Below are 144,179 nucleotides of genomic sequence, written 5' to 3' on the forward strand. Positions count from 1 at the left end.
TAAAGAAAAAGAGTAAGATTACAGAAGATTGAATATTAATGTTGTCAACCATGATTTGGAAGGTGGGGGGTGGTGGGGGATAAAAGAAGGAAAGAAAAACTGTTGTATACCATTTCCTTGAACATTCATGGAAATTTCAATAAAAAAAATAAAACGATTGGTAATCTACATAAAGAAAAAGAGTAAGAATGCAGAAGATAGAATATTAATGTTGTCAACCATGAATTTGAAGCTTGGGGAGTGGGGGATAAAAGAAAGAAAGAGAAAATGTTGTATCCCCTTTCCTTGAACATTCATGAAATTTCAATAAAATAATGACAAGATTGTTAAATGCATAAAGAAAAAGAGTATGAAGGCAGAAGATACAATATTATGTTGTCAACCATGATTTGGAAGCTGGGGGGGTGGGGGATGAAAGAAAGAAAGAAAAACTGTTGTATCCCTTTTCCTTGAACATTCATGGAAATTTCAAAAAAATAATAAAAGATTGTTAATCTGCATAAAGAAAAAGAGTAAGAATGCAGGAGATAGAATGTTCATGTTGTCAACCATGATTTGGAAGCTGGCGGGGGTGGGGGATAAAAGAAAGAAAGAAAAACTGTTCTATCCCATTTCCTTGAACATTCATGGAAATTTCAATACAATAATAAAAAGATTGTCAATCTGCATAAAGAAAAAGAGTAAGAATGCAGAAGATAGAATATTAATGTTGTCAACCATGTTTTAGAAGCTGGGGGGTTGTGGGGGATAAAAGAAAGAAAGAAAAACTGTTGTATCCCATTTCCTTGAACATTCATGGAAATTTCAATAAAATAATAAAAAGATTGTTAATCTGCATAAAGAAAAAGAGTAAGAATGCAGAAGATAGAATATTAATGTTGTCAACCATGATTTGGAAGCTGGGGCCGCTGGAGGATAAAAGAAAGAAAGAAAAACTGTTGTATCCCATTTACTTGAACATTCATGGAAATTTCAATAAAATAATAAAAATATTGTTAATCTGCATAGAGAAAAAGAGTAAGAATGCAGAAGATAGAATATTAATGTTGTCAACCTTGTTTTGGAAGCTGGGGGGTGGTGGGGTATAAAAGAAAGAAAGAAAAACTGTTGTATCCCATTTCCTTGAACATTCATGGAAATTTCAATAAAATAAGAAAAAGATTGTTAATCTGCATAAAGAAAGAGAGTAAGAATGCAGAAGATAGAATATTAATGTTGTCAACCATGAATTAGAAGCTGCGGGCAAGTGGGGGATAAAAGAAAGAAAGAAAAACTGTTGTATCCAATTTCCTTGAACATTCATGGAAATTTTAATAAAATAATAAAAAGATTATTAATCTGCATAAAGTAAAAGTGTAAGAATGCAGAAGATTGAATATTACTGTTGCCAACCATGATTTGGAAGGTGGGAGGTGGTGGGGGATAAAAGAAAGAAAGAAAAACTGTTGTATTCCATTTCCTTGAACATTCATGGAAATTTCATTAAAATAATAAAAAGATTGTTCATCTGCATAAAGAAAAAGTGTTAGAATGCCGAAGATTGAATATTAATGTTGTCAACCACGATTTGGAAGCTGGGGGCGTGGGGGATAAAAGAAAGCAAGAAAAAATGTTGTATCCCATTTCCTAGGAAATTCATGGAAATTTCAATAAAATAATAAATAGATTGTTATTTACATAAAGAAAAAGTGTAAGATTTCAGAAGATTGAATATTAATATTGTCAACCATGATTTGGAAGGTGGGGGGTGGTGGGGGATAAAAGGAAGAAAGAAAAACTGTTGTATACCATTTCCTTGAACATTCATGGAAATTTAAATAAAATAATAAAACGATTGGTAATCTGCATAAAGAAAAAGAGTAAGAATGCAGAAGATAGAATATTAATGTTGTCAACCATGATTTGGAAGCTTGGGGAGTGGGGGATAAAAGAAAGAAAGTGAAAATGTTGTATCCCATTTCCTTGAACATTCATGAAATTTCAATAAAATAATGACAAGATTGTTAAATGCATAAAGAAAACGAGTATGAAGGCAGAAGATACAATATTATGTTGTCAACCATGATTTGGAAGCTGGGGGGGTGGGGGATGAAAGAAAGAAAGAAAAACTGTTGTATCCCATTTCCTTGAACATTCATGGAAATTTCAAAAAAATAATAAAAGATTGTTAATCTGCATAAAGAAAAAGAGTAAGAATGCAGGAGATAGAATGTTCATGTTGTCAACCATGATTTGGAAGCTGGCGGGGGTGGGGGATAAAAGAAAGAAAGAAAAACTGTTGTATCCCATTTCCTTGAACATTCATGGAAATTTCAATACAATAATAAAAAGATTGTTAATCTGCATAAAGAAAAAGAGTAAGAATGCAGAAGATAGAATATTAATGTTGTCAACCATGTTTTAGAAGCTTGGGGGTTGTGGGGGATAAAAGAGAGAAAGAAAAACTGTTGTATCCCATTTCCTTGAACATTCATGGAAATTTCAATAAAATAAGAAAAAGATTGTTAATCTGCATAAAGTAAAACTGTAAGAATGCAGAAGATTGAATATTAATGTTGTCAACCATGATTTGGAAGATGGCGGGGGTGCTGGAAAAAGAAAGAAAGAAAAACTGTTGTATCCCATTTCCTTGAACATTCATGGAAATTTCAATAAAATAATAAAAAGATTGTTAATCTGCATACAGAAAAAGAGGAAGAATGCAGAAGATAGAATATTAATGTTGTCAACCATGATTTGGAAGCTGGGGCCGCTGGAGGATAAAAGAAAGAAAGAAAAACTGTTGTATCCCATTTACTTGAACATTCATGGAAAGTTCAATAAAATAATAAAAAGATTGTTAATCTGCATAGAGAAAAAGAGTAAGAATGCAGAAGATAGAATATTAATGTTGTCAACCATGTTTTGGAAGCTGGGGGGTGGTGGGGTATAAAAGAAAGAAAGAAAAACTGTTGTATCCCATTTCCTTGAACATTCATGGAAATTTCAATAAAATAAGAAAAAGATTGTTAATCTGCATAAAGTAAAAGTGTAAGAATGCAGAAGATTGAATATTAATGTTGTCAACCATGATTTGGAAGATGGCGGGGGTGCTGGAAAAAGAAAGAAAGAAAAACTGTTGTATCCCATTTCCTTGAACATTCATGGAAATTTCAATAAAATAATAAAAAGATTGTTAATCTGCATACAGAAAAAGAGTAAGAATGCAGAAGATAGAATATTAATGTTGTCAACCATGATTTGGAAGCTGGGGCCGCTGGAGGATAAAAGAAAGAAAGAAAAACTGTTGTATCCCATTTACTTGAACATTCATGGAAAGTTCAATAAAATAATAAAAAGATTGTTAATCTGCATAGAGAAAAAGAGTAAGAATGCAGAAGATAGAATATTAATGTTGTCAACCATGATTTGGAAGCTGGGGCCGCTGGAGGATAAAAGAAAGAAAGAAAAACTGTTGTATCCCATTTACTTGAACATTCATGGAAAGTTCAATAAAATAATAAAAAGATTGTTAATCTGCATAGAGAAAAAGAGTAAGAATGCAGAAGATAGAATATTACTGTTGCCAACCATGATTTGGAAGGTGGGAGGTGGTGGGGGATAAAAGAAAGAAAGAAAAACTGTTGTATTCCATTTCCTTGAACATTCATGGAAATTTCAATAAAATAATAAAAAGATTGTTAATCTGCATAGAGAAAAAGAGTAAGAATGCAGAAGATAGAATATTAATGTTGTCAACAATGATTTGGAATCTGGGGGGTTGTGCGGGATAAAAGAAAGAAAGAAAAACTGTTTTATCCCATTTCCTTGAACATTCAGGGAAATTTCAATACAATAATAAAAAGATTGTTAATCTGCATAGAGAAAAAGAGTAAGAATGCAGAAGATAGAATATTAATGTTGTCAACCATGATTTGGAAGCTGGGGGCGCTGGAGGATAAAAGAAAGAAAGAAAAAATGTTGTATCCCATTTCCTTGAACATTCATGGCAATTTCAATTAAATAATAAAAAGATTGTTAATCTGCATAAAGAAAAAGATTAAGAATGCAGAAGATTGAATGTTAATGTTGTCAACAATGATTTGGAATCTGGGGGGTTGTGCGGGATAAAAGAAAGAAAGAAAAACTGTTGTATCCCATTTCCTTGAACGTTCATGGAAATTTCAATAAAATAATAAAAAGATTGTTAATCTGCACAGAGAAAAAGAGTAAGAATGCAGAAGATAGCATATTAATGTTGTCAACCATGATTGGGAAGCTGGGTCGTGTTGGGGGATAAAAGAAAGAAAGAAAAACTGTTGTATCCCATTTCCTTGAACTTTAATGGAAATTTCAATAAAATAATAAAAGATTGTTAATCTGCATAAAGAAAAAGAGTAAGAAAGCAGAAGATGGAATATTAATGTTGTCAACAATGATTTGGAAGCTGGGAGGGTAGGGGGATGAAAGAAAGAAAGAAAAACTGTTGTAACCCATTTCCTTGAACATTCATGGAAATTTCAATAAAATAATAAAAAATTGTTAATCTGCATAAAGAAAAAGTGTAAGAATGCAGAACATTGAATATTAATCTTGTCAACCACGATTTGGAAGCTGGGGGCGTGCGGGATGAAAGAAAGAAAGAAATAATGTTGTATCACATTTCCTTGAACATTCATGGAAATTTCAATACAATAATAAAAAGATTGTTAATCTGCATAGAGAAAAAGAGTAAGAATGCAGAATATAGAATATTAATGTTGTCAACCATGATTTGGAAGCTGGGGGCGCTGGAGGATAAAAGAAAGAAAGAAAAAATATTGTATCCCATTTCCTTGAACATTCATGGCAATTTCAATTAAATAATAAAAAGATTGTTAATCTGCATAAAGAAAAAGATTAAGAATGCAGAAGATTGAATGTTAATGTTGTCAACAATGATTTGGAATCTGGGGGGTTGTGCGGGATAAAAGAAAGAAAGAAAAACTGTTGTATCCCATTTCCTTGAACATTCATGGAAATTTCAGTAAAATAATAAAAAGATTGTTATTCTGCATAAAGAAAAATTGTAAGAATGCAGAAGATAGACTATTAATCTTGTCAACCATGATTTGGAAGCTTGGGGGGTTGGGGGATAAAAGAATGAAAGAAAAACTGTTGTATACCATTTCCTTGAACATTCATGGAAAGTTCAATAAAATAATAAAAAGATTGGTAATCTACATAACGAAAAAGAGTAAGAATGCAGAAGATAGAATATTAATGTTGTCAACCATGATTTGGAAGCTTGGAGCGTGGGGGATAAAAGAAAGAAAGAAAAACTGTTGTATCCCATTTCCTTGAACATTCATGGCAATTTCAATTAAATAATAAAAAGATTGTTAATCTGCATAAAGAAAAAGATTAAGAATGCAGAAGATTGAATGTTAATGTTGTCAACAATGATTTGGAATCTGGGGGGTTGTGCGGGATAAAAGAAAGAAAGAAAAACTGTTGTATCCCATTTCCTTGAACATTCATGGAAATTTCAATAAAATAATAAAAGATAGTTAATCTGCATAAAGAAAAAGAGTAAGAATGCAGGAGATAGAATGTTCATGTTGTCAACCATGATTTGGAAGCTGGCGGGGGTGGGGGATAAAAGAAAGACAGAAAAAGTGTTGTATCCCATTTCCTTGAACATTCATGGAAATTTCAATAAAATAAGAAAAGATTGTTAATCTGCATAAAGAAAAACAGTAAGAATGCAGAAGGTAGAATATTAATGTTTTCAATCATGATTTGGAAGCTGGGGGGCTGGGGGATACAAGAATGAAAGAAAAACTGTTGTATCCCATTTCCTTGAACATTCATGGAAATTTCAATAAAATAATAAAAAGATTGGTAATCTGCATAAAGAAAAATAGTAAGAATGCAGAAGATAGAATATTAATGTTGTCAACAATGATTTGGAAGCTGGTGGGGTTGGGGGATGATAGAAAGAAAGAAAAAGTGTTGTATCCCATTTCCTTTAACATTCATGGAAATTTCAATAAAATAATAAAAAGATTCTTAATCTGCATAGAGAAAAAGAGTAAGAATGACGAAGATAGAATGTTAATGTTGTCAACAATGATTTGGAATCTGGGGGGTTGTGCGGGATAAAAGAAAGAAAGAAAAACTGTTTTATCCCATTTCCTTGAACATTCATCGAAATTTCAATAAAATAATAAAAAGATTGTTAATATGCATAAAGAAAAAGTGTAAGAATGCAGAAGATAGAATATTAGTGTTGGGAACTAAGATTTGGAAGCTGTTGGGGTGGGGGATAAAAGAAAGAAAGAAAAACTCTTGTGTCACATTTCTATGAACATTCATTGAAATTTCAATAAAATAATAAAGAGATTCTTAATCTGCATATAGAAAAAGAGTAAGAATGACGAAGATAGAATGTTAATGTTGTCAACAATGATTTGGAATCTGGGGGGTTATGCGGAATAAAAGAAAGAATGAAAAACTGTTGTATCCCATTTCCTTGAACATTCATGGAAATTTCAATACAATAATAAAAAGATTGTTAATCTGCATAGAGAAAAAGAGTAAGAATGCAGAAGATAGAATATTAATGTTGTAAACCATGATTTGGAAGCTGGGGGCGCTGGAGGATAAAAGAAAGAAAGAAAAAATGTTGTATCCCATTTCCTTGAACATTCATGGCAATTTCAATAAAATAATAAAAAGATTGTTAATCTGCATAAAGAAAAAGATTAAGAATGCAGAAGATTGAATGTTAATGTTGTCAACAATGATTTGGAATCTGGGGGGTTGTGCGGGATAAAAGAAAGAAAGAAAAACTGTTGTATACCATTTCCTTGAACATTCATGGAAATTTCAATAAAATAATAAAAAGATTGTTAATCTGCATAAAGAAAAAGAGTAAGAATGCAGAAGGTAGAATATTAATGTTGTCAACCATGATTGGGAAGCTGGGGCGTGTTGGGGGATAAAAGAAAGAAAGAAAAACTGTTGTATCCCATTTCCTTGAACTTTCATGGAAATTTCAATAAAATAATAAAAGATTGTTAATCTGCATAAAGAAAAAGAGTAAGAATGCAGAAGATGGAATATTAATGTTGTCAACCATGTTTTGGAAGCTGGGGGGGTAGGGGGATGAAAGAAAGAAAGAAAAACCTTTGTATCCCATTTCCTTGAACATTCATGGAAATTTCAATAAAATAATAAAAAATTGTTAATCTGCATAAAGAAAAAGTGTAAGAATGCAGAACATTGAATATTAATATTGTCAACCACGATTTGGAAGCTGGGGGCGTGCGGGATGAAAGAAAGAAAGAAATAATGTTGTATCACATTTCCTTGAACATTCATGGAAATTTCAATAAAATAATAAAAAGATTGTTAGTCTGTATAAAGAAAAAGTGTAAGAATGCAGAAGATAGAATATTAATGTTGTCAAACATGATTTGGAAGCTGGGGGGGGTGGGGGATAAAAGAAAGAAAGAAAAACTGTTGTATCCCATTTACTTGAACATTCATGGAAAGTTCAATAAAATAATAAAAAGATTGTTAATCTGCATAGAGAAAAAGAGTAAGAATGCAGAAGATAGAATATTACTGTTGCCAACCATGATTTGGAAGGTGGGAGGTGGTGGGGGATAAAAGAAAGAAAGAAAAACTGTTGTATTCCATTTCCTTGAACATTCATGGAAATTTCAATAAAATAATAAAAAGATTGGTAATCTGCATAAAGAAAAATAGTAAGAATGCAGAAGATAGAATATTAATGTTGTCAACCATGAATTAGAAGCTGCGGGCAAGAGGGGGATAAAAGAAAGAAAGAAAAACTGTTGTATCCAATTTCCTTGAACATTCATGGAAATTTCAATAAAATAAGAAAAGATTGTTAATCTGCATAAAGAAAAACAGTAAGAATGCCGAAGGTAGAATATTAATGTTTTCAATCATGATTTGGAAGCTGGGGGGCTGGGGGATACAAGAATGAAAGAAAAACTGTTGTATCCCATTTCCTTGAACATTCATGGAAATTTCAATAAAATAATAAAAAGATTGGTAATCTGCATAAAGAAAAATAGTAAGAATGCAGAAGATAGAATATTAATGTTGTCAACAATGATTTGGAAGCTGGTGGGGTTGGGGGATGATAGAAAGAAAGAAAAAGTGTTGTATCCCATTTCCTTTAACATTCATGGAAATTTCAATAAAATAATAAAAAGATTCTTAATCTGCATAGAGAAAAAGAGTAAGAATGACGAAGATAGAATGTTAATGTTGTCAACAATGATTTGGAATCTGGGGGGTTGTGCGGGATAAAAGAAAGAAAGAAAAACTGTTTTATCCCATTTCCTTGAACATTCAGGGAAATTTCAATACAATAATAAAAAGATTGTTAATCTGCATAGAGAAAAAGAGTAAGAATGCAGAAGATAGAATATTAATGTTGTCAACCATGATTTGGAAGCTGGGGGCGCTGGAGGATAAAAGAAAGAAAGAAAAAATGTTGTATCCCATTTCCTTGAACATTCATGGCAATTTCAATTAAATAATAAAAAGATTGTTAATCTGCATAAAGAAAAAGATTAAGAATGCAGAAGATTGAATGTTAATGTTGTCAACAATGATTTGGAATCTGGGGGGTTGTGCGGGATAAAAGAAAGAAAGAAAAACTGTTGTATCCCATTTCCTTGAACGTTCATGGAAATTTCAATAAAATAATAAAAAGATTGTTAATCTGCACAGAGAAAAAGAGTAAGAATGCAGAAGATAGCATATTAATGTTGTCAACCATGATTGGGAAGCTGGGTCGTGTTGGGGGATAAAAGAAAGAAAGAAAAACTGTTGTATCCCATTTCCTTGAACTTTAATGGAAATTTCAATAAAATAATAAAAGATTGTTAATCTGCATAAAGAAAAAGAGTAAGAAAGCAGAAGATGGAATATTAATGTTGTCAACAATGATTTGGAAGCTGGGAGGGTAGGGGGATGAAAGAAAGAAAGAAAAACTGTTGTAACCCATTTCCTTGAACATTCATGGAAATTTCAATAAAATAATAAAAAATTGTTAATCTGCATAAAGAAAAAGTGTAAGAATGCAGAACATTGAATATTAATCTTGTCAACCACGATTTGGAAGCTGGGGGCGTGCGGGATGAAAGAAAGAAAGAAATAATGTTGTATCACATTTCCTTGAACATTCATGGAAATTTCAATACAATAATAAAAAGATTGTTAATCTGCATAGAGAAAAAGAGTAAGAATGCAGAATATAGAATATTAATGTTGTCAACCATGATTTGGAAGCTGGGGGCGCTGGAGGATAAAAGAAAGAAAGAAAAAATATTGTATCCCATTTCCTTGAACATTCATGGCAATTTCAATTAAATAATAAAAAGATTGTTAATCTGCATAAAGAAAAAGATTAAGAATGCAGAAGATTGAATGTTAATGTTGTCAACAATGATTTGGAATCTGGGGGGTTGTGCGGGATAAAAGAAAGAAAGAAAAACTGTTGTATCCCATTTCCTTGAACATTCATGGAAATTTCAGTAAAATAATAAAAAGATTGTTATTCTGCATAAAGAAAAATTGTAAGAATGCAGAAGATAGACTATTAATCTTGTCAACCATGATTTGGAAGCTTGGGGGGTTGGGGGATAAAAGAATGAAAGAAAAACTGTTGTATACCATTTCCTTGAACATTCATGGAAAGTTCAATAAAATAATAAAAAGATTGGTAATCTACATAACGAAAAAGAGTAAGAATGCAGAAGATAGAATATTAATGTTGTCAACCATGATTTGGAAGCTTGGAGCGTGGGGGATAAAAGAAAGAAAGAAAAACTGTTGTATCCCATTTCCTTGAACATTCATGGCAATTTCAATTAAATAATAAAAAGATTGTTAATCTGCATAAAGAAAAAGATTAAGAATGCAGAAGATTGAATGTTAATGTTGTCAACAATGATTTGGAATCTGGGGGGTTGTGCGGGATAAAAGAAAGAAAGAAAAACTGTTGTATCCCATTTCCTTGAACATTCATGGAAATTTCAATAAAATAATAAAAGATAGTTAATCTGCATAAAGAAAAAGAGTAAGAATGCAGGAGATAGAATGTTCATGTTGTCAACCATGATTTGGAAGCTGGCGGGGGTGGGGGATAAAAGAAAGACAGAAAAAGTGTTGTATCCCATTTCCTTGAACATTCATGGAAATTTCAATAAAATAAGAAAAGATTGTTAATCTGCATAAAGAAAAACAGTAAGAATGCAGAAGGTAGAATATTAATGTTTTCAATCATGATTTGGAAGCTGGGGGGCTGGGGGATACAAGAATGAAAGAAAAACTGTTGTATCCCATTTCCTTGAACATTCATGGAAATTTCAATAAAATAATAAAAAGATTGGTAATCTGCATAAAGAAAAATAGTAAGAATGCAGAAGATAGAATATTAATGTTGTCAACAATGATTTGGAAGCTGGTGGGGTTGGGGGATGATAGAAAGAAAGAAAAAGTGTTGTATCCCATTTCCTTTAACATTCATGGAAATTTCAATAAAATAATAAAAAGATTCTTAATCTGCATAGAGAAAAAGAGTAAGAATGACGAAGATAGAATGTTAATGTTGTCAACAATGATTTGGAATCTGGGGGGTTGTGCGGGATAAAAGAAAGAAAGAAAAACTGTTTTATCCCATTTCCTTGAACATTCATCGAAATTTCAATAAAATAATAAAAAGATTGTTAATATGCATAAAGAAAAAGTGTAAGAATGCAGAAGATAGAATATTAGTGTTGGGAACTAAGATTTGGAAGCTGTTGGGGTGGGGGATAAAAGAAAGAAAGAAAAACTCTTGTGTCACATTTCTATGAACATTCATTGAAATTTCAATAAAATAATAAAGAGATTCTTAATCTGCATATAGAAAAAGAGTAAGAATGACGAAGATAGAATGTTAATGTTGTCAACAATGATTTGGAATCTGGGGGGTTATGCGGGATAAAAGAAAGAATGAAAAACTGTTGTATCCCATTTCCTTGAACATTCATGGAAATTTCAATACAATAATAAAAAGATTGTTAATCTGCATAGAGAAAAAGAGTAAGAATGCAGAAGATAGAATATTAATGTTGTAAACCATGATTTGGAAGCTGGGGGCGCTGGAGGATAAAAGAAAGAAAGAAAAAATGTTGTATCCCATTTCCTTGAACATTCATGGCAATTTCAATAAAATAATAAAAAGATTGTTAATCTGCATAAAGAAAAAGATTAAGAATGCAGAAGATTGAATGTTAATGTTGTCAACAATGATTTGGAATCTGGGGGGTTGTGCGGGATAAAAGAAAGAAAGAAAAACTGTTGTATACCATTTCCTTGAACATTCATGGAAATTTCAATAAAATAATAAAAAGATTGTTAATCTGCATAAAGAAAAAGAGTAAGAATGCAGAAGGTAGAATATTAATGTTGTCAACCATGATTGGGAAGCTGGGGCGTGTTGGGGGATAAAAGAAAGAAAGAAAAACTGTTGTATCCCATTTCCTTGAACTTTCATGGAAATTTCAATAAAATAATAAAAGATTGTTAATCTGCATAAAGAAAAAGAGTAAGAATGCAGAAGATGGAATATTAATGTTGTCAACCATGTTTTGGAAGCTGGGGGGGTAGGGGGATGAAAGAAAGAAAGAAAAACCTTTGTATCCCATTTCCTTGAACATTCATGGAAATTTCAATAAAATAATAAAAAATTGTTAATCTGCATAAAGAAAAAGTGTAAGAATGCAGAACATTGAATATTAATATTGTCAACCACGATTTGGAAGCTGGGGGCGTGCGGGATGAAAGAAAGAAAGAAATAATGTTGTATCACATTTCCTTGAACATTCATGGAAATTTCAATAAAATAATAAAAAGATTGTTAGTCTGTATAAAGAAAAAGTGTAAGAATGCAGAAGATAGAATATTAATGTTGTCAAACATGATTTGGAAGCTGGGGGGGGTGGGGGATAAAAGAAAGTAAGAAAAACTGTTGTATCCCATTTCCTTGAACATTCATGGAAATTTCAATAAAATAATAAAAAGATAGTTAATCTGCATAAAGAAAAAGTGTAAGAATGCAGAAGATAGAATATTAATGTTGTCAACCATGAATTAGAAGCTGCGGGCAAGTGGGGAATAAAAGAAAGAAAGAAAAACTGTTGTATCCAATTTCCTTGAACATTCATGGAAATTTTAATAAAATAATAAAAAGATTGTTAATCTGCATAAAGTAAAAGTGTAAGAATGCACAAGATTGAATATTACTGTTGCCAACCATGATTTGGAAGGTGGGACGTGGTGGGAGATAAAAGAAAGAAAGAAAAACTGTTGTATTCCATTTCCTTGAACATTCATAGAAATTTCATTAAAATAATAAAAAGATTGTTCAACTGCATAAAAAAAAAGTGTAAGAATGCCGAAGATTGAATACTAATGTTGTCAACCACGATTTGGAAGCTGGGGGTGTGGGGGATAAAAGAAAGAAAGAAAAAATGTTGTATCCCATTTCCTTGGACATTCATGGAAATTTCAATAAAATAATAAATAGATTGTTATTTACATAAAGAAAAAGTGTAAGAATACAGAAGATTGAATATTAATGTTGTCAACCATGATTTGGAAGGTGGTGGGTGGTGGGGGATAAAAGAAAGAAAGAAAAACTGTTGTATACCATTTCCTTGAACATTCATGGAAATTTCAATAAAATATTAAAAAGATTGGTAATCTGCATAAAGAAAAAGAGTAAGAATGCAGAAGATAGAATATGAATGTTGTCGACCATGATTTGGAAGCTTGGGGAGTGGGGGATAAAAGAAAGAAAGAGAAAATGTTGTATCCCATTTCCTTGAACATTCATGAAATTTCAGTAAAATAATGACAAGATTGTTAAATGCATAAAGAAAAAGAGTATGAAGGCAGAAGATACAATATTATGTTGTAAACCATGATTTGGAAGCTGGCAGGGTGGGGGATGAAAGAAAGAAAAAAAAACTGTTGTATCCCATTTCCTTGAACATTCATGGAAATTTCAATACAATAATAAAAAGATTGTTAATCTGCATAAAGAAAAAGAGTAAGAATGCAGAAGATAGAATATTAATGTTGTCAACCATGTTTTAGAAGCTGGGGGGTTGTGGGGGATAAAAGAAAGAAAGAAAAACTGTTGTATCCCATTTCCTTGAACATTCATGGAAATTTCAATAAAATAGTAAAAAGATTGCTAATCTGCACAGAGAAAAAGAGAAAGAATGCAGAAGATAGAATATTAATGTTGTCAACCATGATTGGGAAGCTGGGGCGTGTTGGGGGATAAAAGAAAGAAAGAAAAACTGTTGTATCCCATTTCCTTGAACTTTCATGGAAATTTCAATAAAATAAGAAAAGATTGTTAATCTGCATAAAGAAAAAGAGTAAGAATGCAGAAGATGGAATATTAATGTTGTCAACCATGATTTGGAAGCTGGGGGGGTAGGGGGATGAAAGAAAGAAAGAAAAACTGTTGCATCCCATTCCCTTGAACATTCATGGAAATTTCAATAAAATAATAAAAAATTGTTAATCTGCATAAAGAAAAAGTGTAAGAATGCAGAACATTGAATATTAATATTGTCAACCACGATTTGGAAGCTGGGGGCGTGCGGGATAAAAGAAAGAAAGAAATAATGTTGTATCACATTTCCTTGAACATTCATGGAAAATTTAATAAAATAATAAAAAGATTGTTAGTCTGCATAAAGTAAAAGTGTAAGAATGCAGAAGATTGAATATTAATGTTGTCAACCATGATTTGGAAGATGGCGGGGGTGCTGGATAAAAGAAAGAAAGAAAAACTGTTGTATGCCATTTCCTTGAACATTCATGGAAATTTCAATAAAATAATAAAAAGATTGTTAATCTGCATAAAGAAAGAGAGTAAGAATGCAGAAGATAGAATATTAATGTTGTCAACCATGAATTAGAAGCTGCGGGCAAGTGGGGGATAAAAGAAAGAAAGAAAAACTGTTGTATCCAATTTCCTTGAACATTCATGGAAATTTTAATAAAATAATAAAAAGATTATTAATCTGCATAAAGTAAAAGTGTAAGAATGCAGAAGATAGAATATTACTGTTGCCAACCATGATTTGGAAGGTGGGAGGTGGTGGGGGATAAAAGAAAGAAAGAAAAACTGTTGTATTCCATTTCCTTGAACATTCATGGAAATTTCAATAAAATAATAAAAAGATTGGTAATCTGCATAAAGAAAAATAGTAAGAATGCAGAAGATAGAATATTAATGTTGTCAACCATGAATTAGAAGCTGCGGGCAAGAGGGGGATAAAAGAAAGAAAGAAAAACTGTTGTATCCAATTTCCTTGAACATTCATGGAAATTTCAATAAAATAAGAAAAGATTGTTAATCTGCATAAAGAAAAACAGTAAGAATGCCGAAGGTAGAATATTAATGTTTTCAATCATGATTTGGAAGCTGGGGGGCTGGGGGATACAAGAATGAAAGAAAAACTGTTGTATCCCATTTCCTTGAACATTCATGGAAATTTCAATAAAATAATAAAAAGATTGGTAATCTGCATAAAGAAAAATAGTAAGAATGCAGAAGATAGAATATTAATGTTGTCAACAATGATTTGGAAGCTGGTGGGGTTGGGGGATGATAGAAAGAAAGAAAAAGTGTTGTATCCCATTTCCTTTAACATTCATGGAAATTTCAATAAAATAATAAAAAGATTCTTAATCTGCATAGAGAAAAAGAGTAAGAATGACGAAGATAGAATGTTAATGTTGTCAACAATGATTTGGAATCTGGGGGGTTGTGCGGGATAAAAGAAAGAAAGAAAAACTGTTTTATCCCATTTCCTTGAAGATTCAGGGAAATTTCAATACAATAATAAAAAGATTGTTAATCTGCATAGAGAAAAAGAGTAAGAATGCAGAATATAGAATATTAATGTTGTCAACCATGATTTGGAAGCTGGGGGCGCTGGAGGATAAAAGAAAGAAAGAAAAAATATTGTATCCCATTTCCTTGAACATTCATGGCAATTTCAATTAAATAATAAAAAGATTGTTAATCTGCATAAAGAAAAAGATTAAGAATGCAGAAGATTGAATGTTAATGTTGTCAACAATGATTTGGAATCTGGGGGGTTGTGCGGGATAAAAGAAAGAAAGAAAAACTGTTGTATCCCATTTCCTTGAACGTTCATGGAAATTTCAATAAAATAATAAAAAGATTGTTAATCTGCACAGAGAAAAAGAGTAAGAATGCAGAAGATAGCATATTAATGTTGTCAACCATGATTGGGAAGCTGGGTCGTGTTGGGGGATAAAAGAAAGAAAGAAAAACTGTTGTATCCCATTTCCTTGAACATTCATGGAAATTTCAATACAATAATAAAAAGATTGTTAATCTGCATAAAGAAAAAGAGTAAGAATGCAGAAGATAGATAATTAATGTTGTCAACCAAGATTTGGAAGCTTGGGGGGTTGGGGGATAAAAGAATGAAAGAAAAACTGTTGTATACCATTTCCTTGAACATTCATGGAAAGTTCAATAAAATAATAAAAAGATTGGTAATCTACATAACGAAAAAGAGTAAGAATGCAGAAGATAGAATATTAATGTTGTCAACCATGATTTGGAAGCTTGGAGCGTGGGGGATAAAAGAAAGAAAGAAAAACTGTTGTATCCCATTTCCTTGAACATTCATGGAAATTTCAATAAAATAATAAAAGATAGTTAATCTGCATAAAGAAAAAGAGTAAGAATGCAGGAGATAGAATGTTCATGTTGTCAACCATGATTTGGAAGCTGGCGGGGGTGGGGGATAAAAGAAAGACAGAAAAAGTGTTGTATCCCATTTCCTTGAACATTCATGGAAATTTCAATAAAATAAGAAAAGATTGTTAATCTGCATAAAGAAAAACAGTAAGAATGCAGAAGGTAGAATATTAATGTTTTCAATCATGATTTGGAAGCTGGGGGGCTGGGGGATACAAGAATGAAAGAAAAACTGTTGTATCCCATTTCCTTGAACATGCATGGAAATTTCAATAAAATAATAAAAAGATTGGTAATCTGCATAAAGAAAAACAGTAAGAATGCAGAAGATAGAATATTAATGTTGTCAACAATGATTTGGAAGCTGGTGGGGTTGGGGGATGATAGAAAGAAAGAAAAAGTGTTGTATCCCATTTCCTTTAACATTCATGGAAATTTCAATAAAATAATAAAAAGATTCTTAATCTGCATAGAGAAAAAGAGTAAGAATGACGAAGATAGAATGTTAATGTTGTCAACAATGATTTGGAATCTGGGGGGTTGTGCGGGATAAAAGAAAGAAAGAAAAACTGTTTTATCCCATTTCCTTGAACATTCATCGAAATTTCAATAAAATAATAAAAAGATTGTTAATATGCATAAAGAAAAAGTGTAAGAATGCAGAAGATAGAATATTAGTGTTGGGAACTAAGATGTGGAAGCTGTTGGGGTGGGGGATAAAAGAAAGAAAGAAAAACTCTTGTGTCACATTTCTATGAACATTCATTGAAATTTCAATAAAATAATAAAGAGATTCTTAATCTGCATATAGAAAAAGAGTAAGAATGACGAAGATAGAATGTTAATGTTGTCAGCAATGATTTGGAATCTGGGGGGTTATGCGGGATAAAAGAAAGAATGAAAAACTGTTGTATCCCATTTCCTTGAACATTCATGGAAATTTCAATACAATAATAAAAAGATTGTTAATCTGCATAGAGAAAAAGAGTAAGAATGCAGAAGATAGAATATTAATGTTGTAAACCATGATTTGGAAGCTGGGGGCGCTGGAGGATAAAAGAAAGAAAGAAAAAATGTTGTATCCCATTTCCTTGAACATTCATGGCAATTTCAATAAAATAATAAAAAGATTGTTAATCTGCATAAAGAAAAAGATTAAGAATGCAGAAGATTGAATGTTAATGTTGTCAACAATGATTTGGAATCTGGGGGGTTGTGCGGGATAAAAGAAAGAAAGAAAAACTGTTGTATACCATTTCCTTGAACATTCATGGAAATTTCAATAAAATAATAAAAAGATTGTTAATCTGCATAAAGAAAAAGAGTAAGAATGCAGAAGATAGAATATTAATGTTGTCAACCATGATTGGGAAGCTGGGGCGTGTTGGGGGATAAAAGAAAGAAAGAAAAACTGTTGTATCCCATTTCCTTGAACTTTCATGGAAATTTCAATAAAATAATAAAAGATTGTTAATCTGCATAAAGAAAAAGAGTAAGAATGCAGAAGATGGAATATTAATGTTGTCAACCATGTTTTGGAAGCTGGGGGGGTAGGGGGATGAAAGAAAGAAAGAAAAACCTTTGTATCCCATTTCCTTGAACATTCATGGCAATTTCAATAAAATAATAAAAAGATTGTTAATCTGCATAAAGAAAAAGAGTAAGAATGCAGAAGATAGAATATTAATGTTGTCAACCATGTTTTAGAAGCTGGGGGGTTGTGGGGGATAAAAGAAAGAAAGAAAAACTGTTGTATCCCATTTCCTTGAACATTCATGGAAATTTCAATAAAATAGTAAAAAGATTGCTAATCTGCACAGAGAAAAAGAGAAAGAATGCAGAAGATAGAATATTAATGTTGTCAACCATGATTGGGAAGCTGGGGCGTGTTGGGGGATAAAAGAAAGAAAGAAAAACTGTTGTATCCCATTTCCTTGAACTTTCATGGAAATTTCAATAAAATAAGAAAAGATTGTTAATCTGCATAAAGAAAAAGAGTAAGAATGCAGAAGATAGAATATTAGTGTTGGGAACTAAGATGTGGAAGCTGTTGGGGTGGGGGATAAAAGAAAGAAAGAAAAACTCTTGTGTCACATTTCTATGAACATTCATTGAAATTTCAATAAAATAATAAAGAGATTCTTAATCTGCATATAGAAAAAGAGTAAGAATGACGAAGATAGAATGTTAATGTTGTCAGCAATGATTTGGAATCTGGGGGGTTATGCGGGATAAAAGAAAGAATGAAAAACTGTTGTATCCCATTTCCTTGAACATTCATGGAAATTTCAATACAATAATAAAAAGATTGTTAATCTGCATAGAGAAAAAGAGTAAGAATGCAGAAGATAGAATATTAATGTTGTAAACCATGATTTGGAAGCTGGGGGCGCTGGAGGATAAAAGAAAGAAAGAAAAAATGTTGTATCCCATTTCCTTGAACATTCATGGCAATTTCAATAAAATAATAAAAAGATTGTTAATCTGCATAAAGAAAAAGATTAAGAATGCAGAAGATTGAATGTTAATGTTGTCAACAATGATTTGGAATCTGGGGGGTTGTGCGGGATAAAAGAAAGAAAGAAAAACTGTTGTATACCATTTCCTTGAACATTCATGGAAATTTCAATAAAATAATAAAAAGATTGTTAATCTGCATAAAGAAAAAGAGTAAGAATGCAGAAGATAGAATATTAATGTTGTCAACCATGATTGGGAAGCTGGGGCGTGTTGGGGGATAAAAGAAAGAAAGAAAAACTGTTGTATCCCATTTCCTTGAACTTTCATGGAAATTTCAATAAAATAATAAAAGATTGTTAATCTGCATAAAGAAAAAGAGTAAGAATGCAGAAGATGGAATATTAATGTTGTCAACCATGTTTTGGAAGCTGGGGGGGTAGGGGGATGAAAGAAAGAAAGAAAAACCTTTGTATCCCATTTCCTTGAACATTCATGGCAATTTCAATAAAATAATAAAAAGATTGTTAATCTGCATAAAGAAAAAGAGTAAGAATGCAGAAGATAGAATATTAATGTTGTCAACCATGTTTTAGAAGCTGGGGGGTTGTGGGGGATAAAAGAAAGAAAGAAAAACTGTTGTATCCCATTTCCTTGAACATTCATGGAAATTTCAATAAAATAGTAAAAAGATTGCTAATCTGCACAGAGAAAAAGAGAAAGAATGCAGAAGATAGAATATTAATGTTGTCAACCATGATTGGGAAGCTGGGGCGTGTTGGGGGATAAAAGAAAGAAAGAAAAACTGTTGTATCCCATTTCCTTGAACTTTCATGGAAATTTCAATAAAATAAGAAAAGATTGTTAATCTGCATAAAGAAAAAGAGTAAGAATGCAGAAGATGGAATATTAATGTTGTCAACCATGATTTGGAAGCTGGGGGGGTAGGGGGATGAAAGAAAGAAAGAAAAACTGTTGCATCCCATTCCCTTGAACATTCATGGAAATTTCAATAAAATAATAAAAAATTGTTAATCTGCATAAAGAAAAAGTGTAAGAATGCAGAACATTGAATATTAATATTGTCAACCACGATTTGGAAGCTGGGGGCGTGCGGGATAAAAGAAAGAAAGAAATAATGTTGTATCACATTTCCTTGAACATTCATGGAAAATTTAATAAAATAATAAAAAGATTGTTAGTCTGCATAAAGTAAAAGTGTAAGAATGCAGAAGATTGAATATTAATGTTGTCAACCATGATTTGGAAGATGGCGGGGGTGCTGGATAAAAGAAAGAAAGAAAAACTGTTGTATGCCATTTCCTTGAACATTCATGGAAATTTCAATAAAATAATAAAAAGATTGTTAATCTGCATAAAGAAAGAGAGTAAGAATGCAGAAGATAGAATATTAATGTTGTCAACCATGAATTAGAAGCTGCGGGCAAGTGGGGGATAAAAGAAAGAAAGAAAAACTGTTGTATCCAATTTCCTTGAACATTCATGGAAATTTTAATAAAATAATAAAAAGATTATTAATCTGCATAAAGTAAAAGTGTAAGAATGCAGAAGATAGAATATTACTGTTGCCAACCATGATTTGGAAGGTGGGAGGTGGTGGGGGATAAAAGAAAGAAAGAAAAACTGTTGTATTCCATTTCCTTGAACATTCATGGAAATTTCAATAAAATAATAAAAAGATTGGTAATCTGCATAAAGAAAAATAGTAAGAATGCAGAAGATAGAATATTAATGTTGTCAACCATGAATTAGAAGCTGCGGGCAAGAGGGGGATAAAAGAAAGAAAGAAAAACTGTTGTATCCAATTTCCTTGAACATTCATGGAAATTTCAATAAAATAAGAAAAGATTGTTAATCTGCATAAAGAAAAACAGTAAGAATGCCGAAGGTAGAATATTAATGTTTTCAATCATGATTTGGAAGCTGGGGGGCTGGGGGATACAAGAATGAAAGAAAAACTGTTGTATCCCATTTCCTTGAACATTCATGGAAATTTCAATAAAATAATAAAAAGATTGGTAATCTGCATAAAGAAAAATAGTAAGAATGCAGAAGATAGAATATTAATGTTGTCAACAATGATTTGGAAGCTGGTGGGGTTGGGGGATGATAGAAAGAAAGAAAAAGTGTTGTATCCCATTTCCTTTAACATTCATGGAAATTTCAATAAAATAATAAAAAGATTCTTAATCTGCATAGAGAAAAAGAGTAAGAATGACGAAGATAGAATGTTAATGTTGTCAACAATGATTTGGAATCTGGGGGGTTGTGCGGGATAAAAGAAAGAAAGAAAAACTGTTTTATCCCATTTCCTTGAAGATTCAGGGAAATTTCAATACAATAATAAAAAGATTGTTAATCTGCATAGAGAAAAAGAGTAAGAATGCAGAATATAGAATATTAATGTTGTCAACCATGATTTGGAAGCTGGGGGCGCTGGAGGATAAAAGAAAGAAAGAAAAAATATTGTATCCCATTTCCTTGAACATTCATGGCAATTTCAATTAAATAATAAAAAGATTGTTAATCTGCATAAAGAAAAAGATTAAGAATGCAGAAGATTGAATGTTAATGTTGTCAACAATGATTTGGAATCTGGGGGGTTGTGCGGGATAAAAGAAAGAAAGAAAAACTGTTGTATCCCATTTCCTTGAACGTTCATGGAAATTTCAATAAAATAATAAAAAGATTGTTAATCTGCACAGAGAAAAAGAGTAAGAATGCAGAAGATAGCATATTAATGTTGTCAACCATGATTGGGAAGCTGGGTCGTGTTGGGGGATAAAAGAAAGAAAGAAAAACTGTTGTATCCCATTTCCTTGAACATTCATGGAAATTTCAATACAATAATAAAAAGATTGTTAATCTGCATAAAGAAAAAGAGTAAGAATGCAGAAGATAGATAATTAATGTTGTCAACCAAGATTTGGAAGCTTGGGGGGTTGGGGGATAAAAGAATGAAAGAAAAACTGTTGTATACCATTTCCTTGAACATTCATGGAAAGTTCAATAAAATAATAAAAAGATTGGTAATCTACATAACGAAAAAGAGTAAGAATGCAGAAGATAGAATATTAATGTTGTCAACCATGATTTGGAAGCTTGGAGCGTGGGGGATAAAAGAAAGAAAGAAAAACTGTTGTATCCCATTTCCTTGAACATTCATGGAAATTTCAATAAAATAATAAAAGATAGTTAATCTGCATAAAGAAAAAGAGTAAGAATGCAGGAGATAGAATGTTCATGTTGTCAACCATGATTTGGAAGCTGGCGGGGGTGGGGGATAAAAGAAAGACAGAAAAAGTGTTGTATCCCATTTCCTTGAACATTCATGGAAATTTCAATAAAATAAGAAAAGATTGTTAATCTGCATAAAGAAAAACAGTAAGAATGCAGAAGGTAGAATATTAATGTTTTCAATCATGATTTGGAAGCTGGGGGGCTGGGGGATACAAGAATGAAAGAAAAACTGTTGTATCCCATTTCCTTGAACATGCATGGAAATTTCAATAAAATAATAAAAAGATTGGTAATCTGCATAAAGAAAAACAGTAAGAATGCAGAAGATAGAATATTAATGTTGTCAACAATGATTTGGAAGCTGGTGGGGTTGGGGGATGATAGAAAGAAAGAAAAAGTGTTGTATCCCATTTCCTTTAACATTCATGGAAATTTCAATAAAATAATAAAAAGATTCTTAATCTGCATAGAGAAAAAGAGTAAGAATGACGAAGATAGAATGTTAATGTTGTCAACAATGATTTGGAATCTGGGGGGTTGTGCGGGATAAAAGAAAGAAAGAAAAACTGTTTTATCCCATTTCCTTGAACATTCATCGAAATTTCAATAAAATAATAAAAAGATTGTTAATATGCATAAAGAAAAAGTGTAAGAATGCAGAAGATAGAATATTAGTGTTGGGAACTAAGATGTGGAAGCTGTTGGGGTGGGGGATAAAAGAAAGAAAGAAAAACTCTTGTGTCACATTTCTATGAACATTCATTGAAATTTCAATAAAATAATAAAGAGATTCTTAATCTGCATATAGAAAAAGAGTAAGAATGACGAAGATAGAATGTTAATGTTGTCAGCAATGATTTGGAATCTGGGGGGTTATGCGGGATAAAAGAAAGAATGAAAAACTGTTGTATCCCATTTCCTTGAACATTCATGGAAATTTCAATACAATAATAAAAAGATTGTTAATCTGCATAGAGAAAAAGAGTAAGAATGCAGAAGATAGAATATTAATGTTGTAAACCATGATTTGGAAGCTGGGGGCGCTGGAGGATAAAAGAAAGAAAGAAAAAATGTTGTATCCCATTTCCTTGAACATTCATGGCAATTTCAATAAAATAATAAAAAGATTGTTAATCTGCATAAAGAAAAAGATTAAGAATGCAGAAGATTGAATGTTAATGTTGTCAACAATGATTTGGAATCTGGGGGGTTGTGCGGGATAAAAGAAAGAAAGAAAAACTGTTGTATACCATTTCCTTGAACATTCATGGAAATTTCAATAAAATAATAAAAAGATTGTTAATCTGCATAAAGAAAAAGAGTAAGAATGCAGAAGATAGAATATTAATGTTGTCAACCATGATTGGGAAGCTGGGGCGTGTTGGGGGATAAAAGAAAGAAAGAAAAACTGTTGTATCCCATTTCCTTGAACTTTCATGGAAATTTCAATAAAATAATAAAAGATTGTTAATCTGCATAAAGAAAAAGAGTAAGAATGCAGAAGATGGAATATTAATGTTGTCAACCATGTTTTGGAAGCTGGGGGGGTAGGGGGATGAAAGAAAGAAAGAAAAACCTTTGTATCCCATTTCCTTGAACATTCATGGCAATTTCAATAAAATAATAAAAAGATTGTTAATCTGCATAAAGAAAAAGAGTAAGAATGCAGAAGATAGAATATTAATGTTGTCAACCATGTTTTAGAAGCTGGGGGGTTGTGGGGGATAAAAGAAAGAAAGAAAAACTGTTGTATCCCATTTCCTTGAACATTCATGGAAATTTCAATAAAATAGTAAAAAGATTGCTAATCTGCACAGAGAAAAAGAGAAAGAATGCAGAAGATAGAATATTAATGTTGTCAACCATGATTGGGAAGCTGGGGCGTGTTGGGGGATAAAAGAAAGAAAGAAAAACTGTTGTATCCCATTTCCTTGAACTTTCATGGAAATTTCAATAAAATAAGAAAAGATTGTTAATCTGCATAAAGAAAAAGAGTAAGAATGCAGAAGATAGAATATTAGTGTTGGGAACTAAGATGTGGAAGCTGTTGGGGTGGGGGATAAAAGAAAGAAAGAAAAACTCTTGTGTCACATTTCTATGAACATTCATTGAAATTTCAATAAAATAATAAAGAGATTCTTAATCTGCATATAGAAAAAGAGTAAGAATGACGAAGATAGAATGTTAATGTTGTCAGCAATGATTTGGAATCTGGGGGGTTATGCGGGATAAAAGAAAGAATGAAAAACTGTTGTATCCCATTTCCTTGAACATTCATGGAAATTTCAATACAATAATAAAAAGATTGTTAATCTGCATAGAGAAAAAGAGTAAGAATGCAGAAGATAGAATATTAATGTTGTAAACCATGATTTGGAAGCTGGGGGCGCTGGAGGATAAAAGAAAGAAAGAAAAAATGTTGTATCCCATTTCCTTGAACATTCATGGCAATTTCAATAAAATAATAAAAAGATTGTTAATCTGCATAAAGAAAAAGATTAAGAATGCAGAAGATTGAATGTTAATGTTGTCAACAATGATTTGGAATCTGGGGGGTTGTGCGGGATAAAAGAAAGAAAGAAAAACTGTTGTATACCATTTCCTTGAACATTCATGGAAATTTCAATAAAATAATAAAAAGATTGTTAATCTGCATAAAGAAAAAGAGTAAGAATGCAGAAGATAGAATATTAATGTTGTCAACCATGATTGGGAAGCTGGGGCGTGTTGGGGGATAAAAGAAAGAAAGAAAAACTGTTGTATCCCATTTCCTTGAACTTTCATGGAAATTTCAATAAAATAATAAAAGATTGTTAATCTGCATAAAGAAAAAGAGTAAGAATGCAGAAGATGGAATATTAATGTTGTCAACCATGTTTTGGAAGCTGGGGGGGTAGGGGGATGAAAGAAAGAAAGAAAAACCTTTGTATCCCATTTCCTTGAACATTCATGGCAATTTCAATAAAATAATAAAAAGATTGTTAATCTGCATAAAGAAAAAGAGTAAGAATGCAGAAGATAGAATATTAATGTTGTCAACCATGTTTTAGAAGCTGGGGGGTTGTGGGGGATAAAAGAAAGAAAGAAAAACTGTTGTATCCCATTTCCTTGAACATTCATGGAAATTTCAATAAAATAGTAAAAAGATTGCTAATCTGCACAGAGAAAAAGAGAAAGAATGCAGAAGATAGAATATTAATGTTGTCAACCATGATTGGGAAGCTGGGGCGTGTTGGGGGATAAAAGAAAGAAAGAAAAACTGTTGTATCCCATTTCCTTGAACTTTCATGGAAATTTCAATAAAATAAGAAAAGATTGTTAATCTGCATAAAGAAAAAGAGTAAGAATGCAGAAGATAGAATATTAGTGTTGGGAACTAAGATGTGGAAGCTGTTGGGGTGGGGGATAAAAGAAAGAAAGAAAAACTCTTGTGTCACATTTCTATGAACATTCATTGAAATTTCAATAAAATAATAAAGAGATTCTTAATCTGCATATAGAAAAAGAGTAAGAATGACGAAGATAGAATGTTAATGTTGTCAGCAATGATTTGGAATCTGGGGGGTTATGCGGGATAAAAGAAAGAATGAAAAACTGTTGTATCCCATTTCCTTGAACATTCATGGAAATTTCAATACAATAATAAAAAGATTGTTAATCTGCATAGAGAAAAAGAGTAAGAATGCAGAAGATAGAATATTAATGTTGTAAACCATGATTTGGAAGCTGGGGGCGCTGGAGGATAAAAGAAAGAAAGAAAAAATGTTGTATCCCATTTCCTTGAACATTCATGGCAATTTCAATAAAATAATAAAAAGATTGTTAATCTGCATAAAGAAAAAGATTAAGAATGCAGAAGATTGAATGTTAATGTTGTCAACAATGATTTGGAATCTGGGGGGTTGTGCGGGATAAAAGAAAGAAAGAAAAACTGTTGTATACCATTTCCTTGAACATTCATGGAAATTTCAATAAAATAATAAAAAGATTGTTAATCTGCATAAAGAAAAAGAGTAAGAATGCAGAAGATAGAATATTAATGTTGTCAACCATGATTGGGAAGCTGGGGCGTGTTGGGGGATAAAAGAAAGAAAGAAAAACTGTTGTATCCCATTTCCTTGAACTTTCATGGAAATTTCAATAAAATAATAAAAGATTGTTAATCTGCATAAAGAAAAAGAGTAAGAATGCAGAAGATGGAATATTAATGTTGTCAACCATGTTTTGGAAGCTGGGGGGGTAGGGGGATGAAAGAAAGAAAGAAAAACCTTTGTATCCCATTTCCTTGAACATTCATGGCAATTTCAATAAAATAATAAAAAGATTGTTAATCTGCATAAAGAAAAAGAGTAAGAATGCAGAAGATAGAATATTAATGTTGTCAACCATGTTTTAGAAGCTGGGGGGTTGTGGGGGATAAAAGAAAGAAAGAAAAACTGTTGTATCCCATTTCCTTGAACATTCATGGAAATTTCAATAAAATAGTAAAAAGATTGCTAATCTGCACAGAGAAAAAGAGAAAGAATGCAGAAGATAGAATATTAATGTTGTCAACCATGATTGGGAAGCTGGGGCGTGTTGGGGGATAAAAGAAAGAAAGAAAAACTGTTGTATCCCATTTCCTTGAACTTTCATGGAAATTTCAATAAAATAAGAAAAGATTGTTAATCTGCATAAAGAAAAAGAGTAAGAATGCAGAAGATGGAATATTAATGTTGTCAACCATGATTTGGAAGCTGGGGGGGTAGGGGGATGAAAGAAAGAAAGAAAAACTGTTGCATCCCATTCCCTTGAACATTCATGGAAATTTCAATAAAATAATAAAAAATTGTTAATCTGCATAAAGAAAAAGTGTAAGAATGCAGAACATTGAATATTAATATTGTCAACCACGATTTGGAAGCTGGGGGCGTGCGGGATAAAAGAAAGAAAGAAATAATGTTGTATCACATTTCCTTGAACATTCATGGAAAATTTAATAAAATAATAAAAAGATTGTTAGTCTGCATAAAGTAAAAGTGTAAGAATGCAGAAGATTGAATATTAATGTTGTCAACCATGATTTGGAAGATGGCGGGGGTGCTGGATAAAAGAAAGAAAGAAAAACTGTTGTATGCCATTTCCTTGAACATTCATGGAAATTTCAATAAAATAATAAAAAGATTGTTAATCTGCATAAAGAAAGAGAGTAAGAATGCAGAAGATAGAATATTAATGTTGTCAACCATGAATTAGAAGCTGCGGGCAAGTGGGGGATAAAAGAAAGAAAGAAAAACTGTTGTATCCAATTTCCTTGAACATTCATGGAAATTTTAATAAAATAATAAAAAGATTATTAATCTGCATAAAGTAAAAGTGTAAGAATGCAGAAGATAGAATATTACTGTTGCCAACCATGATTTGGAAGGTGGGAGGTGGTGGGGGATAAAAGAAAGAAAGAAAAACTGTTGTATTCCATTTCCTTGAACATTCATGGAAATTTCAATAAAATAATAAAAATATTGGTAATCTGCATAAAGAAAAATAGTAAGAATACAGAAGATAGAATATTAATGTTGTCAACCATGAATTAGAAGCTGCGGGCAAGAGGGGGATAAAAGAAAGAAAGAAAAACTGTTGTATCCAATTTCCTTGAACATTCATGGAAATTTCAATAAAATAAGAAAAGATTGTTAATCTGCATAAAGAAAAACAGTAAGAATGCCGAAGGTAGAATATTAATGTTTTCAATCATGATTTGGAAGCTGGGGGGCTGGGGGATACAAGAATGAAAGAAAAACTGTTGTATCCCATTTCCTTGAACATTCATGGAAATTTCAATAAAATAATAAAAAGATTGGTAATCTGCATAAAGAAAAATAGTAAGAATGCAGAAGATAGAATATTAATGTTGTCAACAATGATTTGGAAGCTGGTGGGGTTGGGGGATGATAGAAAGAAAGAAAAAGTGTTGTATCCCATTTCCTTTAACATTCATGGAAATTTCAATAAAATAATAAAAAGATTCTTAATCTGCATAGAGAAAAAGAGTAAGAATGACGAAGATAGAATGTTAATGTTGTCAACAATGATTTGGAATCTGGGGGGTTGTGCGGGATAAAAGAAAGAAAGAAAAACTGTTTTATCCCATTTCCTTGAACATTCAGGGAAATTTCAATACAATAATAAAAAGATTGTTAATCTGCATAGAGAAAAAGAGTAAGAATGCAGAATATAGAATATTAATGTTGTCAACCATGATTTGGAAGCTGGGGGCGCTGGAGGATAAAAGAAAGAAAGAAAAAATATTGTATCCCATTTCCTTGAACATTCATGGCAATTTCAATTAAATAATAAAAAGATTGTTAATCTGCATAAAGAAAAAGATTAAGAATGCAGAAGATTGAATGTTAATGTTGTCAACAATGATTTGGAATCTGGGGGGTTGTGCGGGATAAAAGAAAGAAAGAAAAACTGTTGTATCCCATTTCCTTGAACGTTCATGGAAATTTCAATAAAATAATAAAAAGATTGTTAATCTGCACAGAGAAAAAGAGTAAGAATGCAGAAGATAGCATATTAATGTTGTCAACCATGATTGGGAAGCTGGGTCGTGTTGGGGGATAAAAGAAAGAAAGAAAAACTGTTGTATCCCATTTCCTTGAACATTCATGGAAATTTCAATACAATAATAAAAAGATTGTTAATCTGCATAAAGAAAAAGAGTAAGAATGCAGAAGATAGATAATTAATGTTGTCAACCAAGATTTGGAAGCTTGGGGGGTTGGGGGATAAAAGAATGAAAGAAAAACTGTTGTATACCATTTCCTTGAACATTCATGGAAAGTTCAATAAAATAATAAAAAGATTGGTAATCTACATAACGAAAAAGAGTAAGAATGCAGAAGATAGAATATTAATGTTGTCAACCATGATTTGGAAGCTTGGAGCGTGGGGGATAAAAGAAAGAAAGAAAAACTGTTGTATCCCATTTCCTTGAACATTCATGGAAATTTCAATAAAATAATAAAAGATAGTTAATCTGCATAAAGAAAAAGAGTAAGAATGCAGGAGATAGAATGTTCATGTTGTCAACCATGATTTGGAAGCTGGCGGGGGTGGGGGATAAAAGAAAGACAGAAAAAGTGTTGTATCCCATTTCCTTGAACATTCATGGAAATTTCAATAAAATAAGAAAAGATTGTTAATCTGCATAAAGAAAAACAGTAAGAATGCAGAAGGTAGAATATTAATGTTTTCAATCATGATTTGGAAGCTGGGGGGCTGGGGGATACAAGAATGAAAGAAAAACTGTTGTATCCCATTTCCTTGAACATTCATGGAAATTTCAATAAAATAATAAAAAGATTGGTAATCTGCATAAAGAAAAATAGTAAGAATGCAGAAGATAGAATATTAATGTTGGCAACAATGATTTGGAAGCTGGTGGGGTTGGGGGATGATAGAAAGAAAGAAAAAGTGTTGTATCCCATTTCCTTTAACATTCATGGAAATTTCAATAAAATAATAAAAAGATTCTTAATCTGCATAGAGAAAAAGAGTAAGAATGACGAAGATAGAATGTTAATGTTGTCAACAATGATTTGGAATCTGGGGGGTTGTGCGGGATAAAAGAAAGAAAGAAAAACTGTTTTATCCCATTTCCTTGAACATTCATCGAAATTTCAATAAAATAATAAAAAGATTGTTAATATGCATAAAGAAAAAGTGTAAGAATGCAGAAGATAGAATATTAGTGTTGGGAACTAAGATGTGGAAGCTGTTGGGGTGGGGGATAAAAGAAAGAAAGAAAAACTCTTGTGTCACATTTCTATGAACATTCATTGAAATTTCAATAAAATAATAAAGAGATTCTTAATCTGCATATAGAAAAAGAGTAAGAATGACGAAGATAGAATGTTAATGTTGTCAGCAATGATTTGGAATCTGGGGGGCTATGCGGGATAAAAGAAAGAATGAAAAACTGTTGTATCCCATTTCCTTGAACATTCATGGAAATTTCAATACAATAATAAAAAGATTGTTAATCTGCATAGAGAAAAAGAGTAAGAATGCAGAAGATAGAATATTAATGTTGTAAACCATGATTTGGAAGCTGGGGGCGCTGGAGGATAAAAGAAAGAAAGAAAAACTGTTGTATACCATTTCCTTGAACATTCATGGAAATTTCAATAAAATAATAAAAAGATTGTTAATCTGCATAAAGAAAAAGAGTAAGAATGCAGAAGATAGAATATTAATGTTGTCAACCATGATTGGGAAGCTGGGGCGTGTTGGGGGATAAAAGAAAGAAAGAAAAACTGTTGTATCCCATTTCCTTGAACTTTCATGGAAATTTCAATAAAATAATAAAAGATTGTTAATCTGCATAAAGAAAAAGAGTAAGAATGCAGAAGATGGAATATTAATGTTGTCAACCATGTTTTGGAAGCTGGGGGGGTAGGGGGATGAAAGAAAGAAAGAAAAACCTTTGTATCCCATTTCCTTGAACATTCATGGCAATTTCAATAAAATAATAAAAAGATTGTTAATCTGCATAAAGAAAAAGAGTAAGAATGCAGAAGATAGAATATTAATGTTGTCAACCATGTTTTAGAAGCTGGGGGGTTGTGGGGGATAAAAGAAAGAAAGAAAAACTGTTGTATCCCATTTCCTTGAACATTCATGGAAATTTCAATAAAATAGTAAAAAGATTGCTAATCTGCACAGAGAAAAAGAGAAAGAATGCAGAAGATAGAATATTAATGTTGTCAACCATGATTGGGAAGCTGGGGCGTGTTGGGGGATAAAAGAAAGAAAGAAAAACTGTTGTATCCCATTTCCTTGAACTTTCATGGAAATTTCAATAAAATAAGAAAAGATTGTTAATCTGCATAAAGAAAAAGAGTAAGAATGCAGAAGATGGAATATTAATGTTGTCAACCATGATTTGGAAGCTGGGGGGGTAGGGGGATGAAAGAAAGAAAGAAAAACTGTTGCATCCCATTCCCTTGAACATTCATGGAAATTTCAATAAAATAATAAAAAATTGTTAATCTGCATAAAGAAAAAGTGTAAGAATGCAGAACATTGAATATTAATATTGTCAACCACGATTTGGAAGCTGGGGGCGTGCGGGATAAAAGAAAGAAAGAAATAATGTTGTATCACATTTCCTTGAACATTCATGGAAAATTTAATAAAATAATAAAAAGATTGTTAGTCTGCATAAAGTAAAAGTGTAAGAATGCAGAAGATTGAATATTAATGTTGTCAACCATGATTTGGAAGATGGCGGGGGTGCTGGATAAAAGAAAGAAAGAAAAACTGTTGTATGCCATTTCCTTGAACATTCATGGAAATTTCAATAAAATAATAAAAAGATTGTTAATCTGCATAAAGAAAGAGAGTAAGAATGCAGAAGATAGAATATTAATGTTGTCAACCATGAATTAGAAGCTGCGGGCAAGTGGGGGATAAAAGAAAGAAAGAAAAACTGTTGTATCCAATTTCCTTGAACATTCATGGAAATTTTAATAAAATAATAAAAAGATTATTAATCTGCATAAAGTAAAAGTGTAAGAATGCAGAAGATAGAATATTACTGTTGCCAACCATGATTTGGAAGGTGGGAGGTGGTGGGGGATAAAAGAAAGAAAGAAAAACTGTTGTATTCCATTTCCTTGAACATTCATGGAAATTTCAATAAAATAATAAAAAGATTGGTAATCTGCATAAAGAAAAATAGTAAGAATGCAGAAGATAGAATATTAATGTTGTCAACCATGAATTAGAAGCTGCGGGCAAGAGGGGGATAAAAGAAAGAAAGAAAAACTGTTGTATCCAATTTCCTTGAACATTCATGGAAATTTCAATAAAATAAGAAAAGATTGTTAATCTGCATAAAGAAAAACAGTAAGAATGCCGAAGGTAGAATATTAATGTTTTCAATCATGATTTGGAAGCTGGGGGGCTGGGGGATACAAGAATGAAAGAAAAACTGTTGTATCCCATTTCCTTGAACATTCATGGAAATTTCAATAAAATAATAAAAAGATTGGTAATCTGCATAAAGAAAAATAGTAAGAATGCAGAAGATAGAATATTAATGTTGTCAACAATGATTTGGAAGCTGGTGGGGTTGGGGGATGATAGAAAGAAAGAAAAAGTGTTGTATCCCATTTCCTTTAACATTCATGGAAATTTCAATAAAATAATAAAAAGATTCTTAATCTGCATAGAGAAAAAGAGTAAGAATGACGAAGATAGAATGTTAATGTTGTCAACAATGATTTGGAATCTGGGGGGTTGTGCGGGATAAAAGAAAGAAAGAAAAACTGTTTTATCCCATTTCCTTGAACATTCAGGGAAATTTCAATACAATAATAAAAAGATTGTTAATCTGCATAGAGAAAAAGAGTAAGAATGCAGAATATAGAATATTAATGTTGTCAACCATGATTTGGAAGCTGGGGGCGCTGGAGGATAAAAGAAAGAAAGAAAAAATATTGTATCCCATTTCCTTGAACATTCATGGCAATTTCAATTAAATAATAAAAAGATTGTTAATCTGCATAAAGAAAAAGATTAAGAATGCAGAAGATTGAATGTTAATGTTGTCAACAATGATTTGGAATCTGGGGGGTTGTGCGGGATAAAAGAAAGAAAGAAAAACTGTTGTATCCCATTTCCTTGAACGTTCATGGAAATTTCAATAAAATAATAAAAAGATTGTTAATCTGCACAGAGAAAAAGAGTAAGAATGCAGAAGATAGCATATTAATGTTGTCAACCATGATTGGGAAGCTGGGTCGTGTTGGGGGATAAAAGAAAGAAAGAAAAACTGTTGTATCCCATTTCCTTGAACATTCATGGAAATTTCAATACAATAATAAAAAGATTGTTAATCTGCATAAAGAAAAAGAGTAAGAATGCAGAAGATAGAATATTAATGTTGTCAACCATGATTTGGAAGCTTGGAGCGTGGGGGATAAAAGAAAGAAAGAAAAACTGTTGTATCCCATTTCCTTGAACATTCATGGAAATTTCAATAAAATAATAAAAGATAGTTAATCTGCATAAAGAAAAAGAGTAAGAATGCAGGAGATAGAATGTTCATGTTGTCAACCATGATTTGGAAGCTGGCGGGGGTGGGGGATAAAAGAAAGACAGAAAAAGTGTTGTATCCCATTTCCTTGAACATTCATGGAAATTTCAATAAAATAAGAAAAGATTGTTAATCTGCATAAAGAAAAACAGTAAGAATGCAGAAGGTAGAATATTAATGTTTTCAATCATGATTTGGAACCTGGGGGGCTGGGGGATACAAGAATGAAAGAAAAACTGTTTTATCCCATTTCCTTGAACATTCATCGAAATTTCAATAAAATAATAAAAAGATTGTTAATATGCATAAAGAAAAAGTGTAAGAATGCAGAAGATAGAATATTAGTGTTGGGAACTAAGATGTGGAAGCTGTTGGGGTGGGGGATAAAAGAAAGAAAGAAAAACTCTTGTGTCACATTTCTATGAACATTCATTGAAATTTCAATAAAATAATAAAGAGATTCTTAATCTGCATATAGAAAAAGAGTAAGAATGACGAAGATAGAATGTTAATGTTGTCAGCAATGATTTGGAATCTGGGGGGTTATGCGGGATAAAAGAAAGAATGAAAAACTGTTGTATCCCATTTCCTTGAACATTCATGGAAATTTCAATACAATAATAAAAAGATTGTTAATCTGCATAGAGAAAAAGAGTAAGAATGCAGAAGATAGAATATTAATGTTGTAAACCATGATTTGGAAGCTGGGGGCGCTGGAGGATAAAAGAAAGAAAGAAAAAATGTTGTATCCCATTTCCTTGAACATTCATGGCAATTTCAATAAAATAATAAAAAGATTGTTAATCTGCATAAAGAAAAAGATTAAGAATGCAGAAGATTGAATGTTAATGTTGTCAACAATGATTTGGAATCTGGGGGGTTGTGCGGGATAAAAGAAAGAAAGAAAAACTGTTGTATACCATTTCCTTGAACATTCATGGAAATTTCAATAAAATAATAAAAAGATTGTTAATCTGCATAAAGAAAAAGAGTAAGAATGCAGAAGATAGAATATTAATGTTGTCAACCATGATTGGGAAGCTGGGGCGTGTTGGGGGATAAAAGAAAGAAAGAAAAACTGTTGTATCCCATTTCCTTGAACTTTCATGGAAATTTCAATAAAATAATAAAAGATTGTTAATCTGCATAAAGAAAAAGAGTAAGAATGCAGAAGATGGAATATTAATGTTGTCAACCATGTTTTGGAAGCTGGGGGGGTAGGGGGATGAAAGAAAGAAAGAAAAACCTTTGTATCCCATTTCCTTGAACATTCATGGAAATTTCAATAAAATAATAAAAAATTGTTAATCTGCATAAAGAAAAAGTGTAAGAATGCAGAACATTGAATATTAATATTGTCAACCACGATTTGGAAGCTGGGGGCGTGCGGGATGAAAGAAAGAAAGAAATAATGTTGTATCACATTTCCTTGAACATTCATGGAAATTTCAATAAAATAATAAAAAGATAGTTAATCTGCATAAAGAAAAAGTGTAAGAATGCAGAAGATAGAATATTAATGTTGTCAACCATGAATTAGAAGCTGCGGGCAAGTGGGGAATAAAAGAAAGAAAGAAAAACTGTTGTATCCAATTTCCTTGAACATTCATGGAAATTTTAATAAAATAATAAAAAGATTGTTAATCTGCATAAAGTCAAAGTGTAAGAATGCACAAGATTGAATATTACTGTTGCCAACCATGATTTGGAAGGTGGGAGGTGGTGGGAGATAAAAGAAAGAAAGAAAAACTGTTGTATTCCATTTCCTTGAACATTCATAGAAATTTCATTAAAATAATAAAAAGATTGTTCAACTGCATAAAAAAAAAGTGTAAGAATGCCGAAGATTGAATACTAATGTTGTCAACCACGATTTGGAAGCTGGGGGTGTGGGGGATAAAAGAAAGAAAGAAAAAATGTTGTATCCCATTTCCTTGGACATTCATGGAAATTTCAATAAAATAATAAATAGATTGTTATTTACATAAAGAAAAAGTGTAAGAATACAGAAGATTGAATATTAATGTTGTCAACCATGATTTGGAAGGTGGTGGGTGGTGGGGGATAAAAGAAAGAAAGAAAAACTGTTGTATACCATTTCCTTGAACATTCATGGAAATTTCAATAAAATATTAAAAAGATTGGTAATCTGCATAAAGAAAAAGAGTAAGAATGCAGAAGATAGAATATGAATGTTGTCGACCATGATTTGGAAGCTTGGGGAGTGGGGGATAAAAGAAAGAAAGAGAAAATGTTGTATCCCATTTCCTTGAACATTCATGAAATTTCAGTAAAATAATGACAAGATTGTTAAATGCATAAAGAAAAAGAGTATGAAGGCAGAAGATACAATATTATGTTGTAAACCATGATTTGGAAGCTGGCAGGGTGGGGGATGAAAGAAAGAAAAAAAAACTGTTGTATCCCATTTCCTTGAACATTCATGGAAATTTCAAATAAATAATAAAAGATTGTTAATCTGCATGAAGAAAAAGAGTAAGAATGCAGGAGATAGAATGTTCATGTTGTCAACCATGATTTGGAAGCTGGCGGGGGTGGGGGATAAAAGAAAGAAAGAAAAACTGTTGTATCCCATTTCCTTGAACATTCATGGAAATTTCAATACAATAATAAAAAGATTGTTAATCTGCATAAAGAAAAAGAGTAAGAATGCAGAAGATAGAATATTAATGTTGTCAACCATGTTTTAGAAGCTGGGGGGTTGTGGGGGATAAAAGAAAGAAAGAAAAACTGTTGTATCCCATTTCCTTGAACATTCATGGAAATTTCAATAAAATAGTAAAAAGATTGCTAATCTGCACAGAGAAAAAGAGAAAGAATGCAGAAGATAGAATATTAATGTTGTCAACCATGATTGGGAAGCTGGGGCGTGTTGGGGGATAAAAGAAAGAAAGAAAAACTGTTGTATCCCATTTCCTTGAACTTTCATGGAAATTTCAATAAAATAAGAAAAGATTGTTAATCTGCATAAAGAAAAAGAGTAAGAATGCAGAAGATGGAATATTAATGTTGTCAACCATGATTTGGAAGCTGGGGGGGTAGGGGGATGAAAGAAAGAAAGAAAAACTGTTGCATCCCATTTCCTTGAACATTCATGGAAATTTCAATAAAATAATAAAAAATTGTTAATCTGCATAAAGAAAAAGTGTAAGAATGCAGAACATTGAATATTAATATTGTCAACCACGATTTGGAAGCTGGGGGCGTGCGGGATAAAAGAAAGAAAGAAATAATGTTGTATCACATTTCCTTGAACATTCATGGACAATTTAATAAAATAATAAAAAGATTGTTAGTCTGCATAAAGAAAAAGTGAAAGAATGCAGAAGATAGAATATTAATGTTGTCAAACATGATTTGGAAGCTGGGGGGGCGTGGGGGATAAAAGAAAGTAAGAAAAACTGTTGTATCCCATTTCCTTGAACATTCATAGAAATTTCAATAAAATGATAAAAAGATAGTTAATCTGCATAAAGAAAAAGAGTAAGAATGCAGAAGATAGAATATTAATGTTGTCAACCATGAATTAGAAGCTGCGGGCAAGTGGGGGATAAAAGAAAGAAAGAAAAACTGTTGTATCCAATTTCCTTGAACATTCATGGAAATTTTAATAAAATAATAAAAAGATTGTTAATCTGCATAAAGTAAAAGTGTAAGAATGCAGAAGATTGAATATTACTGTTGCCAACCATGATTTGGAAGGTGGGAGGTGGTGGGGGATAAAAGAAAGAAAGAAAAACTGTTGTATTCCATTTCCTTGAACATTCATGGAAATTTCATTAAAATAATAAAAAGATTGTTAATCTGCATAAAGAAAAAGAGTAAGAATGCAGAAGATAGAATATTAATGTTGTCAACCATGATTTGGAAGATTGGGGAGTGGGGGATAAAAGAAAGAAAGAGAAAATGTTGTATCCCATTTCCTTGAACATTCATGAAATTTCAGTAAAATAATGACAAGATTGTTAAATGCATAAAGAAAAAGAGTATGAAGGCACAAGATACAATAATATGTTGTCAACCATGATTTGGAAGCTGGCGGGGGTGGGGGATAAAAGAAAGAAAGAAAAACTGTTGTATCCCATTTCCTTGAACATTCATGGAAATTTCAATACAATAATAAAAAGATTGTTAATCTGCATAAAGAAAAAGAGTAAGAATGCAGAAGATAGATAATTAATGTTGTCAACCATGTTTTGGAAACTGGGGGGTTGTGGGGGATAAAAGAAAGAAAGAAAAACTGTTGTATCCCATTTCCTTGAACATTCATGGAAATTTCAGTAAAATAATAAAAAGATTGTTATTCTGCATAAAGAAAAATTGTAAGAATGCAGAAGACAGACTATTAATCTTGTCAACCATGATTTGGAAGCTTGGGGGGTTGGGGGATAAAAGAATGAAAGAAAAACTGTTGTATACCATTTCCTTGAACATTCATGGAAAGTTCAATAAAATAATAAAAAGATTGGTAATCTACATAAAGAAAAAGAGTAAGAATGCAGAAGATAGAATATTAATGTTGTCAACCATGATTTGGAAGCTTGGAGCGTGGGGGATAAAAGAAAGAAAGAAAAACTGTTGTATCCCATTTCCTTGAACATTCATGGAAATTTCAATAAAATAATAAAAGATAGTTAATCTGCATAAAGAAAAAGAGTAAGAATGCAGGAGATAGAATGTTCATGTTGTCAACCATGATTTGGAAGCTGGCGGGGGTGGGGGATAAAAGAAAGACAGAAAAAGTGTTGTATCCCATTTCCTTGAACATTCATGGAAATTTCAATAAAATAAGAAAAGATTGTTAATCTGCATAAAGAAAAACAGTAAGAATGCAGAAGGTAGAATATTAATGTTTTCAATCATGATTTGGAAGCTGGGGGGCTGGGGGATACAAGAATGAAAGAAAAACTGTTGTATCCCATTTCCTTGAACATTCATGGAAATTTCAATAAAATAATAAAAAGATTGGTAATCTGCATAAAGAAAAATAGTAAGAATGCAGAAGATAGAATATTAATGTTGTCAAAAATGATTTGGAAGCTGGTGGGGTTGGGGGATGATAGAAAGAAAGAAAAAGTGTTGTATCCCATTTCCTTTAACATTCATGGAAATTTCAATAAAATAATAAAAAGATTCTTAATCTGCATAGAGAAAAAGAGTAAGAATGACGAAGATAGAATGTTAATGTTGTCAACAATGATTTGGAATCCGGGGGGTTGTGCGGGATAAAAGAAAGAAAGAAAAACTGTTTTATCCCATTTCCTTGAACATTCAGAGAAATTTCAATACAATAATAAAAAGATTGTTAATCTGCATAGAGAAAAAGAGTAAGAATGCAGAAGATAGAATATTAATGTTGTCAACCATGATTTGGAAGCTGGGGGCGCTGGAGGATAAAAGAAAGAAAGAAAAAATGTTGTATCCCATTTCCTTGAACATTCATGGCAATTTCAATTAAATAATAAAAAGATTGTTAATCTGCATAAAGAAAAAGATTAAGAATGCAGAAGATTGAATGTTAATGTTGTCAACAATGATTTGGAATCTGGGGGGTTGTGCGGGATAAAAGAAAGAAAGAAAAACTGTTGTATCCCATTTCCTTGAACGTTCATGGAAATTTCAATAAAATAATAAAAAGATTGTTAATCTGCACAGAGAAAAAGAGTAAGAATGCAGAAGATAGCATATTAATGTTGTCAACCATGATTGGGAAGCTGGGTCGTGTTGGGGGATAAAAGAAAGAAAGAAAAACTGTTGTATCCCATTTCCTTGAACTTTAATGGAAATTTCAATAAAATAATAAAAGATTGTTAATCTGCATAAAGAAAAAGAGTAAGAAAGCAGAAGATGGAATATTAATGTTGTCAACCATGATTTGGAAGCTGGGAGGGTAGGGGGATGAAAGAACGAAAGAAAAACTGTTGTAACCCATTTCCTTGAACATTCATGGAAATTTCAATAAAATAATAAAAAATTGTTAATCTGCATAAAGAAAAAGTGTAAGAATGCAGAACATTGAATATTAATATTGTCAACCACGATTTGGAAGCTGGGGGCGTGCGGGATGAAAGAAAGAAAGAAATAATGTTGTATCACATTTCCTTGAACATTCATGGAAATTTCAATAAAATAATAAAAAGATTGTTAAATGCATAAAGAAAAAGAGTATGAAGGCACAAGTTACAATATTATGTTGTCAACCATGATTTGGAAGCTGGGGGGGTGGGGGATGAAAGAAAGAAAGAAAAACTGTTGTATCCCATTTCCTTGAACATTCATGGAAATTTCAATACAATAAAAAAAGATTGTTAATCTGCATAAAGAAAAAGTGTAAGAATGCAGAAGATAGAATATTAATGTTGTCAACCATGTTTTAGAAGTTGGGAGGTTGTGGGGGATAAAAGAAAGAAAGAAAAACAGTTGTATCCCATTTCCTTGAACATTCATGGAAATTTCAATAAAATAAGAAAAAGATTGTTAATCTGCATAAAGTAAAACTGTAAGAATGCAGAAGATTGTATATTAATGTTGTCAACCATGATTTGGAAGATGGCGGGGGTGCTGGATAAAAGAAAGAAAGAAAAACTGTTGTATCCCATTTCCTTGAACATTCATGGAAATTTCAATAAAATAATAAAAAGATTGTTAATCTGCATAGAGAAAAAGAGTAAGAATGCAGAAGATAGAATATTAATGTTATCAACCATGATTGGGAAGCTGGGGGGTGTTGGGCGATAAAAGAAAGAAAGAAAAACTGTTGTATCCCATTTCCTTGAACTTTCATGGAAATTTCAATAAAATAATAAAAGATTGTTAATCTGCATAAAGAAAAATAGTAAGAATGCAGAAGATGGAATATTAATGTTGTCAACCATGATTTGGAAGCTGGGGGGGTAGGGGGATGAAAGAAAGAAAGAAAAACTGTTGTATACCATTTCCTTGAACATTCATGGAAATTTCAATAAAATAATAAAAAAATGTTAATCTGCATAAAGAAAAAGTGTAAGAATGCAGAACATTGAATATTAATATTGTCAACCACGATTTGGAAGCTGGGGGCATGGGGGATGAAAGAAAGAAAGAAATAATGTTGTATCCCATTTCCTTTAACATTCATGGAAATTTCGATAAAATAATAAAAAGATAGTTAATCTGCATAAAGAAAAAGAGTAAGAATGCAGAAGATAGAATATTAATGTTGTCAACCATGAATTAGAAGCTGCGGGCAAGTGGGGGATAAAAGAAAGAAAGAAAAACTGTTGTATCCAATTTCCTTGAACATTCCTGGAAATTTTAATAAAATAGTAAAAAGATTGTTAATCTGCATAAAGTAAAAGTGTAAGAATGCAGAAGATTGAATATTACTGTTGCCAACCATGATTTGGAAGGTGGGAGGTGGTGGGGGATAAAAGAAAGAAAGAAAAACTGTTGTATTCCATTTCCTTGAACATTCATGGAAATTTCATTAAAATAATAAAAAGATTGTTCATCTGCATAAAGAAAAAGTGTAAGAATGCCGAAGATTGAATAATAATGTTGTAAACCACGATTTGGAAGCTGGGGGCATGGGGGATAAATAAAGAAAGAAAAAATGTTGCATCCCATTTCCTTGGACATTCATGGAAATTTCAATAAAATAATAAATAGATTGTTATTTACATAAAGAAAAAGAGTAAGATTACAGAAGATTGAATATTAATGTTGTCAACCATGATTTGGAAGGTGGGGGGTGGTGGGGGATAAAAGAAGGAAAGAAAAACTGTTGTATACCATTTCCTTGAACATTCATGGAAATTTCAATAAAAAAATAAAACGATTGGTAATCTACATAAAGAAAAAGAGTAAGAATGCAGAAGATAGAATATTAATGTTGTCAACCATGAATTTGAAGCTTGGGGAGTGGGGGATAAAAGAAAGAAAGAGAAAATGTTGTATCCCCTTTTCTTGAACATTCATGAAATTTCAATAAAATAATGACAAGATTGTTAAATGCATAAAGAAAAAGAGTATGAAGGCAGAAGATACAATATTATGTTGTCAACCATGATTTGGAAGCTGGGGGGGTGGGGGATGAAAGAAAGAAAGAAAAACTGTTGTATCCCTTTTCCTTGAACATTCATGGAAATTTCAAAAAAATAATAAAAGATTGTTAATCTGCATAAAGAAAAAGAGTAAGAATGCAGGAGATAGAATGTTCATGTTGTCAACCATGATTTGGAAGCTGGCGGGGGTGGGGGATAAAAGAAAGACAGAAAAAGTGTTGTATCCCATTTCCTTGAACATTCATGGAAATTTCAATAAAATAAGAAAAGATTGTTAATCTGCATAAAGAAAAACAGTAAGAATGCAGAAGGTAGAATATTAATGTTGTCAACCATGTTTTAGAAGCTGGGGGGTTGTGGGGGATAAAAGAAAGAAAGAAAAACTGTTGTATCCCATTTCCTTGAACATTCATGGAAATTTCAATAAAATAAGAAAAAGATTGTTAATCTGCATAAAGTAAAACTGTAAGAATGCAGAAGATTGAATATTAATGTTGTCAACCATGATTTGGAAGATGGCGGGGGTGCTGGAAAAAGAAAGAAAGAAAAACTGTTGTATCCCATTTCCTTGAACATTCATGGAAATTTCAATAAAATAATAAAAAGATTGTTAATCTGCATAAAGAAAAAGAGTAAGAATGCAGAAGATAGAATATTAATGTTGTCAACCATGATTGGGAAGCTGGGGGGTGTTGGGGGATAAAAGAAAGAAAGAAAAACTGTTGTATCCCATTTACTTGAACATTCATGGAAATTTCAATAAAATAATAAAAAGATTGTTAATCTGCATAGAGAAAAAGAGTAAGAATGCAGAAGATAGAATATTAATGTTGTCAACCATGTTTTGGAAGCTGGGGGGTGGTGGGGTATAAAAGAAAGAAAGAAAAACTGTTGTATCCCATTTCCTTGAACATTCATGGAAATTTCAATAAAATAAGAAAAAGATTGTTAATCTGCATAAAGAAAGAGAGTAAGAATGCAGAAGATAGAATATTAATGTTGTCAACCATGAATTAGAAGCTGCGGGCAAGTGGGGGATAAAAGAAAGAAAGAAAAACTGTTGTATCCAATTTCCTTGAACATTCATGGAAATTTTAATAAAATAATAAAAAGATTATTAATCTGCATAAAGTAAAAGTGTAAGAATGCAGAAGATAGAATATTACTGTTGCCAACCATGATTTGGAAGGTGGGAGGTGGTGGGGGATAAAAGAAAGAAAGAAAAACTGTTGTATTCCATTTCCTTGAACATTCATGGAAATTTCATTAAAATAATAAAAAGATTGTTCATCTGCATAAAGAAAAAGTGTTAGAATGCCGAAGATTGAATATTAATGTTGTCAACCACGATTTGGAAGCTGGGGGCGTGGGGGATAAAAGAAAGCAAGAAAAAATGTTGTATCCCATTTCCTAGGAAATTCATGGAAATTTCAATAAAATAATAAATAGATTGTTATTTACATAAAGAAAAAGTGTAAGATTACAGAAGATTGAATATTAATATTGTCAACCATGATTTGGAAGGTGGGGGGTGGTGGGGGATAAAAGGAAGAAAGAAAAACTGTTGTATACCATTTCCTTGAACATTCATGGAAATTTCAATAAAATAATAAAACGATTGGTAATCTGCATAAAGAAAAAGAGTAAGAATGCAGAAGATAGAATATTAATGTTGTCAACCATGATTTGGAAGCTTGGGGAGTGGGGGATAAAAGAAAGAAAGTGAAAATGTTGTATCCCATTTCCTTGAACATTCATGAAATTTCAATAAAATAATGACAACATTGTTAAATGCATAAAGAAAACGAGTATGAAGGCAGAAGATACAATATTATGTTGTCAACCATGATTTGGAAGCTGGGGGGTGGGGGATGAAAGAAAGAAAGAAAAACTGTTGTATCCCATTTCCTTGAACATTCATGGAAATTTCAAAAAAATAATAAAAGATTGTTAATCTGCATAAAGAAAAAGAGTAAGAATGCAGGAGATAGAATGTTCATGTTGTCAACCATGATTTGGAAGCTGGCGGGGGTGGGGGATAAAAGAAAGAAAGAAAAACTGTTGTATCCCATTTCCTTGAACATTCATGGAAATTTCAATACAATAATAAAAAGATTGTTAATCTGCATAAAGAAAAAGAGTAAGAATGCAGAAGATAGAATATTAATGTTGTCAACCATGTTTTAGAAGCTTGGGGGTTGTGGGGGATAAAAGAGAGAAAGAAAAACTGTTGTATCCCATTTCCTTGAACATTCATGGAAATTTCAATAAAATAAGAAAAAGATTGTTAATCTGCATAAAGTAAAACTGTAAGAATGCAGAAGATTGAATATTAATGTTGTCAACCATGATTTGGAAGATGGCGGGGGTGCTGGAAAAAGAAAGAAAGAAAAACTGTTGTATCCCATTTCCTTGAACATTCATGGAAATTTCAATAAAATAATAAAAAGATTGTTAATCTGCATACAGAAAAAGAGTAAGAATGCAGAAGATAGAATATTAATGTTGTCAACCATGATTTGGAAGCTGGGGCCGCTGGAGGATAAAAGAAAGAAAGAAAAACTGTTGTATCCCATTTACTTGAACATTCATGGAAAGTTCAATAAAATAATAAAAAGATTGTTAATCTGCATAGAGAAAAATAGTAAGAATGCAGAAGATAGAATATTAATGTTGTAAACCATGTTTTGGAAGCTGGGGGGTGGTGGGGTATAAAAGAAAGAAAGAAAAACTGTTGTATCCCATTTCCTTGAACATTCATGGAAATTTCAATAAAATAAGAAAAAGATTGTTAATCTGCATAAAGTAAAAGTGTAAGAATGCAGAAGATTGAATATTAATGTTGTCAACCATGATTTGGAAGATGGCGGGGGTGCTGGATAAAAGAAAGAAAGAAAAACTGTTTATGCCATTTCCTTGAACATTCATGGAAATTTCAATAAAATAATAAAAAGATTGTTAATCTGCATAAAGAAAGAGAGTAAGAATGCAGAAGATAGAATATTAATGTTGTCAACCATGAATTAGAAGCTGCGGGCAAGTGGGGGATAAAAGAAAGAAAGAAAAACTGTTGTATCCAATTTCCTTGAACATTCATGGAAATTTTAATAAAATAATAAAAAGATTATTAATCTGCATAAAGTAAAAGTGTAAGAATGCAGAAGATAGAATATTACTGTTGCCAACCATGATTTGGAAGGTGGGAGGTGGTGGGGGATAAAAGAAAGAAAGAAAAACTGTTGTATTCCATTTCCTTGAACATTCATGGAAATTTCAATAAAATAATAAAAAGATTGGTAATCTGCATAAAGAAAAATAGTAAGAATGCAGAAGATAGAATATTAATGTTGTCAACCATGAATTAGAAGCTGCGGGCAAGAGGGGGATAAAAGAAAGAAAGAAAAACTGTTGTATCCAATTTCCTTGAACATTCATGGAAATTTCAATAAAATAAGAAAAGATTGTTAATCTGCATAAAGAAAAACAGTAAGAATGCCGAAGGTAGAATATTAATGTTTTCAATCATGATTTGGAAGCTGGGGGGCTGGGGGATACAAGAATGAAAGAAAAACTGTTGTATCCCATTTCCTTGAACATTCATGGAAATTTCAATAAAATAATAAAAAGATTGGTAATCTGCATAAAGAAAAATAGTAAGAATGCAGAAGATAGAATATTAATGTTGTCAACAATGATTTGGAAGCTGGTGGGGTTGGGGGATGATAGAAAGAAAGAAAAAGTGTTGTATCCCATTTCCTTTAACATTCATGGAAATTTCAATAAAATAATAAAAAGATTCTTAATCTGCATAGAGAAAAAGAGTAAGAATGACGAAGATAGAATGTTAATGTTGTCAGCAATGATTTGGAATCTGGGGGGTTGTGCGGGATAAAAGAAAGAAAGAAAAACTGTTTTATCCCATTTCCTTGAACATTCAGGGAAATTTCAATACAATAATAAAAAGATTGTTAATCTGCATAGAGAAAAAGAGTAAGAATGCAGAATATAGAATATTAATGTTGTCAACCATGATTTGGAAGCTGGGGGCGCTGGAGGATAAAAGAAAGAAAGAAAAAATATTGTATCCCATTTCCTTGAACATTCATGGCAATTTCAATTAAATAATAAAAAGATTGTTAATCTGCATAAAGAAAAAGATTAAGAATGCAGAAGATTGAATGTTAATGTTGTCAACAATGATTTGGAATCAGGGGGGTTGTGCGGGATAAAAGAAAGAAAGAAAAACTGTTGTATCCCATTTCCTTGAACGTTCATGGAAATTTCAATAAAATAATAAAAAGATTGTTAATCTGCACAGAGAAAAAGAGTAAGAATGCAGAAGATAGCATATTAATGTTGTCAACCATGATTGGGAAGCTGGGTCGTGTTGGGGGATAAAAGAAAGAAAGAAAAACTGTTGTATCCCATTTCCTTGAACTTTAATGGAAATTTCAATAAAATAATAAAAGATTGTTAATCTGCATAAAGAAAAAGAGTAAGAAAGCAGAAGATGGAATATTAATGTTGTCAACCATGATTTGGAAGCTGGGAGGGTAGGGGGATGAAAGAAAGAAAGAAAAACTGTTGTATCCCATTTCCTTGAACATTCATGGAAATTTCAATAAAATAATAAAAAATTGTTAATCTGCATAAAGAAAAAGTGTAAGAATGCAGAACATTGAATATTAATATTGTCAACCACGATTTGGAAGCTGGGGGCGTGCGGGATGAAAGAAAGAAAGAAATAATGTTGTATAACATTTCCTTGAACATTCATGGAAATTTCAATAAAATAATAAAAAGATTGTTAAATGCATAAAGAAAAAGAGTATGAAGGCACAAGTTACAATATTATGTTGTCAACCATGATTTGGAAGCTGGGGGGGTGGGGGATAAAAGAAAGAAAGAAAAACTGTTGTATCCCATTTCCTTGAACATTCATGGAAAGTTCAATAAAATAATAAAAAGATTGGTAATCTGCATAAAGAAAAAGAGTAAGAATGCAGAAGATAGAATATTAATGTTGTCAACCATGATTTGGAAGCTTGGAGTATGGGGGATAAAAGAAAGAAAGAAAAACTGTTGTATCCCATTTCCTTGAACATTCATGGAAATTTCAATACAATAATAAAAAGATTGTTAATCTGCATACAGAAAAAGAGTAAGAATGCAGAAGATAAAATATTAATGTTGTCAACCATGTTTTAGAAGCTGGGGGGTTGTGGGGGATAAAAGAAAGAAAGAAAAACTGTTGTATCCCATTTCCTTGAACATTCATGGAAATTTCAATAAAATAAGAAAAAGATTGTTAATCTGCATAAAGTAAAACTGTAAGAATGCAGAAGATTGAATATTAATGTTGTCAAGCATGATTTGGAAGCTGGGGCCGCTGGAGGATAAAAGAAAGAAAGAAAAACTGTTGTATCCCATTTACTTGAACATTCATGGAAATTTCAATAAAATAATAAAAAGATTGTTAATCTGCATAGAGAAAAAGAGTAAGAATGCAGAAGATAGAATATTAATGTTGTCAACCATGTTTTGGAAGCTGGGGGGTGGTGGGGTATAAAAGAAAGAAAGAAAAACTGTTGTATCCCATTTCCTTGAACATTCATGGAAATTTCAATAAAATAAGAAAAAGATTGTTAATCTGCGTAAAGTAAAAGTGTGAGAATGCAGAAGATTGAATATTAATGTTGTCAACCATGATTTGGAAGATGGCGGGGGTGCTGGATAAAAGAAAGAAAGAAAAACTGTTGTACGCCATTTCCTTGAACATTCATGGAAATTTCAATAAAATAATAAAAAGATTGTTAATCTGCATAAAGAAAGAGAGTAAGAATGCAGAAGATAGAATATTAATGTTGTCAACCATGAATTAGAAGCTGCGGGCAAGTGGGGGATAAAAGAAAGAAAGAAAAACTGTTGTATCCAATTTCCTTGAACATCCATGGAAATTTTAATAAAATAATAAAAAGATTATTAATCTGCATAAAGTAAAAGTGTAAGAATGCAGAAGATTGAATATTACTGTTGCCAACCATGATTTGGAAGGTGGGAGGTGGTGGGGGATAAAAGAAAGAAAGAAAAACTGTTGTATTCCATTTCCTTGAACATTCATGGAAATTTCATTAAAATAATAAAAAGATTGGTAATCTGCATAAAGAAAAATAGTAAGAATGCAGAAGATAGAATATTAATGTTGTCAAACATGATTTGGAAGCTTGGGGAGTGGGGGATAAAAGAAAGAAAGTGAAAATGTTGTATCCCATTACCTTGAACATTCATGAAATTTCAATAAAATAATGACAAGATTGTTAAATGCATAAAGAAAACGAGTATGAAGGCAGAAGATAGAATATTATGTTGTCAACCATGATTTGGAAGCTGGGGGCGCTGGAGGATAAAAGAAAGAAAGAAAAAATGTTGTATCCCATTTCCTTGAACATTCATGGCAATTTCAATTAAATAATAAAAAGATTGTTAATCTGCATAAAGAAAAAGATTAAGAATGCAGAAGATTGAATGTTAATGTTGTCAACAATGATTTGGAATCTGGGGGGTTGTGCGGGATAAAAGAAAGAAAGAAAAACTGTTGTATCCCATTTCCTTGAACGTTCATGGAAATTTCAATAAAATAATAAAAAGATTGTTAATCTGCACAGAGAAAAAGAGTAAGAATGCAGAAGATAGCATATTAATGTTGTCAACCATGATTGGGAAGCTGGGTCGTGTTGGGGGATAAAAGAAAGAAAGAAAAACTGTTGTATCCCATTTCCTTGAACTTTAATGGAAATTTCAATAAAATAATAAAAGATTGTTAATCTGCATAAAGAAAAAGAGTAAGAAAGCAGAAGATGGAATATTAATGTTGTCAACCATGATTTGGAAGCTGGGAGGGTAGGGGGATGAAAGAAAGAAAGAAAAACTGTTGTAACCCATTTCCTTGAACATTCATGGAAATTTCAATAAAATAATAAAAAATTGTTAATCTGCATAAAGAAAAAGTGTAAGAATGCAGAACATTGAATATTAATATTGTCAACCACGATTTGGAAGCTGGGGGCGTGCGGGATGAAAGAAAGAAAGAAATAATGTTGTATCACATTTCCTTGAACATTCATGGAAATTTCAATAAAATAATAAAAAGATTGTAAAATGCATAAAGAAAAAGAGTATGAAGGCACAAGTTACAATATTATGTTGTCAACTATGATTTGGAAGCTGGGGGGGTGGGGGATGAAAGAAAGAAAGAAAAACTGTTGTATCCCATTTCCTTGAACATTCATGGAAATTTCAAAAAAATAATAAAAGATTGTTAATCTGCGTAAAGAAAAAGAGTAAGAATGCAGGAGATAGAATGTTCATGTTGTCAACCATGATTTGGAAGCTGGCGGGGGTGGGGGATAAAAGAAAGAAAGAAAAACTGTTGTATCCCATTTCCTTGAACATTCATGGAAATTTCAATACAATAAAAAAAGATTGTTAATCTGCTTAAAGAAAAAGTGTAAGAATGCAGAAGGTAGAATATTAATGTTGTCAACCATGTTTTAGAAGTTGGGGGGTTGTGGGGGATAAAAGAAAGAAAGAAAAACTGTTGTATCCCATTTCCTTGAACATTCATGGAAATTTCAATAAAATAAGAAAAAGATTGTTAATCTGCATAAAGTAAAACTGTAAGAATGCAGAAGATTGTATATTAATGTTGTCAACCATGATTTGGAAGATGGCGGGGGTGCTGGATAAAAGAAAGAAAGAAAAACTGTTGTATCCCATTTCCTTGAACTTTCATGGAAATTTCAATAAAATAATAAAAGATTGTTAATCTGCATAAAGAAAAATAGTAATAATGCAGAAGATGGAATATTAATGTTGTCAACCATGATTTGGAAGCTGGGGGGGTAGGGGGATGAAAGAAAGAAAGAAAAACTGTTGTATACCATTTCCTTGAACATTCATGGAAATTTCAATAAAATAATAAAAAAATGTTAATCTGCATAAAGAAAAAGTGTAAGAATGCAGAACATTGAATATTAATATTGTCAACCACGATTTGGAAGCTGGGGGCATGGGGGATGAAAGAAAGAAAGAAATAATGTTGTATCCCATTTCCTTTAACATTCATGGAAATTTCGATAAAATAATAAAAAGATAGTTAATCTGCATAAAGAAAAAGAGTAAGAATGCAGAAGATAGAATATTAATGTTGTCAACCATGAATTAGAAGCTGCGGGCAAGTGGGGGATAAAAGAAAGAAAGAAAAACTGTTGTATCCAATTTCCTTGAACATTCCTGGAAATTTTAATAAAATAGTAAAAAGATTGTTAATCTGCATAAAGTAAAAGTGTAAGAATGCAGAAGATTGAATATTACTGTTGCCAACCATGATTTGGAAGGTGGGAGGTGGTGGGGGATAAAAGAAAGAAAGAAAAACTGTTGTATTCCATTTCCTTGAACATTCATGGAAATTTCATTAAAATAATAAAAAGATTGTTCATCTGCATAAAGAAAAAGTGTAAGAATGCCGAAGATTGAATATTAATGTTGTAAACCACGATTTGGAAGCTGGGGGCGTGGGGGATAAATAAAGAAAGAAAAAATGTTGTATCCCATTTCCTTGGACATTCATGGAAATTTCAATAAAATAATAAATAGATTGTTATTTACATAAAGAAAAAGAGTAAGATTACAGAAGATTGAATATTAATGTTGTCAACCATGATTTGGAAGGTGGGGGGTGGTGGGGGATAAAAGAAGGAAAGAAAAACTGTTGTATACCATTTCATTGAACATTCATGGAAATTTCAATAAAAAAAATAAAACGATTGGTAATCTACATAAAGAAAAAGAGTAAGAATGCAGAAGATAGAATATTAATGTTGTCAACCATGAATTTGAAGCTTGGGGAGTGGGGGATAAAAGAAAGAAAGAGAAAATGTTGTATCCCCTTTCCTTGAACATTCATGAAATTTCAATAAAATAATGACAAGATTGTTAAATGCATAAAGAAAAAGAGTATGAAGGCAGAAGATACAATATTATGTTGTCAACCATGATTTGGAAGCTGGGGGGGTGGGGGATGAAAGAAAGAAAGAAAAACTGTTGTATCCCTTTTCCTTGAACATTCATGGAAATTTCAAAAAAATAATAAAAGATTGTTAATCTGCATAAAGAAAAAGAGTAAGAATGCAGGAGATAGAATGTTCATGTTGTCAACCATGATTTGGAAGCTGGCGGGGGTGGGTGATAAAAGAAAGAAAGAAAAACTGTTCTATCCCATTTCCTTGAACATTCATGGAAATTTCAATACAATAATAAAAAGATTGTTAATCTGCATAAAGAAAAAGAGTAAGAATGCAGAAGATAGAATATTAATGTTGTCAACCATGTTTTAGAAGCTGGGGGGTTGTGGGGGATAAAAGAAAGAAAGAAAAACCGTTGTATCCCATTTCCTTGAACATTCATGGAAATTTCAATAAAATAAGAAAAAGATTGTTAATCTGCATAAAGTAAAACTGTAAGAATGCAGAAGATTGAATATTAATGTTGTCAACCATGATTTGGAAGATGGCGGGGGTGCTGGAAAAAGAAAGAAAGAAAAACTGTTGTATCCCATTTCCTTGAACATTCATGGAAATTTCAATAAAATAATAAAAAGATTGTTAATCTGCATAAAGAAAAAGAGTAAGAATGCAGAAGATAGAATATTAATGTTGTCAACCATGATTTGGAAGCTGGGGCCGCTGGAGGATAAAAGAAAGAAAGAAAAACTGTTGTATCCCATTTACTTGAACATTCATGGAAATTTCAATAAAATAATAAAAAGATTGTTAATCTGCATAGAGAAAAAGAGTAAGAATGCAGAAGATAGAATATTAATGTTGTCAACCATGTTTTGGAAGCTGGGGGGTGGTGGGGTATAAAAGAAAGAAAGAAAAACTGTTGTATCCCATTTCCTTGAACATTCATGGAAATTTCAATAAAATAAGAAAAAGATTGTTAATCTGCATAAAGAAAGAGAGTAAGAATGCAGAAGATAGAATATTAATGTTGTCAACCATGAATTAGAAGCTGCGGGCAAGTGGGGGATAAAAGAAAGAAAGAAAAACTGTTGTATCCAATTTCCTTGAACATTCATGGAAATTTCAATAAAATAAGAAAAAGATTGTTAATCTGCATAAAGTAAAACTGTAAGAATGCAGAAGATTGTATATTAATGTTGTCAACCATGATTTGGAAGATGGCGGGGGTGCTGGATAAAAGAAAGAAAGAAAAACTGTTGTATCCCATTTCCTTGAACATTCATGGAAATTTCAATAAAATAATAAAAAGATTGTTAATCTGCATAGAGAAAAAGAGTAAGAATGCAGAAGATAGAATATTAATGTTATCAACCATGATTGGGAAGCTGGGGGGTGTTGGGGGATAAAGGAAAGAAAGAAAAACTGTTGTATCCCATTTCCTTGAACTTTCATGGAAATTTCAATAAAATAATAAAAGATTGTTAATCTGCATAAAGAAAAATAGTAAGAATGCAGAAGATGGAATATTAATGTTGTCAACCATGATTTGGAAGCTGGGGGGGTAGGGGGATGAAAGAAAGAAAGAAAAACTGTTGTATACCATTTCCTTGAACATTCATGGAAATTTCAATAAAATAATAAAAAAATGTTAATCTGCATAAAGAAAAAGTGTAAGAATGCAGAACATTGAATATTAATATTGTCAACCACGATTTGGAAGCTGGGGGCATGGGGGATGAAAGAAAGAAAGAAATAATGTTGTATCCCATTTCCTTTAACATTCATGGAAATTTCGATAAAATAATAAAAAGATAGTTAATCTGCATAAAGAAAAAGAGTAAGAATGCAGAAGATAGAATATTAATGTTTTCAACCATGAATTAGAAGCTGCGGGCAAGTGGGGGATAAAAGAAAGAAAGAAAAACTGTTGTATCCAATTTCCTTGAACATTCCTGGAAATTTTAATAAAATAGTAAAAAGATTGTTAATCTGCATAAAGTAAAAGTGTAAGAATGCAGAAGATTGAATATTACTGTTGCCAACCATGATTTGGAAGGTGGGAGGTGGTGGGGGATAAAAGAAAGAAAGAAAAACTGTTGTATTCCATTTCCTTGAACATTCATGGAAATTTCATTAAAATAATAAAAAGATTGTTCATCTGCATAAAGAAAAAGTGCAAGAATGCCGAAGATTGAATATTAATGTTGTAAACCACGATTTGGAAGCTGGGGGCGTGGGGGATAAATAAAGAAAGAAAAAATGTTGTATCCCATTTCCTTGGACATTCATGGAAATTTCAATAAAATAATAAATAGATTGTTATTTACATAAAGAAAAAGAGTAAGATTACAGAAGATTGAATATTAATGTTGTCAACCATGATTTGGAAGGTGGGGGGTGGTGGGGGATAAAAGAAGGAAAGAAAAACTGTTGTATACCATTTCCTTGAACATTCATGGAAATTTCAATAAAAAAAATAAAACGATTGGTAATCTACATAAAGAAAAAGAGTAAGAATGCAGAAGATAGAATATTAATGTTGTCAACCATGAATTTGAAGCTTGGGGAGTGGGGGATAAAAGAAAGAAAGAGAAAATGTTGTATCCCCTTTCCTTGAACATTCATGAAATTTCAATAAAATAATGACAAGATTGTTAAATGCATAAAGGAAAAGAGTATGAAGGCAGAAGATACAATATTATGTTGTCAACCATGATTTGGAAGCTGGGGGGGTGGGGGATGAAAGAAAGAAAGAAAAACTGTTGTATCCCTTTTCCTTGAACATTCATGGAAATTTCAAAAAAATAATAAAAGATTGTTAATCTGCATAAAGAAAAAGAGTAAGAATGCAGGAGATAGAATGTTCATGTTGTCAACCATGATTTGGAAGCTGGCGGGGGTGGGGGATAAAAGAAAGAAAGAAAAACTGTTCTATCCCATTTCCTTGAACATTCATGGAAATTTCAATACAATAATAAAAAGATTGTTAATCTGCATAAAGAAAAAGAGTAAGAATGCAGAAGATAGAATATTAATGTTGTCAACCATGTTTTAGAAGCTGGGGGGTTGTGGGGGATAAAAGAAAGAAAGAAAAACTGTTGTATCCCATTTCCTTGAACATTCATGGAAATTACAATAAAATAAGAAAAAGATTGTTAATCTGCATAAAGTAAAACTGTAAGAATGCAGAAGATTGAATATTAATGTTGTCAACCATGATTTGGAAGATGGCGGGGGTGCTGGAAAAAGAAAGAAAGAAAAACTGTTGTATCCCATTTCCTTGAACATTCATGGAAATTTCTTTTTTTTTTTTTTTTTTTTTTTTTTTTTAAATTTTATTTTGTCGATATACATTGTAGCTGATTAATGCTCCCCATCACCAAAACCTCCCTCCCTTCTCCCTCCCCCCCTCCCCCCCAACAATGTCCTTTCTGTTTGCTTGTTGTATCAACTTCAAATAATTGTGGTTGTTATATCTTCTTCCCCCCCCCCCCGGTTTGTGTGTGTATGTGTGTATGTGTGTGTGTGAATTTATATATTAATTTTTAGCTCCCACCAATAAGTGAGAACATGTGGTATTTCTCTTTCTGTGCCTGACTTGTTTCACTTAATATAATTCTCTCGAGGTCCATCCATGTTGTTGCAAATGGCAGTATTTCATTCGTTTTTATAGCTGAGTAGTATTCCATTGTGTAGATGTACCACATTTTCCGTATCCACTCATCTGATGATGGGCATTTGGGCTGGTTCCAACTCTTGGCTATTGTAAAGAGTGCTGCGATGAACATTGGGGAACAGGTATACCTTCGACTTGATGATTTCCATTCCTCTGGGTATATTCCCAACAGTGGGATGGCTGGGTCGTATGGTAGATCTATTTGCAATTGTTTAAGGAACCTCCATACCATTTTCCATAGAGGCTGCACCATTTTGCAGTCCCACCAATAATGTATGAGAGTTCCTTTTTCTCCGCAGCCTCGCCAGCATTTATCGTTCATAGTCTTTTGGATTTTAGCCATCCTAACTGGGGTTAGATGGTATCTCAATGTGGTTTTGATTTGCATTTCCCGGATGCTGAGTGATGTTGAGCATTTTTTCATATGTCTGTTGGCCATTTGGATATCTTCCTTAGAGAAATGCCTACTTAGCTCTTTTGCCCATTTTTTAATTGGGTTGCTAGTTTTCTTCTTGTAAAGTTGTTTGAGTTCCTTATATATTCTGGATATTAATCCTTTGTCAGATGTATATTTTGCAAATATTTTCTCCCACTCTGTTGGTTGTCTTTTAACTCTTTTAATTGTTTCTTTTGCTGTGCAGAAGCTTTTTAGTTTGATATAATCCCATTTGTTTATTTTTCCTTTGGTTGCCCGTGCTTTTGGGGTCGTATTCATGAAGTCTGTGCCCAGTCCTATTTCCTGAAGTGTTTCCCCTATGTTTTCTTTAAGAAGTTTTATTGTCTCAGGGTGTATATTTAAATCCTTAATCCATTTTGAGTTGATTTTAGTATACGGTGAGAGGTATGGATCTAGTTTCATTCTCCTGCATATCGATGTCCAGTTATCCCAGCACCACTTGCTGAAGAGGCAGTCCCTTCCCCAGTGAATAGGCTTGGTGCCTTTGTCAAAGATCAGATGGCAGTAAGTGTGAGGGTTGATTTCTGGATTCTCTATTCTATTCCATTGGTCAGTGTGTCTGTTTTTATGCCAGTACCATACTGTTTTGGTTATTATAGCTTTGTAGTATAGCTTAAAGTCAGGTAGTGTTATGCCTCCAGCTTTATTTTTTTTGCTGAGCATTGCTTTGGCTATTCGTGGTCTTTTATTGTTCCATATAAATGTCTGAATAGTTTTTTCCATTTCTGAGAAAAATGTCTTTGGAATTTTGATGGGGATTGCATTGAATTTGTATATCACTTTGGGTAGTATGGACATTTTCACTATGTTGATTCTTCCAATCCAAGAGCATGGAATATCTTTCCATCTTCTTGTATCCTCTCTAATTTCTCTCAGCAGTGGTTTGTAGTTCTCATTATAGAGATTTTTCACCTCCTTGGTTAACTCAATTCCTAAGTATTTTATTTTTTTGGTGGCTATTGTAAATGGGCAGGCTTTCTTGATTTCTCCTTCTGCATGTTCACTATTGGAGAAAAGAAATGCTACTGATTTTTCTGTGTTGATTTTGTATCCTGCTACTGTGCTGAAATCATTTATCAATTCCAACAGTTTTTTTGTAGAGGTTTTAGGCTGTTCGATATATAGGATCATGTCATCTGCAAACAGGGACAGTTTGACTTCATCTTTTCCAATCTGGATGCCCTTTATTTCCTTCTCTTCTCTGATTGCTCTGGCTAGTACTTCCAACACTATGTTGAATAGGAGGGGTGAGAGTGGGCATCCTTGTCTAGTGCCTGTTCTTAAAGGAAAAGCTTTCAGCTTTTCCCCATTCAGGATGATATTGGCAGTGGGTTTGGCATATATGGCTTTAATTATGTTGAGATACTTTCCCTCTATACCTAACTTATAGAGGGTCTTTGTCATGAATGAGTGCTGAACTTTATCAAATGCTTTTTCAGCATCTATAGAGATGATCATATGGTCCTTGTGTTTGAGTTTATTAATATGGTGTATCACATTTATTGATTTGCGTATGTTGAACCAACCTTGCATCCCTGGGATGAATCCCACTTGATCGTGATGAATAATTTTTCGTATGTGTTGCTGTATTCTGTTTGCTAGTATTTTAGTGAGGATTTTTGCATCTATATTCATCAAGGATATCGGCCTGTAGTTTTCTTTTTTGGTTATATCTTTACCTGGTTTTGGTATCAGGATGATGTTTGCTTCATAGAATGAGTTTGGGAGATTTGCGTCCGTTTCAATCTTTTGGAATAGTTTGTAAAGAATCGGTGTCAATTCCTCTTTGAATGTTTGGTAAAATTCTGCTGTGAATCCATCTGGTCCTGGGCTTTTCTTTGTTGGGAGCCTTCTGATAACAGCTTCAATCTCCTTTATTGTTATTGGTCTGTTCAAATTTTCTACGTCTTCACGGTTCAGTTTTGGGAGCTTGTGTGTGTCCAGAAATTTATCCATTTCCTCCAGATTTTCAAATTTGTTGGCGTATAGTTGTTTATAGTAGTCTCGAATGATTCCTTGTATTTCAGATGAATCAGTTGTAATATCGCCTTTTTCATTTCTAATTTTTGTTATTTGAGTCTTCTCTCTTTTTTTTTTTGTTAGCCATGCTAATGGTTTGTCAATTTTATTTATCTTTTCAAAAAACCAACTTTTTGATTCGATGATCTTTTGAATTGTTTTTTGGTTTTCAATTTCATTCAGTTCTGCTCTGATCTTAATGATTTCTTTCCGTCTGCTAACTTTAGGATTGGATTGTTCTTGTTTTTCTAGTTCTTTAAGGTGAAGTGTTAGGTTGTTCACTTGCCATCTTTCCATTCTTCTGAAGTGAGCATTTAATGCAATAAATTTTCCCCTCAATACTGCTTTTGCAGTATCCCACAGGTTTTGGTATGATGTATCATTGTTTTCATTAGTTTCAATAAACTTTTTGATTTCCTGCTTGATTTCTTCTTGGACCCATATGTCATTAAGTAGAATGCTGTTTAATTTCCATGTGTTTGTATAGTTTCCAGAGTTTTGTTTGTTATTAATTTCTAGTTTTAATCCATTGTGGTCTGAGAAGATACATGGGATAATTCCAATTTTTTTGAATTTATTGAGACTTGATTTGTGACCTAATATGTGATCTATCTTGGAGAATGATCCATGTGCTGATGAGAAGAATGAATATTCTGAGGTTGTTGGGTGGAATGTTCTGTAGACATCTGCCAATTCCAATTGGTCTAGAGTCTTGTTTAGATCTTGTGTTTCTCTACTGATTCTTTGCCTAGATGATCTGTCTAATATTGACAGTGGAGTGTTCAGGTCCCCTGCTATTATGGTATTAGTGTCTATTTCCTTCTTTAGGTCTAATAGAGTTTGTTTTATAAATCTGGCTGCTCCAACATTGGGTGCGTACATATTTATGATTGTTATGTCTTCTTGATGGATCAGTCCTTTTATCATTAAGTAGTGTCCCTCATTGTCTCTTTTTATGGTTTTTAGTTTAAAGTCTATTTTGTCAGATATAAGAATAGCCACTCCATCTCGTTTTTCTTTTCTGTTTGCATGGTAAATCTTTTTCCATCCTTTCACTCTTAGTCTGTGTGAATCTTTATGGGTGAGGTGGGTCTCTTGTAGGCAGCATATAGTTGGGTCCTGCTTTTTGATCCAGTCAGCCAGTCTGTGTCTTTTGATTGGGGAATTTAAGCCTTTTACATTAAGAGTTGTTATTGAAAGGTGTTGATTTATTCCTAGCATTTTATTGGTTGTTTGGTTGTCTTAGGTGTCTTTTGTTCCTTGCTTTCTGATTTACTGTTTGGTTTCTTTGTTTGTTGGTTCCTTAGGTTGTAGATAGTGTTTTTGTTAGCTTGTTTTCTCTTCATGAATGCCATTTTTATTGTACTAGCGGGTTTAGATTTTTCTTAGGTTTTTATGGCAGTGGTAGTTATTTTTCAGGAACCAAACCCAGTACTCCCTTGAGGATTTCTTGTAAGGGTGGTCTTGTGGTAGTGAACTCCCGCAGTTTTTGTTTGTCTGAGAAATATACTATTTGCCCCTCATTTCGGAAGGATAGCCTTGCAGGGTAGAGTATTCTTGGCTGGCAATCTTTGTCTTTTAGTATTTTGAAAATATCATCCCATTCCTTTCTAGCTTTTAGGGTTTGTGATGAGAAGTCTGATGTTAACCTGATTGGGGCTCCCTTATAGGTGATTTGACGCTTCTCTCTTGCAGCTTTTAAGATTCTCTCTTTGTCTCTGAGTTTTGCCAATTTGGCTATGACATGTCTTGGAGAAGGCCTTTTGGGGTTGAATACGTTTGGAGATCGTTGAGCTTCCTGGATCTGAAGATTTGTGATTTTTCCTATACCTGGGAAGTTTTCTGCCACTATTTTGTTGAATATGTTTTCAATGGAATCTCCATTTTCCTCCCCTTCTGGAATACCCATGACTCGGATATTTGAGCGCTTGAGGTTGTCTGATATCTCTCTCAGATTTTCTTCCATGTCCTTGATTCTTTTTTCTTTCTTTTTGTCTGCTTGTGTTATTTCAAACAGCCCATCTTCAAGTTCAGAGGTTCTCTCTTCAACTTCGACAAGCCTGCTGGTTAAACTCTCCGTTGTGTTTTTTATTTCGCTGAATAACTTCTTCAGTTCAGCAAGTTCTGCTACATTTTTTTTCAGGACATTGATTTCCTTGTATATTTCCTCTTTCAGATCCTGTATACTTTTCCTCATTTCATCATGATGTCTAGCTGAGTTTTCTTGTATCTCATTCAGTTTCCTTAGAATTATCACTCGAAATTCCTTGTCAGTTATTTCAAGGGCTTCTTGTTCTATAGGATCTAGAGTATGAGATTTATTAACTTTTGGTGGTGTACTTTCTTGATTTTTTGTATTTCTGGTGTCTTTTTTTTGGTGTTTATTCATTGTGGCAGGGGGTTTCACAGTCCACCGGTTTAAGACTAATGACTAACTAGGATGTTGCTGTGGTTGCCAATTTGGTATGGCTCCCGCCGTGACTGCTCAGTTGGCCTCTAGTGTCTTGTGTGTGTGGTTGCCTCGGGTCTTGGGCTTCTCCGGGGATCCACCTTTCTGGTCAGCTTGTACTCTGCTGGGCTGGTGGATCACGTACCACAGGGTGTGTGATCTCTGTTGAGTTTTCACTTTCTGTACAGGACTTCTCCCCGTTCCGTGTGCTCTGGCCCAGGCTGTTAGATCGTGCAGTGGCGACCCCACCGGGTGTATGGTTTCTGTCGAGTCTCCGCCTCCCTGGCCGCACGTCTCCCCCCTCTGTGCACACTGTGCTGGGTTGGGGCGTGTCTTCTGCACCCCTCGTCTATCAGCTGGGCCTTCAAGACCCTGCTCAGCACCGCCTCGCCCAGGAAGTCTACCAGGTTTCTGCTAGGCACAGATGACCGGTCTCTCTGGGTGCCTTTGTAGCACTGTGTAGATCTTTCTCGGGTCTTGTTCACCTTTGTATCCCCCCGGTATAAACCGAGTCTAGTGCCCGCCTGCAGCCTGCTCTCCGGCAGGTTCAAGCGGACCTGGGAACTGTCCTACCACACTATTCCCAACCAGAAATTCGTTAGGCTTTTTTCCAAACTGGTGGTCGCAGAGATGGTATCTGCCTCCCAGTAACAGGAAGTTTACCGGGGCCTGAGTCCAGGGTGTGGTGGAGTGACAGTCGGCCCGCCCGTACTTCCTAGCCCTCCCAAAACTGGTCGGGACGCCCCACACCCCCAGCCCTGCCAGAGAACCGTGGAGGGAGTGGGAGAGGAGGTCGACCCGCAGGGTCCGGAAAGCCCCGCGCCAGGCCAAGCAAATGGGCTCAGTGATGGCCGAGCAGGGCGGAGCTGCCCGCACCTGGGAAAATGGAGGCAGCACCGGGGTAGTGAGTGGCCTGGTGGTGCAGGCGGGAAGCCGCGTGGGCATCCACCCCCCGAACGGAGTTGTGCTAGGGATCACTCACAGTGCTGTGCCAGGTCGGGCGCTCGCTCTGTCTCTGGTTTGTTGCCTTCCGTGTTCTCGGCGCTGCCGCCTCGGGCTGTTCAGTCGCGGCGCCGCTCGGGCGCTCCCAGGAGTCTTCTTTAATGCCGACTTGAAACCTCGAATCCTGGATAGGGCAGCTGGCCGCCTTCAGTGCGGCCCCAGCCTCCGGGATCCTGGCTGCATCCACAGCAGCCCTGGCGCCGTGTTCCCTGTTTCAAGACTCACTTTTGCAGCTAAGAATCAGTTCTTTTCCTGCTCCACACTTCAAAGCTGTTGCCTGTAAATGAGGCAGCCTCTCCTGCCGGGGGCAAAGTGGCGTTGAGCCCCCACGACCGGCCAGCAGCAGCAGTCCTCCCTTAAGAGATGGCCAGAGGAAGGTCCACAAGTTTCCCGGCTGCCTGAGGCCCAGTGGCCACCTTTTCCACCTCAGCTACTCCGCGCCAGCCGCCGCAGCTGCCGCCATCTTGAAATTTCAATAAAATAATAAAAAGATTGTTAATCTGCATAAAGAAAAAGAGTAAGAATGCAGAAGATAGAATATTAATGTTGTCAACCATGATTTGGAAGCTGGGGCCGCTGGAGGATAAAAGAAAGAAAGAAAAACTGTTGTATCCCATTTACTTGAACATTCATGGAAATTTCAATAAAATAATAAAAAGATTGTTAATCTGCATAGAGAAAAAGAGTAAGAATGCAGAAGATAGAATATTAATGTTGTCAACCATGTTTTGGAAGCTGGGGGGTGGTGGGGTATAAAAGAAAGAAAGAAAAACTGTTGTATCCCATTTCCTTGAACATTCATGGAAATTTCAATAAAATAAGAAAAAGATTGTTAATCTGCATAAAGAAAGAGAGTAAGAATGCAGAAGATAGAATATTAATGTTGTCAACCATGAATTAGAAGCTGCGGGCAAGTGGGGGATAAAATAAAGAAAGAAAAACTGTTGTATCCAATTTCCTTGAACATTCATGGAAATTTTAATAAAATAATAAAAAGATTATTAATCTGCATAAAGTAAAAGTGTAAGAATGCAGAAGATTGAATATTACTGTTGCCAACCATGATTTGGAAGGTGGGAGGTGGTGGGGGATAAAAGAAAGAAAGAAAAACTGTTGTATTCCATTTCCTTGAACATTCATGGAAATTTCATTAAAATAATAAAAAGATTGTTCATCTGCATAAAGAAAAAGTGTTAGAATGCCGAAGATTGAATATTAATGTTGTCAACCACGATTTGGAAGCTGGGGGCGTGGGGGATAAAAGAAAGCAAGAAAAAATGTTGTATCCCATTTCCTAGGAAATTCATGGAAATTTCAATAAAATAATAAATAGATTGTTATTTACATAAAGAAAAAGTGTAAGATTACAGAAGATTGAATATTAATATTGTCAACCATGATTTGGAAGGTGGGGGGTGGTGGGGGATAAAAGAAAGAAAGAAAAACTGTTGTATACCATTTCCTTGAACATTCATGGAAATTTCAATAAAATAATAAAACGATTGGTAATCTGCATAAAGAAAAAGAGTAAGAATGCAGAAGATAGAATATTAATGTTGTCAACCATGATTTGGAAGCTTGGGGAGTGGGGGATAAAAGAAAGAAAGTGAAAATGTTGTATCCCATTACCTTGAACATTCATGAAATTTCAATAAAATAATGACAAGATTGTTAAATGCATAAAGAAAACGAGTATGAAGGCAGAAGATACAATATTATGTTGTCAACCATGATTTGGAAGCTGGGGGGGTGGGGGATGAAAGAAAGAAAGAAAAACTGTTGTATCCCATTTCCTTGAACATTCATGGAAATTTCAAAAAAATAATAAAAGATTGTTAATCTGCATAAAGAAAAAGAGTAAGAATGCAGGAGATAGAATGTTCATGTTGTCAACCATGATTTGGAAGCTGGCGGGGGTGGGGGATAAAAGAAAGAAAGAAAAAGTGTTGTATCCCATTTCCTTGAACATTCATGGAAATTTCAATACAATAGTAAAAAGATTGTTAATCTGCATAAAGTAAAAGTGTAAGAATGCAGAAGATAGACTATTAATCTTGTCAACCATGATTTGGAAGCTTGGGGGGGTGGGGGATAAAAGAATGAAAGAAAAACTGTTGTATACCATTTCCTTGAACATTCATGGAAAGTTCAATAAAATAATAAAAAGATTGGTAATCTGCATAAAGAAAAAGAGTAAGAATGCAGAAGATAGAATATTAATGTTGTCAACCATGATTTGGAAGCTTGGAGCGTGGGGGATAAAAGAAAGAAAGAAAAACTGTTGTATCCCATTTCCTTGAACATTCATGGAAATTTCAATACAATAATAAAAAGATTGTTAATCTGCATAAAGAAAAAGAGTAAGAATGCAGAAGATAGAATATTAATGTTGTCAACCATGTTTTAGAAGCTTGGGGGTTGTGGGGGATAAAAGAGAGAAAGAAAAACTGTTGTATCCCATTTCCTTGAACATTCATGGAAATTTCAATAAAATAAGAAAAAGATTGTTAATCTGCATAAAGTAAAACTGTAAGAATGCAGAAGATTGAATATTAATGTTGTCAACCATGATTTGGAAGATGGCGGGGGTGCTGGAAAAAGAAAGAAAGAAAAACTGTTGTATCCCATTTCCTTGAACATTCATGGAAATTTCAATAAAATAATAAAAAGATTGTTAATCTGCATACAGAAAAAGAGTAAGAATGCAGAAGATAGAATATTAATGTTGTCAACCATGATTTGGAAGCTGGGGCCGCTGGAGGATAAAAGAAAGAAAGAAAAACTGTTGTATCCCATTTACTTGAACATTCATGGAAAGTTCAATAAAATAATAAAAAGATTGTTAATCTGCATAGAGAAAAAGAGTAAGAATGCAGAAGATAGAATATTAATGTTGTCAACCATGTTTTGGAAGCTGGGGGGTGGTGGGGTATAAAAGAAAGAAAGAAAAACTGTTGTATCCCATTTCCTTGAACATTCATGGAAATTTGAATAAAATAAGAAAAAGATTGTTAATCTGCATAAAGTAAAAGTGTAAGAATGCAGAAGATTGAATATTAATGTTGTCAACCATGATTTGGAAGATGGCGGGGGTGCTGGATAAAAGAAAGAAAGAAAAACTGTTGTATGCCATTTCCTTGAACATTCATGGAAATTTCAATAAAATAATAAAAAGATTGTTAATCTGCATAAAGAAAGAGAGTAAGAATGCAGAAGATAGAATATTAATGTTGTCAACCATGAATTAGAAGCTGCGGGCATGTGGGGGATAAAAGAAAGAAAGAAAAACTGTTGTATCCAATTTCCTTGAACATTCATGGAAATTTTAATAAAATAATAAAAAGATTATTAATCTGCATAAAGTAAATGTGTAAGAATGCAGAAGATAGAATATTACTGTTGCCAACCATGATTTGGAAGGTGGGAGGTGGTGGGGGATAAAAGAAAGAAAGAAAAACTGTTGTATTCCATTTCCTTGAACATTCATGGAAATTTCAATAAAATAATAAATAGATTGTTAATCTGCATAAAGAAAAATAGTAAGAATGCAGAAGATAGAATATTAATGTTGTCAACCATGAATTAGAAGCTGCGGGCAAGAGGGGGATAAAAGAAAGAAAGAAAAACTGTTGTATCCAATTTCCTTGAACATTCATGGAAATTTCAATAAAATAAGAAAAGATTGTTAATCTGCATAAAGAAAAACAGTAAGAATGCAGAAGGTAGAATATTAATGTTTTCAATCATGATTTGGAAGCTGTGGGGCTGGGGGATACAAGAATGAAAGAAAAACTGTTGTATCCCATTTCCTTGAACATTCATGGAAATTTCAATAAAATAATAAAAAGATTGGTAATCTGCATAAAGAAAAATAGTAAGAATGCAGAAGATAGAATATTAATGTTGTCAACAATGATTTGGAAGCTGGTGGGGTTGGGGGATGATAGAAAGAAAGAAAAAGTGTTGTATCCCATTTCCTTTAACATTCATGGAAATTTCAATAAAATAATAAAAAGATTCTTAATCTGCATAGAGAAAAAGAGTAAGAATGACGAAGATAGAATGTTAATGTTGTCAACAATGATTTGGAATCTGGGGGGTTGTGCGGGATAAAAGAAAGAAAGAAAAACTGTTTTATCCCATTTCCTTGAACATTCACGGAAATTTCAATACAATAATAAAAAGATTGTTAATCTGCATAGAGAAAAAGAGTAAGAATGCAGAATATAGAATATTAATGTTGTCAACCATGATTTGGAAGCTGGGGGCGCTGGAGGATAAAAGAAAGAAAGAAAAAATGTTGTATCCCATTTCCTTGAACATTCATGGCAATTTCAATTAAATAATAAAAAGATTGTTAATCTGCATAAAGAAAAAGATTAAGAATGCAGAAGATTGAATGTTAATGTTGTCAACAATGATTTGGAATCTGGGGGGTTGTGCGGGATAAAAGAAAGAAAGAAAAACTGTTGTATCCCATTTCCTTGAACGTTCATGGAAATTTCAATAAAATAATAAAAAGATTGTTAATCTGCACAGAGAAAAAGAGTAAGAATGCAGAAGATAGCATATTAATGTTGTCAACCATGATTGGGAAGCTGGGTCGTGTTGTGGGATAAAAGAAAGAAAGAAAAACTGTTGTATCCCATTTCCTTGAACTTTAATGGAAATTTCAATAAAATAATAAAAGATTGTTAATCTGCATAAAGAAAAAGAGTAAGAAAGCAGAAGATGGAATATTAATGTTGTCAACCATGATTTGGAAGCTGGGAGCGTAGGGGGATGAAAGAAAGAAAGAAAAACTGTTGTATCCCATTTCCTTGAACATTCATGGAAATTTCAATAAAATAATAAAAAATTGTTAATCTGCATAAAGAAAAAGTGTAAGAATGCAGAACATTGAATATTAATATTGTCAACCACGATTTGGAAGCTGGGGGCGTGCGGGATGAAAGAAAGAAAGAAATAATGTTGTATCACATTTCCTTGAACATTCATGGAAATTTCAATAAAATAATAAAAAGATTGTTAAATGCATAAAGAAAAAGAGTATGAAGGCACAAGTTAGAATATTATGTTGTCAACCATGATTTGGAAGCTGGGGGGGTGGGGGATAAAAGAAAGAAAGAAAAACTGTTGTATCCCATTTCCTTGAACATTCATGGAAAGTTCAATAAAATAATAAAAAGATTGGTAATCTGCATAAAGAAAAAGAGTAAGAATGCAGAAGATAGAATATTAATGTTGTCAACCATGATTTGGAAGCTTGGAGCGTGGGGGATAAAAGAAAGAAAGAAAAACTGTTGTATCCCATTTCCTTGAACATTCATGGAAATTTCAATACAATAATAAAAAGATTGTTAATCTGCATAAAGAAAAAGAGTAAGAATGCAGAAGATAGAATATTAATGTTGTCAACCATGTTTTAGAAGCTGGGGGGTTGTGGGGAATAAAAGAAAGAAAGAAAAACTGGTGTATCCCATTTCCTTGAACATTCATGGAAATTTCAATAAAATAAGAAAAAGATTGTTAATCTGCATAAAGTAAAACTGTAAGAATGCAGAAGATTGAATATTAATGTTGTCAAGCATGATTTGGAAGATGGCGGGGGTGCTGGAAAAAGAAAGAAAGAAAAACTGTTGTATCCCATTTCCTTGAACATTCATGGAAATTTCAATAAAATAATAAAAAGATTGTTAATCTGCATACAGAAAAAGAGAAAGAATGCAGAAGATAGAATATTAATGTTGTCAACCATGATTTGGAAGCTGGGGCCGCTGGAGGATAAAAGAAAGAAAGAAAAACTGTTGTATCCCATTTATTGAACATTCATGGAAATTTCAATAAAATAATAAAAAGATTGTTAATCTGCATAGAGAAAAAGAGTAAGAATGCAGAAGATAGAATATTAATGTTGTCAACCATGTTTTGGAAGCTGGGGGGTGGTGGGGTATAAAAGAAAGAAAGAAAAACTGTTGTATCCCATTTCCTTGAACATTCATGGAAATTTCAATAAAATAAGAAAAAGATTGTTAATCTGCGTAAAGTAAAAGTGTAAGAATGCAGAAGATTGAATATTAATGTTGTCAACCATGATTTGGAAGATGGCGGGGGTGCTGGATAAAAGAAAGAAAGAAAAACTGTTGTACGCCATTTCCTTGAACATTCATGGAAATTTCAATAAAATAATAAAAAGATTGTTAATCTGCATAAAGAAAGAGAGTAAGAATGCAGAAGATAGAATATTAATGTTGTCAACCATGAATTAGAAGCTGCGGGCAAGTGGGGGATAAAAGAAAGAAAGAAAAACTGTTGTATCCTATTTCCTTGAACATCCATGGAAATTTTAATAAAATAATAAAAAGTTTATTAATCTGCATAAAGTAAAAGTGTAAGAATGCAGAAGATTGAATATTACTGTTGCCAACCATGATTTGGAAGGTGGGAGGTGGTGGGGGATAAAAGAAAGAAAGAAAAACTGTTGTATTCCATTTCCTTGAACATTCATGGAAATTTCATTAAAATAATAAAAAGATTGTTCATCTGCATAAAGAAAAAGTGTTAGAATGCCGAAGATTGAATATTAATGTTGTCAACCACGATTTGGAAGCTGGGGGCGTGGGGGATAAAAGAAAGAAAGAAAAAATGTTGTATCCCATTTCCTAGGACATTCATGGAAATTTCAATAAAATAATAAATAGATTGTTATTTACATAAAGAAAAAGTGTAAGATTACAGAAGATTGAATATTAATATTGTCAACCATGATTTGGAAGGTGGGGGGTGGTGGGGGATAAAAGAAAGAAAGAAATACTGTTGTATACCATTTCCTTGAACATTCATGGAAATTTAAATAAAATAATAAAACGATTGGTAATCTGCATAAAGAAAAAGAGTAAGAATGCAGAAGATAGAATATTAATGTTGTCAACCATGATTTGGAAGCTTGGGGAGTGGGGGATAAAAGAAAGAAAGTGAAAATGTTGTATCCCATTTCCTTGAACATTCATGAAATTTCAATAAAATAATGACAAGATTGTTAAATGCATAAAGAAAACGAGTATGAAGGCAGAAGATAGAATATTATGTTGTCAACCATGATTTGGAAGCTGGGGGGGTGGGGGATGAAAGAAAGAAAGAAAAACTGTTGTATCCCATTTCCTTGAACATTCAGGGAAATTTCAATACAATAATAAAAAGATTGTTAATCTGCATCGAGAAAAAGAGTAAGAATGCAGAAGATAGAATATTAATGTTGTCAACCATGATTTGGAAGCTGGGGGCGCTGGAGGATAAAAGAAAGAAAGAAAAAATGTTGTATCCCATTTCCTTGAACATTCATGGCAATTTCAATTAAATAATAAAAAGATTGTTAATCTGCATAAAGAAAAAGATTAAGAATGCAGAAGATTGAATGTTAATGTTGTCAACAATGATTTGGAATCTGGGGGGTTGTGCGGGATAAAAGAAAGAAAGAAAAACTGTTGTATCCCATTTCCTTGAACGTTCATGGAAATTTCAATAAAATAATAAAAAGATTGTTAATCTGCACAGAGAAAAAGAGTAAGAATGCAGAAGATAGCATATTAATGTTGTCAACCATGATTGGGAAGCTGGGTCGTGTTGGGGGATAAAAGAAAGAAAGAAAAACTGTTGTATCCCATTTCCTTGAACTTTAATGGAAATTTCAATAAAATAATAAAAGATTGTTAATCTGCATAAAGAAAAAGAGTAAGAAAGCAGAAGATGGAATATTAATGTTGTCAACCATGATTTGGAAGCTGGGAGGGTAGGGGGATGAAAGAAAGAAAGAAAAACTGTTGTAACCCATTTCCTTGAACATTCATGGAAATTTCAATAAAATAATAAAAAATTGTTAATCTGCATAAAGAAAAAGTGTAAGAATGCAGAACATTGAATATTAATATTGTCAACCACGATTTGGAAGCTGGGGGCGTGCGGGATGAAAGAAAGAAAGAAATAATGTTGTATCACATTTCCTTGAACATTCATGGAAATTTCAATAAAATAATAAAAAGATTGTTAAATGCATAAAGAAAAAGAGTATGAAGGCACAAGTTACAATATTATGTTGTCAACCATGATTTGGAAGCTGGGGGGGTGGGGGATGAAAGAAAGAAAGAAAAACTGTTGTATCCCATTTCCTTGAACATTCATGGAAATTTCAAAAAAATAATAAAAGATTGTTAATCTGCGTAAAGAAAAAGAGTAAGAATGCAGGAGATAGAATGTTCATGTTGTCAACCATGATTTGGAAGCTGGCGGGGGTGGGGGATAAAAGAAAGAAAGAAAAACTGTTGTATCCCATTTCCTTGAACATTCATGGAAATTTCAATACAATAAAAAAAGATTGTTAATCTGCATAAAGAAAAAGTGTAAGAATGCAGAAGATAGAATATTAATGTTGTCAACCATGTTTTAGAAGTTGGGGGGTTGTGGGGGATAAAAGAAAGAAAGAAAAACTGTTGTATCCCATTTCCTTGAACATTCATGGAAATTTCAATAAAATAAGAAAAAGATTGTTAATCTGCATAAAGTAAAACTGTAAGAATGCAGAAGATTGTATATTAATGTTGTCAACCATGATTTGGAAGATGGCGGGGGTGCTGGATAAAAGAAAGAAAGAAAAACTGTTGTATCCCATTTCCTTGAACATTCATGGAAATTTCAATAAAATAATAAAAAGATTGTTAATCTGCATAGAGAAAAAGAGTAAGAATGCAGAAGATAGAATATTAATGTTATCAACCATGATTGGGAAGCTGGGGGGTGTTGGGGGATAAAAGAAAGAAAGAAAAACTGTTGTATCCCATTTCCTTGAACTTTCATGGAAATTTCAATAAAATAATAAAAGATTGTTAATCTGCATAAAGAAAAATAGTAAGAATGCAGAAGATGGAATATTAATGTTGTCAACCATGATTTGGAAGCTGGGGGGGTAGGGGGATGAAAGAAAGAAAGAAAAACTGTTGTCTACCATTTCCTTGAACATTCATGGAAATTTCAATAAAATAATAAAAAAATGTTAATCTGCATAAAGAAAAAGTGTAAGAATGCAGAACATTGAATATTAATATTGTCAACCACGATTTGGAAGCTGGGGGCATGGGGGATGAAAGAAAGAAAGAAATAATGTTGTATCCCATTTCCTTTAACATTCATGGAAATTTCGATAAAATAATAAAAAGATAGTTAATCTGCATAAAGAAAAAGAGTAAGAATGCAGAAGATAGAATATTAATGTTGTCAACCATGAATTAGAAGCTGCGGGCAAGTGGGGGATAAAAGAAAGAAAGAAAAACTGTTGTATCCAATTTCCTTGAACATTCCTGGAAATTTTAATAAAATAGTAAAAAGATTGTTAATCTGCATAAAGTAAAAGTGTAAGAATGCAGAAGATTGAATATTACTGTTGCCAACCATGATTTGGAAGGTGGGAGGTGGTGGGGGATAAAAGAAAGAAAGAAAAACTGTTGTATTCCATTTCCTTGAACATTCATGGAAATTTCATTAAAATAATAAAAAGATTGGTAATCTACATAAAGAAAAAGAGTAAGAATGCAGAAGATAGAATATTAATGTTGTCAACCATGATTTGGAAGGTGGGGGGTGGTGGGGGATAAAAGAAGGAAAGAAAAACTGTTGTATACCATTTCCTTGAACATTCATGGAAATTTCAATAAAAAAATAAAACGATTGGTAATCTACATAAAGAAAAAGAGTAAGAATGCAGAAGATAGAATATTAATGTTGTCAACCATGAATTTGAAGCTTGGGGAGTGGGGGATAAAAGAAAGAAAGAGAAAATGTTGTATCCCCTTTCCTTGAACATTCATGAAATTTCAATAAAATAATGACAAGATTGTTAAATGCATAAAGAAAAAGAGTATGAAGGCAGAAGATACAATATTATGTTGTCAACCATGATTTGGAAGCTGGGGGGGTGGGGGATGAAAGAAAGAAAGAAAAACTGTTGTATCTCTTTTCCTTGAACATTCATGGAAATTTCAAAAAAATAATAAAAGATTGTTAATCTGCATAAAGAAAAAGAGTAAGAATGCAGGAGATAGAATGTTCATGTTGTCAACCATGATTTGGAAGCTGGCGGGGGTGGGGGATAAAAGAAAGAAAGAAAAACTGTTCTATCCCATTTCCTTGAACATTCATGGAAATTTCAATACAATAATAAAAAGATTGTTAATCTGCATAAAGAAAAAGAGTAAGAATGCAGAAGATAGAATATTAATGTTGTCAACCATGTTTTAGAAGCTGGGGGTTGTGGGGGATAAAAGAAAGAAAGAAAAACTGTTGTATCCCATTTCCTTGAACATTCATGGAAATTTCAATAAAATAAGAAAAAGATTGTTAATCTGCATAAAGAAAAAGAGTAAGAATGCAGAAGATAGAATATTAATGTTGTCAACCATGATTTGGAAGCTGGGGCCGCTGGAGGATAAAAGAAAGAAAGAAAAACTGTTGTATCCCTTTTACTTGAACATTCATGGAAATTTCAATAAAATAATAAAAAGATTGTTAATCTGCATAGAGAAAAAGAGTAAGAATGCAGAAGATAGAATATTAATGTTGTCAACCATGTTTTGGAAGCTGGGGGGTGGTGGGGTATAAAAGAAAGAAAGAAAAACTGTTGTATCCCATTTCCTTGAACATTCATGGAAATTTCAATAAAATAAGAAAAAGATTGTTAATCTGCATAAAGAAAGAGAGTAAGAATGCAGAAGATAGAATATTAATGTTGTCAACCATGAATTAGAAGCTGCGGGCAAGTGGGGGATAAAAGAAAGAAAGAAAAACTGTTGTATCCAATTTCCTTGAACATTCATGGAAATTTTAATAAAATAATAAAAAGATTATTAATCTGCATAAAGTAAAAGTGTAAGAATGCAGAAGATTGAATATTACTGTTGCCAACCATGATTTGGAAGGTGGGAGGTGGTGGGGGATAAAAGAAAGAAAGAAAAACTGTTGTATTCCATTTCCTTGAACATTCATGGAAATTTCATTAAAATAATAAAAAGATTGTTCATCTGCATAAAGAAAAAGTGTTAGAATGCCGAAGATTGAATATTAATGTTGTCAACCACGATTTGGAAGCTGGGGGCGTGGGGGATAAAAGAAAGCAAGAAAAAATGTTGTATCCCATTTCCTAGGAAATTCATGGAAATTTCAATAAAATAATAAATAGATTGTTATTTACATAAAGAAAAAGTGTAAGATTACAGAAGATTGAATATTAATATTGTCAACCATGATTTGGAAGGTGGGGGGTGGTGGGGGATAAAAGAAAGAAAGAAAAACTGTTGTATACCATTTCCTTGAACATTCATGGAAATTTCAATAAAATAATAAAACGATTGGTAATCTGCATAAAGAAAAAGAGTAAGAATGCAGAAGATAGAATATTAATGTTGTCAACCATGATTTGGAAGCTTGGGGAGTGGGGGATAAAAGAAAGAAAGTGAAAATGTTGTATCCCATTTCCTTGAACATTCATGAAATTTCAATAAAATAATGACAAGATTGTTAAATGCATAAAGAAAACGAGTATGAAGGCAGAAGATACAATATTATGTTGTCAACCATGATTTGGAAGCTGGGGGGTGGGGGATGAAAGAAAGAAAGAAAAACTGTTGTATCCCATTTCCTTGAACATTCATGGAAATTTCAAAAAAATAATAAAAGATTGTTAATCTGCATAAAGAAAAAGAGTAAGAATGCAGGAGATAGAATGTTCATGTTGTCAACCATGATTTGGAAGCTGGCGGGGGTGGGGGATAAAAGAAAGAAAGAAAAACTGTTGTATCCCATTTCCTTGAACATTCATGGAAATTTCAATACAATAATAAAAAGATTGTTAATCTGCATAAAGTAAAAGTGTAAGAATGCAGAAGATAGACTATTAATCTTGTCAACCATGATTTGGAAGCTTGGGGGGGTGGGGGATAAAAGAATGAAAGAAAAACTGTTGTATACCATTTCCTTGAACATTCATGGAAAGTTCAATAAAATAATAAAAAGATTGGTAATCTGCATAAAGAAAAAGAGTAAGAATGCAGAAGATAGAATATTAATGTTGTCAACCATGATTTGGAAGCTTGGAGCGTGGGGGATAAAAGAAAGAAAGAAAAACTGTTGTATCCCATTTCCTTGAACATTCATGGAAATTTCAATACAATAATAAAAAGATTGTTAATCTGCATAAAGAAAAAGAGTAAGAATGCAGAAGATAGAATATTAATGTTGTCAACCATGTTTTAGAAGCTTGGGGGTTGTGGGGGATAAAAGAGAGAAAGAAAAACTGTTGTATCCCATTTCCTTGAACATTCATGGAAATTTCAATAAAATAAGAAAAAGATTGTTAATCTGCATAAAGTAAAACTGTAAGAATGCAGAAGATTGAATATTAATGTTGTCAACCATGATTTGGAAGATGGCGGGGGTGCTGGAAAAAGAAAGAAAGAAAAACTGTTGTATCCCATTTCCTTGAACATTCATGGAAATTTTAATAAAATAATAAAAAGATTATTAATCTGCATAAAGTAAAAGTGTAAGAATGCAGAAGATAGAATATTACTGTTGCCAACCATGATTTGGAAGGTGGGAGGTGGTGGGGGATAAAAGAAAGAAAGAAAAACTGTTGTATTCCATTTCCTTGAACATTCATGGAAATTTCAATAAAATAATAAAAAGATTGGTAATCTGCATAAAGAAAAATAGTAAGAATGCAGAAGATAGAATATTAATGTTGTCAACCATGAATTAGAAGCTGCGGGCAAGAGGGGGATAAAAGAAAGAAAGAAAAACTGTTGTATCCCATTTCCTTGAACTTTAATGGAAATTTCAATAAAATAATAAAAGATTGTTAATCTGCATAAAGAAAAAGAGTAAGAAAGCAGAAGATGGAATATTAATGTTGTCAACCATGATTTGGAAGATGGGAGGGTAGGGGGATGAAAGAAAGAAAGAAAAACTGTTGTATCCCATTTCCTTGAACATTCATGGAAATTTCAATAAAATAATAAAAAATTGTTAATCTGCATAAAGAAAAAGTGTAAGAATGCAGAACATTGAATATTAATATTGTCAACCACGATTTGGAAGCTGGGGGCGTGCGGGATGAAAGAAAGAAAGAAATAATGTTGTATCACATTTCCTTGAACATTCATGGAAATTTCAATAAAATAATAAAAAGATTGTTAAATGCATAAAGAAAAAGAGTATGAAGGCACAAGTTACAATATTATGTTGTCAACCATGATTTGGAAGCTGGGGGGGTGGGGGATAAAAGAAAGATAGAAAAACTGTTGTATCCCATTTCCTTGAACATTCATGGAAAGTTCAATAAAATAATAAAAAGATTGGTAATCTGCATAAAGAAAAAGAGTAAGAATGCAGAAGATAGAATATTAATGTTGTCAACCATGATTTGGAAGCTTGGAGCGTGGGGGATAAAAGAAAGAAAGAAAAACTGTTGTATCCCATTTCCTTGAACATTCATGGAAATTTCAATACAATAATAAAAAGATTGTTAATCTGCATAAAGAAAAAGAGTAAGAATGCAGAAGATAGAATATTAATGTTGTCAACCATGTTTTAGAAGCTGGGGGGTTGTGGGGGATAAAAGAAAGAAAGAAAAACTGTTGTATCCCATTTCCTTGAACATTCATGGAAATTTCAATAAAATAAGAAAAAGATTGTTAATCTGCATAAAGTAAAACTGTAAGAATGCAGAAGATTGAATATTAATGTTGTCAAGCATGATTTGGAAGATGGCGGGGGTGCTGGAAAAAGAAAGAAAGAAAAACTGTTGTATCCCATTTCCTTGAACATTCATGGAAATTTCAATAAAATAATAAAAAGATTGTTAATCTGCATACAGAAAAAGAGTAAGAATGCAGAAGATAGAATATTAATGTTGTCAACCATGATTTGGAAGCTGGGGCCGCTGGAGGATAAAAGAAAGAAAGAAAAACTGTTGTATCCCATTTACTTGAACATTCATGGAAATTTCAATAAAATAATAAAAAGATTGTTAATCTGCATAGAGAAAAAGTGTAAGAATGCAGAAGATAGAATATTAATGTTGTCAACCATGTTTTGGAAGCTGGGGGGTGGTGGGGTATAAAAGAAAGAAAGAAAAACTGTTGTATCCCATTTCCTTGAACATTCATGGAAATTTCAATAAAATAAGAAAAAGATTGTTAATCTGCGTAAAGTAAAAGTGTAAGAATGCAGAAGATTGAATATTAATGTTGTCAACCATGATGTGGAAGATGGCGGGGGTGCTGGATAAAAGAAAGAAAGAAAAACTGTTGTACGCCATTTCCTTGAACATTCATGGAAATTTCAATAAAATAATAAAAAGATTGTTAATCTGCATAAAGAAAGAGAGTAAGAATGCAGAAGATAGAATATTAATGTTGTCAACCATGAATTAGAAGCTGCGGGCAAGTGGGGGATAAAAGAAAGAAAGAAAAACTGTTGTATCCAATTTCCTTGAACATCCATGGAAATTTTAATAAAATAATAAAAAGATTATTAATCTGCATAAAGTAAAAGTGTAAGAATGCAGAAGATTGAATATTACTGTTGCCAACCATGATTTGGAAGGTGGGAGGTGGTGGGGGATAAAAGAAAGAAAGAAAAACTGTTGTATTCCATTTCCTTGAACATTCATGGAAATTTCATTAAAATAATAAAAAGATTGTTCATCTGCATAAAGAAAAAGTGTTAGAATGCCGAAGATGGAATATTAATGTTGTCAACCACGATTTGGAAGCTGGGGGCGTAGGGGATAAAAGAAAGAAAGAAAAAATGTTGTATCCCATTTCCTAGGACATTCATGGAAATTTCAATAAAATAATAATAGATTGTTATTTACATAAAGAAAAAGTGTAAGATTACAGAAGATTGAATATTAATATTGTCAATCATGATTTGGAAGGTGGGGGTGGTGGGGGATAAAAGAAAGAAAGAAAAACTGTTGTATACCATTTCCTTGAACATTCATGGAAATTTCAATAAAATAATAAAACGATTGGTAATCTGCATAAAGAAAAAGAGTAAGAATGCAGAAGATAGAATATTAATGTTGTCAACCATGATTTGGAAGCTGGCGGGGGTGGGGGATAAAAGAAAGAAAGAAAAACTGTTCTATCCCATTTCCTTGAACATTCATGGAAATTTCAATACAATAATAAAAAGATTGTTAATCTGCATAAAGAAAAAGAGTAAGAATGCAGAAGATAGAATATTAATGTTGTCAACCATGTTTTAGAAGCTGGGGGTTGTGGGGGATAAAAGAAAGAAAGAAAAACTGTTGTATCCCATTTCCTTGAACATTCATGGAAATTTCAATAAAATAAGAAAAAGATTGTTAATCTGCATAAAGTAAAACTGTAAGAATGCAGAAGATTGAATATTAATGTTGTCAAGCATGATTTGGAAGATGGCGGGGGTGCTGGAAAAAGAAAGAAAGAAAAACTGTTGTATCCCATTTCCTTGAACATTCATGGAAATTTCAATAAAATAATAAAAAGATTGTTAATCTGCATAAAGAAAAAGAGTAAGAATGCAGAAGATAGAATATTAATGTTGTCAACCATGATTTGGAAGCTGGGGCCGCTGGAGGATAAAAGAAAGAAAGAAAAACTGTTGTATCCCATTTACTTGAACATTCATGGAAATTTCAATAAAATAATAAAAAGATTGTTAATCTGCATAGAGAAAAAGAGTAAGAATGCAGAAGATAGAATATTAATGTTGTCAACCATGTTTTGGAAGCTGGGGGGTGGTGGGGTATAAAAGAAAGAAAGAAAAACTGTTGTATCCCATTTCCTTGAACATTCATGGAAATTTCAATAAAATAAGAAAAAGATTGTTAATCTGCGTAAAGTAAAAGTGTAAGAATGCAGAAGATTGAATATTAATGTTGTCAACCATGATGTGGAAGATGGCGGGGGTGCTGGATAAAAGAAAGAAAGAAAAACTGTTGTACGCCATTTCCTTGAACATTCATGGAAATTTCAATAAAATAATAAAAAGATTGTTAATCTGCATAAAGAAAGAGTGTAAGAATGCAGAAGATAGAATATTAATGTTGTCAACCATGAATTAGAAGCTGCGGGCAAGTGGGGGATAAAAGAAAGAAAGAAAAACTGTTGTATCCAATTTCCTTGAACATCCATGGAAATTTTAATAAAATAATAAAAAGATTATTAATCTGCATAAAGTAAAAGTGTAAGAATGCAGAAGATTGAATATTACTGTTGCCAACCATGATTTGGAAGGTGGGAGGTGGTGGGGGATAAAAGAAAGAAAGAAAAACTGTTGTATTCCATTTCCTTGAACATTCATGGAAATTTCATTAAAATAATAAAAAGATTGTTCATCTGCATAAAGAAAAAGAGTATGAAGGCAGAAGATACAATATTATGTTGTCAACCATGATTTGGAAGCTGGGGGGGTGGGGGATGAAAGAAAGAAAGAAAAACTGTTGTATCTCTTTCCTTGAACATTCATGGAAATTTCAAAAAAATAATAAAAGATTGTTAATCTGCATAAAGAAAAAGAGTAAGAATTCAGGAGATAGAATGTTCATGTTGTCAACCATGATTTGGAAGCTGGCGGGGGTGGGGGATAAAAGAAAGAAAGAAAAACTGTTCTATCCCATTTCCTTGAACATTCATGGAAATTTCAATAAAATAATAAAAAGATTGTTAATCTGCATAAAGAAAAAGAGTAAGAATGCAGAAGATAGAATATTAATGTTGTCAACCATGTTTTAGAAGCTGGGGGTTGTGGGGGATAAAAGAAAGAAAGAAAAACTGTTGTATCCCATTTCCTTGAACATTCATGGAAATTTCAATAAAATAATAAAAAGATTGTTAATCTGCATAAAGAAAAAGAGTAAGAATGCAGAAGATAGAATATTAATGTTGTCAACCATGATTTGGAAGCTGGGGCCGCTGGAGGATAAAAGAAAGAAAGAAAAACTGTTGTATCCCATTTACTTGAACATTCATGGAAATTTCAATAAAATAATAAAAAGATTGTTAATCTGCATAGAGAAAAAGAGTAAGAATGCAGAAGATAGAATATTAATGTTGTCAACCATGTTTTGGAAGCTGGGGGGTGGTGGGGTATAAAAGAAAGAAAGAAAAACTGTTGTATCCCATTTCCTTGAACATTCATGGAAATTTCAATAAAATAAGAAAAAGATTGTTAATCTGCATAAAGAAAGAGAGTAAGAATGCAGAAGATAGAATATTAATGTTGTCAACCATGAATTAGAAGCTGCGGGCAAGTGGGGGATAAAAGAAAGAAAGAAAAACTGTTGTATCCAATTTCCTTGAACATTCATGGAAATTTTAATAAAATAATAAAAAGATTATTAATCTGCATAAAGTAAAAGTGTAAGAATGCAGAAGATTGAATATTACTGTTGCCAACCATGATTTGGAAGGTGGGAGGTGGTGGGGGATAAAAGAAAGAAAGAAAAACTGTTGTATGCCATTTCCTTGAACATTCATGGAAATTTCATTAAAATAATAAAAAGATTGTTCATCTGCATAAAGAAAAAGTGTTAGAATGCCGAAGATTGAATATTAATGTTGTCAACCACGATTTGGAAGCTGGGGGCGTGGGGGATAAAAGAAAGCAAGAAAAAATGTTGTATCCCATTTCCTAGGAAATTCATGGAAATTTCAATAAAATAATAAAACGATTGGTAATCTGCATAAAGAAAAAGAGTAAGAATGCAGAAGATAGAATATTAATGTTGTCAACCATGATTTGGAAGCTTGGGGAGTGGGGGATAAAAGAAAGAAAGTGAAAATGTTGTATCCCATTTCCTTGAACATTCATGAAATTTCAATAAAATAATGACAAGATTGTTAAATGCATAAAGAAAACGAGTATGAAGGCAGAAGATACAATATTATGTTGTCAACCATGATTTGGAAGCTGGGGGGGTGGGGGATGAAAGAAAGAAAGAAAAACTGTTGTATCCCATTTCCTTGAACATTCATGGAAATTTCAAAAAAATAATAAAAGATTGTTAATCTGCATAAAGAAAAAGAGTAAGAATGCAGGAGATAGAATGTTCATGTTGTCAACCATGATTTGGAAGCTGGCGGGGGTGGGGGATAAAAGAAAGAAAGAAAAACTGTTGTATCCCATTTCCTTGAACATTCATGGAAATTTCAATACAATAATAAAAAGATTGTTAATCTGCATAAAGTAAAAGTGTAAGAATGCAGAAGATAGACTATTAATCTTTTCAACCATGATTTGGAAGCTTGGGGGGGTGGGGGATAAAAGAATGAAAGAAAAACTGTTGTATACCATTTCCTTGAACATTCATGGAAAGTTCAATAAAATAATAAAAAGATTGGTAATCTGCATAAAGAAAAAGAGTAAGAATGCAGAAGATAGAATATTAATGTTGTCAACCATGATTTGGAAGCTTGGAGCGTGGGGGATAAAAGAAAGAAAGAAAAACTGTTGTATCCCATTTCCTTGAACATTCATGGAAATTTCAATACAATAATAAAAAGATTGTTAATCTGCATAAAGAAAAAGAGTAAGAATGCAGAAGATAGAATATTAATGTTGTCAACCATGTTTTAGAAGCTTGGGGGTTGTGGGGGATAAAAGAGAGAAAGAAAAACTGTTGTATCCCATTTCCTTGAACATTCATGGAAATTTCAATAAAATAAGAAAAAGATTGTTAATCTGCATAAAGTAAAACTGTAAGAATGCAGAAGATTGAATATTAATGTTGTCAACCATGATTTGGAAGATGGCGGGGGTGCTGGAAAAAGAAAGAAAGAAAAACTGTTGTATCCCATTTCCTTGAACATTCATGGAAATTTTAATAAAATAATAAAAAGATTATTAATCTGCATAAAGTAAAAGTGTAAGAATGCAGAAGATAGAATATTACTGTTGCCAACCATGATTTGGAAGGTGGGAGGTGGTGGGGGATAAAAGAAAGAAAGAAAAACTGTTGTATTCCATTTCCTTGAACATTCATGGAAATTTCAATAAAATAATAAAAAGATTGTTAATCTGCATAAAGAAAAATAGTAAGAATGCAGAAGATAGAATATTAATGTTGTCAACCATGAATTAGAAGCTGCGGGCAAGAGGGGGATAAAAGAAAGAAAGAAAAACTGTTGTATCCCATTTCCTTGAACTTTAATGGAAATTTCAATAAAATAATAAAAGATTGTTAATCTGCATAAAGAAAAAGAGTAAGAAAGCAGAAGATGGAATATTAATGTTGTCAACCATGATTTGGAAGCTGGGAGGGTAGGGGGATGAAAGAAAGAAAGAAAAACTGTTGTATCCCATTTCCTTGAACATTCATGGAAATTTCAATAAAATAATAAAAAATTGTTAATCTGCATAAAGAAAAAGTGTAAGAATGCAGAACATTGAATATTAATATTGTCAACCACGATTTGGAAGCTGGGGGCGTGCGGGATGAAAGAAAGAAAGAAATAATGTTGTATCACATTTCCTTGAACATTCATGGAAATTTCAATAAAATAATAAAAAGATTGTTAAATGCATAAAGAAAAAGAGTATGAAGGCACAAGTTACAATATTATGTTGTCAACCATGATTTGGAAGCTGGGGGGGTGGGGGATAAAAGAAAGAAAGAAAAACTGTTGTATCCCATTTCCTTGAACATTCATGGAAAGTTCAATAAAATAATAAAAAGATTGGTAATCTGCATAAAGAAAAAGAGTAAGAATGCAGAAGATAGAATATTAATGTTGTCAACCATGATTTGGAAGCTTGGAGCGTGGGGGATAAAAGAAAGAAAGAAAAACTGTTGTATCCCATTTCCTTGAACATTCATGGAAATTTCAATACAATAATAAAAAGATTGTTAATCTGCATAAAGAAAAAGAGTAAGAATGCAGAAGATAGAATATTAATGTTGTCAACCATGTTTTAGAAGCTGGGGGGTTGTGGGGGATAAAAGAAAGAAAGAAAAACTGTTGTATCCCATTTCCTTGAACATTCATGGAAATTTCAATAAAATAAGAAAAAGATTGTTAATCTGCATAAAGTAAAACTGTAAGAATGCAGAAGATTGAATATTAATGTTGTCAAGCATGATTTGGAAGATGGCGGGGGTGCTGGAAAAAGAAAGAAAGAAAAACTGTTGTATCCCATTTCCTTGAACATTCATGGAAATTTCAATAAAATAATAAAAAGATTGTTAATCTGCATACAGAAAAAGAGTAAGAATGCAGAAGATAGAATATTAATGTTGTCAACCATGATTTGGAAGCTGGGGCCGCTGGAGGATAAAAGAAAGAAAGAAAAACTGTTGTATCCCATTTACTTGAACATTCATGGAAATTTCAATAAAATAATAAAAAGATTGTTAATCTGCATAGAGAAAAAGTGTAAGAATGCAGAAGATAGAATATTAATGTTGTCAACCATGTTTTGGAAGCTGGGGGGTGGTGGGGTATAAAAGAAAGAAAGAAAAACTGTTGTACGCCATTTCCTTGAACATTCATGGAAATTTCAATAAAATAATAAAAAGATTGTTAATCTGCATAAAGAAAGAGAGTAAGAATGCAGAAGATAGAATATTAATGTTGTCAACCATGAATTAGAAGCTGCGGGCAAGTGGGGGATAAAAGAAAGAAAGAAAAACTGTTGTATCCAATTTCCTTGAACATCCATGGAAATTTTAATAAAATAATAAAAAGATTATTAATCTGCATAAAGTAAAAGTGTAAGAATGCAGAAGATTGAATATTACTGTTGCCAACCATGATTTGGAAGGTGGGAGGTGGTGGGGGATAAAAGAAAGAAAGAAAAACTGTTGTATTCCATTTCCTTGAACATTCATGGAAATTTCATTAAAATAATAAAAAGATTGTTCATCTGCATAAAGAAAAAGTGTTAGAATGCCGAAGATGGAATATTAATGTTGTCAACCACGATTTGGAAGCTGGGGGCGTGGGGGATAAAAGAAAGAAAGAAAAAATGTTGTATCCCATTTCCTAGGACATTCATGGAAATTTCAATAAAATAATAAATAGATTGTTATTTACATAAAGAAAAAGTGTAAGATTACAGAAGATTGAATATTAATATTGTCAATCATGATTTGGAAGGTGGGGGGTGGTGGGGGATAAAAGAAAGAAAGAAAAACTGTTGTATACCATTTCCTTGAACATTCATGGAAATTTCAATAAAATAATAAAACGATTGGTAATCTGCATAAAGAAAAAGAGTAAGAATGCAGAAGATAGAATATTAATGTTGTCAACCATGATTTGGAAGCTGGCGGGGGTGGGGGATAAAAGAAAGAAAGAAAAACTGTTCTATCCCATTTCCTTGAACATTCATGGAAATTTCAATACAATAATAAAAAGATTGTTAATCTGCATAAAGAAAAAGAGTAAGAATGCAGAAGATAGAATATTAATGTTGTCAACCATGTTTTAGAAGCTGGGGGGTTGTGGGGGATAAAAGAAAGAAAGAAAAACTGTTGTATCCCATTTCCTTGAACATTCATGGAAATTTCAATAAAATAAGAAAAAGATTGTTAATCTGCATAAAGTAAAACTGTAAGAATGCAGAAGATTGAATATTAATGTTGTCAAGCATGATTTGGAAGATGGCGGGGGTGCTGGAAAAAGAAAGAAAGAAAAACTGTTGTATCCCATTTCCTTGAACATTCATGGAAATTTCAATAAAATAATAAAAAGATTGTTAATCTGCATAAAGAAAAAGAGTAAGAATGCAGAAGATAGAATATTAATGTTGTCAACCATGATTTGGAAGCTGGGGCCGCTGGAGGATAAAAGAAAGAAAGAAAAACTGTTGTATCCCATTTACTTGAACATTCATGGAAATTTCAATAAAATAATAAAAAGATTGTTAATCTGCATAGAGAAAAAGAGTAAGAATGCAGAAGATAGAATATTAATGTTGTCAACCATGTTTTGGAAGCTGGGGGGTGGTGGGGTATAAAAGAAAGAAAGAAAAACTGTTGTATCCCATTTCCTTGAACATTCATGGAAATTTCATTAAAATAAGAAAAAGATTGTTAATCTGCGTAAAGTAAAAGTGTAAGAATGCAGAAGATTGAATATTAATGTTGTCAACCATGATGTGGAAGATGGCGGGGGTGCTGGATAAAAGAAAGAAAGAAAAACTGTTGTACGCCATTTCCTTGAACATTCATGGAAATTTCAATAAAATAATAAAAAGATTGTTAATCTGCATAAAGAAAGAGAGTAAGAATGCAGAAGATAGAATATTAATGTTGTCAACCATGAATTAGAAGCTGCGGGCAAGTGGGGGATAAAAGAAAGAAAGAAAAACTGTTGTATCCAATTTCCTTGAACATCCATGGAAATTTTAATAAAATAATAAAAAGATTATTAATCTGCATAAAGTAAAAGTGTAAGAATGCAGAAGATTGAATATTACTGTTGCCAACCATGATTTGGAAGGTGGGAGGTGGTGGGGGATAAAAGAAAGAAAGAAAAACTGTTGTATTCCATTTCCTTGAACATTCATGGAAATTTCATTAAAATAATAAAAAGATTGTTCATCTGCATAAAGAAAAAGTGTTAGAATGCCGAAGATGGAATATTAATGTTGTCAACCACGATTTGGAAGCTGGGGGCGTGGGGGATAAAAGAAAGAAAGAAAAAATGTTGTATCCCATTTCCTAGGACATTCATGGAAATTTCAATAAAATAATAAATAGATTGTTATTTACATAAAGAAAAAGTGTAAGATTACAGAAGATTGAATATTAATATTGTCAACCATGATTTGGAAGGTGGGGGGTGGTGGGGGATAAAAGAAAGAAAGAAAAACTGTTGTATACCATTTCCTTGAACATTCATGGAAATTTCAATAAAATAATAAAACGATTGGTAATCTGCATAAAGAAAAAGAGTAAGAATGCAGAAGATAGAATATTAATGTTGTCAACCATGATTTGGAAGCTGGCGGGGGTGGGGGATAAAAGAAAGAAAGAAAAACTGTTCTATCCCATTTCCTTGAACATTCATGGAAATTTCAATACAATAATAAAAAGATTGTTAATCTGCATAAAGAAAAAGAGTAAGAATGCAGAAGATAGAATATTAATGTTGTCAACCATGTTTTAGAAGCTGGGGGGTTGTGGGGGATAAAAGAAAGAAAGAAAATCTGTTGTATCCCATTTCCTTGAACATTCATGGAAATTTCAATAAAATAAGAAAAAGATTGTTAATCTGCATAAAGTAAAACTGTAAGAATGCAGAAGATTGAATATTAATGTTGTCAACCATGATTTGGAAGATGGCGGGGGTGCTGGAAAAAGAAAGAAAGAAAAACTGTTGTATCCCATTTCCTTGAACATTCATGGAAATTTCAATAAAATAATAAAAAGATTGTTAATCTGCATAAAGAAAAAGAGTAAGAATGCAGAAGATAGAATATTAATGTTGTCAACCATGATTTGGAAGCTGGGGCCGCTGGAGGATAAAAGAAAGAAAGAAAAACTGTTGTATCCCATTTACTTGAACATTCATGGAAATTTCAATAAAATAATAAAAAGATTGTTAATCTGCATAGAGAAAAAGAGTAAGAATGCAGAAGATAGAATATTAATGTTGTCAACCATGTTTTGGAAGCTGGGGGGTGGTGGGGTATAAAAGAAAGAAAGAAAAACTGTTGTATCCCATTTCCTTGAACATTCATGGAAATTTCAATAAAATAAGAAAAAGATTGTTAATCTGCATAAAGTAAAAGTGTAAGAATGCAGAAGATTGAATATTAATGTTGTCAACCATGATTTGGAAGATCGCGGGGGTGCTGGATAAAAGAAAGAAAGAAAAACTGTTGTATGCCATTTCCTTGACCATTCATGGAAATTTCAATAAAATAATAAAAAGATTGTTAATCTGCATAAAGAAAGAGAGTAAGAATGCAGAATATAGAATATTAATGTTGTCAACCATGAATTAGAAGCTGCGGGCAAGTGGGGGATAAAAGAAAGAAAGAAAAACTGTTGTATCCAATTTCCTTGAACATTCATGGAAATTTTAATAAAATAATAAAAAGATTATTAATCTGCATAAAGTAAAAGTGTAAGAATGCAGAAGATTGAATATTACTGTTGCCAACCATGATTTGGAAGGTGGGAGGTGGTGGGGGATAAAAGAAAGAAAGAAAAACTGTTGTATTCCATTTCCTTGAACATTCATGGAAATTTCATTAAAATAATAAAAAGATTGTTCATCTGCATAAAGAAAAAGTGTTAGAATGCCGAAGATTGAATATTAATGTTGTCAACCACGATTTGGAAGCTGGGGGCGTGGCGGATAAAAGAAAGAAAGAAAAAATGTTGTATCCCATTTCCTAGGACATTCATGGAAATTTCAATAAAATAATAAATAGACTGTTATTTATATAAAGAAAAAGTGTAAGATTACAGAAGATTGAATATTAATATTGTCAACCATGATTTGGAAGGTGGGGGGTGGTGGGGGATAAAAGAAAGAAAGAAAAACTGTTGTATACCATTTCCTTGAACATTCATGGAAATTTAAATAAAATAATAAAACGATTGGTAATCTGCATAAAGAAAAAGAGTAAGAATGCAGAAGATAGAATATTAATGTTGTCAACCATGATTTGGAAGCTTGGGGAGTGGGGGATAAAAGAAAGAAAGTGAAAATGTTGTATCCCATTTCCTTGAACATTCATGAAATTTCAATAAAATAATGACAAGATTGTTAAATGCATAAAGAAAACGAGTATGAAGGCAGAAGATACAATATTATGTTGTCAACCATGATTTGGAAGCTGGGGGGGTGGGGGATGAAAGAAAGAAAGAAAAACTGTTGTATCCCATTTCCTTGAACATTCATGGAAATTTCAAAAAAATAATAAAAGATTGTTAATCTGCATAAAGAAAAAGAGTAAGAATGCAGGAGATAGAATGTTCATGTTGTCAACCATGATTTGGAAGCTGGCGGGGGTGGGGGATAAAAGAAAGAAAGAAAAACTGTTGTATCCCATTTCCTTGAACATTCATGGAAATTTCAATACAATAATAAAAAGATTGTTAATCTGCATAAAGAAAAAGAGTAAGAATGCAGAAGATAGAATATTAATGTTGTCAACCACGTTTTGGAAGCTGGGGGGTTGTGGGGGATAAAAGAAAGAAAGAAAAACTGTTGTATCCCATTTCCTTGAACATTCATGGAAATTTCAATAAAATAAGAAAAAGATTGTTAATCTGCATAAAGTTAAAGTGTAAGAATGCAGAAGATAGACTATTAATCTTGTCAACCATGATTTGGAAGCTTTGGGGGGGTGGGGGATAAAAGAATGAAAGAAAAACTGTTGTATACCATTTCCTTGAACATTCATGGAAAGTTCAATAAAATAATAAAAAGATTGGTAATCTGCATAAAGAAAAAGAGTAAGAATGCAGAAGATAGAATATTAATGTTGTCAACCATGATTTGGAAGCTTGGAGCGTGGGGGATAAAAGAAAGAAAGAAAAACTGTTGTATCCCATTTCCTTGAACATTCATGGAAATTTCAATACAATAATAAAAAGATTGTTAATCTGCATAAAGAAAAAGAGTAAGAATGCAGAAGATAGAATATTAATGTTGTCAACCATGTTTTAGAAGCTGGGGGATTGTGGGGGATAAAAGAAAGAAAGAAAAACTGTTGTATCCCATTTCCTTGAACATTCATGGAAATTTCAATAAAATAAGAAAAAGATTGTTAATCGGCATAAAGTAAAACTGTAAGAATGCAGAACATTGAATATTAATGTTGTCAACCATGATTTGGAAGATGGCGGGAGTGCTGGAAAAAGAAAGAAAGAAAAACTGTTGTATCCCATTTCCTTGAACATTCATGGAAATTTCAATAAAATAATAAAAAGATTGTTAATCTGCATACAGAAAAAGAGTAAGAATGCAGAAGATAGAATATTAATGTTGTCAACCATGATTTGGAAGCTGGGGCCGCTGGAGGATAAAAGAAAGAAAGAAAAACTGTTGTATCCCATTTACTTGAACATTCATGGAAATTTCAATAAAATAATAAAAAGATTGTTAATCTGCATAGAGAAAAAGAGGAAGAATGCAGAAGATAGAATATTAATGTTGTCAACCATGTTTTGGAAGCTGGGGGGTGGTGGGGTATAAAAGAAAGAAAGAAAAACTGTTGTATCCCATTTCCTTGAACATTCATGGAAATTTCAATAAAATAAGATAAAGATTGTTAATCTGCGTAAAGTAAAAGTGTAAGAATGCAGAAGATTGAATATTAATGTTGTCAACCATGATTTGGAAGATGGCGGGGGTGCTGGATAAAAGAAAGAAAGAAAAACTGTTGTACGCCATTTCCTTGAACATTCATGGAAATTTCATTAAAACAATAAAAAGATTGTTCATCTGCATAAAGAAAAAGTGTTAGAATGCCGAAGATTGAATATTAATGTTGTCAACCACGATTTGGAAGCTTGGGGCGTGGGGGATAAAAGAAAGAAAGAAAAAATGTTGTATCCCATTTCCTAGGACATTCATGGAAATTTCAATAAAATAATAAATAGATTGTTATTTACATAAAGAAAAAGTGTAAGATTACAGAAGATTGAATATTAATATTGTCAACCATGATTTGGAAGGTGGGGGGTGGTGGGGGATAAAAGAAAGAAAGAAAAACTGTTGTATACCATTTCCTTGAACATTCATGGAAATTTCAATACAATAATAAAACGATTGGTAATCTGCATAAAGAAAAAGAGTAAGAATGCAGAAGATAGAATATTAATGTTGTCAACCATGATTTGGAAGCTTGGGGAGTGGGGGATAAAAGATAAAAGTGAAAATGTTGTATCCCATTTCCTTGAACATTCATGAAATTTCAATAAAATAATGACAAGATTGTTAAATGCATAAAGAAAACGAGTATGAAGGCAGAAGATACAATATTATGTTGTCAACCATGATTTGGAAGCTGGGGGGGTGGGGGATGAAAGAAAGAAAGAAAAACTGTTGTATCCCATTTCCTTGAACATTCATGGAAATTTCAAAAAAATAATAAACGATTGTTAATCTGCATAAAGAAAAAGAGTAAGAATGCAGGACATAGAATGTTCATGTTGTCAACCATGATTTGGAAGCTGGCGGGGGTGGGGGATAAAAGAAAGAAAGAAAAACTGTTGTATCCCATTTACTTGAACATTCATGGAAATTTCAATACAATAATAAAAAGATTGTTAATCTGCATAAAGAAAAAGAGTAAGAATGCAGAAGATAGAATATTAATGTTGTCAACCATGTTTTGGAAGCTGGGGGGTTGTGGGGGATAAAAGAAAGAAAGAAAAACTGTTGTATCCCATTTCCTTGAACATTCATGGAAATTTCAATAAAATAAGAAAAAGATGGTTAATCTGCATAAAGTAAAAGTGTAAGAATGCAGAAGATAGACTATTAATCTTGTCAACCATGATTTGGAAGCTTGGGGGGGTGGGGGATAAAAGAATGAAAGAAAAACTGTTGTATACCATTTCCTTGAACATTCATGGAAAGTTCAATAAAATAATAAAAAGATTGGTAATCTGCATAAAGAAAAAGAGTAAGAATGCAGAAGATAGAATATTAATGTTGTCAACCATTATTTGGAAGCTTGGAGCGTGGGGGATAAAAGAAAGAAAGAAAAACTGTTGTATCCCATTTCCTTGAACATTCATGGAAATTTCAATAAAATAATAAAAGATTGTTAATCTGCATAAAGAAAAAGAGTAAGAATGCAGGAGATAGAATGTTCATGTTGTCAACCATGATTTGGAAGCTGGCGGGGGTGGGGGATAAAAGAAAGAAAGAAAAAGTGTTGAATCCCATTCCCTTGAACATTCATGGAAATTTCAATAAAATAATAAAAAGATTCTTAATCTGCATAGAGAAAAAGAGTAAGAATGACGAAGATAGAATGTTAATGTTGTCAACAATGATTTGGAATCTGGGGGGTTGTGCGGGATAAAAGAAAGAAAGAAAAACTGTTGTATCCCATTTCCTTGAACATTCATGGAAATTTCAATACAATAATAAAAAGATTGTTAATCTGCATAGAGAAAAAGAGTAAGAATGCAGAAGATAGAATATTAATGTTGTCAACCATGATTTGGAAGTTGGGGGCGCTGGAGGATAAAAGAAAGAAAGAAAAAATGTTGTATCGCATTTCCTTGAACATTCATGGCAATTTCAATAAAATAATAAAAAGATTGTTAATCTGCATAAAGAAAAAGATTAAGAATGCAGAAGATTGAATGTTAATGTTGTCAACAATGATTTGGAATCTGCGGGGTTGTGCGGGATAAAAGAAAGAAAGACAAACTGTTGTATCCCATTTCCTTCAACATTCCTGGAAATTTCAATAAAATAATAAAAAGATTGTTAATCTGCACAGAGAAAAAGACTAAGAACGCAGAAGATAGAATATTAATGTTGTCAACCATGATTGGGAAGCTGGGGCGTGTTGGGGGATAAAAGAAAGAAAGAAAAACTGTTGTATCCCATTTCCTTGAACTTTCATGGAAATTTCAATAAAATAATAAAAGATTGTTAATCTGCATAAAGAAAAAGAGTAAGAAAGCAGAAGATGGAATATTAATGTTGTCAACCATGATTTGGAAGCTGGGGGGGTAGGGGGATGAAAGAAAGAAAGAAAAACTGTTGTATCCCATTTCCTTGAACATTCATGGAAATTTCAAGAAAATAATAAAAAATTGTTAATCTGCATAATGAAAAAGTGTAAGAATGCAGAACATTGAATATTAATATTGTCAACCACGATTTGGAAGCTGGGGGCGTGCGGGATGAAAGAAAGAAAGAAATAATGTTGTATCACATTTCCTTGAACATTCATGGAAATTTCAATAAAATAATAAAAAGATTATTAATCTGCATAAAGTAAAAGTGTAAGAATGCAGAAGATTGAATATTACTGTTGCCAACCATGATTTGGAAGTTGGGAGGTGGTGGGGGATAAAAGAAAGAAAGAAAAACTGTTGTATTCCATTTCCTTGAACATTCATGGAAATTTCAATAAAATAATAAAAAGATTGTTAATCTGCATAAAGAAAAAGAGTAAGAATGCAGAAGATAGAATATTAATGTTGTCAACCATGATTTGGAAGGTGGGGGCGCTGGAGGATAAAAGAAAGAAAGAAAAATTTTTTATCCCATTTCCTTGAACATTCATGGAAATTTCAATAAAATAATAAAAAGATTGCTAATCTGCATAAAGAAAAAGAGTAAGAATGCAGAAGATGGAATATTAATGTTGTCAACCATGATTTGGAAGCTGGGGCGCTGGAGGATAAAAGAAAGAAAGAAAAATTTTTTATCCCATTTCCTTGAACATTCATGGAAATTTCAATAAAATAATAAAAAGATTGCTAATCTGCATAAAGAAAAAGAGTAAGAATGCAGAAGATGGAATATTAATGTTGTCAACCATGATTTGGAAGGTGTGGCGGTAGGGGGATGAAAGAAAGAAAGAAAAACTGTTGTATCATTTCCTTGAACATTGATGGAAATTTCAATAAAATAATAAAAAGATTGTTAATCTGCATAAAGAAAAAGTATAAGAATGCAGAAGATTGAATATGAATGTTGTCAACCATGATTTGGAAGCATGGGGAGTGGGGGATACAAGAAAGAAAGAGAAAATGTTGTATCCCATTTCCTTGAACATTCATGAAATTTCAATAAAATATTGACAAGATTGTTAAATGCATAAAGAAAAAGAGTATGAAGGCAGAAGATAGAATATTATGTTGTCAACCATGATTTGGAAGCTGGAGGGGGGTGGGGGATGAAAGAAAGAAAGAAAAACTGTTGCATCCCATTTCCTTGAACATTCATGGAAATTTCAATAAAATAAGAAAAAGATTGTTAATCTGCATAAAGTAAAAGTGTAAGAATGCAGAAGATTGAATATTAATGTTGTCAACCATGATTTGGAAGATGGCGGGGGTGCTGGATAAAAGAAAGAAAGAAAAACTGTTGTATCCCATTTCCTTGAACATTCATGGAAATTTCAATAAAATAATAAAAAGTTTGTTAATCTGCATAAAGAAAAAGAGTAAGAATGCAGAAGATAGAATATTAATTTTGTCAACCATGATTTGGAAGCTGGGGCCGGTGGAGGATAAAAGAAAGAAAGAAAAACGGTTGTATCCCATTTACTTGAACATTCATGGAAATTTCAATAAAATAATAAATAGATTGTTATTTACATAAAGAAAAAGTGTAAGATTACAGAAGATTGAATATTAAGGTTGTCAACCATGATTTGGAAGGTGGGGGGTGGTTGGGGATAAAAGAAAGAAAGAAAAACTGTTGTATACCATTTCCTTGAACATTCATGGATATTTAAATAAAATAATAAAACGATTGGTAATCTGCATAAAGAAAAAGAGTAAGAATGCAGAAGATAGAATATTAATGTTGTCAACCATGATTTGGAAGCTTGGGGAGTGGGGGATAAAAGAAAGAAAGAGAAAATGTTGTATCCCATTTCCTTGAACATTCATGAACTTTCAATAAAATAATGACAAGATTGTTAAATGCATAAAGAAAACGAGTATGAAGGCAGAAGATACAATATTATGTTGTCAACCATGATTTGGAAGCTGGGGGGGTGGGGGATGAAAGAAAGAAAGAAAAACTGTTGTATCCCATTTCCTTGGACATTCATGGAAATTTCAAAAAAATAATAAAAGATTGTTAATCTGCATAAAGAAAAAGAGTAAGAATGCAGGAGATAGAATGTTCATGTTGTCAACCATGATTTGGAAGCTGGCGGGGGTGGGGGATAAAAGAAAGAAAGAAAAACTGTTGTATCCCATTTCCTTGAACATTCATGGAAATTTCAATACAATAAGATAAAGATTGTTAATATGCATAAAGAAAAAGTGTAAGAATGCAGAAGATTGAATATTAATGTTGTCAACCATGATTTGGAAGATGGCGGCGGTGCTGGATAAAAGAAAGAAAGAAAAACTGTTGTATACCATTTCCTTGAACATTCATGGAAATTTCAATAAAATAATAAAAAATTGTTAATCTGCATAATGAAAAAGTGTAAGAATGCAGAACATTGAATATTAATATTGTCAACCACGATTTGGAAGCTGGGGGCGTGCGGGATGAAAGAAAGAAAGAGAAATTGTTGTATCCCATTTCCTTGAACATTCATGGAAATTTCAATAAAATAATAAAAAATTGTTAATCTGCATAAAGAAAAAGAGTAAGAATGCAGAAGATAGAATATTAATGTTGTCAACCATGATTTGGAAGCTGGGGTCGCTGGAGGATAAAAGAAAGAAAGAAAAACGGCTGTATCCCATTTACTGGAACATTCATGGAAATTTCAATAAAATAATAAAAAGATTGTTAATCTGCATAAAGAAAAAGTGTAAGAATGCAGAAGATAGAATATTAATGTTGTCAACCATGATTTGTAAACTGGGGGGGAGTGGGGGATAAAAGAAAGAAAGAAAAACAGTTGTATACCATTTCCTTTAACATTCATGGAAAGTTCAATAAAATAATAAAAAGAATGGTAATCTGCATAATGAAAAAGAATAAGAATGCAGAAGATAGAATATTAATATTGTCAACCATGATTTGGAAGCTTGGAGCGTGGGGGATAAAAGAAAGAAAGAGAAATTGTTGTATCCCATTTCCTTGAACATTCATGGAATTTCAATAAAATAATGACAAGATTGTGAATCTGCATAAAGAAAAAGAGTATGAAGGCAGAAGATAGAATATTATGTTGTCAACCATGATTTGGAAGCTGGGGGGGGGTGGGGGATGAAAGAAAGAAAGAAAAACTGTTGTATCCCATTTCCTTGAACATTCATGGAAATTTCAATAAAATAATAAATAGATTGTTATTTACATAAAGAAAAAGTGTAAGAATGCCGAAGATTGAATATTAATGTTGTCAACCATGATTTGGAAGGTGGGGGTGGTGGGGAATAAAAGAAAGAAAGAAAAACTGTTGTATACCATTTCCTCGAACATTCATGGAAATTTCAATAAAATAATAAAAAGATTGGTAATCTGCATAAAGAAAAAGTGTAAGAGTGCCGAAGTTTGAATATTAATGTTGTCAACCACGATTTGGAAGCTGGGGGCCTGGGGGATGAAAGAAAGAAAGAAAAAATGTTGTATCCCATTTCCTTGGACATTCATGGAAATTTCAATAAAATAATAAATAGATTGTTATTTACATAAAGAAAATGTGTAAGTATACAGAAGATTAAATATTAATTTTGTCAACCATGATTTGGAAGGTGGGGGTGGGTGGGGGATAAAAGAAAGACAGAAAATCTGTTGTATACCATTTCCTTGAACATTCATGGAAATTTCAATAAAATAATAAAAAGATTGGTAATCTGCATGAAGAAAAAGAGTAAGAATGCAGAAGATAGAATATTAATGTTGTCAACCATTATTTGGAAGCTTGGGGAGTAGGGGATAAAAGAAAGAACGAGAAAATGTTGTATCCCATTTCCTTGAACATTCATGAAATTACAATAAAATAATGACAAGATTGTTAAATGCATAAAGAAAAAGAGTATGAAGGGAGAAGATACAATATTATGTTGTCAACCATGATTTGGAAGCTGGGAGGGTGGGGGATGAAAGAAAGAAAGAAAAACTGTTGTATCCCATTTCCTTGAACATTCATGGAAATTTCAATACAATAATAAAAAGTTTGTTAATCTGCATAAAGAAAAACAGTAAGAATGCAGAAGATAGAATATTAATGTTGTCAACCATGATTTGGAAGCTGGGGGAGGTGGGGGATAAAAGAAAGAAAGAAAAACTGTTGTATCCCATTTCCTTGAACATTCATGGAAATTTCAATAAAATAAAAAAAAAGATTGTTAATATGCATAAAGAAAAAGTGTAAGAATGCTGAAGATAGACGATTAGTGTTGTGAACCATGATTTGGAAGCTTGGGGGGTGGGGGATAAAAGAAAGAAAGAAAAACTCTTGTGTCACATTTCTATGAACATTCATTGAAATTTCAATAAAATAATAAAGAGATTCTTAATCTGCATAGAGAAAAAGAGTAAGAATGCAGAAGATAGAATATTAATGTTGTCAACCATGATTTGGAAGCTTGGGGGGGTTGGGGATAAAAGAATGAAAGAAAAACTGTTGTATACCATTTCCTTGAACATTCATGGAAAGTTCAATAAAATAATAAAAAGATTGGTAATCTGCATAAACAAAAAGAGAAAGAATGCAGGAGATAGAATGTTAATGTTGTCAACCATGATTTGGAAGCTGGCGGGGGTGGGGCATAAAAGAAAGAAAGAAAAACTTTTTTATCCCATTTCCTTGAACATTCATGGAAATTTCAATACAATAATAAAAAGATTGTTAATCTGCATAAACAAAAAGGGTAAGAATGCAGAAGATAGAATATTAATGTTGTCAACCGTGATTTGTAAACTGGGGGGGAGTGAGGGATAAAAGAAAGAAAGAAAAACAGTTGTATACCATTTCCTTGAACATTCATGGAAAGTTCAATAAAATAATAAAAATATTGGTAATCTGCATAAAGAAAAAGAGTAAGAATGCAGAACATAGATTATTAATGTTGTCAACCATGATTTGGAAGCTTGCAGCGTGGGGGATAAAACAAAGAAAGAGAAATTGTTGTATCCCATTTCCTTGAACATTCATGAAATTTCAATAAAATAATGACAAGATTGTGAATCTGCATAAAGAAAAAGAGTATGAAGGCAGAAGATAGAATATTATGTTGTCAACCATGATTTGGAAATGGGGGGGGGTGGGGGATGAAAGAAAGAAAGAAAAACTGTTGTATCCCATTTCCTTGAACATTCATTGAAATTTCAATAAAATAATAAATAGATTGTTAATCTGCATAAAGAAAAAGTGTAAGAATGCAGAAGATAGAATATTAATCTTGTCAAGCATGATTTGGAAGCTTGGGGGATGGGGGATAAAAGAAAGAAAGAGAAATTGTTGTATCCCATTTCCTTGAACATTCATGGAAGTTTCAATAAAATAATAAATAGATTGTTAATCTGCATAAAGAAAAAGTGTAAGAATGCAGAAGATAGAATATTAATCTTGTCAACCATGATTTGGAAGCTTGGGGGGTGGGGGATAAAAGAAAGAAAGAGAAATTGTTGTATCCCAATTCCTTGAACATTCATGAAATTTCAAAAAAATAATGACAAGATTGTTAATCTGCATAAAGAAAAAGAATATGAAGGCAGAAGAAAGAATATTATGTTGTCAAACATGATTTGGAAGCTGGGGGTGGGTGGGGGATGAAAGAAAGAAAGAAAAACTCTTGTATCCCATTTCCTTGAACATTCATGGAAATTTCAATACAATAATAAAAAGATTGTTAATCTGCATAAAGAAAAAGAGTAAGAATGCAGAAGATAGAATATTAATGTTGTAAACCATGTTTTGGAAGCTGGGGGGTTGTGGGGGATAAAAGAAAGAAAGAAAAACTCTTGTATCCCATTTCCTTGAATATTCATGGAAATTTCAATAAAATAAGAAAAAGATTGTTAATCTGCATAAAGTAAAAGTGTAAGAATGCAGAAGATTGAATATTAATATTGTCAACCATGATTTGCAAGATGGCGGGGGTGCTGGATAAAAGAAAGAAAGAAAAACGGCTGTATCCCATTTCCTTGAACATTCATGGAAATTTCAATAAAATAATAAAAAGATTGTTAATCTGCATAAAGAAAAAGAGTAAGAATGCAGAAGATAGAATATTAATGTTGTCAACCATGATTTGGAAGCTGGGGGCGCTGGAGGATAAAAGAAAGAAAGAAAAACTTTTTTATCCCATTTCCTTGAACATTCTTGGAAATTTCAATACAATAATAAAAAGATTGTTAATCTGCATAAACAAAAAGGGTAAGAATGCAGAAGATAGAATATTAGTGTTGTCAACCATGATTTTGACGCTGGGGGGGTGGGGGATAAAAGAAAGAAAGAAAAACTGTTGCCTCCCATTTCCTTGAACATTCATGGAAATTTCAATAAAATAATAAAAAGATTGCTAATCTGCATAAGGAAAAAGAGTAAGAATGCAGAAGATGGAATATTAATGTTGTCAACCATGATTTGGAAGCCGGGGGGGGTGGGGGATAAAAGAAAGAAAGAAAAACTGTTGTATCCCATTTCCTTGAACACTCATGGAAATTTCAATAAAATAATAAAAGATTGTCAATCTGCATAGAGAAAAAGTGTAAGAATGCAGAGGATGGAATATTAATGTTGTCAACCATGATTTGGAAGCTGTGGCGGTAGGGGGATGAAAGAAAGAAAGAAAAACTGTTGTATCATTTCCTTGAACATTGATGGAAATTTCAATAAAATAATAAAAAGATTGTTAATCTGCATAAAGAAAAAGTGTAAGAATGCAGAACATTGAATATTAATATTGTCAACCACGATTTGGAAGCTGGGTGCGTGGGGGATGAAAGAAAGAAAGAAATAATGTTGTATCACATTTCCTTGAACATTCATGGAAATTTCAATAAAATAATAAAGATTGTTAGTCTGCATAAAGAAAAAGTGTAAGAATGCAGAAGATAGAATATTAATGTTGTCAACCATGATTTGGAAGCTGGGGGGGGTGGGGGATAAAAGAAAGTAAGAAAAACTGTTGTATCCCATTTCCTTGACCATTCATGGAAATTTCAATAAAATAATAAAAAGATAGTTAATCTGCATAAAGAATAAGAGTAAGAATGCAGAAGATAGAATATTAATGTTCTCAACCATGATTTAGAAGCTGCGGGCCAGTGGGGGATAAAAGAAAGAAAGAAAAACCGTTGTATCCAATTTCCTTGAACATTCATGGAAATATTAATAAAATAATAAATAGATTGTTACTCTGCATAAAGTAAAAGTGTAAGAATGCAGAAGATTGAATATTAATGTTGTCAACCATGATTTGGAAGGTAGGGGTGGTGGGGGATAAAAGAAAGAAAGAAAAACTGTTGTATACCATTTCCTTGAACATTCATGGAAATTTCAATAAAATATTAAAAAGATTGGTAAGATGCATAAAGAAAAAGAGTAAGAATGCAGAAGATAGTATATTAATGTTGTCAACCATGATTTGGAAGCTGGGGGCGCTGGAAGATAAAAGAAAGAAGGAAAAACTGTTGTATCCCATTTACTGGAACATTCATGGAATTTTCAATAAAATAAGAAAAAGATTGTTAATCTGCATAAATTAAAAGTGTAAGAATGCAGAAGATTGAATATTAATGTTGTCAACCATGATTTGGAAGCATGGGGAGTGGGGGATACAAGAAAGAAAGAGAAAATGTTGTATCCCATTTCCTTGAACATTCATGAAATTTCAAAAAAATAATGACAAGATTGTTAAATGCATAAAGAAAAAGAGTATGAAGGCAGAAGATAGAATATTATGTTGTCAACCATGATTTGGAAGCTGGGGGAGGGTGGGGGATGAAAGAAAGAAAGAAAAAATGTTGTATCCCATTTCCTTGGACATTCATGGAAATTTCAATAAAATAATAAATAGATTGTTATTTACATAAAGAAAATGTGTAAGTATACAGAAGATTAAATATTAATTTTGTCAACCATGATTTGGAAGGTGGGGGTGGGTGGGGGATAAAAGAAAGACAGAAAATCTGTTGTATACCATTTCCTTGAACATTCATGGAAATTTCAATAAAATAATAAAAAGATTGGTAATCTGCATGAAGAAAAAGAGTAAGAATGCAGAAGATAGAATATTAATGTTGTCAACCATTATTTGGAAGCTTGGGGAGTAGGGGATAAAAGAAAGAACGAGAAAATGTTGTATCCCATTTCCTTGAACATTCATGAAATTACAATAAAATAATGACAAGATTGTTAAATGCATAAAGAAAAAGAGTATGAAGGCAGAAGATACAATATTATGTTGTCAACCATGATTTGGAAGCTGGGAGGGTGGGGGATGAAAGAAAGAAAGAAAAACTGTTGTATCCCATTTCCTTGAACATTCATGGAAATTTCAATACAATAATAAAAAGTTTGTTAATCTGCATAAAGAAAAACAGTAAGAATGCAGAAGATAGAATATTAATGTTGTCAACCATGATTTGGAAGCTGGGGGAGGTGGGGGATAAAAGAAAGAAAGAAAAACTGTTGTATCCCATTTCCTTGAACATTCATGGAAATTTCAATAAAATAATAAAAAGATTGTTAATATGCATAAAGAAAAAGTGTAAGAATGCTGAAGATAGACGATTAGTGTTGTGAACCATGATTTGGAAGCTTGGGGGGTGGGGGATAAAAGAAAGAAAGAAAAACTCTTGTGTCACATTTCTATGAACATTCATTGAAATTTCAATAAAATAATAAAGAGATTCTTAATCTGCATAGAGAAAAAGAGTAAGAATGCAGAAGATAGAATATTAATGTTGTCAACCATGATTTGGAAGCTTGGGGGGGTTGGGGATAAAAGAATGAAAGAAAAACTGTTGTATACCATTTCCTTGAACATTCATGGAAAGTTCAATAAAATAATAAAAAGATTGGTAATCTGCATAAACAAAAAGAGTAAGAATGCAGGAGATAGAATGTTAATGTTGTCAACCATGATTTGGAAGCTGGCGGGGGTGGGGCATAAAAGAACGAAAGAAAAACTTTTTTATCCCATTTCCTTGAACATTCATGGAAATTTCAATACAATAATAAAAAGATTGTTAATCTGCATAAACAAAAAGGGTAAGAATGCAGAAGATAGAATATTAATGTTGTCAACCGTGATTTGTAAACTGGGGGGGAGTGAGGGATAAAAGAAAGAAAGAAAAACAGTTGTATACCATTTCCTTGAACATTCATGGAAAGTTCAATAAAATAATAAAAATATTGGTAATCTGCATAAAGAAAAAGAGTAAGAATGCAGAACATAGATTATTAATGTTGTCAACCATGATTTGGAAGCTTGCAGCGTGGGGGATAAAACAAAGAAAGAGAAATTGTTGTATCCCATTTCCTTGAACATTCATGAAATTTCAATAAAATAATGACAAGATTGTGAATCTGCATAAAGAAAAAGAGTATGAAGGCAGAAGATAGAATATTATGTTGTCAACCATGATTTGGAAATGGGGGGGGTGGGGGATGAAAGAAAGAAAGAAAAACTGTTGTATCCCATTTCCTTGAACATTCATTGAAATTTCAATAAAATAATAAATAGATTGTTAATCTGCATAAAGAAAAAGTGTAAGAATGCAGAAGATAGAATATTAATCTTGTCAAGCATGATTTGGAAGCTTGGGGGATGGGGGATAAAAGAAAGAAAGAGAAATTGTTGTATCCCATTTCCTTGAACATTCATGGAAGTTTCAATAAAATAATAAATAGATTGTTAATCTGCATAAAGAAAAAGTGTAAGAATGCAGAAGATAGAATATTAATCTTGTCAACCATGATTTGGAAGCTTGGGGGGTGGGGGATAAAAGAAAGAAAGAGAAATTGTTGTATCCCAATTCCTTGAACATTCATGAAATTTCAAAAAAATAATGACAAGATTGTTAATCTGCATAAAGAAAAAGAATATGAAGGCAGAAGAAAGAATATTATGTTGTCAAACATGATTTGGAAGCTGGGGGTGGGTGGGGGATGAAAGAAAGAAAGAAAAACTCTTGTATCCCATTTCCTTGAACATTCATGGAAATTTCAATACAATAATAAAAAGATTGTTAATCTGCATAAAGAAAAAGAGTAAGAATGCAGAAGATAGAATATTAATGTTGTAAACCATGTTTTGGAAGCTGGGGGGTTGTGGGGGATAAAAGAAAGAAAGAAAAACTCTTGTATCCCATTTCCTTGAATATTCATGGAAATTTCAATAAAATAAGAAAAAGATTGTTAATCTGCATAAAGTAAAAGTGTAAGAATGCAGAAGATTGAATATTAATATTGTCAACCATGATTTGCAAGATGGCGGGGGTGCTGGATAAAAGAAAGAAAGAAAAACGGCTATATCCCATTTCCTTGAACATTCATGGAAATTTCAATAAAATAATAAAAAGATTGTTAATCTGCATAAAGAAAAAGAGTAAGAATGCAGAAGATAGAATATTAATGTTGTCAACCATGATTTGGAAGCTGGGGGCGCTGGAGGATAAAAGAAAGAAAGAAAAACTTTTTTATCCCATTTCCTTGAACATTCTTGGAAATTTCAATACAATAATAAAAAGATTGTTAATCTGCATAAACAAAAAGGGTAAGAATGCAGAAGATAGAATATTAGTGTTGTCAACCATGATTTTGACGCTGGGGGGGTGGGGGATAAAAGAAAGAAAGAAAAACTGTTGCCTCCCATTTCCTTGAACATTCATGGAAATTTCAATAAAATAATAAAAAGATTGCTAATCTGCATAAGGAAAAAGAGTAAGAATGCAGAAGATGGAATATTAATGTTGTCAACCATGATTTGGAAGCCGGGGGGGTGGGGGATAAAAGAAAGAAAGAAAAACTGTTGTATCCCATTTCCTTGAACACTCATGGAAATTTCAATAAAATAATAAAAGATTGTCAATCTGCATAGAGAAAAAGTGTAAGAATGCAGAGGATGGAATATTAATGTTGTCAACCATGATTTGGAAGCTGTGGCGGTAGGGGGATGAAAGAAAGAAAGAAAAACTGTTGTATCATTTCCTTGAACATTGATGGAAATTTCAATAAAATAATAAAAAGATTGTTAATCTGCATAAAGAAAAAGTGTAAGAATGCAGAACATTGAATATTAATATTGTCAACCACGATTTGGAAGCTGGGTGCGTGGGGGATGAAAGAAAGAAAGAAATAATGTTCTATCACATTTCCTTGAACATTCATGGAAATTTCAATAAAATAATAAAGATTGTTAGTCTGCATAAAGAAAAAGTGTAAGAATGCAGAAGATAGAATATTAATGTTGTCAACCATGATTTGGAAGCTGGGGGGGGTGGGGGATAAAAGAAAGTAAGAAAAACTGTTGTATCCCATTTCCTTGACCATTCATGGAAATTTCAATAAAATAATAAAAAGATAGTTAATCTGCATAAAGAATAAGAGTAAGAATGCAGAAGATAGAATATTAATGTTCTCAACCATGATTTAGAAGCTGCGGGCCAGTGGGGGATAAAAGAAAGAAAGAAAAACCGTTGTATCCAATTTCCTTGAACATTCATGGAAATATTAATAAAATAATAAATAGATTGTTACTCTGCATAAAGTAAAAGTGTAAGAATGCAGAAGATTGAATATTAATGTTGTCAACCATGATTTGGAAGGTAGGGGTGGTGGGGGATAAAAGAAAGAAAGAAAAACTGTTGTATACCATTTCCTTGAACATTCATGGAAATTTCAATAAAATATTAATAAGATTGGTAAGATGCATAAAGAAAAAGAGTAAGAATGCAGAAGATAGTATATTAATGTTGTCAACCATGATTTGGAAGCTGGGGGCGCTGGAAGATAAAAGAAAGAAGGAAAAACTGTTGTATCCCATTTACTGGAACATTCATGGAATTTTCAATAAAATAAGAAAAAGATTGTTAATCTGCATAAATTAAAAGTGTAAGAATGCAGAAGATTGAATATTAATGTTGTCAACCATGATTTGGAAGCATGGGGAGTGGGGGATACAAGAAAGAAAGAGAAAATGTTGTATCCCATTTCCTTGAACATTCATGAAATTTCAAAAAAATAATGACAAGATTGTTAAATGCATAAAGAAAAAGAGTATGAAGGCAGAAGATAGAATATTATGTTGTCAACCATGATTTGGAAGCTGGGGGAGGGTGGGGGATGAAAGAAAGAAAGAAAAACTGTTGTATCCCATTTCCTTGAATATTCATGGAAATTTCAATAAAATAATAAAAAGATTGTTAATCTGCATAAAGAAAAAGAGTAAGAATGCAGAAGATAGTATATTAATGTTGTCAACCATGATTTGGAAGCTGGGGGCGCTGGAAGATAAAAGAAAGAAAGAAAAACTGTTGTATCCCATTTCCTTGAACATTCATGGAAATTTCAATAAAATAATAAATAGATTGTTATTTACATAAAGAAAAAGTGTAAGAATGCCGAAGATTGAATATTAATGTTGTCAACCATGATTTGGAAGGTGGGGGGTGGTGGGGGATAAAAGAAAGAAAGAAAAACTGTTGTATCCCATTTCCTTGAACATTCATGGAAATTTCAATAAAATAATAAAAAGATTGTTAATCTGCATAAAGAAAAAGGGTAAGAATGCAGAAGATAGTATATTAATGTTGTCAACCATGATTTAGAAGCTGGGGGCGCTGGAGGATAAAAGAAAGAAAGAAAAAATGTTGTATCCCATTTCGTAGAACATTCATGGAATTTTCAATAAAATAAGAAAAAGATTGTTAATCTGCATAAAGTAAAAGTGTAAGAATGCAGAAGATTGAATATTAATGTTGTCAACCATGATTTGGAAGATGGCAGGGGTGCTGGATAAAAGAAAGAAAGAAAAACTGTTGTATCCCATTTCCTGGAACATTCATGGAAATTTCAATAAAATAATAAAAAGATTGTTAATCTGCATAAAGAAAAAGAGTAAGAATGCAGAAGATAGAATATTAATGTTGTCAACCATGATTTGGAAGCTGGGGTCGCTGGAGGATAAAAGAAAGAAAGAAAAACGGCTGTATCCCATTTACTGGAACACTCATGGAAATTTCAATAAAATAATAAAAAGATTGTTAATCTGCATAAAGAAAAAGAGTAAGAATGCAGAAGATAGAATATTAATGTTGTCAACCATGATTTGTAAACTGGGGGGGAGTGGGGGATAAAAGAAAGAAAGAAAAACAGTTGTATACCATTTCCTTGAACATTCATGGAAAGTTCAATAAAATAATAAAAAGAATGGTAATCTGCATAAAGAAAAAGAATAAGAATGCAGAAGATAGAATATTAATATTGTCAACCATGATTTGGAAGCTTGGAGCGTGGGGGATAAAAGAAAGAAAGAGAAATTGTTGTATCCCATTTCCTTGAACATTCATGGAATTTCAATAAAATAATGACAAGATTGTGAATCTGCATAAAGAAAAAGAGTATGAAGGCAGAAGATAGAATATTATGTTGTCAACCATGATTTGGAACCTGGGGGTGTGTGGGGGATGAAAGAAAGAAAGAAAAACTGTTGTATCCCATTTCCTTGAACATTCATGGAAATTTCAATAAAATAATAAATAGATTGTTATTTACATAAAGAAAAAGTGTAAGAATGCCGAAGATTGAATATTAATGTTGTCAACCATGATTTGAAAGGTGGGGGGTGGTGGGGGATAAAAGAAAGAAAGAAAAACTGTTGTATACCATTTCCTTGAACATTCATGGAAATTTCTATAAAATAATAAAAAGATTGGTAATCTGCATAAAGAAAAAGTGTAAGAATGCCGAAGATTGAATATTAATGTTGTCAACCACGATTTGGAAGCTGGGGGCGTGGGGGATAAAAGAAAGAAAGAAAAAATGTTGTATCCCATTTCCTTGGACATTCATGGAAATTTCAGTAAAATAATAAATATATTGTTATTTACATAAAGAAAATGTGTAAGTATACAGAAGATTAAATATTAATTTTGTCAACCATGATTTGGAAGGTGGGGGTGGGTGGGGGATAAAAGAAAGACAGAAAATCTGTTGTATACCATTTCCTTGAACATTCATGGAAATTTCAATAAAATAATAAAAAGATTGGTAATCTGCATGAAGAAAAAGAGTAAGAATGCAGAAGATAGAATATTAATGTTGTCAACCATGATTTGGAAGCTTGGGGAGTGGGGGATAAAAGAAACAACGAGAAAATGTTGTATCCCATTTCCTTGAACATTCATGAAATTTCAATAAAATAATGACAAGATTGTTAAATGCATAAAGAAAAAGAGTATGAAGGCAGAAGATACAATATTATGTTGTCAACCATGATTTGGAAGCTGGGAGGGTGGGGGAAGAAAGAAAGAAAGAAAAACTGTTGTATCCCATTTCCTTGAACATTCATGGAAATTTCAATAAAATAATAAAAGATTGTTAATCTGCATAAAGAATAAGAGTAAGAATGCAGGAGATAGAATGTTCATGTTGTCAACCATGATTTGGAAGCTGGCAGGGGTGGGGGATAAAAGAAAGAAAGAAAAACTGTTGTATCCCATTTCCTTGAACATTCATGGAAATTTCAATACAATAATAAAAAGTTTGTTAATCTGCATAAAGAAAAAGAGTAAGAATGCAGAAGATAGAATATTAATGTTGTCAACCATGATTTGGAAGCTGGGGGAGGTGGGGGATAAAAGAAAGAAAGAAAAACTGTTGTATCCCATTTCCTTAAACATTCATGGAAATTTCAATAAAATAATAAACAGATTGTTCATATGCATAAAGAAAAAGTGTAAGAATGCTGAAGATAGACGATTAGTGTTGTGAACCATGATTTGGAAGCTTGGGGGGTGGGGGATAAAAGAAAGAAAGAAAAACTCTTGTGTCACATTTCTATGAACATTCATTGAAATTTCAATAAAATAATAAATAGATTCTTAATCTGCATAGAGAAAAAGAGTAAGAATGCAGAAAATAGAATATTAATGTTGTCAACCATGATTTGGAAGCTTGGGGGGGTGGGGGATAAAAGAATGAAAGAAAAACTGTTGTATACCATTTCCTTGAACATTCATGGAAAGTTCAATAAAATAATAAAAATATTGGTAATCTGCATAAAGAAAAAGAGTAAGAATGCAGAACATAGATTATTAATGTTGTCAACCATGATTTGGAAGCTTGCAGCGTGGGGGATAAAACAAAGAAAGAGAAATTTGTTGTATCCCATTTCCTTGAACATTCATGAAATTTCAATAAAATAATAACAAGATTGTGAATCTGCATAAAGAAAAAGAGTATGAAGGCAGAAGTTAGAATATTATGTTGTCAACCATGATTTGGAAGCTGGGGGGGGTGGGGGATGAAAGAAAGAAAGAAAAACTGTTGTATCCCATTTCCTTGAACATTCATTGAAATTTCAATAAAATAATAAATAGATTGTTAATCTGCATAAAGAAAAAGTGTAAGAATGCAGAAGATAGAATATTAATCTTGTCAAGCATGATTTGGAAGCTTGGGGGATGGGGGATAAAAGAAAGAAAGAGAAATTGTTGTATCCCAATTCCTTGAACATTCATAAAATTTCAATAAAATAATAAAAAGATTGTTAATCTGCATAAAGAAAAAGAGTAAGAATGTTGAAGATAGAATATTAATGTTTTCAACCATGATTTGGAAGCTGGGGGGTGGGGGATGATAGAAAATAAGAAAAAGTGTCGTATCCCATTTCCTTGAACATTCATGGAAATTTCAATAAAATAACAGAAAGATTGTTAACCTGCGTAAAGAAAGAGTTAGAATGCAGAAGATAGATTATTAATGTTGGCAACCATGATTTGGAAGCTGGGGGGTATGGGGGATAAAAGAAAGAAAGAAAAACTGTTGTATCCCATTTCCTTGAACTTTCATGGAAATTTCAATAAAATAATAAATAGATTATTAATCTGCATAAAGAAAAAGTGTAAGAATGCAGAAGATAGAATATTAATCTTGTCAACCATGATTTGGAAGCTTGGGGGGTGGGGGATAAAGGAAAGAAAGAGAAATTGTTGTATCCCAATTCCTTGAACATTCATGAAATTTCAAAAAAAAATGACAAGATTGTTAATCTGCATAAAGAAAAATAATATGAAGGCAGAAGATAGAATATTAATGTTGTCAACCATGATTGGGAAGCTGGGGGATGTTGGGGGATAAAAGAAAGAAAGAAAAACTGTTGTATCCCATTTCCTTGAACTTTCATGGAAATTTCAATAAAATAATAAAAGATTGTTAATCTGCATAAAGAAAAAGAGTAAGAATGCAGAAGATGGAATATTAATGTTGTCAACCATGATTTGGAAGCTGGGGGGGTAGGGGGATGAAAGAAAGAAAGAAAAACTGTTGTATCCCATTTCCTTGAACATTCATGGCAATTTCAATAAAATAATAAAAAATTGTTAATCTGCATAAAGAAAAAGTGAAAGAATGCAGAACATTGAATATTAATATTGTCAACCACGATTTGGAAGCTGGGGGCGTGGGGGATAAAAAAAAGAAAGAAATAATGTTGTATCACATTTCCTTGAACATTCATGGAAATTTCAATAAAATAATAAAAAGATTGTTAGTCTGCATAAAGAAAAAGTGTAAGAATGCAGAAGATAGAATATTAATGTTGTCTACCATGATTTGGAAGCTGGGGGGGGTGGGGGATAAAAGAATGTAAGAAAAACTGTTGTATCCCATTTCCTTGAACATTCATGGAAATTACAATAAAATAATAAAAAGATAGTTAATCTGCATAAAGAAAAAGAGTAAGAATGCCGAAGATTGAATATTAATGTTGTCAACCATGATTTGGAAGGTGGGGTGTGGTGGGGGATAAAAGAAAGAAAGAAAAAATGTTGTATACCATTTCCTTGAACATTCATGGAAATTTCAATAAAATAATAAAAGATTGTTAATCTGCATAAAGAAAAAGAGTAAGAATGCAGGAGATAGAATGTTCATGTTGTCAACCATGATTTGGAACCTGGGGGGTTGTGGGGGATAAAAGAAAGAAAGAAAAACTGTTGTATCCCATTTCCTTGAACATTCATGGAAATTTCAATAAAATAAGAAAAAGATTGTTAATCTGCATAAAGTAAAAGTGTAAGAATGCAGAAGATTGAATATTAATGTTGTCAACCATGATTTGGAAGATGGCGGGGGTGCTGGAAAAAGAAAGAAAGAAAAACTGTTGTATCCCATTTCCTTGAACATTCATGGAAATTTCAATACAATAATAAAAAGATTGTTAATCTGCATAAAGAAAAAGAGTAAGAATGCAGAAGATAGAATATTAATGTTGTCAACCATGATTTGGAAGCTGGGGACGCTGGAGGATAAAAGAAAGAAAGAAAAACTTTTTTATCCCATTTCCTTGAACATTCATGGAAATTTCAATAAAATAATAAAAAGATTGTTAATCTGCATAAAGAAAAAGATTAAGAATGCAGAAGATTGCATGTTAATGTTGTCAACAACGATTGGGAATCTGGGGGGTGGTGCGAGATAAAAGAAAGAAAGAAAAACTGTTGTATCCCATTTCCTTGAACATTCATGGAAATTTCAATAAAATAAGAAAAAGATTGTTAATCTGCATAAAGTAAAAGTGTAAGAATGCAGAAGATTGAATATTAATGTTGTCAACCATGATTTGGAAGATGGCGGGGGTGCTGGATAAAAGAAAGAAAGAAACACTGTTGTATCCCATTTCCTTGAACATTCATGGAAATTTCAATAAAATAATAAAAAGATTGTTAATCTGCATAAAGAAAAAGAGTAAGAATGCAGAAGATAGAATATTAATGTTGTCAACCATGATTTGGAAGCTGGGGATGCTGGAGGATAAAAGAAAGAAAGAAAAACTTTTTTATCCCATTTCCTTGAACATTCATGGAAATTTCAATAAAATAATAAAAAGATTGTTAATCTGCATTAAGAAAAAGATTAAGAATGCAGAAGATTGCATGTTAATGTTGTCAACAACGATTGGGAATCTGGGGGGTGGTGCGAGATAAAAGAAAGAAAGAAAAACTGTTGTATCCCATTTCCTTGAACATTCATGGAAATTTCAATAAAATAAGAAAAAGATTGTTAATCTGCATAAAGTAAAAGTGTAAGAATGCAGAAGATTGAATATTAATGTTGTCAACCATGATTTGGAAGATGGCGGGGGTGCTGGATAAAAGAAAGAAAGAAAAACTGTTGTATCCCATGTCCTTGAACATTCATGGAAATTTCAATAAAATAATAAAAAGTTTGTTAATCTGCATAAAGAAAAAGAGTAAGAATGCAGAAGATAGAATATTAATGTTGTCAACCATGATTTGGAAGCTGGGGGCGCTGGAGGATAATAGAAAGAAAGAAAAACTTTTTTATCCCATTTCCTTGAACATTCATGGAAATTTCAATAAAATAATAAAAAGATTGTTAATCTGCATAGAGAAAAAGAGTAAGAATGCAGAAGATAGAATATTAATGTTGTCAAACATGATTTGTAAACTGGGGGAGAGTGGGGGATAAAAGAAAGAAAGAAAAACTGTTCTATACCATTTCCTTGAACATTCATGGAAAGTTCAATAAAATAATAAAAAGATTGGTAATCTGCATAAAGAAAAAGAGTAAGAATGCAGAAGATAGAATATTAGTGTTGTCAACCATGATTTTGACGCTGGGGGAGTGGGGGATAAAAGAAAGAAAGAAAAACTGTTGCCTCCCATTTCCTTGAACATTCATGGAAATTTCAATAAAATAATAAAAAGATTGCTAATCTGCATAAAGAAAAAGAGGAATAATGCAGAAGATGGAATATTAATGTTGTCAACCATGATTTGGAAGCCGGGGGGGTGGGGGATAAAAGAAAGAAAGAAAAACTGTTGTATCCCATTTCCTTGAACACTCATGGAAATTTCAATAAAATAATAAAAAGATTGTTAGTCTGCATAAAGAAAAAGTGTAAGAATGCAGAAGATAGAATATTAATGTTGTCAACCATGATTTGGAAGCTGGGGGGGGTGGGGGATAAAAGAATGTAAGAAAAACTGTTGTATCCCATTTCCTTGAACATTCATGGAAATTTCAATAAAATAATAAAAAGATAGTTAATCTGCATAAAGTAAAAGTATAAGAATGCAGAAGATTGAATATTACTGTTGCCAACCATGATTTGGAAGGTGGGAGGTGGTGGGGGTAAAAGAAAGAAAGAAAAACTGTTGTATTCCATTTCCTTGAACATTCATTGAAAGTTCAATAAAATAATAAAAAGAATGGTAATCTGCATAAAGAAAAAGAATAAGAATGCAGAAGATAGAATATTAATGTTGTCAACCATGAATTAGAAGCTGCGGGCAAGTGGGGGATAAAAGAAAGAAAGAAAAACTGTTGTATCCTATTTCCTTGAACATTCATGGAAATTTTAATAAAATAATAAAAAGATTGTTAATCTGCATAAAGTAAAAGTATAAGAATGCAGAAGATTGAATATTACTGTTGCCAACCATGATTTGGAAGGTGGGAGGTGGTGGGGGATAAAAGAAAGAAAGAAAAACTGTTGTATTCCATTTCCTTGAACATTCATGGAAATTTCATTAAAATAATAAAACGATTGTTCATCTGCATAAAGAAAAAGTGTAAGAATGCCGAAGATTGAATATTAATGTTGTCAACCATGATTTGAAAACTGGGGGGGAGTGGGGGATAAAAGAAAGAAAGAAAAACAGTTGTATACCATTTCCTTGAACATTCATTGAAAGTTCAATAAAATAATAAAAAGAATGGTAATCTGCATAAAGAAAAAGAATAAGAATGCAGAAGATAGAATATTAATGTTGTCAACCATGATTTGGAAGCTTGGAGCGTGGGGGATAAAAGAAAGAAAGAGAAATTGTTGTATCCCATTTCCTTGAACATTCATGGAATTTCAATAAAATAATGACAAGATTGTGAATCTGCATAAAGAAAAAGAGTATGAAGGCAGAAGATAGAATATTATGTTGTCAACCATGATTTGGAAGCTGGGGGGGGTGGGGGATGAAAGAAAGAAAGAAAAACTGTTGTATCCCATTTCCTTGAACATTCATGGAAATTTCAATAAAATAATAAATAGATTGTTATTTACATAAAGAAAAAGTGTAAGAATGCCGAAGATTGAATATTAATGTTGTCAACCATGATTTGGAAGATGGGGTGTGGTGGGGGATAAAAGAAAGAAAGAAAAAATGTTGCATACCATTTCCTTGAACATTCATGGAAATTTCAATAAAATAATAAAAGATTGTTAATCTGCATAAAGAAAAAGAGTAAGAATGCAGGAGATAGAATGTTCATGTTGTCAACCATGATTTGGAACCTGGGGGGTGTGGGGGATAAAAGAAGGAAAGAAAAACTGTTGTATCCCATTTCCTTGAACATTCATGGAAATTTCAATAAAATAAGAAAAAGATTGTTAATCTGCATAAAGTAAAAGTGTAAGAATGCAGAAGATTGAATATTAATGTTGTCAACCATGATTTGGAAGATGGCGGGGGTGCTGGATAAAAGAAAGAAAGAAAAACTGTTGTATCCCATTTCCTTGAACATTCATGGAAATTTCAATAAAATAATAAAAAGATTGTTAATCTGCATAAAGAAAAAGAGTAAGAATGCAGAAGATAGAATATTAATGTTGTCAACCATGATTTGGAAGCTGGGGGCGCTGGAGGATAAAAGAAAGAAAGAAAAACTTTTTTATCCCATTTCCTTGAACATTCATGGAAATTTCAATACAATAATAAAAAGATTGTTAATCTGCATAAACAAAAAGGGTAAGAATGCAGAAGATAGAATATTAATATTGTCAACCATGATTTGTAAACTGGGGGAGAGTGGGGGATAAAAGAAAGAAAGAAAAACAGTTCTATACCATTTCCTTGAACATTCATGGAAAGTTCAATAAAATAATAAAAAGATTGGTAATCTGCATAAAGAAAAAGAGTAAGAATGCAGAAGATAGAATATTAGTGTTGTCAACCATGATTTTGACGCTGGGGGAGTGGGGGATAAAAGAAAGAAAGAAAAACTGTTGCCTCCCATTTCCTTGAACATTCATGGAAATTTCAATAAAATAATAAAAAGATTGCTAATCTGCATAAAGAAAAAGAGTAAGAATGCAGAAGATGGAATATTAATGTTGTCAACCATGTTTTGGAAGCCGGGGGGGTGGGGGATAAAAGAAAGAAAGAAAAACTGTTGTATCCCATTTCCTTGAACACTCATGGAAATTTCAATAAAATAATAAAAAGATTGTTAATCTGCATAGAGAAAAAGTGTAAGAATGCAGAAGATGGAATATTAATGTTGTCAACCATGATTTGGAAGCTGTGGGGGTAGGGGGATGAAAGAAAGAAAGAAAAACTGTTGTATCATTTCCTTGAACATTGATGGAAATTTCAATAAAATAATAAAAAGATTGTTAATCTGCATAAAGAAAAAGTGTAAGAATGCAGAACATTGAATATTAATATTGTCAACCACGATTTGGAAGCTGGGTGCGTGGGGGATGAAAGAAAGAAAGAAATAATTTTGTACCACATTTCCTTGAACATTCATGGAAATTTCAATAAAATAATAAAAAGATTGTTAGTCTGCATAAAGAAAAAGTGTAAGAATGCAGAAGATAGAATATTAATGTTGTCAACCATGATTTGGAAGCTGGGGGGGGTGGGGGATAAAAGAAAGTAAGAAAAACTGTTGTATCCCATTTCCTTGACCATTCATGGAAATTTCAATAAAATAATAAAAAGATAGTTAATCTGCATAAAGAAAAAGAGTAAGAATGCAGAAGATAGAATATTAATGTTGTCAACCATGATTTAGAAGCTGCGGGCCAGTGGGGGATAAAAGAAAGAAAGAAAAACCGTTGTATACAATTTCCTTGAACATTCATGGAAATTTTAATAAAATAATAAAAAGATTGTTAATCTGCATAAAGCAAAAGTGTAAGAATGCAGAAGATTGAATATTAATGTTGTCAACCATGATTTGGAAGGTGGGGGTTGTGGGGGATAAAAGAAAGAAAGAAAAACTGTTGTATACCATTTCCTTGAACATTCATGGAAATTTCAATAAAATATTAAAAAGATTGGTAATCTGCATAAAGAAAAAGAGTAAGAATGCAGAAGATAGAATATTAATGTTGTCAACCATGATTTGGAAGCATGGGGAGTGGGGGATACAAGAAAGAAAGAGAAAATGTTTTATCCCATTTCCTTCAACATTCATGAAATTTCAATAAAATCATGACAAGATTGTTAAATGCATAAAGAAAAAGAGTATGAAGGCAGAAGATAGAATATTATGTTGTCAACCATGATTTGGAAGCTGGGGGGGCTGGGGGATGAAAGAAAGAAAGAAAAACTGTTGTATCCCATTTCCTTGAACATTCATGAAATTTCAATAAAATAATGACAAGATTGTGAATCTGCATAAAGAAAAAGAGTATGAAGGCAGAAGATAGAATATTATGTTGTCAACCATGATTTGGAAGCTGGGGTGGGTGGGGGATGAAAGAAAGAAAGAAAAACTGTTGTCTCCCATTTCCTTGAACATTCATTGAAATTTCAATAAAATAATAAATAGATTGTTAATCTGCATAAAGAAAAAGTGTAAGAATGCAGAAGATAGAATATTAATCTTGTCAAGCATGATTTGGAAGCTTGGGGGGTGGGGGATAAAAGAAAGAAAGAGAAATTGTTGTATCCCATTCCTTGAACATTCATGGAAATTTCAATAAAATAATAAAAAGATTGTTAATCTGCATAAAGAAAAAGATTAAGAATGCAGAAGATTGAATGTTAATGTTGTCAACAACGATTGGGAATCTGGGGGGTTGTGCGGGATAAAAGAAAGAAAGAAAAACTATTGTATCCCATTTCCTTGAACATTCATGGAAATTTCAATAAAATAATAAAAAGATTGTTAATCTGCATAGAGAAAAAGAGTAAGAATGCAGAAGATAGAATATTAATGTTGTCAACCATGATTTGGAAGCTTGGGGAGTGGGGGATAAAAGAAAGAAAGAGAAAATGTTGTATCCCATTTCCTTGAACATTCATTAAATTTCAATAAAATAATGACAAGATTGTTAAATGCATAAAGAAAACGAGTATGAAGGCAGAAGATACAATATTATGTTGTCAACCATGATTTGGAAGCTGGCGGGGGTGGGGGATAAAAGAAAGAAAGAAAAACTGTTGTATCCCATTTCCTTGAACATTCATGGAAATTTCAATACAATAATAAAAAGATTGTTAATCTGCATAAAGAAAAAGAGTAAGAATGCAGAAGATAGAATATTAATGTTGTCAACCATGTTTTGGAAGCTGGGGGGTTGTGGGGGATAAAAGAAAGAAAGAAAAACTGTTGTATCCCATTTCCTTGAACATTCATGGAAATTTCAATAAAATAAGAAAAAGATTGTTAATATGCATAAAGAAAAAGTGTAAGAATGCAGAAGATTGAATATTAATGTTGTCAACCATGATTTGGAAGATGGCGGGGGTGCTGGATAAAAGAAAGAAAGAAAAACTGTTGTATCCCATTTCCTTGAACATTCATGGAAATTTCAATAAAATAATAAAAAATTGTTAATCTGCATAAAGAAAAAGTGTAAGAATGCAGAACATTGAATATTAATATTGTCAACCACGATTTGGAAGCTGGGGGCGGGGGGGATGAAAAAAGGAAAGAAATAATGTTGTATCACATTTCCTTGAACATTCATGGAAATTTCAATAAAATAATAAAAAGATTGTTAGTCTGCATAAAGAAAAACAGTAAGAATGCAGAAGATAGAATATTAATGTTGTCAACCATGATTTGGAAGCTGGGGGGGGTGGGGGATAAAAGAATGTAAGAAAAACTGTTGTATCCCATTTCCTTGACCATTCATGGAAATTTCAATAAAATAATAAAAAGATAGTTAATCTGCATAAAGAAAAAGAGTAAGAATGCAGAAGATAGAATATTAATGTTGTCAACCATGAATTAGAAGCTGCGGGCAAGTGGGGGATAAAAGAAAGAAAGAAAAACTGTTGTATCCAATTTCCTTGAACATTCATGGAAATTTTAATAAAATAATAAAAAGATTGTTAATCTGCATAAAGGAAAAGTGTAAGAATGCAGAAGATTGAATATTACTGTTGCCAACCATGATTTGGAAGGTGGGAGGTGGTGGGGGATAAAAGAAAGAAAGAAAAACTGTTGTATTCCATTTCCTTGAACATTCATGGAAATTTCATTAAAATAATAAAAAGATTGTTCATCTGCATAAAGAAAAAGTGTAAGAATGCCGAAGATTGAATATTAATGTTGTCAACCATGATTTGTAAACTGGGGGGGAGTGGGGGATAAAAGAAAGAAAGAAATACAGTTGTATACTATTTCCTTGAACATTCATGGAAAGTTCAATAAAATAATAAAAAGAATGGTAATCTGCATAAAGAAAAAGAATAAGAATGCAGAAGATACAATATTATGTTGTCAACCATGATTTGGAAGCTGGGGGGATGGGGGATGAAAGAAAGAAAGAAAAACTGTTGTATCCCATTTCCTTGAACATTCATGGAAATTTCAATAAAATAAGAAAAAGATTGTTAATCTGCATAAAGAAAAAGTGTAAGAATGCAGAAGATTGAATATTAATGTTGTCAACCATGATTTGGAAGATGGCGTGGGTGCTGGATAAAAGAAAGAAAAAAAAACTGTTGTATCCCATTTCCTTGAACATTCATGGAAATTTCAATAAAATAATAAAAAGATTGTTAATCTGCATAAAGAAAGAGAGTAAGAATGCAGAAGATAGAATATTAATGTTGTCAACCATGATTTGGAAGCTGGGGGCGCTGGAGGATAAAAGAAAGAAAGAAAAACTTTTTTATCCCATTTCCTTGAACATTCATGGAAATTTCAATACAATAATAAAAAGATTGTTAATCTGCATAAAGAAAAAGTGTAAGAATGCAGAAGATAGAATATTAATGTTGTCAACCATGTTTTGGAAGCTGGGGGGTTGTGGGATATAAAAGAAAGAAAGAAAAACTATTGTATCCCATTTCCTTGAACATTCATGGAAATTTCAATAAAATAAGAAAAAGATTGTTAATCTGCATAAAGTAAAAGTGTAAGAATGCAGAAGATTGAATATTAATGTTGTCAACCATGATTTGGAAGATGGCGGGGGTGCTGGATAAAAGAAAGAAAGAAAAACTGTTGTATCCCATTTCCTTGAACATTCATGGAAATTTCAATAAAATAATAAAAAGATTGTTAATCTGCATAAAGAAAAAGAGTAAGAATGTATAAGATAGAATATTAATGTTGTCAACCATGATTTGGAAGCTGGGGGCGCTGGAGGATAAAAGAAAGAAAGAAAAACTTTTTTATCCCATTTCCTTGAACATTCATGGAAATTTCAATACAATAATAAAAAGATTGTTAATCTGCATAAACAAAAAGGGTAAGAATGCAGAAGATAGAATATTAATATTGTCAACCATGATTTGTAAACTGGGGGAGAGTGGGGGATAAAAGAAAGAAAGAAAAACAGTTCTATACCATTTCCTTGAACATTCATGGAAATTTCAATAAAATAATAAAAAGATTGCTAATCTGCATAAAGAAAAAGAGTAAGAATGCAGAAGATGGAATATTAATGTTGTCAACCATGATTTGGAAGCCGGGGGGGGGGATAAAATAAAGAAAGAAAAACTGTTGTATCCCATTTCCTTGAACACTCATGGAAATTTCAATAAAATAATAAAAAGATTGTTAATCTGCATAGAGAAAAAGTGTAAGAATGCAGAAGATGGAATATTAATGTTGTCAACCATGATTTGGAAGCTGTGGGGGTAGGGGGATGAAAGAAAGAAAGAAAAACTGTTGTATCATTTCCTTGAACATTGATGGAAATTTCAATAAAATAATAAAAAGATTGTTAATCTGCATAAAGACAAAGTGTAAGAATGCAGAACATTGAATATTAATATTGTCAACCACGATTTGGAAGCTGGGTGCGTGGGTGTTGAAAGAAAGAAAGAAATAATGTTGTATCACATTTCCTTGAACATTCATGGAAATTTCAATAAAATAATAAAAAGATTGTTAGTCTGCATAAAGAAAAAGTGTAAGAATGCAGAAGATAGAATATTAATGTTGTCAACCATGATTTGGAAGCTGGGGGGAGGTGTGGGATAAAAGAATGTAAGAAAAACTGTTGTATCCCATTTCCTTGACCATTCATTGAAATTTCAATAAAATAATAAAAAGATAGTTAATCTGCATAAAGAAAAAGAGTAAGAATGCAGAAGATAGAATATTAATGTTGTCAACCATGAATTAGAAGCTGCGGGCAAGTGAGGGATAAAAGAAATAAAGAAAAACTGTTGTATCCAATTTCCTTGAACATTCATGGAAATTTTAATAAAATAATAAAAAGATTGTTAATCTGCATAAAGTAAAAGTGTAAGAATGCAGAAGATTGAATATTACTGTTGCCAACCATGATTTGGAAGGTGGGAGGTGGTGGGGGATAAAAGAAGGAAAGAAAAACTGTTGTATTCCATTTCCTTGAACATTCATGGAAATTTCATTAAAATAATAAAAAGATTGTTCATCTGCATTAAGAAAAAGTGTAAGAATGCCGAAGATTGAATATTAATGTTGTCAACCATGATTTGTAAACTGGGGGGGAGTGGGGGATAAAAGAAAGAAAGAAATACAGTTGTATACCATTTCCTTGAACATTCATGGAAAGTTCAATAAAATAATAAAAAGAATGGTAATCTGCATAAAGAAAAAGAATAAGTATGCAGAAGATACAATATTATGTTGTCAACGATGATTTGGAAGCTGGGGGGATGGGGGATGAAAGAAAGAAAGAAAAACTGTTGTATCCCATTTCCTTGAACATTCATGGAAATTTCAATAAAATAAGAAAAAGATTGTTAATCTGCATAAAGAAAAAGTGTAGGAATGCAGAAGATTGAATATTAATGTTGTCAACCATGATTTGGAAGATGGCGGGGGTGCTGGATAAAAGAAAGAAAGAAAAACTGTTGTATCCCATTTCCTTGAACATTCATGGAAATTTCAATAAAATAATAAAAAGATTGTTAATCTGCATAAAGAAAGAGAGTAAGAATGCAGAAGAGAGAATATTAATGTTGTCAACCATGATTTGGAAGCTGGGGGCGCTGGAGGATAAAAGAAAGAAAGAAAAACTGTTGTATCCCATTTCCTTGAACATTCATGGAAATTTCAATAAAATAAGGAAAAGATTGTTAATCTGCATAAAGTAAAAGTGTAAGAATGCAGAAGATTGAATATTAATGTTGTCAACCATGATTTGGAAGATGGCGGGGGTGCTGGATAAAAGAAAGAAAGAAAAACTGTTGTATCCCATTTCCTTGAACATTCATGGAAATTTCAATAAAATAATAAAAAGATTGTTAATCTGCATAAAGAAAAAGAGTAAGAATGCAGAAGATAGAATATTAATGTTGTCAACCATGATTTGGAAGCTGGGGGCGCTGGAGGATAAAAGAAAGAAAGAAAAACTTTTTTATCCCATTTCCTTGAACATTCATGGAAATTTCAATACAATAATAAAAAGATTGTTAATCTGCATAAACAAAAATGGTAAGAATGCAGAAGATAGAATATTAATATTGTCAACCATGATTTGTAACCTGGGGGAGAGTGGGGGATAAAAGAAAGAAAGAAAAACAGTTCTATACCATTTCCTTGAACATTCATGGAAGTTCAATAAAATAATAAAAAGATTGGTAATCTGCATAAAGAAAAAGAGAAAGAATGCAGAAGTTAGAATATTAGTGTTGTCAACCATGATTTTGACGCTGGGGTGGTGGGTGATAAAAGAAAGAAAGAAAAACTGTTGCGTCCCATTTCCTTGAACATTCATGGAAATTTCAATAAAATAATAAAAAGATTGCTAATCTGCATAAAGAAAAAGAGTAAGAATGCAGAAGATGGAATATTAATGTTGTCAACCATGATTTGGAAGCTGGGGGATAAAAGAAAGTAAGAAAAACTGTTGTATCCCATTTCCTTGACCATTCATGGAAATTTCAATAAAATAATAAAAAGATAGATAATCTGCATAAAGAAAAAGAGTAAGAATGCAGAAGATAGAATATTAATGTTGTCAACCATGATTTAGAAGCTGCGGGCCAGTGGGGGATAAAAGAAAGAAAGAAAAACCGTTGTATCCAATTTCCTTGAACATTCATGGAAATTTTAATAAAATAATAAAAAGATTGTTAATCTGCATAAAGGAAAAGTGTAAGAATGCAGAAGATTGAATATTAATGTTGCCAACCATGATTTGGAAGGTGGGAGGTGGTGGGGGATAAAAGAAAGAAAGAAAAACTGTTGTATTCCATTTCCTTGAACATTCATGGAAATTTCATTAAAATAATAAAAAGATTGTTCATCTGCATAAAGAAAAAGTGTAAGAATGCCGAAGATTGAATATTAATGTTGTCAAAAATGATTTGTAAACTTGGGGGGAGTGGGTGATAAAAGAAAGAAAGAAATACAGTTGTATACCATTTCCTTGAACATTCATGGAAAGTTCAATAAAATAATAAAAAGAATGGTAATCTGCATAAAGAAAAAGAATAAGAATGCAGAAGATAGAATATTAATGTTGTCAACCATGATTTGGAAGCTTGGAGCGTGGGGGATAAAAGAAAGAAAAAGAAATTGTTGTATCCCATTTCCTTGAACATTCATGGAATTTCAATAAAATAATGACAAGATTGTGAATCTGCATAAAGAAAAAGAGTATGAAGGCAGAAGATAGAATATTATGTTGTCAACCATGATTTGGAAGCTGGGGGGGGTGGGGGATGAAAGAAAGAAAGAAAAACTGTTGTATCCCATTTCCTTGAACATTCATGGAAATTTCAATAAAATAATAAATAGATTGTTATTTACATAAAGAAAAAGTGTAAGAATGCCGAAGATTGAATATTAATGTTGTCAACCATGATTTGGAAGGTGGGGGGTGGTGGGGGATAAAAGAAAGAAAGAAAAAATGTTGTATACCATTTCCTTGAACATTCATGGAAATTTCAATAAAATAATAAAAGATTGTTAATCTGCATAAAGAAAAAGAGTAAGAATGCAGGAGATAGAATGTTCATGTTGTCAACCATGATTTGGAAGCTGGCGGGGGTGGGGGATAAAAGAAAGAAAGAAAAACTGTTGTGTCCCATTTCCTTGAACATTCATGGAAATTTCAATACAATAATAAAAAGATTGTTAATCTGCATAAAGAAAAAGAGTAAGAATGCAGAAGATAGAATATTAATGTTGTCAACCATGTTTTGGAAGCTGGGGGGTTGTGGGGGATAAAAAAAAGAAAGAAAAACTGTTGTATCCCATTTCCTTGAACATTCATGGAAATTTCAATAAAATAAGAAAAAGATTGTTAATCTGCACAAAGTAAAAGTGTAAGAATGCAGAAGATTAAATATTTATGTTGTCAACCATGATTTGGAAGATGGCGGGGGTGCTGGATAAAAGAAAGAAAGAAAAACTGTTGTATCCCATTTCCTTGAACATTCATGGAAATTTCAATAAAATAATAAAAAGATTGTTAATCTGCATAAAGAAAGAGTGTAAGAATGCAGAAGATAGAATATTAATGTTGTCAACCATGAATTAGAAGCTGCGGGCAAGTGGGGGATAAAAGAAAGAAAGAAAAACCGTTGTATCCAATTTCCTTGAACATTCATGGAAATTTTAATAAAATAATAAAAAGATTGTTAATCTGCATAAAGTAAAAGTGTAAGAATGCAGAAGATTGAATATTAATGTTGTCAACCACGATTTGGAAGCTGGGGGCGTGGGGGATAAAAGAAAGAAAGAAAAAATGTTGTATCCCATTTCCTTGGACATTCATGGAAATTTCAATAAAATAATAACTAGATTGTTATTTACATAAAGAAAAAGTGTAAGATTACAGAAGATTGAATATTAATGTTGTCAACCATGATTTGGAAGGTGGGGGGTGGTGGGGGATAAAAGAAAGAAAGAAAAACTGTTGTATACCATTTCCTTGAACATTCATGGAAATTTAAATAAAATAATAAAACGATTGGTAATCTGCATAAAGAAAAAGAGTAAGAATGTAGAAGATAGAATATTAATGTTGTCAACCATGATTTGGAAGCTTGGGGAGTGGGGGATAAAAGAAAGAAAGAGAAAATATTGTATCCCATTTCCTTGAACATTCATGAAATTTCAATAAAATAATGACAAGATTGTTAAATGCATAAAGAAAACGAGTATGAAGGCAGAAGATACAATATTATGTTGTCAACCATGATTTGGAAGCTGGGGGGATGGGGGATGAAAGAAACAAAGAAAAACTGTTGTATCCCATTTCCTTGAACATTCATGGAAATTTCAAAAAAATATTAAAAGATTGTTAATCTGCATAAAGAAAAAGAGTAAGAATGCAGGAGATAGAATGTTCATGTTTTCAACCATGATTTGGAAGCTGGCGGGGGTGGGGGATAAAAGAAAGAAAGAAAAACTGTTGTATCCCATTTCCTTGAACATTCATGGACATTTCAATAAAATAAGAAAAAGATTGTTAATCTGCATAAAGAAAAAGAGTAAGAATGCAGAAGATAGAATATTAATGTTGTCAACCATGTTTTGGAAGCTGGGGGGTTGTGGGGGATAAAAAAAAGAAAGAAAAACTTTTGTATCCCATTTCCTTGAACATTCATGGAAATTTCAATAAAATAAGAAAAAGATTGTTAATCTGCACAAAGTAAAAGTGTAAGAATGCAGAAGATTAAATATTTATGTTGTCAACCATGATTTGGAAGATGGCGGGGGTGCTGGATAAAAGAAAGAAAGAAAAACTGTTGTATCCCATTTCCTTGAACATTCATGGAAATTTCAATAAAATAATAAAAAGATTGTTAATCTGCATAAAGAAAGAGAGTAAGAATGCAGAAGATAGAATATTAATGTTGTCAACCATGATTTGGAAGCTGGGGGTGCTGGAGGATAAAAGAAAGAAAGAAAAACTTTTTTATCCCATTTCCTTGAACATTCATGGAAATTTCAATACAATAATAAAAAGATTGTTAATCTGCATAAAGAAAAAGAGTAAGAATGCAGAAGATAGAATATTAATGTTGTCAACCATGTTTTGGAAGCTGGGGGGTTGTGGGGGATAAAAGAAAGAAAGAAAAACTGTTGTATCCCATTTCCTTGAACATTCATGGAAATTTCAATAAAATAAGAAAAAGATTGTTAATCTGCATAAAGTAAAAGTGTAAGAATGCAGAAGATTGAATATTAATGTTGTCAACCATGATTTGGAAGATGGCGGGGGTGCTGGATAAAAGAAAGAAAGAAAAACTGTTGTATCCCATTTCCTTGAACATTCATGGAAATTTCAATAAAATAATAAAAAGATTGTTAATCTGCATAAAGAAAAAGAGTAAGAATGCAGAAGATAGAATATTAATGTTGTCAACCATGATTTGGAAGCTGGGGGCGCTGGAGGATAAAAGAAAGAAAGAAAAACTTTTTTATCCCATTTCCTTGAACATTCATGGAAATTTCAATACAATAATAAAAAGATTGTTAATCTGCATAAAGAAAAAGAGTAAGAATGCAGAAGATAGAATATTAATGTTGTCAACCATGTTTTGGAAGCTGGGGGGTTGTGGGGGATAAAAGAAAGAAAGAAAAACTGTTGTATCCCATTTCCTTGAACATTCATGGAAATTTCAATAAAATAAGAAAAAGATTGTTAATCTGCATAAAGTAAAAGTGTAAGAATGCAGAAGATTGAATATTAATGTTGTCAACCATGATTTGGAAGATGGCGGGGGTGCTGGATAAAAGAAAGACAGAAAAACTGTTGTATCCCATTTCCTTGAACATTCATGGAAATTTCAATAAAATAATAAAAAGATTGTTAATCTGCATAAACAAAAAGGGTAAGAATGCAGAAGATAGAATATTAATATAGTCAACCATGATTTGTAAACTGGGGGAGAGTGGGGGATAAAAGAAAGAAAGAAAAACAGTTCTATACCATTTCCTTGAACATTCATGGAAATTTCAATAAAATAATAAAAAGATTGTTAATCTGCATAAAGAAAAAGAGTAAGAATGCAGAAGATAGAATATTAGTGTTGTCAACCATGATTTTGACGCTAGGGTGGTGGGTGATAAAAGAAAGAAAGAAAAACTGTTGCGTCCCATTTCCTTGAACATTCATGGAAATTTCAATAAAATAATAAAAAGATTGCTAATCTGCCTAAAGAAAAAGAGTAAGAATGCAGAAGATGGAATATTAATGTTGTCAACCATGATTTGGAAGCCGGGGGGGTGGGGGATAAAAGAAAGAAAGAAAAACTGTTGTATCCCATTTCCTTGAACACTCATGGAAATTTCAATGAAATAATAAAAAGATTGTTAATCTGCATAGAGAAAAAGTGTAAGAATGCAGAAGATGGAATATTAATGTTGTCAACCATGATTTGGAAGCTGTGGGGGTAGGGGGATGAAAGAAAGAAAGAAAAACTGTTGTATCATTTCCTTGAACATTGATGGAAATTTCAATAAAATAATAAAAAGATTGTTAGTCTGCATAAAGTAAAAGTGTAAGAATGCAGAAGATAGAATATTAATGTTGTCAACCATGATTTGGAAGCTGGGGGGGTGGGGGATAAAAGAAAGTAAGAAAAACTGTTGTATCCCATTTCCTTGACCATTCATGGAAATTTCAATAAAATAATAAAAAGATAGATAATCTGCATAAAGAAAAAGAGTAAGAATGCAGAAGATAGAATATTAATGTTCTCAACCATGATTTAGAAGCTGCGGGCCAGTGGGGGATAAAAGAAAGAAAGAAAAACCGTTGTATCCAATTTCCTTGAACATTCATGGAAATTTCAATAAAATAATAAATAGATTGTTATTTACATAAAGAAAAAGTGTAAGAATGCCGAAGATTGAATATTAATGATGTCAACCATGATTTGGAAGGTGGAGGGTGGTGGGGGATAAAAGAAAGAAAGGAAAACTGTTGTATACCATTTCCTTGAACATTCATGGAAATTTCAATAAAATAATAAAAAGATTGGTAATCTGCATAAAGAAAAAGTGTAAGAATGCCGAAGATTGAATATTAATGTTGTCAACCACGATTTGGAAGCTGGGGGCGTGGGGGATAAAAGAAAGAAAGAAAAAATGTTGTATCCCATTTCCTTGGACATTCATGGAAATTTCAATATAATAATAAATTGATTGTTATTTACATAAAGAAAATGTGTAAGAATACAGAAGATTAAATATTAATGTTGTCAACCATGATTTCGAAGGTGGGGGTTGGTGGGGGATAAAAGAAAGAAAGAAAAACTGTTGTATCCCATTTCCTTGAACATTCATGGAAATTTCAATACAATAATAAAAAGTTTGTTAATCTGCATAATGAAAAACAGTAAGAATGCAGAAGATAGAATATTAATGTTGTCAACCATGATTTGGAAGATGGGGGAGGTGGGGGATAAAAGAAAGAAAGAAAAACTGTTGTATCCCATTTCCTTGAACATTCATGGAAATTTGAATAAAATAATAAAAAGATTGTTAATATGCATAAAGAAAAAGTGAAAGAATGCTGAAGATAGATGATTAGTGTTGTGAACCATGATTTGGAAGCTTGGGGGGTGGGGGATAAAAGAAAGAAAGAAAAACTGTTGTATCCCATTTCCTTGAACATTCATTCAAATTTCAATAAAATAATAAATAGATTGTTAATCTGCATAAAGAAAAAGTGTAAGAATGCAGAAGATAGAATATTAATCTTGTCAAGCATGATTTGGAAGCTTGGGGGGTGGGGGATGATAGAAAGAAAGAGAAATTGTTGTATCCCAATTCCTTGAACATTCATAAAATTTCAATAAAATAATAAGAAGTTAGTTAATCTGCATAAAGAAAAAGAGTAAGAATGTAGAAGATAGAATATTAATGTTTTCAACCATGATTTGGAAGCTGGGGGGTTGGGGGATGATAGAAAGAAAGAAAAAGGGTCGTATCCCATTTCCTTGAACATTCATGGAAATTTCAATTAAATAACAGAAAGATTGTTAACCTGCGTAAAGAAAGAGTTAGAATGCAGAAGATAGATTATTAATGTTGGCAACCATGATTTGGAAGCTGGGGGGTATGGGGGATAAAAGAAAGAAAGAAAAACTGTTGTATCCCATTTCCTTGAACTTTCATGGAAATTTTAATAAAATAATAAAAAGATTGTTAATCTGCATAAAGTAAAAGTGTAAGAATGCAGAAGATTGAATATTACTGTTGCCAACCATGATTTGGAAGGTGGGAGGTGGTGGGGGATAAAAGAAAGAAAGAAAAACTGTTGTATTCCATTTCCTTGAACATTCATGGAAATTTCATTAAAATAATAAAAAGATTGTTCATCTGCATAAAGAAAAAGTGTAAGAATGCCGAAGATTGAATATTAATGTTGTCAACCACGATTTGGAAGCTGGGGGCGTGGGGGATAAAGGAAAGAAAGAAAAAATGTTGTATCCCGTTTCCTTGGACATTCATGGAAATTTCAATAAAATAATAAATAGATTGTTATTTACATAAAGAAAAAGTGTAAGATTACAGAAGATTGAATATTAATGTTGTCAACCATGATTTGGAAGGTGGGGGTGGTGGGGGATAAAAGAAAGAAAGAAAAACTGTTGTATACCATTTCCTTGAACATTCATGGAAATTTAAATAAAATAATAAAACGATTGGTAATCTGCATAAAGAAAAAGAGTAAGAATGTAGAAGATAGAATATTAATGTTGTCAACCATGATTTGGAAGCTTGGGGAGTGGGGGATAAAAGAAAGAAAGAGAAAATGTTGTATCCCATTTCCTTGAACATTCATGGAAATTTCAAGAAAATAATGACAAGATTGTTAAATGCATAAAGAAAACGAGTATGATGGCAGAAGATACAATATTATGTTGTCAACCATGATTTGGAAGCTGGGGGGATGGGGGATGAAAGAAAGAAAGAAAAACTGTTGTATCCCATTTCCTTCAACATTCATGGAAATTTCAAAAAAATATTAAAAGATTGTTAATCTGCATAAAGAAAAAGAGTAAGAATGCAGGAGATAGAATGTTCATGTTGTCAACCATGATTTGGAAGCTGGCGGGGGTGGGGGATAAAAGAAAGAAAGAAAAACTGTTGTATCCCATTTCCATGAACATTCATGGAAAGTTCAATAAAATAATAAAAAGATTGGTAATCTGCATAAAGAAAAAGAGTAAGAATGCAGAAGATAGAATATTAATGTTGTTAACCATGATTTGGAAGCATGGGGAGTGGGGGATACAAGAAAGAAAGAGAAAATGTTTTATCCCATTTCCTTGAACATTCATGAAATTTCAATAAAATAATGACAAGATTGTTAAATGCATAAAGAAAAAGAGTATGAAGGCAGAAGATAGAATATTATGTTGTCAACCATGATTTGGAAGCTGGGGGGGGTGGGGGATGAAAGAAAGAAAGAAAAACTGCTGTATCCCATTTCCTTGAACATTCATGGAAATTTCAATAAAATAATAAAAAGATTGTTAATCTGCATAAAGAAAAAGAGTAAGAATGCAGAAGATAGTATATTAATGTTGGCAACCATGATTTAGAAGCTGGGGGCGCTGGAGGATAAAAGAAAGAAAGAAAAACTGTTGTATCCCATTTACTGGAACATTCATGGAATTTTCAATAAAATAAGAAAAAGATTGTTAATCTGCATAAAGTAAAAGTGTAAGAATGCAGAAGATTGAATATTAATGTTGCCAACCATGATTTGGAAGATGGCGGAGGTGCTGGAGAAAAGAAAGAAAGAAAAACTGTTGTATACCATTTCCTTGAACATTCATGGAAAGTTCAATAAAATAATAAAAAGAATGGTAATCTGCATAAAGAAAAAGAATAAGAATGCAGAAGATAGAATATTAATATTGTCAACCATGATTTGGAAGCTTGGAGCGTGGGGGATAAAAGAAAGAAAGAGAAATTGTTGTATCCCATTTCCTTGAACATTCATGGAATTTCAATAAAATAAAGACAAGATTGTGAATCTGCATAAAGAAAAAGAGTATGAAGGCAGAAGATAGAATATTATGTTGTCAACCATGATTTGGAAGCTGGGGGGGTTGGGGGATGAAAGAAAGAAAGAAAAACTGTTGTATCCCATTTCCTTGAACATTCATGGAAATTTCAATAAAATAATAAATAGATTGTTATTTACATAAAGAAAAAGTGTAAAAATGCCGAAGATTGAATATTAATGTTGTCAACCATGATTTGGAAGTTGGGGGGTGGTGGGGGATAAAAGAAAGAAAGAAAAACTGTTGTATACCATTTCCTTGAACATTCATGGAAATTTCAATAAAATAATAAAAAGATTGGTAATCTGCATAAAGAAAAAGTGTAAGAATGCCGAAGATTGAATATTAATGTTGTCAACCACGATTTGGAAGCTGGGGGCGTGGGGGATAAAAGAAAGAAAGAAAAACTGTTGTATCCCATTTCCTTGAACATTCATAGAAATTTCAATAAAATGATAAAAAGATAGTTAATCTGCATAAAGAAAAAGAGTAAGAATGCAGAAGATAGAATATTAATGTTGTCAACCATGAATTAGAAGCTGCGGGCAAGTGGGGGATAAAAGAAAGAAAGAAAAACTGTTGTATCCAATTTCCTTGAACATTCATGGAAATTTTAATAAAATAATAAAAAGATTGTTAATCTGCATAAAGTAAAAGTGTAAGAATGCAGAAGATTGAATATTACTGTTGCCAACCATGATTTGGAAGGTGGGAGGTGGTGGGGGATAAAAGAAAGAAAGAAAAACTGTTGTATTCCATTTCCTTGAACATTCATGGAAATTTCATTAAAATAATAAAAAGATTGTTAATCTGCATAAAGAAAAAGTGTAAGAATGCCGAAGATTGAATATTAATGTTGTCAACCATGACTGGGAAGCTGGTGGGTGTGGGGGGATAAAAGAAAGAAAGAAAAACTGTTGTATCCCATTTCCTTGAACTTTCATGGAAATTTCAATAAAATAAGAAAAGATTGTTAATCTGCATAAAGGAAAACAGTAAGAATGCTGAAGGTAGAATATTAATGTTTTCAATCATGATTTGGAAGCTGGGGGGGTGGTGGATAAAAGAATGAAAGAAAAACTGTTGTATCCCATTTCCTTGAACATTCATCGAAATTTCAATAAAATAATAAAAAGATTGTTAATATGCATAAAGAAAAAGTGTAAGAATGCAGAAGATAGAATATTAGTGTTGGGAACTAAGATTTGGAAGCTGTTGGGGTGGGGGATAAAAGAAAGAAAGAAAAACTCTTGTGTCACATTTCTATGAACATTCATTGAAATTTCAATAAAATAATAAAGAGATTCTTAATCTGCATAGAGAAAAAGAGTAAGAATGACGAAGATAGAATATAAATGTTGTCAACAATGATTTGGAATCTGGGGGGTTATGCGGGATAAAAGAAAGAATGAAAAACTGTTGTATCCCATTTCCTTGAACATTCATGGAAATTTCAATACAATAATAAAAAGATTGTTAATCTGCATAGAGAAAAAGAGTAAGAATGCAGAAGATAGAATATTAATGTTGTAAACCATGATTTGGAAGCTGGGGGCGCTGGAGGATAAAAGAAAGAAAGAAAAAATGTTGTATCCCATTTCCTTGAACATTCATGGCAATTTCAATAAAATAATAAAAAGATTGTTAATCTGCATAAAGAAAAAGATTAAGAATGCAGAAGATTGAATGTTAATGTTGTCAACAATGATTTGGAATCTGGGGGGTTGTGCGGGATAAAAGAAAGAAAGAAAAACTGTTGTATACCATTTCCTTGAACATTCATGGAAATTTCAATAAAATAATAAAAAGATTGTTAATCTGCATAAAGAAAAAGAGTAAGAATGCAGAAGATAGAATATTAATGTTGTCAACCATGATTGGGAAGCTGGGGCGTGTTGGGGGATAAAAGAAAGAAAGAAAAACTGTTGTATCCCATTTCCTTGAACTTTCATGGAAATTTCAATAAAATAATAAAAAATTGTTAATCTGCATAAAGAAAAAGTGTAAGAATGCAGAACATTGAATATTAATATTGTCAACCACGATTTGGAAGCTGGGGGCGTGCGGGATGAAAGAAAGAAAGAAATAATGTTGTATCACATTTCCTTGAACATTCATGGAAATTTCAATAAAATAATAAAAAGATTGTTAGTCTGCATAAAGAAAAAGTGTAAGAATGCAGAAGATAGAATATTAATGTTGTCAAACATGATTTGGAAGCTGGGGGGGGTGGGGGATAAAAGAAAGTAAGAAAAACTGTTGTATTCCATTTCCTTGAACATTCGTGGAAATTTCAATAAAATAATAAAAAGATAGTTAATCTGCATAAAGAAAAAGAGTAAGAATGCAGAAGATAGAATATTAATGTTGTCAACCATGAATTAGAAGCTGCGGGCAAGTGGGGAATAAAAGAAAGAAAGAAAAACTGTTGTATCCAATTTCCTTGAACATTCATGGAAATTTTAATAAAATAATAAAAAGATTGTTAATCTGCATGAAGTAAAAGTGTAAGAATGCACAAGATTGAATATTACTGTTGCCAACCATGATTTGGAAGGTGGGAGGTGGTGGGAGATAAAAGAAAGAAAGAAAAACTGTTGTATTCCATTTCCTTGAACATTCATAGAAATTTCATTAAAATAATAAAAAGATTGTTCAACTGCATCAAAAAAAAGTGTAAGAATGCCGAAGATTGAATACTAATGTTGTCAACCACGATTTGGAAGCTGGGGGTGTGGGGGATAAAAGAAAGAAAGAAAAAATGTTGTATCCCATTTCCTTGGACATTCATGGAAATTTCAATAAAATAATAAATAGATTGTTATTTACATAAAGAAAAAGTGTAAGAATACAGAAGATTGAATATTAATGTTGTCAACCATGATTTGGAAGGTGGTGGGTGGTGGGGGATAAAAGAAAGAAAGAAAAACTGTTGTATACCATTTCCTTGAACATTCATGGAAATTTCAATAAAATAATAAAAAGATTGTTAGTCTGCATAAAGAAAAAGTGTAAGAATGCAGAAGATAGAATATTAATGTTGTCAAACATGATTTGGAAGCTGGGGGGGGGTGGGGGATAAAAGAAAGTAAGAAAAACTGTTGTATCCCATTTCCTTGAACATTCATGGAAATTTCAATAAAATAATAAAAAGATAGTTAATCTGCATAAAGAAAAAGAGTAAGAATGCAGAAGATAGAATATTAATGTTGTCAACCATGAATTAGAAGCTGCGGGCAAGTGGGGAATAAAAGAAAGAAAGAAAAACTGTTGTATCCAATTTCCTTGAACATTCATGGAAATTTTAATAAAATAATAAAATATTGTTAATCTGCATAAAGTAAAAGTGTAAGAATGCACAAGATTGAATATTACTGTTGCCTACCATGATTTGGAAGGTGGGAGGTGGTGGGAGATAAAAGAAAGAAAGAAAAACTGTTGTATTCCATTTCCTTGAACATTCATAGAAATTTCATTAAAATAATAAAAAGATTGTTCAACTGCATAAAAAAAAAGTGTAAGAATGCCGAAGATTGAATACTAATGTTGTCAACCACGATTTGGAAGCTGGGGGTGTGGGGGATAAAAGAAAGAAAGAAAAAATGTTGTATCCCATTTCCTTGGACATTCATGGAAATTTCAATAAAATAATAAATAGATTGTTATTTACATAAAGAAAAATTGTAAGAATACAGAAGATTGAATATTAATGTTGTCAACCATGATTTGGAAGGTGGTCGGTGGTGGGGGATAAAAGAAAGAAAGAAAAACTGTTGTATACCATTTCCTTGAACATTCATGGAAATTTCAATAAAATATTAAAAAGATTGGTAATCTGCATAAAGAAAAAGAGTAAGAATGCAGAAGATAGAATATGAATGTTGTCGACCATGATTTGGAAGCTTGGGGAGTGGGGGATAAAAGAAAGAAAGAGAAAATGTTGTATCCCATTTCCTTGAACATTCGTGAAATTTCAGTAAAATAATGACAAGATTGTTAAATGCATAAAGAAAAAGAGTATGAAGGCAGAAGATACAATATTATGTTGTCAACCATGATTTGGAAGCTGGGAGGGTGGGGCATGAAAGAAAGAAAAAAAAACTGTTGTATCCCATTTCCTTGAACATTCATGGCAATTTCAATAAAATAATAAAAAGATTGTTAATCCGCATAAAGAAAAAGAGTAAGAATGCATGAGATAGAATGTTCATGTTGTCAACCATGATTTGGAAGCTGGCGGGGGTGGGGGATAAAAGAAAGAAAGAAAAACTGTTGTATCCCATTTCCTTGAACATTCATGGAAATTTCAATACAATAATAAAAAGATTGTTAATCTGCATAAAGAAAAAGAGTAAGAATGCAGAAGATAGAATATTAATGTTGTCAACCATGTTTTAGAAGCTGGGGGGTTGTGGGGGATAAAAGAAAGAAAGAGAAACTGTTGTATCCCATTTCCTTGAACATTCATGGAAATTTCAATAAAATAGTAAAAAGATTGTTAATCTGCACAGAGAAAAAGAGTAAGAATGCAGAAGATAGAATATTAATGTTGTCAACCATGATTGGGAAGCTGGGGCGTGTTGGGGGATAAAAGAAAGAAAGAAAAACTGTTGTATCCCATTTCCTTGAACTTTCATGGAAATTTCAATAAAATAAGAAAAGATTGTTAATCTGCATAAAGAAAAAGAGTAAGAATGCAGAAGATGGAATATTAATGTTGTCAACCATGATTTGGAAGCTGGGGGGGTAGGGGGATGAAAGAAAGAAAGAAAAACTGTTGCATCCCATTTCCTTGAACATTCATGGAAATTTCAATAAAATAATAAAAAATTGTTAATCTGCATAAAGAAAAAGTGTAAGAATGCAGAACATTGAATATTAATATTGTCAACCACGATTTGGAAGCTGGGGGCGTGCGGGATAAAAGAAAGAAAGAAATAATGTTGTATCACATTTCCTTGAACATTCATGGAAAATTCAATAAAATAATAAAAAGATTGTTAGTCTGCATAAAGAAAAAGTGAAAGAATGCAGAAGATAGAATATTAATGTTGTCAAACATGATTTGGAAGCTGGGGGGGCGTGGGGGATAAAAGAAAGTAAGAAAAACTGTTGTATCCCATTTCCTTGAACATTCATAGAAATTTCAATAAAATGATAAAAAGATAGTTAATCTGCATAAAGAAAAAGAGTAAGAATGCAGAAGATAGAATATTAATGTTGTCAACCATGAATTAGAAGCTGCGGGCAAGTGGGGGATAAAAGAAAGAAAGAAAAACTGTTGTATCCAATTTCCTTGAACATTCATGGAAATTTTAATAAAATAATAAAAAGATTGTTAATCTGCATAAAGTAAAAGTGTAAGAATGCAGAAGATTGAATATTACTGTTGCCAACCATGATTTGGAAGGTGGGAGGTGGTGGGGGATAAAAGAAACAAAGAAAAACTGTTGTATTCCATTTCCTTGAACATTCATGGAAATTTCATTAAAATAATAAAAAGATTGTTAATCTGCATAAAGAAAAACTGTAAGAATGCCGAAGATTGAATATTAATGTTGTCAACCACGATTTGGAAGCTGGGGGCGTGGGGGATAAAAGAGAGAAAGAAAAAATGTTGTATCCCATTTCCTTGGACATTCATGGAAATTTCAATAAAATAAGAAATAGATTGTTATTTACATAAAGAAAAAGTGTAAGAATACAGAAGATTGAATATGAATGTTGTCAACCATGATTTGGAAGGTGGTGGGTGGTGGGGGATAAAAGAAAGAAAGAAAAACTGTTGTATACCATTTCCTTGAACATTCATGGAAATTTCAATTAAATATTAAAAAGATTGGTAATCTGCATAAAGAAAAAGAGTAAGAATGCAGAAGATAGAATATTAATGTTGTCAACCATGATTTGGAAGATTGGGGAGTGGGGGATAAAAGAAAGAAAGAGAAAATGTTGTATCCCATTTCCTTGAACATTCATGAAATTTCAGTAAAATAATGACAAGATTGTTAAATGCATAAAGAAAAAGAGTATGAAGGCAGAAGATACAATATTATGTTGTCAACCATGATTTGGAAGCTGGCGGGGGTGGGGGATAAAAGAAAGAAAGAAAAACTGTTGTATCCCATTTCCTTGATCATTCATGGAAATTTCAATACAATAATAAAAAGATTGTTAATCTGCATAAAGAAAAAGAGTAAGAATGCAGAAGATAGATAATTAATGTTGTCAACCCTGTTTTGGAAGCTGGGGGGTTGTGGGGGATAAAAGAAAGAAAGAAAAACTGTTGTATCCCATTTCCTTGAACATTCATGGAAATTTCAGTAAAATAATAAAAAGATTGTTATTCTGCATAAAGAAAAATTGTAAGAATGCAGAAGATAGTCTATTAATCTTGTCAACCATGATTTGGAAGCTTGGGGGGTTGGGGGATAAAAGAATGAAAGAAAAAATGTTGTATCCCATTTCCTTGAACATTCATGGAAATTTCAATAAAATAATAAAAGATAGTTAATCTGCATAAAGAAAAAGAGTAAGAATGCAGGAGATAGAATGTTCATGTTGTCAACCATGATTTGGAAGCTGGCGGGGGTGGGGGATAAAAGAAAGACAGAAGAAGTGTTGTATCCCATTTCCTTGAACATTCATGGAAATTTCAATAAAATAAGAAAAGATTGTTAATCTGCATAAAGAAAAACAGTAAGAATGCAGAAGGTAGAATATTAATGTTTTCAATCATGATTTGGAAGCTGGGGGGCTAGGGGATACAAGAATGAAAGAAAAACTGTTGTATCCCATTTCCTTGAACATTCATGGAAATTTCAATAAAATAATAAAAAGATTGGTAATCTGCATAAAGAAAAATAGTAAGAATGCAGAAGATAGAATATTAATGTTGTCAACAATGATTTGGAAGCTGGTGGGGTTGGGGGATGATAGAAAGAAAGAAAAAGTGTTGTATCCCATTTCCTTTAACATTCATGGAAATTTCAATAAAATAATAAAAAGATTCTTAATCTGCATAGAGAAAAAGAGTAAGAATGACGAAGATAGAATGTTAATGTTGTCAACAATGATTTGGAATCTGGGGGGTTGTGCGGGATAAAAGAAAGAAAGAAAAACTGTTTTATCCCATTTCCTTGAACATTCATCGAAATTTCAATAAAATAATAAAAAGATTGTTAATATGCATAAAGAAAAAGTGTAAGAATGCAGAAGATAGAATATTAGTGTTGGGAACTAAGATTTGGAAGCTGTTGGGGTGGGGGATAAAAGAAAGAAAGAAAAACTCTTGTGTCACATTTCTATGAACATTCATTGAAATTTCAATAAAATAATAAAGAGATTCTTAATCTGCATATAGAAAAAGAGTAAGAATGACGAAGATAGAATGTTAATGTTGTCAGCAATGATTTGGAATCTGGGGGGTTATGCGGGATAAAAGAAAGAATGAAAAACTGTTGTATCCCATTTCCTTGAACATTCATGGAAATTTCAATACAATAATAAAAAGATTGTTAATCTGCATAGAGAAAAAGAGTAAGAATGCAGAAGATAGAATATTAATGTTGTAAACCATGATTTGGAAGCTGGGGGCCCTGGAGGATAAAAGAAAGAAAGAAAAAATGTTGTATCCCATTTCCTTGAACATTCATGGCAATTTCAATAAAATAATAAAAAGATTGTTAATCTGCATAAAGAAAAAGATTAAGAATGCAGAAGAATGAATGTTAATGTTGTCAACAATGATTTGGAATCTGGGGGATTGTGCGGGATAAAAGAAAGAAAGAAAAACTGTTGTATACCATTTCCTTGAACATTCATGGAAATTTCAATAAAATAATAAAAAGATTGTTAATCTGCATAAAGAAAAAGAGTAAGAATGCAGAAGATAGAATATTAATGTTGTCAACCCTGATTGGGAAGCTGGGGCGTGTTGGGGGATAAAAGAAAGAAAGAAAAACTGTTGTATCCCATTTCCTTGAACTTTCATGGAAATTTCAATAAAATAATAAAAGATTGTTAATCTGCATAAAGAAAAATAGTAAGAATGCAGAAGATGGAATATTAATGTTGTCAACCATGTTTTGGAAGCTGGGGGGGTAGGGGGATGAAAGAAAGAAAGAAAAACCTTTGTATCCCATTTCCATGAACATTCATGGAAATTTCAATAAAATAATAAAAAATTGTTAATCTGCATAAAGAAAAAGTGTAAGAATGCAGAACATTGAATATTAATATTGTCAACCACGATTTGGAAGCTGGGGGCGTGCGGGATGAAAGAAAGAAAGAAATAATGTTGTATCACATTTCCTTGAACATTCATGGAAATTTCAATAAAATAATAAAAAGATTGTTAGTCTGCATAAAGAAAAAGTGTAAGAATGCAGAAGATAGAATATTAATGTTGTCAAACATGATTTGGAAGCTGGGGGGGGGTGGGGGATAAAAGAAAGTAAGAAAAACTGTTGTATCCCATTTCCTTGAACATTCATGGAAATTTCAATAAAATAATAAAAAGATAGTTAATCTGCATAAAGAAAAAGTGTAAGAATGCAGAAGATAGAATATTAATGTTGTCAACCATGAATTAGAAGCTGCGGGCAAGTGGGGAATAAAAGAAAGAAAGAAAAACTGTTGTATCAAATTTCCTTGAACATTCATGGAAATTTTAATAAAATAATAAAAAGATTGTTAATCTGCATAAAGTAAAAGTGTAAGAATGCACAAGATTGAATATTACTGTTGCCAACCATGATTTGGAAGGTGGGAGGTGGTGGGAGATAAAAGAAAGAAAGAAAAACTGTTGTATTCCATTTCCTTGAACATTCATAGAAATTTCATTAAAATAATAAAAAGATTGTTCAACTGCATAAAAAAAAGTGTAAGAATGCCGAAGATTGAATACTAATGTTGTCAACCATGATTTGGAAGGTGGTGGGTGGTGGGGGATAAAAGAAAGAAAGAAAAACTGTTGTATACCATTTCCTTGAACATTCATGGAAATTTCAATAAAATATTAAAAAGATTGGTAATCTGCATAAAGAAAAAGAGTAAGAATGCAGAAGATAGAATATGAATGTTGTCGACCATGATTTGGAAGCTTGGGGAGTGGGGGATAAAAGAAAGAAAGAGAAAATGTTGTATCCCATTTCCTTGAACATTCATGAAATTTCAGTAAAATAATGACAAGATTGTTAAATGCATAAAGAAAAAGAGTATGAAGGCAGAAGATACAATATTATGTTGTCAACCATGATTTGGAAGCTGGGAGGGTGGGGGATGAAAGAAAGAAAAAAAAACTGTTGTATCCCATTTCCTTGAACATTCATGGAAATTTCAAATAAATAATAAAAGATTGTTAATCTGCATGAAGAAAAAGAGTAAGAATGCAGGAGATAGAATGTTCATGTTGTCAACCATGACTTGGAAGCTGGCGGGGGTGGGGGATAAAAGAAAGAAAGAAAAAATGTTGTATCCCATTTCCTTGGACATTCATGGAAATTTCAATAAAATAAGAAATAGATTGTTATTTACATAAAGAAAAAGTGTAAGAATACAGAAGATTGAATATGAATGTTGTCAACCATGATTTGGAAGGTGGTGGGTGGTGGGGGATAAAAGAAAGAAAGAAAAACTGTTGTATACCATTTCCTTGAACATTCATGGAAATTTCAATTAAATATTAAAAAGATTGGTAATCTGCATAAAGAAAAAGAGTAAGAATGCAGAAGATAGAATATTAATGTTGTCAACCATGATTTGGAAGATTGGGGAGTGGGGGATAAAAGAAAGAAAGAGAAAATGTTGTATCCCATTTCCTTGAACATTCATGAAATTTCAGTAAAATAATGACAAGATTGTTAAATGCATAAAGAAAAAGAGTATGAAGGCAGAAGATACAATATTATGTTGTCAACCATGATTTGGAAGCTGGCGGGGGTGGGGGATAAAAGAAAGAAAGAAAAACTGTTGTATCCCATTTCCTTGATCATTCATGGAAATTTCAATACAATAATAAAAAGATTGTTAATCTGCATAAAGAAAAAGAGTAAGAATGCAGAAGATAGATAATTAATGTTGTCAACCCTGTTTTGGAAGCTGGGGGGTTGTGGGGGATAAAAGAAAGAAAGAAAAACTGTTGTATCCCATTTCCTTGAACATTCATGGAAATTTCAGTAAAATAATAAAAAGATTGTTATTCTGCATAAAGAAAAATTGTAAGAATGCAGAAGATAGTCTATTAATCTTGTCAACCATGATTTGGAAGCTTGGGGGGTTGGGGGATAAAAGAATGAAAGAAAAAATGTTGTATCCCATTTCCTTGAACATTCATGGAAATTTCAATAAAATAATAAAAGATAGTTAATCTGCATAAAGAAAAAGAGTAAGAATGCAGGAGATAGAATGTTCATGTTGTCAACCATGATTTGGAAGCTGGCGGGGGTGGGGGATAAAAGAAAGACAGAAGAAGTGTTGTATCCCATTTCCTTGAACATTCATGGAAATTTCAATAAAATAAGAAAAGATTGTTAATCTGCATAAAGAAAAACAGTAAGAATGCAGAAGGTAGAATATTAATGTTTTCAATCATGATTTGGAAGCTGGGGGGCTGGGGGATACAAGAATGAAAGAAAAACTGTTGTATCCCATTTCCTTGAACATTCATGGAAATTTCAATAAAATAATAAAAAGATTGGTAATCTGCATAAAGAAAAATAGTAAGAATGCAGAAGATAGAATATTAATGTTGTCAACAATGATTTGGAAGCTGGTGGGGTTGGGGGATGATAGAAAGAAAGAAAAAGTGTTGTATCCCATTTCCTTTAACATTCATGGAAATTTCAATAAAATAATAAAAAGATTCTTAATCTGCATAGAGAAAAAGAGTAAGAATGACGAAGATAGAATGTTAATGTTGTCAACAATGATTTGGAATCTGGGGGGTTGTGCGGGATAAAAGAAAGAAAGAAAAACTGTTTTATCCCATTTCCTTGAACATTCATCGAAATTTCAATAAAATAATAAAAAGATTGTTAATATGCATAAAGAAAAAGTGTAAGAATGCAGAAGATAGAATATTAGTGTTGGGAACTAAGATTTGGAAGCTGTTGGGGTGGGGGATAAAAGAAAGAAAGAAAAACTCTTGTGTCACATTTCTATGAACATTCATTGAAATTTCAATAAAATAATAAAGAGATTCTTAATCTGCATATAGAAAAAGAGTAAGAATGACGAAGATAGAATGTTAATGTTGTCAGCAATGATTTGGAATCTGGGGGGTTATGCGGGATAAAAGAAAGAATGAAAAACTGTTGTATCCCATTTCCTTGAACATTCATGGAAATTTCAATACAATAATAAAAAGATTGTTAATCTGCATAGAGAAAAAGAGTAAGAATGCAGAAGATAGAATATTAATGTTGTAAACCATGATTTGGAAGCTGGGGGCGCTGGAGGATAAAAGAAAGAAAGAAAAAATGTTGTATCCCATTTCCTTGAACATTCATGGCAATTTCAATAAAATAATAAAAAGATTGTTAATCTGCATAAAGAAAAAGATTAAGAATGCAGAAGAATGAATGTTAATGTTGTCAACAATGATTTGGAATCTGGGGGGTTGTGCGGGATAAAAGAAAGAAAGAAAAACTGTTGTATACCATTTCCTTGAACATTCATGGAAATTTCAATAAAATAATAAAAAGATTGTTAATCTGCATAAAGAAAAAGAGTAAGAATGCAGAAGATAGAATATTAATGTTGTCAACCCTGATTGGGAAGCTGGGGCGTGTTGGGGGATAAAAGAAAGAAAGAAAAACTGTTGTATCCCATTTCCTTGAACTTTCATGGAAATTTCAATAAAATAATAAAAGATTGTTAATCTGCATAAAGAAAAAGAGTAAGAATGCAGAAGATGGAATATTAATGTTGTCAACCATGTTTTGGAAGCTGGGGGGGTAGGGGGATGAAAGAAAGAAAGAAAAACCTTTGTATCCCATTTCCTTGAACATTCATGGAAATTTCAATAAAATAATAAAAAATTGTTAATCTGCATAAAGAAAAAGTGTAAGAATGCAGAACATTGAATATTAATATTGTCAACCACGATTTGGAAGCTGGGGGCGTGCGGGATGAAAGAAAGAAAGAAATAATGTTGTATCACATTTCCTTGAACATTCATGGAAATTTCAATAAAATAATAAAAAGATTGTTAGTCTGCATAAAGAAAAAGTGTAAGAATGCAGAAGATAGAATATTAATGTTGTCAAACATGATTTGGAAGCTGGGGGGGGGTGGGGGATAAAAGAAAGTAAGAAAAACTGTTGTATCCCATTTCCTTGAACATTCATGGAAATTTCAATAAAATAATAAAAAGATAGTTAATCTGCATAAAGAAAAAGTGTAAGAATGCAGAAGATAGAATATTAATGTTGTCAACCATGATTTGGAAGATTGGGGAGTGGGGGATAAAAGAAAGAAAGAGAAAATGTTGTATCCCATTTCCTTGAACATTCATGAAATTTCAGTAAAATAATGACAAGATTGTTAAATGCATAAAGAAAAAGAGTATGAAGGCAGAAGATACAATATTATGTTGTCAACCATGATTTGGAAGCTGGCGGGGGTGGGGGATAAAAGAAAGAAAGAAAAACTGTTGTATCCCATTTCCTTGATCATTCATGGAAATTTCAATACAATAATAAAAAGATTGTTAATCTGCATAAAGAAAAAGTGTAAGAATGCAGAACATTGAATATTAATATTGTCAACCACGATTTGGAAGCTGGGGGCGTGCGGGATGAAAGAAAGAAAGAAATAATGTTGTATCACATTTCCTTGAACATTCATGGAAATTTCAATAAAATAATAAAAAGATTGTTAGTCTGCATAAAGAAAAAGTGTAAGAATGCAGAAGATAGAATATTAATGTTGTCAAACATGATTTGGAAGCTGGGGGGGGGTGGGGGATAAAAGAAAGTAAGAAAAACTGTTGTATCCCATTTCCTTGAACATTCATGGAAATTTCAATAAAATAATAAAAAGATAGTTAATCTGCATAAAGAAAAAGTGTAAGAATGCAGAAGATAGAATATTAATGTTGTCAACCATGAATTAGAAGCTGCGGGCAAGTGGGGAATAAAAGAAAGAAAGAAAAACTGTTGTATCCAATTTCCTTGAACATTCATGGAAATTTTAATAAAATAATAAAAAGATTGTTAATCTGCATAAAGTAAAAGTGTAAGAATGCACAAGATTGAATATTACTGTTGCCAACCATGATTTGGAAGGTGGGAGGTGGTGGGAGATAAAAGAAAGAAAGAAAAACTGTTGTATTCCATTTCCTTGAACATTCATAGAAATTTCATTAAAATAATAAAAAGATTGTTCAACTGCATAAAAAAAAGTGTAAGAATACCGAAGATTGAATACTAATGTTGTCAACCATGATTTGGAAGGTGGTGGGTGGTGGGGGATAAAAGAAAGAAAGAAAAACTGTTGTATACCATTTCCTTGAACATTCATGGAAATTTCAATAAAATATTAAAAAGATTGGTAATCTGCATAAAGAAAAAGAGTAAGAATGCAGAAGATAGAATATGAATGTTGTCGACCATGATTTGGAAGCTTGGGGAGTGGGGGATAAAAGAAAGAAAGAGAAAATGTTGTATCCCATTTCCTTGAACATTCATGAAATTTCAGTAAAATAATGACAAGATTGTTAAATGCATAAAGAAAAAGAGTATGAAGGCAGAAGATACAATATTATGTTGTCAACCATGATTTGGAAGCTGGGAGGGTGGGGGATGAAAGAAAGAAAAAAAAACTGTTGTATCCCATTTCCTTGAACATTCATGGAAATTTCAAATAAATAATAAAAGATTGTTAATCTGCATGAAGAAAAAGAGTAAGAATGCAGGAGATAGAATGTTCATGTTGTCAACCATGACTTGGAAGCTGGCGGGGGTGGGGGATAAAAGAAAGAAAGAAAAAATGTTGTATCCCATTTCCTTGGACATTCATGGAAATTTCAATAAAATAAGAAATAGATTGTTATTTACATAAAGAAAAAGTGTAAGAATACAGAAGATTGAATATGAATGTTGTCAACCATGATTTGGAAGGTGGTGGGTGGTGGGGGATAAAAGAAAGAAAGAAAAACTGTTGTATACCATTTCCTTGAACATTCATGGAAATTTCAATTAAATATTAAAAAGATTGGTAATCTGCATAAAGAAAAAGAGTAAGAATGCAGAAGATAGAATATTAATGTTGTCAACCATGATTTGGAAGATTGGGGAGTGGGGGATAAAAGAAAGAAAGAGAAAATGTTGTATCCCATTTCCTTGAACATTCATGAAATTTCAGTAAAATAATGACAAGATTGTTAAATGCATAAAGAAAAAGAGTATGAAGGCAGAAGATACAATATTATGTTGTCAACCATGATTTGGAAGCAGGCGGGGGTGGGGGATAAAAGAAAGAAAGAAAAACTGTTGTATCCCATTTCCTTGATCATTCATGGAAATTTCAATACAATAATAAAAAGATTGTTAATCTGCATAAAGAAAAAGAGTAAGAATGCAGAAGATAGATAATTAATGTTGTCAACCCTGTTTTGGAAGCTGGGGGGTTGTGGGGGATAAAAGAAAGAAAGAAAAACTGTTGTATCCCATTTCCTTGAACATTCATGGAAATTTCAGTAAAATAATAAAAAGATTGTTATTCTGCATAAAGAAAAATTGTAAGAATGCAGAAGATAGTCTATTAATCTTGTCAACCATGATTTGGAAGCTTGGGGGGTTGGGGGATAAAAGAATGAAAGAAAAAATGTTGTATCCCATTTCCTTGAACATTCATGGAAATTTCAATAAAATAATAAAAGATAGTTAATCTGCATAAAGAAAAAGAGTAAGAATGCAGGAGATAGAATGTTCATGTTGTCAACCATGATTTGGAAGCTGGCGGGGGTGGGGGATAAAAGAAAGACAGAAGAAGTGTTGTATCCCATTTCCTTGAACATTCATGGAAATTTCAATAAAATAAGAAAAGATTGTTAATCTGCATAAAGAAAAACAGTAAGAATGCAGAAGGTAGAATATTAATGTTTTCAATCATGATTTGGAAGCTGGGGGGCTGGGGGATACAAGAATGAAAGAAAAACTGTTGTATCCCATTTCCTTGAACATTCATGGAAATTTCAATAAAATAATAAAAAGATTGGTAATCTGCATAAAGAAAAATAGTAAGAATGCAGAAGATAGAATATTAATGTTGTCAACAATGATTTGGAAGCTGGTGGGGTTGGGGGATGATAGAAAGAAAGAAAAAGTGTTGTATCCCATTTCCTTTAACATTCATGGAAATTTCAATAAAATAATAAAAAGATTCTTAATCTGCATAGAGAAAAAGAGTAAGAATGACGAAGATAGAATGTTAATGTTGTCAACAATGATTTGGAATCTGGGGGGTTGTGCGGGATAAAAGAAAGAAAGAAAAACTGTTTTATCCCATTTCCTTGAACATTCATCGAAATTTCAATAAAATAATAAAAAGATTGTTAATATGCATAAAGAAAAAGTGTAAGAATGCAGAAGATAGAATATTAGTGTTGGGAACTAAGATTTGGAAGCTGTTGGGGTGGGGGATAAAAGAAAGAAAGAAAAACTCTTGTGTCACATTTCTATGAACATTCATTGAAATTTCAATAAAATAATAAAGAGATTCTTAATCTGCATATAGAAAAAGAGTAAGAATGACGAAGATAGAATGTTAATGTTGTCAGCAATGATTTGGAATCTGGGGGGTTATGCGGGATAAAAGAAAGAATGAAAAACTGTTGTATCCCATTTCCTTGAACATTCATGGAAATTTCAATACAATAATAAAAAGATTGTTAATCTGCATAGAGAAAAAGAGTAAGAATGCAGAAGATAGAATATTAATGTTGTAAACCATGATTTGGAAGCTGGGGGCGCTGGAGGATAAAAGAAAGAAAGAAAAAATGTTGTATCCCATTTCCTTGAACATTCATGGCAATTTCAATAAAATAATAAAAAGATTGTTAATCTGCATAAAGAAAAAGATTAAGAATGCAGAAGAATGAATGTTAATGTTGTCAACAATGATTTGGAATCTGGGGGGTTGTGCGGGATAAAAGAAAGAAAGAAAAACTGTTGTATACCATTTCCTTGAACATTCATGGAAATTTCAATAAAATAATAAAAAGATTGTTAATCTGCATAAAGAAAAAGAGTAAGAATGCAGAAGATGGAATATTAATGTTGTCAACCATGTTTTGGAAGCTGGGGGGGTAGGGGGATGAAAGAAAGAAAGAAAAACCTTTGTATCCCATTTCCTTGAACATTCATGGAAATTTCAATAAAATAATAAAAAATTGTTAATCTGCATAAAGAAAAAGACTAAGAATGCAGAACATTGAATATTAATATTGTCAACCACGATTTGGAAGCTGGGGGCGTGCGGGATGAAAGAAAGAAAGAAATAATGTTGTATCACATTTCCTTGAACATTCATGGAAATTTCAATAAAATAATAAAAAGATTGTTAGTCTGCATAAAGAAAAAGTGTAAGAATGCAGAAGATAGAATATTAATGTTGTCAAACATGATTTGGAAGCTGGGGGGGGTGGGGGATAAAAGAAAGTAAGAAAAACTGTTGTATCCCATTTCCTTGAACATTCATGGAAATTTCAATAAAATAATAAAAAGATAGTTAATCTGCATAAAGAAAAAGTGTAAGAATGCAGAAGATAGAATATTAATGTTGTCAACCATGAATTAGAAGCTGCGGGCAAGTGGGGAATAAAAGAAAGAAAGAAAAACTGTTGTATCCAATTTCCTTGAACATTCATGGAAATTTTAATAAAATAATAAAAAGATTGTTAATCTGCATAAAGTAAAAGTGTAAGAATGCACAAGATTGAATATTACTGTTGCCAACCATGATTTGGAAGGTGGGAAGTGGTGGGAGATAAAAGAAAGAAAGAAAAACTGTTGTATTCCATTTCCTTGAACATTCATAGAAATTTCATTAAAATAATAAAAAGATTGTTCAACTGCATAAAAAAAAGTGTAAGAATACCGAAGATTGAATACTAATGTTGTCAACCATGATTTGGAAGGTGGTGGGTGGTGGGGGATAAAAGAAAGAAAGAAAAACTGTTGTATACCATTTCCTTGAACATTCATGGAAATTTCAATAAAATATTAAAAAGATTGGTAATCTGCATAAAGAAAAAGAGTAAGAATGCAGAAGATAGAATATGAATGTTGTCGACCATGATTTGGAAGCTTGGGGAGTGGGGGATAAAAGAAAGAAAGAGAAAATGTTGTATCCCATTTCCTTGAACATTCATGAAATTTCAGTAAAATAATGACAAGATTGTTAAATGCATAAAGAAAAAGAGTATGAAGGCAGAAGATACAATATTATGTTGTCAACCATGATTTGGAAGCTGGGAGGGTGGGGGATGAAAGAAAGAAAAAAAAACTGTTGTATCCCATTTCCTTGAACATTCATGGAAATTTCAAATAAATAATAAAAGATTGTTAATCTGCATGAAGAAAAAGAGTAAGAATGCAGGAGATAGAATGTTCATGTTGTCAACCATGACTTGGAAGCTGGCGGGGGTGGGGGATAAAAGAAAGAAAGAAAAAATGTTGTATCCCATTTCCTTGGACATTCATGGAAATTTCAATAAAATAAGAAATAGATTGTTATTTACATAAAGAAAAAGTGTAAGAATACAGAAGATTGAATATGAATGTTGTCAACCATGATTTGGAAGGTGGTGGGTGGTGGGGGATAAAAGAAAGAAAGAAAAACTGTTGTATACCATTTCCTTGAACATTCATGGAAATTTCAATTAAATATTAAAAAGATTGGTAATCTGCATAAAGAAAAAGAGTAAGAATGCAGAAGATAGAATATTAATGTTGTCAACCATGATTTGGAAGATTGGGGAGTGGGGGATAAAAGAAAGAAAGAGAAAATGTTGTATCCCATTTCCTTGAACATTCATGAAATTTCAGTAAAATAATGACAAGATTGTTAAATGCATAAAGAAAAAGAGTATGAAGGCAGAAGATACAATATTATGTTGTCAACCATGATTTGGAAGCTGGCGGGGGTGGGGGATAAAAGAAAGAAAGAAAAACTGTTGTATCCCATTTCCTTGATCATTCATGGAAATTTCAATACAATAATAAAAAGATTGTTAATCTGCATAAAGAAAAAGAGTAAGAATGCAGAAGATAGATAATTAATGTTGTCAACCCTGTTTTGGAAGCTGGGGGGTTGTGGGGGATAAAAGAAAGAAAGAAAAACTGTTGTATCCCATTTCCTTGAACATTCATGGAAATTTCAGTAAAATAATAAAAAGATTGTTATTCTGCATAAAGAAAAATTGTAAGAATGCAGAAGATAGTCTATTAATCTTGTCAACCATGATTTGGAAGCTTGGGGGGTTGGGGGATAAAAGAATGAAAGAAAAAATGTTGTATCCCATTTCCTTGAACATTCATGGAAATTTCAATAAAATAATAAAAGATAGTTAATCTGCATAAAGAAAAAGAGTAAGAATGCAGGAGATAGAATGTTCATGTTGTCAACCATGATTTGGAAGCTGGCGGGGGTGGGGGATAAAAGAAAGACAGAAGAAGTGTTGTATCCCATTTCCTTGAACATTCATGGAAATTTCAATAAAATAAGAAAAGATTGTTAATCTGCATAAAGAAAAACAGTAAGAATGCAGAAGGTAGAATATTAATGTTTTCAATCATGATTTGGAAGCTGGGGGGCTGGGGGATACAAGAATGAAAGAAAAACTGTTGTATCCCATTTCCTTGAACATTCATGGAAATTTCAATAAAATAATAAAAAGATTGGTAATCTGCATAAAGAAAAATAGTAAGAATGCAGAAGATAGAATATTAATGTTGTCAACAATGATTTGGAAGCTGGTGGGGTTGGGGGATGATAGAAAGAAAGAAAAAGTGTTGTATCCCATTTCCTTTAACATTCATGGAAATTTCAATAAAATAATAAAAAGATTCTTAATCTGCATAGAGAAAAAGAGTAAGAATGACGAAGATAGAATGTTAATGTTGTCAACAATGATTTGGAATCTGGGGGGTTGTGCGGGATAAAAGAAAGAAAGAAAAACTGTTTTATCCCATTTCCTTGAACATTCATCGAAATTTCAATAAAATAATAAAAAGATTGTTAATATGCATAAAGAAAAAGTGTAAGAATGCAGAAGATAGAATATTAGTGTTGGGAACTAAGATTTGGAAGCTGTTGGGGTGGGGGATAAAAGAAAGAAAGAAAAACTCTTGTGTCACATTTCTATGAACATTCATTGAAATTTCAATAAAATAATAAAGAGATTCTTAATCTGCATATAGAAAAAGAGTAAGAATGACGAAGATAGAATGTTAATGTTGTCAGCAATGATTTGGAATCTGGGGGGTTATGCGGGATAAAAGAAAGAATGAAAAACTGTTGTATCCCATTTCCTTGAACATTCATGGAAATTTCAATACAATAATAAAAAGATTGTTAATCTGCATAGAGAAAAAGAGTAAGAATGCAGAAGATAGAATATTAATGTTGTAAACCATGATTTGGAAGCTGGGGGCGCTGGAGGATAAAAGAAAGAAAGAAAAAATGTTGTATCCCATTTCCTTGAACATTCATGGCAATTTCAATAAAATAATAAAAAGATTGTTAATCTGCATAAAGAAAAAGATTAAGAATGCAGAAGAATGAATGTTAATGTTGTCAACAATGATTTGGAATCTGGGGGGTTGTGCGGGATAAAAGAAA

The sequence above is a fragment of the Cynocephalus volans genome, chromosome 4 (assembly GCF_027409185.1).
Source record: "Cynocephalus volans isolate mCynVol1 chromosome 4, mCynVol1.pri, whole genome shotgun sequence".
Lineage (NCBI taxonomy): Eukaryota > Metazoa > Chordata > Mammalia > Dermoptera > Cynocephalidae > Cynocephalus > Cynocephalus volans.